The sequence below is a fragment of the Gadus morhua genome, chromosome 23 (genome assembly GCF_902167405.1).
Source record: "Gadus morhua chromosome 23, gadMor3.0, whole genome shotgun sequence".
Classification (NCBI taxonomy): domain Eukaryota; kingdom Metazoa; phylum Chordata; class Actinopteri; order Gadiformes; family Gadidae; genus Gadus; species Gadus morhua.
The window spans coordinates 1,323,552-1,467,730 of record NC_044070.1 but is presented as its reverse complement, the minus strand read 5'-3'; the positions used below and the strand labels follow the sequence as shown (position 1 = coordinate 1,467,730).

Here is a 144,179-nt window from a genome sequence, read left to right as displayed (position 1 = left end):
AACAGAAGCAACAGACTGAGACCGTAGGCTCCTCCATCGTGGCAGGTGAATTCATGGATTTCTTTGAGAATAAGATTCAACCGATTAGAGAGGAAATTGATGCTTGCCGTGCAGCTTGTCCTACACATCCTGCGGGGCAGGATGGGGAACTCTGACGCAACTCTCCTGGAGTTCAAGGCAATTCCTCTGGTGGAACTTGAAAAGGTGATAAAGGCATCGAAACCATAAATTGTGTGTTGGATCCTCTCCCTTCCAAGGTTCTCAAAGAACTTCTTCCCACGGTGGGGCCTGCAATCCCCTCGCTTATGAATCTCTCGCTTTCAACAGGAATTGTTCCCTCCATTTCAAAGCTACGGTGATAAAACTGCCACTCAAAAAGCCTGGCCCAGTTCCTGAATTAGTAAGGAACTATCGGCCTATATCGAACCTTACTTCCTGTCCAAGGCACAGGAAAGGATTGTAGCAAAGCAAATCGTCGATTATCTGACGATGAACAATCTCTTCAGACCTTTCCAGTCGGGGTTCAGGAATTTCCACTCAACTGAAACTGCTGTTACAAGAGTTGTAAATGACATCCTTCTTGCTTTGGATAAAAATACAAGCTCAATGCTTGTGCGGCTGGACCTGAGTGCTGCGTTCGACACGATCGACCACAGCACTTTTCTTCAACGTCTTGAGCACTATGTTGGTTTTGGGGGTAAGGCTCTTGGTTGGCTTAAATCGTACATCACAGATAGAACCCAATTTGTGCTCCATGAGGGTTCAGAATCAAAGCACTGCAAACTACGCTTTGGCGTACCACAAGGGTCGGTCCTTGGTCCGTTACTTTTTGCAAACTACATGCTTCCCTTGGATGACGTTTTCCGCAGCTTCGGAATTAGTTTCCACTGCTACTTCATTCCTGTAGATTCAGGGGACTCGGCCCAGATCCAGAGGGTTGAGTCCTGTCTGGCTGCGGTGAAGGGCTGGATGTCACAACGCTTCCTACAGCTTAACACTGGGAAGACAGAGCTGATAATTATCAGCTCGAGGCTGGACTGGAGAGAGTTTGAGGATGTCTCACTGTGGTTGGATGGCCTCGCCATCCCACAGAGTGCATCCTTCAAAAATCTTGGTGTCCTGTTCGACCATCAACTGTGCTTTGACCTACATGTTAGAAGTATAACTAGAATTGCCTTTTTCCATCTGAGAAACATTACAAGAATTAGACCAATGTTATCTTCAGCGGATGCATAGACACTGATTCATGCATTTGTTTTCTCAAGACTGGATTATTGCAATGCACTGTTCTCGGGACTACCAAACTCCACCACGAAAAGTCTAAAGCTTGTACAGAACGCTGCAGCTAGACTGCTGACCAGAACGAGAAGGTTTGATCATATCACACCTATTCTCGCCTCTCTGCACTGGCTACTAATAACTTTCAGATCGGACTTTAAGGTGCTACTGCTAACCTATAAAGCCTTGCATGGATTATCTCCATCCTACCTGAAGGACCTGATCATTCCTTATAGTCCTTCTCAGTCCCTCCGGTCTTCGGGAGCTGGCTTTCTTTCACTGCCGAAGGTTAAAAAGAAATCGGCTGGACAGAGAGCGTTTGCCTATCGAGCCCCCTTCCTATTGAATAGGCTGCCACCAGTGATCAGGGAAGCTGTTGAGCTATTCAAAGGAAAGCTCAAAACGCACCTCTACAATCTTGCATTTGGATCATAGGAGTGTGAAAACGACAGATGCGAAGTGAAGACCACTCTGTGTTTGTTTGTGCTTTTGTTAAAGGCCCACTATGCAACTTTTTTAGCCAAAATTACATTAATTATGCAGGTTGAGAGTTATTCTGATGGTTCTGCAACCATTTCTGGGTTGTTTGGTGGGTGTGTCATTGCCCCTTGTCGCTTCTCCAAGGAAAAAGCGAACATTCTTCTTTTTGTCGGTGGAACAAAAGAAGAATAAAAATAAGTTGGACCAGAAAAGAGACCAGACATGAGTGAAAGGGGAACTATGCAACTTTTTTGGCTTGATTTACCTTAATATAACAGGCAAGATTCATTGCGATTGTTCTATTATACATTTTTGTTTGATTGTTCGTTGTTTCGACTCCCCCTTGCGCATCTTGGCGGAGAAAGGGAATATGTTTCTGGCGGTGACCCGCCGCCCACTCTCGCGGGAGTCACGGGTCTCGCGAAGTTACAACTTGCTTTACGGCACAGACCCCCAAACACGGAACCGGCTCGATATAAACACAAGTAACTAAGGGATTGTTACATTCATCATAGATCAGCCGACTAAAAAGAGACAGAGAAACCCAATGTCGGAGGAACAGAAGAGAAAAGGGAGACTGACCGACAGAGAGGCAAGACATGAGTAAACGTTGGGCAAGCTTTTCATGAATAGCGTGAACTGAAAGAAAAAGAAGACTGCAAATCAGACGCCGACTTGGCCGTGTTGCTTTTGAAATTGAAAGTACCCTTGGGTGAACTTTATCTTCGTGGTATTCTTGATGTTGATAGTCTCTGTACAAATGTGTTTGCTCAACCATTTTGTTGTGAGCCCTGTAAAAATGTGTTTTCTCGACCGTTTTGTTGTAAGCCCTGTATGTTTCTAGCTTGCTTGGTTGCAACCATGGAAACGCCTTTGTTTCCATTGGTGTTTTGCTGTTCGTCTGTCTCGTCCCCCAGATACAGGCTGAATCCCCGAATCCAGGTTCTTGTTAGTTTAGATTATTATGTTGGCCAACACTCTTACACTGATTGTTCTGTTCAACCTAAGATAAAACATATACATAATATAATATAATATAACATGTTATATTATCTAGGATATAAATTCTCCCCGTCAACTATAAAAAAGGATGGATTTCCTCATCTCATCTAATTTTCGTCCGCTTATCCGGGGTTGGGTCGCGGGGGGAGCAGCTCAAGCAGGGGGCCCCAGACTTCCCTTTCCCGGGCCACATTGACCAGCTCTGACGGGGGGATCCCGAGGCGTTCCCAGGCCAGTGTTGAGATATAATCTCTCCACCTAGTCCTGGGTCTTCCCCGAGGTCTCCTCCCTACTGGACGTGCCTGAAACACCTCCCAAGGAAGGCGCCCAGTGGGCATCCTTACCAGATGCCCGAACCACCTCAGCTGACTCCTTTCTAAGTAAAGGAGCAGCGGCTCTAATCCGAGTTCCTCACGGATGGCTGAGCTTCTCACCCTATCCCTAAGGGAGACGCCAGCCACCCTTCTGAGAAAACTCATCTCGGCCGCTTGTACCCGCGATCTCGTCCTTTCGGTCATCACCCAGCCCTCATGACCATAGGTGAGGATAGGAACGAAGATCGACCGGTAGATCGAGAGCTTTGCCTTGCGGCTCAGCTCTCTTTTCGTTACAACGGTGCGGTAAAGCGAACGCAATACCGCCCCCGCTGCTCCGATTTTCCGGCCAATCTCACGCTCCATAGTACCCTCACTCGCGAACAAGACCCCGAGGTACTTGAACTCCTTCACTTGGGCTAAGGACTCATTTCCTACCCGGAGTAAGCAATCCACCGGGTTCCTGCTAAGAGTCATGGCCTCAGATTTAGCGGTGCTGATCCTCATCCTAGCCGCTTCACACTCGGCCGCCAGCCGATCCAGTGAGTGCTGAAGGTCACAGGCCGATCCAATGAGGACCACATCATCTGCAAAAAGCAGTGATGAGATCCTCAGACCACCGAACTGCAACCCCTCCCCACCACGACTACGCCTCGATATCCTGTCCATGTATATCACAAACAGGATTGGTGACAAGGCGCAGCCCTGGCGGAGACCAGCACCCACTGAGAACGAAACTGACTGGCTGCCGAGGACACAAACACAGCTCTCGCTTTGGGAGTACAGAGATTGGATGGCCCTGAGGATAGACCCCCTTACCCCATACTCCCGCAGCACCTCCCACAGTTTCTCCCGGGGGACCCGGTCATACGCCTTCTCCAGATCCACAAAACACATGTAGACCGGATGGGCATACTCCCAGGCCCCCTCCAGGATCCTTGCGAGAGTGAAGAGCTGGTCTGTAGTTCCACGTCCAGGGAGGCTGAGAAGTGTGATACCCCGGTTATTGGCACACACTCTCTGGTCCCCCTTTTTGAAAAGGGGAACCACCACCCCGGTTTGCCACTCCTTTGGCACTGTACCCGACTCCCACGCGATGTTGAATAGGCGTGTCAACCATGACAGCCCCTCAACACCCAGAGCCTTTAGCATTTCTGGCTGGATCTCATCAATCCCTGGGGCTTTGCCACTGCGGAGATGTTTGACTACCTCAGTGACCTCCAACAGGGAAATTGACGACGAAACACCATCAACCTCGAGCTCTGCCTCCAACATAGAGGGCGTGTTATTCAGATTCAGATGTTCCTCAAAGTGTTCCTTCCAACGTCCGACGACCTCCTCAGTTGAGGTCAACAGAGTCCCATCCTTACTGTACACAGCTTGGATGGTTCCCCGTTTCCCCCTCCTGAGGTGCCGGATAGTCTTCCAGAAACACTTTGGTGCCAACCGAAAGTCCTTCTCCATGGCCTCTCCGAACTTCTCCCACACCCGCTGCTTAGCCTCCGACACGGCAGCAGCCCTTCGAGCCTGTCGGTACCCTGCAACCGAGTCAGGAGTACTCCAGGATATCATATCCCGGAAGGCCTCCATGTTTATTGCAATACAAATACACCATTTAAAAAATGTATAACCTTGTCTACACTTTATGAACATCTACTTCGGACATGGGTCCACGCATTCTCCGGCTTCTTTGAAAACAAATGCACATGGCTCGCGTAGAAGTGCATGGGGAAGGGTCGTCAACGAGTTGTTACGACAGTGTTGTAAAATATCTACTACGAATCTGTAGGGGGCGCTGTGTAGAGAAAAGTGCGTGCCAAACCAAGAAAAAACAGCGAAGAAATGCCCGATCGTGCATAGTGGGCCTTTAATACAGTATACATTCCCACTACGTATTCTTCCGTCCTAATTCACTATTCTGTCTGTTCTAGCGTGTTGCGGCGACTGGACTGGATGCCTGGACTCTCCTCATGGTTAACCGGCCAGCACCACATCACCATTTTAATATGATGTGCATGTATTTACCTGTGTGTCAATTATAGCACCCACTGCACTCCTGACCATCCCTGGAAGAAAGGATCCCCTACTATTCGTTTCTTCTCAAGATTTCTTCCTTGCTAATTTCAAAGGAGTTTTTTCTTGCCCTTGTGGGGGCTTGGGTAAAGGGGGGTGTCATACATATTTGGCCTGTTAAGCCCTTTGAGACTGTAATGGTGATTATGGGCTATACAAATAAAATTGAATTGAAGTATTCAAAAGGATTAAAAAACACAATAAAGCCCGAAGGCTTGTTTCCATTGTGGTCCTTTAGATGGGAAGGGAGAAATAACAAATGGACTAAAACATGGAGAAAAAACCCACAGCACATGGACTACAACGTTGAGGAAAAAAGGGAAAGTAAATAAATAAACCAAGGGATAAGTTCCCAGACAGACAAGCAGACACAAAGACAGTACAATATTCCTAGTACTTTAGGGATCTTTTGATTTTGTTTGTAAATAACCTTTTTTTTATTCAATATTTAATGAATGTAGGAGGAGCTCAACAATTTAAGGTTTAAAGGTAGGCCATTCCCCAAGACAGCTGTCGAGTATAGGAAAGAGACCTTTCCCATACAGCTCTTAAAACGGCAGAGCCTGAAATCAGTGGCACACCCCCTGGTGGAGTAATTGTGTGTGTCACTTTAGAAAAGTAATGTCGTAGGTACTTGGGTGCCAGGTTATTTCTTATCTTGTAGACTAAACACAGTTTGAGTTGGGAAACTCTCCTCCACTCTGCGCCACCTAAGACTGGAGAGGTGGTTAGGAAGATGTGTTCTGGGATGGAGTTTGAAGACCACTCTGATCAGTTTATTTTGACAGATCTGTAGCTTATCTTTGAGGCCTTTAGTAGTGCCAGTCTACCAATATGTACAGGCATAGTAAAAATGGCATTGAACAAGGGCATTGGCTAGGGTTTTCAAGATTCAAGATTCAAGATGCTTTATTTATCCCGAGGAAAATTACTGTGCAACAGTTACAATGCAAAGGTGGGAAAGTAATACAGGGTTGGAGTCAAAATAGATAAAATAGATGGAAATAAAATAAGTCGAAACTAAATAAGTGAAAAGGAGCGATTGGATAAAGTGGTATTAGTGGTAAAAGTGGTAAAGTGATAAAGTGATAAATATTATAGCAGCAATTGTTGGCAGCATAAATTAACTAAAGTGATGAAGTATATATATATTCGTATGTCACAAAGTACATCTCAATACTGTTAAATGACTAAGCTTGTGTCCTCTAGCCATGCCAGTGCTTCACTGTTCAGGGTAGACAGTGCCTGGAGACCAGGGCACTGGTACTTGGTGCAGTCGTTTATGATGTGATCAGCCGTTTGCTCTGGGGCTCCACAGGGGCAGTCAGGGGCAACACAAAGGTTCATCCTGTGCATGTTGGCTCTGAAGCGTCCATGTCCTGTCCGGCATCTGTTAAAGGGACTCTCACCTTTGTTGCATTTGAGAATTACAGCACATTCAAATCATCCCGCCTTCCTCCAATGCCCCACCCCCTAAGCGTTATTTTTTAGAGTACTGTAACGACCTCGCCGGTGACATAATGATGTCGAGTCATTAGTAGTTGAAGGTAGTTTTAATGAACCAAAACCAGGTCACTGAAACCCGTAACATTGTAACCAACGGCAGAAAACCGACACAAAACAAACCCCGGTTACCCCGGCAACCCCCAACACGGTCTCACTCGCGTGCAGGCCCCCACCCTCCTGTTCTTCCAAGGCCCTCCCCCAGCTGACCTAATGATTCGCCCCCACGCTGATTGACAAGAAGAACATTACAATACATGCACATAGAACAACTGGCATAGCGGACAACGAAATATAATGTAACACATAACACACAAACTATTTAACTGTCCCAGGGTCGCTACAGTACAAAAGTTCTAGACTCCCATGGGTTATGTTTAGAATCCCATGGGTTATGTTTAGACTCCCAGGGGTCATAATATCTACCAGGGGTCTAGTAAACAAGAAATTTAGCAGGTGGCTCACTGTAATTTTATGGGCTTCGTGTGATACCGTTTTGAGGCCCCATGTTGAAGGACAGTGGTCCCACTGAGTATAAGAAAGGTGTATGAGCATTACAAACAGAGTAGCGGGACAACGTAGCGTCTGAGGCCGAAATGGGTCCCCTAATCGGACTGAATGGTGCGGTTGGGTGCCAACGGTCTGGAGGTCTTCCTGTAGCTCCAGAGTATCGGGACAACATCGCGTCTGAGTCCGAAATGGGTCCCGTAATCGGACTGAGTGGTGCGGTTGGGTGCCAACGGTCTGGAGGTCTTCCTGTAGCTCCAGAGTAGCGGGACAACGTCGCGTCTGACTCCGAAATGGGTCCCGTAATCGGACTGAGTGGTGCGGTTGGGTGCCAACGGTCTGGAGGTCTTCCTGTAGCTCCAGAGTAGCGGGACAACGTCGCGTCTGAGTCCGAAATGGGTCCCGTAATCGGACTGAGTGGTGCGGTTGGGTGCCAACGGTCTGGAGGTCTTCCCGGAGCTCCAGAGTAGCGGGACAACTTCGCGTCTGAGTCCGAAACGGGTCCCCTAATCGGACTAAGTGGTGCGGTTGGTTGCCAACGGTCTGGAGGTCCTGAGAATCATCCAGGGGAGCGGGACCACTTGGCTTCTGAGGCCGAATCGGGTCCCCTTGTCGGACTGAATGGTGCAGTTGGTGGCCAACAGTCTGGAGGTCTTCCTGAGGCTCCAGAGGAGGGTAACTCTGTGAGTCTGAGTCCGAGATGAGTCCCCTAATCGGACTGAATGGTGCAGTTTCAGTACGCCGTGGACCACTTTGGTCTGCCATCGTCAGTCGCTACGGTCGCTACTCGCTACTGTCTGCCGTGGAATCAAAACAAACCCTCTAGTTGAGGACGCGCCTTGATGACGCGAGCCTGAATGCGCCACAAGAAGCAGACGGAAAACCTTATATATCCATGCAGCAAACAGACAGGTCTGTCGGCCAATAAGGTCATTCGGTCCGAAGAATTTTATTGGTTGAAGTTTTCACTAAATATTATGAGAGTAAAATAATTGTTTGTTTTTACTCCTGGTGGGTCTGTCTTGCATATTAGAGTGTTATTACCTTATTAATACCAATTTAACCTTATCCAAAAAAAGTGTAAAAATGCAACAAAGGTAAGAGTCCCTTTAAGTCGTACCCAGGATTTTCGGTTGAGGTTGTGTCCTGCAGGCCTTGTGGACGGTGTTTTGATGTAGCCATGTAGCTTGGTGTTAGCTTGGCCCCACTGTTTGGTCCATTGTGTGATGGTCCAGGACCGAGGTGGCTGGCCATTTGCCTCATGCAGAAGGCCCCGGAGTCTTGCAGAGATTGGTTCCCTCGACGGTAGGCGTGGTGGTGGGTCGTTTGAGTTGATGTCGTGGTGGAGTAGGTGGCTAGCTCTGCGTTGAGCTCTCTGTGCAAGGTTAAGGCAGGCTGCTTCACGACGGATTGCTGGTGGTGGGATTCCGCTGAGGATTGGTAAGTATGAGGTTGGTGTAGATTTTATGCATCCTGAAACTATCCGCATGCTGTGGTTGAGGGCTGTGTCAAGCTTGGAGGTGTGAGTGGATTTGCACCAAATAGGTGCACAGTATTCTGCTGTTGAGTAGGCCAGTGCTAGAGTAGCAGTCCGGAGTACAGGGAAACTTGCTCCCCACGAGGTTCCGCAGAGACGGTGAATGAGGCAGTTTCTTGCTTCCACCTTGGCTCTGACTTGCTGGAGGTGTTGTTTATAGGTTAGGGTTCTATCCAGAGTAACACCCAAGTATTTTGGTGACTTTTCAAATGGGATGATGTTTCCGGCACATTTGACTTCTAGTTGGATGTTGGCTAGTCGGTTGGCAAGATCGAAGGTGCTGCTGACAGTTTTGGTTTCATTCATTTTCAGTCGCCAGTTGATAAAGTATTTATTCAGATTAGTAAGATCATCAGTTAAGGTGTCATTTAGTGAGCTAAAGGAAGTTCCGGTAGTTAGGAGTGCGATGTCGTCTGCATAGGTGTATTTTTTGCTGCTTGTTTTTGGTAAATCCGAGGTATAGATGTTGAAGCAGATTGGAGCTAGAACAGATCCCTGGGGCACGCCATTCTTTAGCATTTTCTTTTTGGTTTTTTGATGGTTGATGTGCAGTGTGAAGCTTCTGTTTGTCGTCATCTGCATGATAAGTTTTACCATGTGTTTGCTTGGTATTGTTTGTAGCAGCTTCAAGGCAAGGCCACAATGCCATATGGTGTCATATGCAGCACTCAGGTCTACAAATACTGCACCAGCCTTTTCTTTGCATTGAAATGCAGTTGTGATATCCTCAGTAAGTCGGGCAACTTGGTCAGTGGTAGAGTAGCCTTTTTTGAAACCGGCTTGTTCCTTAGGGAGGTTCTCATCAACGGTGTCATAGATGCGGTTGAGGATCAGTCTTTCAAGGAGTTTGAAGCTGATGCAGAGTAGGCTTATTGGTCGGTAGCTTTTTGGATCTTCATCTGGTTTGTTCTGGATCACTGTCCTGAGACACGTGTTGAAAAAATTCTTCAGCCATAGTAGGGTCAATTCTTGGAGGTGTTGGAAGAATTCTGGGTGTAGGGAGTCTGGTCCTGGAGCTTTGTTTTGTTTGAGTGTGGCAATGGCTGCTTTGACCTCAGCCATGGAGAAGTCAGAGCACAGATCTTGGTCAGCTGATGGTGCGTTCCATGCTTCTTTCAAGTGTCTATTGATCTTGAAGGTAAAGTCTTTGCTTGGTGTATTGAACTTCCCATTATTTATCAGGTTGTTAGCTATGTCATTGGCCTTAACTGGAGTTTGTGAGGTGAAAGGTTTGACATTTCTAATTAGCCTGTTCAGTTTGCTCCATGCTTGTCTGCTGGAGTGTGTGAAGGTAATATCTTCAGTTTCTTCTATCCACGTCTCTCTGCGTCGGTTGTCAAGATGGTTGAGGAGAGCGGTGGCAGCTTCTTGGGATTCCTCATAGGAGGTTGCATTGTCATGGCGAAGAGCATATGTTTCACATTCTTCATCCCAGCCAGGAACATATACTCTGCGGTGGCCACGAGGTATGCTTGCTTTTGCTGCGTTTATGATGGAGTTGCTAAAGTGCTTGTAGGTAGTATCTTGGTCTTGTTCTGCTAGGTCTAGTGGGGGGTGTTTGTTAAGTTCTTCTCTGAAAATGTCCCAGTTTGCTTTGTTAAAATTCCATCTAGACTGTGGCATTGATGTAGTTGGAGTTAAAAGAGCTGGGTGAGTGATGAGAGAAGGTCTATGCTGTGAGCGTGGGAACTTACTGATAACAGTACGCTGTGCTGTAGAGCGATCTTGGGAGCTGCAGAAGGCCAGGTCAGGGTTGGTGCCGGTTTGCCATCGGCCAGAGGTAAAGGAGCATGGTTGTTTGCTGTCGTAGAGGAGTGTTAAGTTGTTGGTGGATGCCCAGTTTGCAAGTGCTTCTCCGTCTGGTGTTGTGTATTTGTAACCCCATTGTTTGTTTTGGCAGTTAAAGTCGCCAGAGTAGATAACAGGATGGTCGTAGGCCGGCAGGTTGGAGAAACTTGTTTTTGGTGGTTTGTATACATTTACCGCTGTGGTATCTCCGATTGATACAGCAATCCATTGTTGATCGCTGCTATGCGAGGAATCCAGTATGGAGTAGGTGTGTAAATTTTTCACTAGCGTGGCTATTCCATGATGTTGAGAGTGAATTGAAGCTGCAAGGTGGTAGCCGTAGATCTTAATCTCCTTGTCCTCCTTAGTGTGGGTTTCTTGTAGAAGGTGGACTTGGGCTGAGTGCTTTGTAGCAAGGCGTTCAATCACTTCACATTTGGAACGTGTAAGTCCTTCAACGTTGAGCTGTAGGATACAGGGGCCCGTAGTCTCTTGAAAGATTCTATGGCTGGGTTGCTTAGTCATTGCAGGTACGAGATGTCGGGACTGGTTTATGAGCAGTTAGCCGTCAGAGACGTTGTCCAGGGAACACCACGTGGGGGTAGCTCATATCGTTCCCCAAGTGATGAAGTGAAAATTGGGTAAAAATAAATAATTAAATTGGGTAAAAATAAATAAATAAATAAATAGATAAAGTGACATTGGTCTCAGGGCATAGTGTCTCCACGGTCCCTTCTGCAGCCGGAGGTAAATGCATTGAGCAGTCTGATGGCCGCAGGAAGAAAAGACTTCCCCTGGCGTTCTGTGTTACACCGGGGGAAGATTAGTCTGTTGCTGAAGGTGCTTCTGCTCGAGGTCAGCACCTGGTGGAGAGGGTGAGCATTGTTGACCAGGATATTGTGCAGTATACACAGCATCCTCCTCTCAGACACCACCACCAAAGAGTCCAGCTGGACCCCCAGGATGGAGCCAGCCTTCCTGATGATCCTACTGATCTTCCTGGTATCTGCTGCCCTCAGCCTGCTGCCCCAGCACACAACTGCAAAAAAGATGGCACTGGTTATCATCGACTGGTAGAACATCCTCAGCATGATGTTACATACTTTGAATGACCGGAGCTTCCTCAAGAAATAGAGTCGACTCTGGCCCTTCTTGTAAACAGCCTCGGTCTTCTTGGCCCAGTCCAGTTTGTTATCCAGGTATACTCCAAGGTATTTGTAATCCTGGACAACATCCACAATCACACCGTTGATGGAGATGGGTGTAGGGGCAGATTTCCTCCTGCGGAAATCCACCACCAGCGCCTTAGTCTTGGTGGGGTTGATAAGCAGATGGTTAGTTGCACACCACTCGATAAAGAAGTCCACAACGCTCCTGTACTCCTCCTCCTTCCCCTCACTAACACAGCCAACAATTGCAGTCGTCCGCAAACTTCTGCAGGTGGCAGGACTCAGAGAGGAACTCCAATGTGTTACTATCCAAGAGGCTGGATATTCTTGACAGGAACTATGTCCTTTGGCTCACCTTTGAGACAACTTATTGGGCTGTAAACACCCCTGATAATTTGTTATCTTATATAAGCCTAAGTAAGTTACCACTTCCTTGGCCGTAATTTCCACATCTCTGGACCCAAAAAGAATGGCTCTGTTTTGCCAAGTCGGAGAGTCAACTTGTTATCTGTCAACCAAGCACTGAGGTTAAGGAGTTCTACGCTAAGCAGCCTTTTCACCTCTGATTTCTCTTTATGAGAGACTAGAATAGCAGAGTCATCTGCAAATAAAAACAGATTGCAATCTATGGCTGACGGCATATCATTCACATATAACAAATAGAAAAGAGGACCTAAATTACTCCCCTGGGACTCCACATGTTAATTTAAGTGGTGAGGACAAAGTCCCTTCCACATCCAACACCTGTTCGCTGCCAACCAGGTATGACCTCAACCACTGGAGAGATGTATCAGAAAATCCAAGGGCTTTGACTTTGTTCATGAGGATATCATACTGGACTGTGTCAAACGCCTTTTGAAGGTCTATTAACACCACCCCACAAAAAATCCTTTCCGTTCCTGATGAAGTCTGTAAGATGGAGCAGACAGATATCAGTGGAATGGGCTTTTCTAAAGCCTGATTCGAAGTCAAATAAGAGGTTCTGCTCTGCTAAATACCCGTATATAAGGATTCAGGACTTTGAGGTTTTTTTTTGTACCAACTCCTCTGTTACTTGTTTGAAATAAAAGGTGGTTGGCTGGACTCCCTTCTCTTCATAAAACGTGTGCACCTTCTGTGGATAAAATAAATGCCAGAAGTAGAGGAAAGCTTCTGCACCAGGTTACTTGCAATTGTTGCGAAGAACCTTTTAAAGGTATTTGCCACAATTTTTTTTATCATATGATATGGAACCATTTATAGCTAGGCCTATGTTTTTTCTAAGGGTATTCTTTCGTCTCAAAAGGCCTAAGACATGCCCACAATTTCTTGGGATCCTTTTTATGCTCCTCAATTTTAGACCTAAAAAAATATAATTTTTCGCCTCATCCACCATTAGCTGTACCTTATTTCTAAGTGTTTTATACTCTTTAAAAAGGCATTTTGGTTATTTTAAATTCACTTAAGATTTCATCTCTCAAGTGAATGGTGTCCAAGATATCATTATTTATCCAAGGCTGATATCTCTGTTAATCCCATGCTATATCAACATCACATTCGTTGGTAATTTCAATCCAGTCAATATTATTAAGTATGTCCTGAAATTGTGAAGATCATACAGTTTTAAACTTCTGCTCTTCAGAGATTTGTGACATTTTATCCGAGCCCTCTTAATTCCATACACAATGAAACCAGTTTGTAGGATTTTACATGTGTCAGATACCATAATATGATCAATAACAGTTTGGCTATGTTCAGTTATTCTGGTTCGAACATTAATTAATTGGGTTGGACCATGCGTTTTGAAGAAGTCACAAGAGCCATTGTACAGTGGACCTTCAGTTTATACAGTGGACCTTCAGTATAAGGCCACGTTCACATCTAGCGTTTTACATGCAGATACCATAATATGATCAATAACAGTTTGGCTATGTTCAGTTATTCTGGTTCGAACATTAATTAATTGGGTTGGACCATGCGTTTTAAGGCCACGTTCACATCTAGCGTTTTTTGTAATGGGGATAAGTTGAGCTGACCGTTATAAAAAAAAAAGCTGGCAGCGTTTTTTGTCCTAAAAGCGCCGAGAGCGTTTCTTCTATCGCCTAGCAACGAACCCAGGCTACCCACTGTTCTGCTACAAAATGGCAAGAAACAGGCTATTGGCACTTGCATTGGCCCTAGCTGACGACGAGGAGAAGCATGTACCTACACGTTTGTGGTTGCACGATATCACTCCGGGAAGGCAGCAGCAAGGTGCCTACCATAATTTAGTCCAGGAGCTTCGTTTCAATGATGCGCGATTTGCGGCGTACTTTAGACTGAACAAATGTCAGTTTGAACAGCTGTTGCGGACCGTTGCGCCATCCATCGCGAAGCTGGACACCAAGTTCAGACAGGCCATTAGCCCAGAAGAACAGCTCTGCATTTGTCTACGGTGAGTTGTACTTGCTAACTTCCCTCTTTGATCTAGCCTACCATGTCATGATTATAGTGAAGTCAGTATCATTTTACAAGATGCCCAAAACTGTACAGTAGCCTATAGGCCTAAAGTCAAATCTGAAATGCACAGCCTAGATTTACAAGGGCGTTTAAAATGTACGTGTATTTAGTCTTTAAAATGTAAGAGAAATCATTACGTGAATACATGGTCAAGTACATATATAACAGAATTGCTTTTACTGTACAGGTACTTGGCAACATGAGATTCATTCAGGTCTGTTGACTTTTGCTTCAGGGTGGGTGCCAGCACTGCGGCTGAAATAGTGAACGAGGTGTGTGCGGCGATTTGGAACTCTCTCCTGGCTGATTACATGCCCAGGCCAGATGCAGCAGAGTGGAGGAAGATAGCTGCTGAGTTCAGCCACTTTGCTTTTCCCAATTGCCTTGGTGCAATGGATGGGAAACACGTCGTCATCGAAGCTCCTCCATCCAGTGGTTCTTACAACTACAAAGGAACATTTTCCATCGTGCTCCTTGCAGCAGTAGATGCAAAGTACCGATTCAGGGTGGTGGATATCGGTGCCTATGGGAGGAACAGCGATGGGGGCACACTGTCGGCCTCAACCCTTTGGTACTGCCCTGGGTCAGAACACCATGGGGATTCCTGCAGACTCCCCTCTCCCAGGCGCAGAACATCTTGGGCCAATGCCATATGTGTTCCTGGCAGATGAGGCATTTCCATTGCGCCAAAACATCATGCGCCCTTACCCAGGCCAGGGCCCCGTTTCCCGATAACGATGGATCTTCGCTCGTACGATCATTCTCCCGATGGATCTTGCGATCCATCGTCAATTTCTTTGGAGCGTTTCCCGAAACTCCTCTTAACGTGAACGCGCATCCGCTGCACTCACGACGTCGTAGGATTGTAACTGTCTACTGACACGGTGCTGAAATGGGCTCCGTAGGAGGGGGAGACGCAGGAATGTCGCAGGAAAATTGTGTTAAAAAGGGTTAAAATATATCCCCATCAAGGACAACAGCAGAGTAGCCTACAAAAAAAATAGACTGCAATTATATGAATGCTAAAGACATAAAAACACAATTGATTAGGCTTAAACCGACATATATCAGTCCTAATCCTGAATGCACTGTGCGTTTCACGGCATTTTCCCCCCTGAAATAATTCCTCTTCACACCTGTGAATAACCCGGGAGACGTCCATGAGGAATACAACGAAGCCCACCGTCTGGCCCGGTGCATCGTTGAGCGCACGATCGGGAGGTGGAAGTTGCGCTTTAGATGCCTTCACAAGTCAGTTTTCGCCGGCCAAGTCATGCGCCGTGATATGTGTGACGGCTATGTTGCACAACATTGCAGCTAAGGCTGGGGTGGCATTGCTTGAACCGGAGGACGTTGAGGACGATGACGATGAGGAAGATCGGTGTGAGGACGGCCTCCCTCATAACTACGCGGCTGGTTTTCATGCGCGTCGAATAGTGATTGAGACTTTTTTTTAACCCCCTCCACCCTCCCTCATGTCACTAAACATTCCCGTCAACTTGACCAATCCCCACAATATCCCAGCCTTTTGCCTGCTTCTTTGCTTGTTTTTTATAATTTTTTTTATTTCTTTATTTTTTTTAATTTCTTTAATTTCGTTATTTTTTTTAATTTGTTTAATTTAATTTTTTTTTTAAATTATTTTATGCTACGTTTTATGAGTAGCCTATGTCAGTCTGCACAAATCCCCCCACTTTCTCTCACACATTTTGAGTGCCCTGCCTGCGCAAACATTTTCTGGACTGTCCCGTTTTATTTTGGCCATTTTAACATCTTTATTAATAAATTAATTAATAATCTTTATTAATTACCAAACTAAGAACATAAAGGCGCAATGCGTTTTAATAAAACGCATCCAATATACGGAATGTCCGATGGTGACGCCACTGAGGCTATAGCTGACGATGCTCTTAGCGTCCTACGAGTACCTACGAGCACCCCTGGAGTACTCGTTAGCTACGAGCGTTTTCAAGACGTTCGTGACCAACGATGCTTTCGGGAAACGCGGTGAAAACTCTACGATGCCCTTTCGACGCACTTCACGATCCACTTAGGCTGACGACGCTTTCGGGAAACGGGGCCCAGGCCACAACACTGGGGAGAAGAACGTTTTTAATTCACGTCTTTCCCACGTGCGGAGGATGGTCCTTTGCAGCCTGTCAGGGACCAGAAAACACAATTAAATAAATTAACCTTCACGGCTCATACTATTACCATACCAGGTGAGACTTGTTAACAGATATAACCCTTCAGTGTCATAGCATCACAGCAGGCTACTGTCTTAAAATCACCTACTGCAATATCCTACAGCTTCAGCTACATTTGACATCATGACTCTTGATTTAACCTACTTTACCTCACTCCTGCTGTTCCTTCTCCTCCACTCTCGTATATGGAATTAAATAAACTCTCTGCTGTCTCTGTAATTTCTTCCTGAGGTTTAGAGTAGTTAGAAGTTGTTTCTCTGTCCTGGACGTGGGGTTCCAAGAAAGACAGGATCCCCATATACTTCCACGGACGTTTGGTGCCTCCCTCTGATCCACTTTTTCTTTCTTTTTGCTCTTTTCTCTGCCTCCGGTACATGTCCCTCAAATACTTCCATTAAGCCTGACAGGCCTCCCCTATGTAGATAGGTAAACAACAGTTAGCTACGTCTGGGTCTAGGTCTGCTTGTTGTGCACTGTAATCAGATAAACTTTATTTCTTTAAACAATCTCCCAGAACACATTTATCAACCGTCTCCAACAACATAACCTACCACTCTAAACGGCTGTGTAAGCTACCTACCGGAATAGTTTAAAATACTTTTTATACTTTCATGGACATTCATGGATCAACCCGATCTGCTTCCATATCGACTTTTTGTGGTGGGTGTTGTGGTAGAGCCCATTAGACATGTCGTATATCTCGATATGTTATTACAACTATTAACCGCTCCACCGGCACTTTCCCGACTGATATTTCCGCCATTGTTTCTTGTTTTGACAGTTGAGAGTTTCCTTCGTGACAAAGTATCAATGTTCCGCTTGTGATTGGTCAGTTGCCCAAAAGACGCCTGACGTCAGCCGCTTTCTTCCTGAAAGTTGAACTTTTTTCAACGCTCCGTATGGCTTCGTACGCTGGGAGAGGGGTTTGATAAAACGGCTGGGACTTTTTCCAGAGGAATATAATGTCAAACAAGCGCTGGCAGATTTTAAAAAACGCTAGATGTGAACGCGGCCTAACACATTAACACATTTTCAAATCAATACATCTGGCTGTCGGGCTAATATAATATAACGTAACAACACAATGTCTTTACAATTACCGGTTCATACCCTCTAAATATCTATATGACCGTATCTAGGTTACTCTATGTGTTACCGTATAACAACTCATCACAACCACCATCCAAAGTGACTCTGAAGGTCACTTTGTAAAGTCAACGTGGTACGACCCGCTCACAGCAGGGCTAACAGCCAACCAGTTTGAATCCTTGTTTTGTGCGTGTGCTCGGTCGTAGGAATGTGCAGTAGAACAGTGAACTCGCAACCTTCAACAACAGCAAAACATGTTTTCTCGCATCAACAGGCAGTCTAAGGGAGCTGTGAAGGCAAGCTTTATAATAGCGGAGGAAATAGCAGGAGCATGCAAGCCATTCACAGAGGGAGAGTTTATTAAAAATTGCTGTAAAATCTCTAAAGCGTAAAGTTTAGGACTATCAGTTGGTTAAACGGGTCTGTGAGCAAGTGAAACCCCTTCTCACTGTCTCAATAACCAGCAAACTGATGGCTGGATTTTACCTCTGCCGCAGTAGGGGGCAGTAGGTCATTTCATCTAGCCTTGGCCAGCAAATGTTCCCCCATTGTAATGGTATGTCCAAACTGGCCTTCATTGGTCCAATTTTCTGGCCTTATTTAAGGGGTGTCTCATTTTGTGTTGAGTTAAGTGATGATAGGTGCTGGCTTGTTCTGAGGCCAGTATTAGTAAAGCTATTTTATGCTATGGTATGCTAAAGTATGCTATGCAAATGTATGCTTTGCTAAATTACTAACAGCTATCTTTTTGGAAACATTAATTTATGTTTTGAACCCTGGACTTTTTTTGCCTTTGTTGAAGGAAACCAAACATCACTCTTTTTTCCAAATGAGCTTGCCACCCCTCGTTTTTGTCCAAACTCTCCAGTCTAGTGATCCCAAATAATCGGGGGGACCACATCGGTCCCTCACATTTGGTGCTAGGGATGGGATCGTGACGCCATCTGAGAAACTGGAGAGACGAGGGGGAAGAAGAGGTGGACAGCGAGGTAGAGGCTGAATCTGGAGCAGAATGGAACAAAGGCAGTCCAGAGGCGTTCAAGCAGGAGCAGCGAGGAGTGTCAAGATGCAGCTGAACCAGCTCCTGATCCGGCTCCAGCACCTGAATCGACACCTGCAACAGCTCCGGCACCTCCACATGCACCTTCACCGGCCCCATTAGCTGCAACAGTAGCGCCCGTGACCTGGCCATGGGCAGCCATCCCCAAGCTAGGAGAGGATCACGAACAGTCGGAGTCCGTCCAACCAGCACGAACAGTCGGAGTCTGTCCAACCATCACAAACTGTCGGAGTCTGTTCAACCATCACAAACTGTCAGAGTCCGTCCACCAAGAAGGAACTGTCGGGAGTCCGTCCACTAAGAAGGAAAGGTCGGAGTCTGTCCACCAAAGGTCGGAGTCTGTCCACCACGAAGGAACCGTCGGAGTCTGTCCACCCTTATCGAAGTGTCGGAGTCTGTCCACCCATAACGAAGCGTCGGAGTCTGTCCACCCTTAACTAAGCATAGGAGTCTGTCCACCCATAACGAAGCGTCAGAGTCTGTCCAGCCTTAAAGGGAAACTTCACCCATTTCCATTAAGCTTTCTATTGTTAGAAACCCACTCACAACCATTTTGGAATGGTCGTGCATCATTCCCTTATTTTCTGGAGAGACTGGAGAGATCCGTATCGATCTCCAACACTTCCTGTTTAAGATGACGCACTATGACGATTTTTGCGTAGAAGTAAATAGGAAGTGTAAGAGGGGAGGATTCTCGTAAGACTACAAGCACTAGTCCCACCCCTCTATAGGGGTAGGGACCCACTGATGCTACAGACCTATTAGAGCTGTGCCAGTGGGTGGGACTTCACCAGCAGAAACTAACATCCACAGCATCTGAAGCTAAGCTAACAGAGGCAGTGCAAGTACAATGGCGGAAGGTACTGGATCTGACATAGAAGATGGCACCATGCAAAAAGAGTTCACCAGAGTCGGCTCCGGAGCAGATCTACCGGTCGGGGCACTGCCGTTTGTGAAATATTTTAACGCAAAAAAAGGGGGAGGGCTGTCGTGGATGCTAAACGCAAATAAATGCAGTTTAACCACCTCTGCTATGTCATAGTTTATTCACATCAACAGTTTATGAACCTCCAAAAAAACATTAAGTAGGCCTGGCAGTGTTTATAAACCTAGAGAACAGCCTCCACAATAATCAAAAACACCCCTGACAACATATAAAGCCCAGTTCAGACCAAAGATTCACCTTGCAACGGCTTGCAACTCGCAACTCCTTGCGACTCCATCGACGATACGGGCTGCAACGTTCTAAAACTGGGCCGTTCACACTGGCTGCAACGCGATGCTAGGTGGTTTCCCTAGCAACTGTGAACGCTCTGGCACAGCTGAGAGCCGCAACAGCATTATTTGCGTAGGTTAGGTTCGATTAGTTAGGTTTGCGATTAGTTAGGTTTGCAATTAGTTTTATTTTTATTTTGCTTGAGAGTAGTCTAGGAGTTACTGTGTTTTGTCATTCTCCGGATATCGGATATTTCAATCAGATATTCTTATGCTGGAGTGGACAGTACAGTACCGGGAGAGTAAGACCGTGACGTACAAGTTGTTCTGACCTGTGATTGGCTGAAGAGAAATAGTTAAATTGCCGCGTTCTAAAACTGGACCTTGCGATTTGACATGTTCAATCTCTGCCGATTCCTTGCAACTCCTTGCGACTCCTTGCAACGACCCGTTCACACCGCCCCTGCGACGTTCTAAAACCGTCTCGTTGCAAGCCGTTGCAAGGTGAATCTTTGGTCTGAACTGTAACAGAACAGGACCGCTGACAGAAGGCACGCATTGTGGCAGAAAGTAGCCTATTGAACAAGCCACGCACCAGGCAGAAATGACACAATGCCATACGTATACAAGCCTATTAAACACCAATAGATAGACAAAGCAAACATTAATCAACAATTTACCTGCTTAGTAGGCCTTATAATGAAAGCCAGGGCTGGCTTCAAGAAGTGAATAAATTAACAACCGGAAAACATCTCCCCTTACCATTGTAAAGAGTTACAGGATACTGTTTTAACACAGTTTTGACAGGCCTGTCAGTCCCGAGATCATCGACCGCTGTCCGCTAACTTGGGGGGCTTGTAGATCGTCGTTGCTCTATGGCTGCGCGGGCTAAATCCGTTGGCGGTTGCCCGGAGCTTGCGTTAGCAGAAGGGCCAGCTCGGCTTTCAGAGACCGTGGCTGTACTAGTGGTCGTGGCCGGAGTGTCACAGTCTGCTACTGGCTGAGGAGGAGCAGGAGGTCTAAGCCATTTTCGTAAATCCATGTTTGGTGATAATTAGCTAGTTAGGCTAACTTTCGTCTATGATAGGAGGACCAACTGTAATTTTCGATTAATACCAGGATTCTGCGGCTGCGCACTGCAGCTCAACAACTTTATTTTGAAATCAAATGTAACAAGTTTACTCAGCAACCAATGAGCATTAACCAAGCCTAACCTGCTATGCATGCACAACCAAATTGATGTGATTTCCCCGTTCATTTATTTTATTTCATTTAAGTTACAGTTTGCACATGTAAGGGCAGAGAAATAGTCCGCCAAAGACGTTGCTAAGCAACCGAAGACTCTGGGGTTGACAAGTTACGGAATACTTGCGGAGTGATACCAAAGACGTCATGAGAGACAAAAAATCCTTTGTTTACCTTGACAGCGGTCATACTTGGCCTGAAGGACCCATGCAAGTGAACGGAGCGTTCCACAGCATTAAGAAGACCCGTGTAATATAAGGGATAATGTATAGAACGCCGGTCATTATTGGGAAAATAAATAAAATAATGACCTGTGGTAGGAGGGGCATTAATGACCGCTAGGGGGGGCACGGCCCCCAAATGCCCCCCCTTAGCGCAGACACTGGAGTTCACCAACTAATACTCCTCACTAGAAATGGTGTGTGAAATGATTTTCAAGCAGTCTTGCGGTATCAGCTTGGTAGATGGAACAGCGAGGTGTCCGCTGGCGGAGATCTAGATCAGCGGGAGTGGCCAGCGAAGCTGTGCATCGTGGTGCATGGTGGGAGTTGTAGTCTCCATTCCACAAGTGCCAAAAAGTCACTTTCTGCCTTTTCTCGGTCAAGACGGCACCAAATTAGAATTTTATTTTATTATTCGGCTACATATAGGACCCAATGTCAATACATATTCATGCCTCCACCGGTGAAATGCTCCTTTAAAGAAGCGTCAGAGTCTGTCCAACCTTAACGAAGCATCGGAGTCTGTCCACCAGTAACTATGTGTTAGAGGCTCTATAAACCAGAGTTGGAGCCTCTTTTTGTCCCACCAACCTGTTGGCGAAACTCCAGAGGAGGAGGGAAATGTGAGAAAAGTGAAACCCCTTCTCACTAACCAGCGAACTGATGGTTGTATTTTACTTCTGCCGCAGTATGGGGGCAATAGGTCATTCCAGAGTGATAGATATCACAGAGTGGGGACACTTCCATTGTACTCCTTTGTAGCTTTTTTTGCCGCCTACTTCCGGAGTATGGAGCCTCGCATAGTTCAAAAACATCCATTTACGGCATAGGAGATCATTCATTTCCATTGCTAGCCGTCGAGTAACTTCTGAGGTAGGTGCAATAAATAGCTACCTCTGTTGAATTTTCAACTGTCTATATTGTATCAGAGGCCCTTTATGATGCATATAATGATATTTATTTGTATATGCACAGCGTAATTATGTATATTTTTATCTTTCCAGATGACCGATTGCCTGCTAGTTTGTGAGTTTGACTTCGCCATCTGTGAAGGTATCTCCGGGGGTAAATTCATTAAATTGCTACCTCTTTTGAATAGTAAACTCTCTATATTATATCAGGGGGCCTTTATGATGCATATACTGATCTTTATTTGTATGTGCACAGCGTAATTATATATATTTTTATCTTGGTAGACAACCGATTTTCAGTCATTGCCTGCTAGTTAGTCAGCTCGATTTCGCCAGCTGTGAAGGTAAAACTGCACCAGAAGTTAAGTAGTGAATCTCTGACAACTTTTATTTAGTTAGTTATTGATATAGGATTACTAGGATCAATAAGGTTGATTAACGATGGGTTTAATCTGCTGAACCTGACGGTGTTAGCTACGGTGTTTGAATACTGTGTGTCTGATGCTATAGCTAGACAGTGGTGTGGCGTGGGGATTTTTTTTGAGGAAGCCAAGTGAGGCCAAGCCTTTTGAGAAAATAGTATGTTTCAGCTTGGAGTCTCTCTCTCTCTCTCTCTCTCTCTCTCTCTCTCTCTCTCTCTCTCTCTCTCTCTCTCTCTCTCTCTCTCTCTCTCTCTCTCTCTCTCTCTCTCTCTCTCTCTCTCTCTCTCTCTCTCTCTCTCTCTCTCTCTCTCTCTCTCTCTCTCTCTCTCTCTCTCTCTCTCTCTCTCTCTCTCTCTCCCCTCCAGGATGTTAGCTTGCTACGTCTAGGGGGGAAGTAGGGGAACCATAACACATGTTACTGTTAGGCTGACTGGGAGAACAACAAAACAGGGCACAAAAGCAAACTGGGTACATAAGTGTGTTTATTTGGCGAGCGATCCGCCAAGGGGAATAGGGAACTATAAGCGGAGCCAAATCAAAGAAAACAAGATAAAGTGACAACTAACTAGTGCACACATACAACCTAGCTAATACATACAGAGGGTGGCCCCGCTCCTAACCTGATGTGATAACAGAGTAAAACTACGTGATGGCAGTGTAAACCCAAGGGTGTCTTACCTATTCACCTAAACCCCTATGGCATCTCACAAACAAAAGGCAACCGCACGACACAGGCCATGGTGTGAGACCTACAGAGAATGAGAGGGGAGACACAGGAAAACAACCACACACGTAACACCCCCACCCATAAGAGCAAACATCACACACGAGAAAGGGCATCCGCACACACACTCTCGGAGCCCCTCTTGCGACGAATCACCAGGCCGCACCCCCGCACAATCAGCGCCCACCGCATGAGGCGCCGGCTCCGACCACACACTCGGCGGAGAAACACCAGCGGACCGCGATCCGTGCAGACCACAACTGGCCCAGAACTCGATCCCAAACAAACTTCAAAAAACTGGAGCGCAAACAGCAAAGCCAGAGCCTCCTGCTCGACAGCAGAGCACCGTTTCCTGCACCCACACCACATGCGTCCACCTCCATCTTGAATGGCCTCCCAAAGTCAGGAGCCACCAGAACAGGGGCACTACACAGCAGAGCCTCAACAGAAACAAAAGCGTGTTGGCAATCCGGAGACCACGCAAACGGGACCAAGGGGCCCAACAGACCAGCCTTGTCACACACCGGGCAGACCCAACGGTGTCCACACAATCACCAACACGCGGCAACGGGCACGAGTCAGGAACCGCGACTGCGTTCACCCTCCCACAATCCGCACAGAAACGGAACGCGCCAGCAGGCCTGGGCACCAAGAGGCATGGTGAACTCCAAGGGCCAGAGCTCGAAGACGCCAGACCACTCTCCACCAAACAAGACACCTCCTGCGACATGACGAACCCCCTCGCAGCGCCAACGCGGCATGGACGCTGCCCGATAGGTGCTGCACCTCCCACATCCACACCATGCCTCAAAACGTTGGCCAGGGAAGGAACACCACCGAACAGACAAGGAACCCACGCACTAGGGCCACCATGTCAGCCCCACGCTCCTCATCCAGATAGGCCAGATGCGAGTCAAGAGACGACAGCATCCGAGAGCCCAACAACCGAGGGGTCTGCCGAGGAGCACTCCGCAACTCCAATCCATCCTCGCCACCCCCAGCAACCCGGCAGGAGCCCGGAACCAACACAGCTGGAACGGCAGACCCGACCGTGGGACCCGCAGACCCTTCCACGGAGTCCCCATGAGGAGCAACCCCTGCATGATACAACCCAAGCATGTTAACATGGCAAACTCCTGCGCTGCGCCTCCGATCCGGGGTCCGCACAACACAATCTGTGTCACTCAACTTCCGTCCCACACAACAAGGACCGGAGAAACGGGCAGAGGGAGAGGACCCGGGAATGGGAAGCAGAACCAGAACCCGGTCACCCGTCCGCAGCGAACGTGGGACAGCCTTCTCATCATACTGCTCCAGTGTAGAATCTACCTTTTGCATAGCAACCAGCTTATCACGAGTTATCGGTAGAGGGAATGGGTCGAGACTAAGGCCAGCACAGGGGTAGAACCAGTAACCTCATTTACGTCCCCTACTGGGACAAGAAAGGAGTCAGACAGGTCAACCACATTACTCAATGGTCGGGACTGCGCCCGTGTAACAGCACCCACTGGAAAAATCCCAGGCAATCTCTCGGCTAACTCATCCTCAGCGTTAGCTTCGGGACAGTCCAATACCTCCAACATAGGCAGCACTCTGCCTCCAGCAATAGCATTGCCCATGATAAACTGAACGCCTTTTACCGGCAGGTTATGACGTACCCCGACTTTGAAAATTCCACTGACTAAATCACATTTTAAATGTATCAGGTGCAAGGGGACTGGCACAAACCCCATCTCTATGCCCTGAACCAAAACACTGGAACCACAGAATGAATCACCTGACAACGGCACTGCATCAGAGAGGATAAACGACTGGGCCGCCCCAGTGTCACGGAGAATCTGAACCTTTCGCTGTTCCTTTGGATCACCGGTCAGTGACACGAGACCACTCAAAATGAATGGTTTGTAGCTGGGGTCAGGAAGGTCAGAAATGCACACATTCGGCATAACTTCCACAGAGCGAGAAACTGTACTTATCAATCCAAACCCCTTTGGTTGTTGAACGGGCGGTGGATGATTTCTCATACGAAGCTGACAGTCAGCAATTAAATGGCCAAGTTCATGACAATAAAAACACTCCCGTTCCTCCCTAGAACGTAAAGGTAGCGAAACTGACTTGCGAAACTGAGTGGTTGGAGAGGTAGAGAACAAATGAGCGGGCTTGTCGGTGAGTACAAACACGTCCGCTAATACAGCTGCCTGGGACAGTGGCATCACTTTTTGCTCATTCAAGTATGTTACTATTTGTTCTGATACACTATTCTTGAATTCCTCCAGCAGGACTAATTCTCGAAGAGAGGAAAAATCTGTAGTTTTAGTGGCGGTGCACCACGGATCAAACAAGGTGGACTTCTCTCGAGCAAACTCCATGAAATTACGATCAGGAGACTTTTTGCAACTCCTAAATTTTTGTCTATATGCCTCAGGCACTAACTCATACGCACGAAGAACAGTGGTTTTAACAATTTCGTAATCTAGACTGTCCGCCAACGAAATGGACGCCAACACCTCTTGAGCTTTACCAGTTAGTTTACACTGAAGCAAGAGGGGCCACACCTCTTTAGGCCACTGCATAGAAACTGCGATGCGTTCAAACACAGCAAAATAAGAATCGAGTTCCGATTCCCGGAACTGCGGAACCAAGGCCATTTGTTTAGTCACATCCAATGTGCAAAATGAGCTAGCTAGTGGAGAAGAGAGGGCGGTTTGGGGTGAACGTGCTGCACTTGCAGCCTCCAATTCCAACCTCCGTAGTTTCACCTCCTTCTCTGCGTCAATCCGACGGATCTCCAGATGGTGCTCACGCTCAGCTTGCCTCTCTTCACGCTCAGCCTCCATTTGCAAGCGGGCCAACCTTACTTTCAGACGGGCGTCCTGAGACGACATTGATAAAGTAGGTGACAACGGATTAAAGCGTGGTAAGGTAGCGGGTGGCTTAGCCTCTGCCCCAGCCTGCATGTCCGCCCTGGCATCCCTACAAGGAGAAGCCACAGTCACACCAAGCACCTCCTTGCCCACCAGCATATCCACGACACACTCCTTAAGCCTCGCTTTGAGCAGGGTCCCCTGAACTGGAAACTCAAAATGAGCCGCTATGGCATATAAATCAGCCTTCCGGCATCTGTCAATTCGATCCATAGACGGATCAGCCAAAAAGACACCCAAATCAAAAGCCTCCATAACGAGCCCTACAAAAACAACTACTGCCTATCCTATACACACAAACCAGCTACACTATGTGCACACCTGCATCGAACACCTCACAGCCAGCCCGACGTGGAGTCCTACAATGAGGATCCCGGACGAGCCCCCAAATATGTTACGGCTCCAGGATGTTAGCTTGCTACGTCTAGGGGGGAAGTAGGGGAACCATAACACATGTTACTGTTAGGCTGACTGGGAGAACAACAAAACAGGGCACAACAGCAAACTGGGTACATAAGTGTGTTTATTTGGCGAGCGATCCGCCAAGGGGAATAGGGAACTATAAGCGGAGCCAAATCAAAGAAAACAAGATAAAGTGACAACTGACTAGTGCACACATACAACCTAGCTAATACATACAGAGGGTGGCCCCGCTCCTAACCTGATGTGATAACAGAGTAAAACTACGTGATGGCAGTGTAAACCCAAGGGTGTCTTACCTAAACCCCTATGGCATCTCACAAACAAAAGGCAACCCCACGACACAGACCACACACAGGCAGACAATGGCCTTTTTCAATGGAGACAAACAGGTGCAAGTTATCAAGGCCTGATGACACTGATTGGCCAACAGACAGCTCCCAGATTGGACAGGGGGTTGGACGATGGTGGAGGAACAGCCAATGGTGTAAGAGACCTACAGAGAATGAGAGGGGAGACACAGGAAAACAACCACACACACACACACACACACACACACACACACACACACACACACACACACACACACACACACACACACACACACACACACACACACACACACACACACACACACAGTCCTCCTAAACGTCTCACTAAATTATACATTTTATTATCAATACAACCCAGGCCCGGTTCTACGGGGGTGCATAAGCATGCATTGCACCCCCAAAAAAAATGTTTGCACCCTCAATTGAAAAATAAAAAAAAGATTTTTTTTTTTATAAATATGATAAAAAATATTAAAATACTTGCTCACAAAACAAATTGTAATGAAACCTGTGACAATTTCCATTAAATACCGTTGAGATATCAGCATCCAACATCACTCTGACTGTTCACCAAACTGACAAAATCACTCTGCATTTATGTATGATTAAATAAACAAACAAATCAAAATCTATTGTCAATTATTATTATTAACAGTACATTTTACTAGTATAACTGTTGTATAAAGCAATATCACACTCGAGGTCGCAATGTTGTCGCTCTATATCAGCGCTGCTGTGATTGGCCGCCGGCCGGCATCGTGTGCAAAATGCACGCACCCATATAGTATATCTATGGTGCGCACGGTAGTGACGTTGAACTTCTTCGGCAGCAACAGTTATATATCCGTTGGATATCCAATACATGTATTAAATGTATAATGTTCATAAGAACCCATATTTCTTTTTATTGCATTTATTTACAATCGTGTTAACTTTAAGAGTATGATTACTTTTTGTTCAAAGTTCAAAGTCTGAAAGTGTTCTTTCCTTGTTCAGCTAAAATCTGTTTTATTTATAAGTGGCAATGTACAATTGCCACTTAATAATCGTTATTTTTGAATTGCAGTCACATGTTTTTTTTTTGTGCAGAATTCTGTTCTTTTTTATCCTGCCACAATTTATAAAAAAAATAATCGTTACTTTTGAATTGCAGTCACATGTTTTTTTTTTTGTGTAGAATTCTGTTCTTTTTTACACCTCAAAAACCTATCTCATATTCAAAGCTATCTAAGATATCAATAAGCTAATGTTTCGGCTGAAATGTTCTCCACATCACAAGACATGATATGATACCATCTTTTAAGCACAGTAATTGTTTGTTGTCCCAACATGTCAGTAGAACTACGCAGAAGTGCTTGTCTATGGTAGGAAAAGCCTGTGTGTAAAAAAGCGAAGTCTGAACTGAAGCTGGGTAGCTTGTTTTAGTATAGTACTGGTGCACCCCCTGTAATCTCAGATGCACCCCAAGGCATTCTGTTCTGGAACCGGGCCTGATACAACCCCTCCCCGACCGAAATGCACAAGCCGCTAAATGGTCAAAGAATCGACAGCGCGGCTGTCGGCTATTTCAAGTTTCATGTTCACCTGTAACACGACTCACACAATCACAGTATTTGATATACATCCTTTTCGTAAAACTAGGCCAAAATAAATGTTAACTAACTATTCAACACTACTTAAAAGACAACACCAAGACAACCCAGAACAAGCACATTTTCTGCAACATGCACGAGTTTGAAGCTAGACTCGGAATGGGTACACTCGTTTTGTGACACCGGGCAATACTTTCTTTCTTGAAAGCGTCTTACTGACTGTAGCGTCTTATGGGGAAAGAAGCAACGGTGATTGACCGTACTAAACACCTTATCCATACTATGGGTCTGTGAAATGCTGATGAAATCAAATGTATTTTTATTAAGCACATTTAATACGGTGTGCAATTATTTATTTATGTTTTTGTTATAATGCCCACCGTTTTTATTTGTATGCCCACCATTATTATTATTTTTTACTGCCGTTTATGAAATAAATATGAACTAATGCCACAATTATTCATGTCTGCGATCATCAGAGTCCACAAGCAACGCAGGTCGCAATCAACGATGCAACAATCAATCTAGCGCACCGTCGAATTCTGCGCCCACACTGTAAATGCAGGGAAAATGAGGCAAACCCAAACCAAATGTTTTCAGGTCATTTGTCGTCCTCATATCTGTATTTGCACACAATTATTCATGTCTGCAATCATCACAGAGTCCACAAGCAGCAGGTCGCAATCCCCGATGGGTCACAATTCATGACAGCAGACCGTCGAAATCTGCGACCACACTGTAAATGCGGGGAAAATGAGTCAAACGACCCCAACCAAATGTTTTCAGGTCATTTGTCGTCCTCATATCTGTATTTGCACACAATTATTCATGTCTGCGACAGTGGTTAAATGGGGCCGGGGAACGGCCCCATTTAAGTTTTAGATTAATTAATTTGCCTTGTGGAATTCAGCAAGATTAAAAGTGCAAATACATCAACAAAATTCATATAAATGGGCAACCTTGTGTGGTTGTTCAAGACACACTGAAGGCATGATGCCACCATAGGTTTGCAGAGAACTATATACAATATGCACACTGAAGGTATGATGCCACCATAGGTTTGCAGAGAACTATATACAATATGCACACTGAAGGCATGATGCCACCATAGGTTTGCAGAGAACTATATACAATATGCACACTGAAGGCATGATGCCACCATAGGTTTGCAGATAACTATATACAATACAACTATATACAATATGCACACTTGAAAGGGGTGGGGTGGTGGTGGGGGTTGTGAGGGCCGCTGAAACCCCAGTGTCCATACTCACGGGAAGGGGGGGGGGGGGGGGGTTGGTGATGAGGGTTGTGAGGGTCGCTGAAACCCCAGTGTCCATCCTCACGGGAAGGGGGGGGGGGGGGTGGTGATGAGGGTTGTGATGGTCGCTGAAACCCCAGTGTCCATCCTCACGGGAAGGGGGGGTGGTGGGGGTTGTGAGGGCCACTGAAACCCCAGTGTCCATCCTCAAAAAAAAATAAAAATAACGGTGGGCATACAAATAAAAACGGTGGGCATTATAACAAAAACATAAATAAAAAATTGCACACAGTATTAAATGTGCTTAATAAATACATTTGATTTCATTAGCATTTCACAGACCCATAGTATGGATAAGGTGTTTAGTAAGGTCAATCACCGTTGCTTCTTTCCCCATAAGTTCAGGAAACATTAGAGCCGCAACGGGAGAAGGTGTGTATTTTACTCACCCTATTTGTAGAGGAAGGCCATTCTCCGGTCTTTCATGGTGGCGAAGTGGTCCATAACTTTGTCATAGAAATTCCCTTTGACCTTCAGGTCCTCCACAACTACTGAGTCAATGGAAATTTTCGCTAGGTTCACAAGTCTGTCCTGTCCACATGTGTTCCTCAGGTATGTTTTGATCCTTTTCAGACAGGAAAACGAGCGCTCTGCTGATGTGCTGGTGGCTGGTATTGTGAGCATGAGCTGCAGCAGTTTGTAGATCTCGGAGAGTGTGCCCTGTAGGTCATCCTCAATAAGGAGCTGTAGGAAGTCTCCAGGTGGCTTGTAAAACAACGTGTTGTTGTACAGGGTGTGCAGCTCATTCCTCAACCTCTGCTCGTCAAAGAAGGGATACGTCTTCAGCAACTGAGCAAGTTCACTGGTGGGAAATGAATTAGGCTTGCTGAAAGACGCAAAGGATGTGTGCTCCAGTACACGGAAAAAGCTCAGGTGCTCCATATCGGCAAACCTCTGGGTCATGTGCAATACTATGCCATCCACAATCTGGAAGTACAGACGTCTGTAAGATGCCACAGCGTCCTCCTCTCCTTCTCGGCGCTGCTCGTTGAACCCCTGCTCTAGGTCATCCCAGCCGCGACGACGACGAAAACGTTGGGACACTGGTTCTCCGACTGCCTGGACTGCTTCATCATAAATGCCAGTGAACGTCTCATCTGTTCGTGTTGCATTGAGAGCACTGATCGTGCTCTTGATGCGATCCTGGCATTTTTTGATGTCCACCGTCTTGCTCTGCAGTACTTGGAAGAGTGGTTCTGTGAGGCCGAAAATTGACTGAAAGACCCCGAGCAGTAAGGTGAAGTCAAAATCCTCCAGTATTTTCTTCAAGGCCGAGCTCTGTGCAACAGTCTCCTTGTCCCATCCGGGCTCTGTCGTCATCTTGTCAAAGGCCACACATAACGATGTGTGGCCTTCATGAATGGCATGTACCGCGCGGCTTTTAAAGTTCCACCTCACAGCGGAGCCCCCTGGTACACGCACAGCCTGATCCACTTCACACAGTAATGCTGATCGCTTACATGAACGTGAGAAAAAATTGTGAAAGGCATCCAGATCGGCAAAGAACAGTTTGGCTGCTTGAACGTTATTTGTGCCTTGTGCTAAAACCAAATATAGCTTGTGTGCATAACAATGGATGAATAGCGCATTGGGGCAGTGTTGTTTGACCAAAGCCTGCACGCCACCGTGTTGTCCACTCATGCAGCTCGCTCCATCGTACGTCTGACAAATTCGTTTTTCAGTTGGACCGTAGTTATCGATGGCTCTCATCACAACTGATGTTATGGCTTTTGCATCTCTTTCTTTGCTGACATCGAAAAAGCCCAAAAAACGCTCACACACACTGCCTTTCTCATTAACATATCTGATGATGACAGTGAGTTGGCACTTGTTTGATATGTCGGACGTGTCATCCACTTGTACAGCAATGAAAGGGGACATGTTTATTTCTGTATCAGTCTCATCCTGGATGACTCGAGCTATGCTTTCGATTATCTCATTCTGTATGATGTTAGACATACCGCTGAAGACTGTTGACGATCCCAAGTGCTCTGCAACTGTAGTGTCAAACTTGTTCTTGGCGAGCAAGGTACAAGGCTGTTACAATAAGTCTCCTCAAAATATCACGATTCTTTGTAACCTGTTCATTGTGCTTCTTTACGCTGATGCTTCTTGCCAAATCCAGAGCCTCATCAATCCTGACACGTCCAAACAGTGACAGTTTCACAGCGCAGTCGATGTGGCTTTTGGATTTACCGTGCCTCTCGATTGCCCGGGACAAGTTGGCAAGGTCAACGAATCCTGTAGTGACCCAGGGATTGTTGAGGGAGCACAAATCCTTATCAAAAAGAATACACGGCCAGCAAAATAGTCGCTGGAGTTTGTTGCTGCCAGCTAGCCACTCCGTTCGAGTATAGTTCGCTTCATTGAACGTCCGAAAGCCTTGCTTTCTCTCCAAGCGCAGTTTCAGCTTCGGTGTTGGCCTACCATCTGATTTTATTTGGAGTTGCTGCTGTTGTGGTAGATTAGCAAAATAATTTTTAAGCAAATAATCTACTAAATCTAAATCCCCACCCTCCATAACTGCATTTTGCTAACTAGGCTACTCAAAAATGAGAACAATTCAAACATGCAAATTTGTTTTTTCGGTGACGTTGATAATGATGCTTTGATTTGATTGGTGTGAAGCCAAGGGCCGATTGGCTTCCCTTGGGACCCTCCTGACACCCTCCCGACCAATCAGAGGAGGGCACTGTCATTACGGTAGCCTCACCTGATTGGTCAATTCTTTCTTTTTCTTTCTACAAGGGATGCCAGCTCGGGCTGGCTTCCTCGCAGCGTGCAGTGTTGTGTTTCGCCGCGTCTTCAGTATATAACAGGGGCGCCGTATCGCGCATTGTGAAATGGTCAATGAGAGGAGAAAATGGGGAAGAAATGACAGCAACACAGCACAAAATAATTGACGAAACTGTTAATATAAATGTGTTTATTGGATGACAACTACAGCCTAAAAAAACAGGGAAGCCTGGCTTCCCTTGGCCTCCGGGAGAAAACGCCACTGTAGCTAGTAGGAATATATAAGCCATAATGACGAGCTTTCAAATGTTTTTACACAGACAGTATTGTCATTCTTTTTTTTCATAGTGTAAGCTTCTGTCTACCCCTTCCCCAACTTGGCAGCCATTTGGCCATGTGTGGGGAAACTCATTGACCTACAGGCTATTCAAGGCCTTGTCTGATTATTTTCACTCTCCTGCAGGTGGTGGCTGCTGGTGCTGGTGGTGGCGGCGGCTGCTGCAGCTGATGGTGGATGCGGCTGACGGTGGATGCGGCTGATGGTGGATGCTGCTGACGGTGGATGCTGATGGCGGTTGCTGCTGCTGGTGGATGCTGATGGCGGTTGCTGCTGCTGGTGGCTTGAGCTGGCTGGTGCAGGCAAACACTGCTGCTGCAGGTCACTGCTGCTTGAGGCGATGGCTGCTTGAGCTGGCTGGTGGTGGCAACTTCTGCAGCTAGTGGTGGCGGCTTGTGCTGGCGACGGCTGTTTGTGGTGGCGACTGCTGGTGGCTGGTGGCGGTGCTGGTGGTGGTGGCGACGGCTGGGAATGTTGTCCTTCCTTTCAACCAGATGCACTTTGCTATCCTTAACATCAGCCTGATGTATGTGGAGTATTTTCTTTGTTTATTAATAACTTATTAACCTGTTCCTTCACTTTGTTCTTGTTTTACAAGTTAGAAATGCACGCACACCTGTTTACACATTTGTTGTTCTTGTTCCACACTTTGTTTTATTTATTGATACCCCCTGGCTCTACTTTGCTGTTCTTGTTCACACTTACTGGCCCAAACCCAAAGTGAGCCCTGAGGACTAACGCCGGGATTCCACCGGACGCGTTACGGCTGCGGCGCGGAACGGCTGCGACTTCAGCCCTGCGTACATTTCCACCGGGCGCGTTACGGCAGCAGAGCACTGCCTTACGAGCCAGCCGTATTCACGCGAGATCACGAGATCACGCGATAATCCTAAACCTAATGTACTCACCTTCCACTCCCAAAACTACTGCAATTGAATGCCACGTTTGTCCTTCCGGCCATTGTCCTTATAAAACGGATTATTTGGTACATAAATGACTTCACGTTGCTGAACTTCGATAATGAGTCTCTCGTCGTCCATGTTGCCGACCCTCTGAGACCCTTTGATTGATTGACTGCTGACCTGGTGCCACCGGTCATGACGTAATAATAAGTATTGTGTTTTATTTTGGAAATTTACCGGATGCTCTATGGCTTTTACTTTTTCACTTCCTGCCCGGCTCAATCTGCTCTGTTGAAATTGACGCGGTTCAACAACGGCTCGCGTCAAAAATAGAAATGCTACGAAATGATAGCGCTGCGGCGATCCACTCCTGGGATCACTCGCTGCTGAGACGTTCCGCAGCCGCGCCCGGTGGAAATGGTCTCATTGATTAGAGTGGAAGCTATCCGCTGCGGTGACCGCGGCCAAGACGTGCCGCAGCCGTAACGTGGCCGTAACGCGTCCGGTGGAATCGGGCCGTAAGGACTCACAGACTTAATTGATCTCAGGTGCTAGGTGAGCGAGTGCGTGTAACCACATGGCCTCAGATAAGTATATATGGGATTGGGACAGCACTTCACGAGAGCACATGTTACCTTGGCAACGTTTAATGACAAAGATGTTGCTGACACTTGCCGGTTTGGGAATTCTAATATATATATATTTTTTTATATCTTTTGCAAATGCAATGAAAACCATCGGCTACAGCAATTTATTGATGTTAGAAAATATAATTTTTACTTTTGAATACTTCAGTATAAAGGATGCATTGAATAATTTAGGTGATTATTGGCCTACACATACTAAACATGAATCAGAACAGCTGAATTATAATAGGTATTGTAGTGATATATGAACGTATGGGCCACCGTAGTGCCATACCTGTGACGTCATATCCATGTGTCCGGAAATAAACGAGTTGTTCTATTAATGAAACCTACACGGTAGTCACGGTTAATGCCTCCGCACATGAAATGGTGTCAGAAGTGGCCGATTTACGATTTTTTAAGTTACAATGGCGAAGTTGGGACCTCCAGAAAAGTTTGATTCCACTCGTCCGGCTGAGTTGCCGATGTGGCGCCGACGTTTTGATCGCTATCGAGTGGCAACGAAACTAGACCGGGACAGTGGTGTAGTGCAGGTAAACACGCTTCTCTATTCTATGGGAAGTGAGGCAGAGGCTATATACGATTCGTTTGTGTTTGACCGGAGCGTAGCCCTTGAAGACGATGCTGACGAAGTATGCCCTGAGAATGATTACGACATTGTGATAAAGAAGTTTCACGAGCATTTTGTGCCGAAGAGAAACGTAATGCACGAACGGGCATGCTTTCATAAGCAGGTTTCAGAAAAGTTACAGTTGGAGCCAGAACTGTCGCTTGAGAAAGCAATTCAAATAACTCATCAGAGTGAGCAAATAAAACAGCAAAACGTGAGTTTGCGTGCTGACAGTGACTGTGCAATGGATGCTATGAGACAGGGAAGATGGCAATCCAATGGAAGAAATGGCGCGAAGGATAGACCGCAGTGGCAGAGAAGGGACGACAGGGGTGAGTCAAGGCAGTTTGCCTGTTCACGTTGCAATGGTCAGCATGGGAACGCACGCCCCTGCCCAGCTAAAGATAAGAGATGCAGGAAATGCAACAAATTAGGGCACTTCGAGGCTGTCTGTCAAAGTAAATCACTAAAAGAAGTCAATGTCACGTCTGACTGTAACGAGGAGTACAGTGAAGATGCATTTTTCGTTGGTGCTGTAATGGAGGCGACAACAGACGTGATTGAGCAGCCTGGCTCCGAAAATGAGTGGCTGGTGGAATTGCATGTAAATGGCAGTCCTGTTGAATTTAAAATAGACACTGGTGCAGACATTACAGTAATGTCACAGACTGCTTTCAATAGGCTAGCGCGGCGCCCACGATTGGTCATGACTGGGCCAAAACCACTCGTTACCAGCCCAGGAGGTGAAATGCAATGTGTGGTGATGAGAGTCAATGCTGTTGCATCAGATCTGCTAGAGGGTGTGTTTGGGGACATCGGCCTGTTCAAGTGTGACCCTGTGAAGATTGAATTGAAGCCGGATGCAGAGCCCTACACCCTGACAACGCTGCGCCGTATCCCGTTTCCTCTCCTGCCAAAAGTTGAAGCCGAATTGTGACGCATGCTGTCCCTTGGCATAATCGAGGCGGTCACGGACCCCACGATGGTCCCTGTCGAAAAGAAGAACAAAGAAGTAGTGTGCGTAGACCTAAAACGCCTGAACAAGGCAGTAAAGCGTGAGAGGTACATTTTGCCAACGCTTGAAGACATCGCTCCAAAGCTGGCTGGAGCAAAGATATTCTCCACTCTCGACACTTCATTCGGATTTTGGCAAATCCCGTTGGAGGAGAATAGCCGCAAGCTGACAATGTTCATTACTCCCATTGGCAGGTTCTGTTTCCTTAGACTCCCATTCGGGATAACGTCCGCCCCAGAAATTTTTCAAAGACAGATGTCCACTTTGCTTAAGGACCACGAGGGGGTTGTCGTAGTGATGGACGACATTCTGGTGCATGGAGCCACGACCGAGGAGCATGACCGTAGTCTGAATGCAGTTTTAAGGACTGTCAAAGACAGTGGACTGAAATTGAACAGGGCCAAATGCCACTTTGGCAAGTCAGAAATTCAGTACTTTGGGCACCTCATCAGTGCGGATGGCCTGAGGCCGGACCCCAGCAAGGTGAAGGCAGTCACCCAAATGGCCAGTCCTACAAGTGTCGAGGAACTGCGTCAGGTCCTGGGCCTCATCAACTATGTTGGGAGATTTCTGCCTGATACCTCCACCAAACTGCATCCGATCACTGATCTGCTGAAGAGGGAAAACGACTGGGTCTGGAGTGAGGCACAGGAAAGAGCGTTTGAGACTGTCAAAGCCATGCTTGTGTCAGCCCCTGCTCTGGCATACTACGAAGCTAACAGGAAGACTGTCCTCAGTGCAGACGCGAGCAGAATGTCGTCCATCACTACGACAACCCCCTTAGGGGCTGCGTTAATTCAGGAACATGGCGGCGAGTGGAAGCCAGTGCCATTCTGTTCTCGTACACTGTCAGAGGCCGAGAAAAGGTACTCACAAATTGAAAAGGAGTGCCTGGCGTGTGTGTGGGCCTGCGAGAGGTTTGCACGCTACGTACAAGGTATGGACAGTTTTCACGTGCACACAGACCACAAACCTCTTGTGCCGCTTATCAATACCTACGACTTGGACAAAGCTCCTCCTAGGTGTCAGAGGCTTCTCATGCACCTTCTTCGTTTTAATGTGGTGGCCGAGCACATTCCAGGGAAACAGTTAGTCATCGCGACACACTCTCCAGACAGCCCTTGTCCGAGGTGAGTGATGGGGAGCTGGAGCACGAGGTACAGGCCTACGTGGAATCAGTCGTTGCCAATGCTCCAGTCTCATCACAAAGACTCAGCGAGATCCGCACAACTACTCAACAGGACGGTGAGCTGCTGCAGATCATAGCCTTTATCAGAAATGGGTGGCCGCCCAAGTCACGGATGCTACCATCTCTACAGCCTTATTTTTCTGCTGGGGCTCATCTCTCCGAAACAGATGGGCTGGTGCTATATCAGGATAGGATTGTTATCCCTTTTGCGCTGAGATCTGCCATACAGGAGCAGATTCATGGAGGCCATTAGGGCCTGACAAGGTGCCTTGCGCGAGACAGGATGTCAGTGTGGTGGCCACGCATCAGTGGTGAGATAACACAGAAAGTCTCAGCATGCCGATTCTGCGTCGAAAACAGACCCACTCAGCGGCGTGAGCCACTACTCACCACAGCCCTACCAGAGGGCCCATGGCAGCGCATTGCAGCAGACCTCTGCGAACTGGAAAAGAAGAGTTACCTCGTGGTGATGGACTATTACTCAAGGGACCTTGAAATAGCCCACCTCTCTTCAACGTCCACCGTACAAGTCATCAACAGGCTCAAAGCCATGTTCGTGAGATGGGGGATACCACTTGAACTGGTGAGTGACAACGGCCCACAGTTCACATCTGGGGAGTTCAAAGACTTCAGTGAGAAGTATGGTTTTGCCCATACTACAACTAGCCCTCACTACCCCCAGGCGAACGGTGCAGCAGAACGGGCTGTTCAGACGGCCAAGCACATCCTGAAGCAGCCCGATCCACATCTCGCTCTGTTGTGTTACAGAGCTACTCCTAGTGCAGCAACCGGTGTGAGCCCAGGTCAGCTCATTACTGGGAGACGCATCAGAACTACACTTCCTATGTTGGAAGAGAAGCTACAGCCTGCACCTGTTGACAGGCAACAGGTTCAGGAAAAAGACACACGGACAAAGTCGTCCTACCGGTTCTACTACGACCGCCGCCACTCTGCATGTCCACTTCCACCACTTCATCAGGGCCAGGACGTCAGAGTCAAGATTGATGGAGATAAGGGGTGGAAAACTCCTGCTACAGTCGTTGGCCAGTGCAAAGAGCCCCGGTCGTACCTGGTGAAGATGGACAGCGGCGCAGTGCTGCGTCGCAACCGGAGACACCTGCAGGCCTTGCCGGGGTCTGCAGATTCGTCAGAAGAACAGCAGCTGCGGGCGAGACCTACACCACTGCCAAGCGGGTCTTCTTCTGCAGCCAGTCCTGCCCTCAGCGACAAGCCACCCGACCAGATGTCACCAGACCGAGCCGTGGGGCATGCATACCCGCATACACCGCCGGGGGGGGGGTACAGGTGACTTCCAGAGGTCGTGAGGTCAGACTTCCTTACAGGTATAGGGACACTTAACTCTTAGGCCTGCTTTAATACACTTATGATACACTTCAAATTAAAGCAGGGATTGGTTATGTTATTTAGTTGAAACGTTATTGTTGAGATTCTGACTGTTTTCATAGGGTTACCCTTTCATACGGTTGTTATAAGAAATGCACTTTTGAGTTATGAAATGGAATTGGACTGTATGGCTGTTGCCGAAGTTGGAAACCCATGGACTTTTTGGACTGTTTCAGAGCAATAGGGACAGCAACTATTGAGGGCAGAATAATCCCTACGTTGCTGTGGATGGCAGGCAGTCTACCCCAAAATCCTAGTTCTATGTGACCCTGTTATGGAAATTATGCCTGTCCTGTTTTGTGTAATGCATGGGATATCTCAATGACTTAAAAGGGGGAAATGTAGTGATATATGAATGTATGGGCCACCGTAGTGCCATACCTGCGACGTCATATCCATGTGTCCGGAAATAAACGAGTTGTTCTATTAATGAAACCTACACGTTATCCACGGTTAATGCCTCCGCACATGACAGGTATTAGTAGTAGAGCTGTCAGTTAAACGCGTTATTAACGGCGTTAACGCAAACCAAATTTAACGGCGTTAAATTTTTTATCGCGCGATTAACGCAATTATTTTATATAAAAAAATAAATAAATTCTTTTTTTGGCTCAAAACAAAGAAGCAGTAGCCTGACTGCTATGTTCAAATGACATTTGTTCAAAGCAGTCTTTTAATTGCACTATAGGCTCTTTTTTTGTATCGTCCTGTTTTGATCAGTGTATATGCCAATGTTGTTATCAATAAAAAATCATTTGCACAAGGCAAGCCGATGCACTTCACCATGTTGATAAGAGAATTAAAATGAGAAGAATTATGGGACAAAAAAATCAAGGGATATTTAGCATAGAAAAATAATTTGCGATTAATCGCGATTAATTAGAGTTAACTATGACATTAATGCGATTAATCACGATTAAATATTTTAATCGCTTGACAGCTCTAATTAGTAGTAATATGAATAGCCGTTTGGGAGCGAAAAAGCCGGCTCTTGTTGGTGAGCTGATCCAAATGATCGGCTCATTCAAATTAGGCCGAAATTTCCTTCTGATCACGCATTGACAGTAGCATCGTCTTGTTTACCTTCCTAATGTCCAGATTTCCCTATGGTCCTCGCGGTAAACGTTGAAACGCTTTCAACTCTGGGTAATTCCCTTAGGCGGAGTCTGCACTGATGCAGACTCACGGAAAGGGCTCGATAAGTGTGGACTCAAACCCTCACGCCCTTTGGAATTCGACATTGGTACAGCCCTAAAGCCTTAATAATTTCGCGAGAATGGGCAATAAAGTCTGTGAGTCCTTCATTCCGGACATTGGGATTGGGCCACTGTATGTTTGCTTCGTGGTTCTTAGTCCTTGATCCCACTTATTTTTGGTTCCACAAACCTCAGCCTGATATATGTGGAGAGGATTTTTTTCTAAACACGCAGCATCTCAAACGCTGGGTCCAGCTTTACATGTGCCGCTTTTCCACCGCACATGTAGCTCGACTCGACTCGACTCGACACGACTCGACACGACTCGACACGGCAGCAGCACGGGTCGTTTTCCACCGCAAATAGTACCTCCTGGAAGTGGGCGGGGTCGGCTGTGCGAAAGGGCCGTGATGTATTTTTGTATGCGACGCAAACAACACCTACGCAACCTACACCTACGCAACCTACAAATGGAGAGAACCCACATAACAACAATGGAGGACATCGATAACATTACTATTATTAGCAGGCATGTTGAAGAAGTGGAATATGTTGGCTGCGGCGCTGCTATGGCTGTTACCAGCATGGTTGCCATGTCGCTCTCGTTACTTCGTCACACTCTCTGGCCAATCAGTGGCCGGCCGTCTGCCGACGTCACCTTTTAGCATCGGCTCAGCCGCTTGGAACCTAGAGCGAGGCGGTACTAGAAAAAGCAGCCACTTCAGGTACCAGATACCATGTTTTTGCGGTGGAAACGCAAAAAATGCGAGCTGAGTCGAGTCGAGTCGTGTCGAGCTGGCAGTGGAAAAGCGGCAATGGTGCATCCTCCTCTGCAGCGTGCAGATGTTAGGCATTGGCTGGAGGGTTTTATAACAAGTGGTCCATTTTAATTGTATTGCTTTTTTAATTGTCTCCTTTCCTCACCGTATTCCTCTCTTGTTAACACTTGTATATACAATATTTATCCCCGTTCCTTCACTTTCTTCTTGTTTTTCAAGTTGGATACACACACACACACATTCTTGTTGTCTTACCCATTGTTTAATAAAAAAATACTATTTCATTCATCCAAGCGTAATGATTTGTTATTCTTTAATATATGTGATACTTTGTGTAAGGCTTAGTCTTAAAAGTATCATGGTTTTGTGGTCAGCTCCTGGCTCATCAGAAGAAGTTGACTGGAAACTAAATTCTAAATGGACCGTTGCTACTCTGCTTTCTCAATCACTCTCTGACCACGTGTAAGTGAATAGGAATTACAAGCAAAATCAAGGAAATCCAATAGTCCAGTTGCGCAAAGATGAACGTCTTGAATCGTCTTTGATTTCAGAACAGATGTAAGGTAAAAGTTATGGTTAAGCCACTAAAGTCATTAGCCTAGTGCTACCCATGCAAACACAAACGTGAAGCTTTTTCCCTCACACTTAAAAACGTATCTAAGTAGCTTGCAGTTGTCACCCTACCACTCCAAATGTAAAACTGACATTTACAAATATGCAACAATAGTCAGAAAAGTACTTGGGTATGTGTTTTTTAATTTATATTTACCATTCAATATTGCAATCGCTGCTGTCAGTCCCATAGAAGAACATGGCAGCGCGGCGTGTTTTGGAACTATACAGGCTATATATACATGAACAACGTGACCACCCTGCCGGCGAGACCAGAGTGATGCAACTCTTCTCTCTCTATGGCTCTGGGTCAGTCCATCTAGCCTTGGCCAAGAAATTTCCCCCAATGGTAGTGGTATGGCCCAACTGGCCTTGATGGATCCAATTTCCTGTCCTTATTTAAGGGGTGTCTCATTTTATTGTTGCTCTCCTAAAGTATGTTATGCTAATTTATGCTGTGATTATGCCAAGCTTTTGAACCGTGGATTTATTTTAGGTTTTGTTTGAAGGAAATTAAACTTCACTCTTTCCAAACGGAATTGCCAACCCTCGCTTTTCTATCCCAGATACTCGGGGTGAACACGTCGGTCCCTCACAGGGTCGTTGAAACTATGCTTTCAATGTAGATACTATTTATTTACTCATGACAAATCCTTTGCAAATTAGATGATGCATTCTGAATGCATTCCTTAAATATGAATTCAACATAATGTTAACTAAACCAATTAAAAATAGGTGATATAAGATAGATGCAACCCAGCCCATGGCAGTTTTAATTACATTCTTTGAAGAAATATTTGATCAAATCAATGGCAGATAAAGTGATAAAGTGGTTAAAGCCCTCTGAAGAAGCACCCTAAAGAACAGAGGAAACCAGTTTCCTCTGTTCATCCCCATCTCCTTATCTTCTTCCATCAATTCCTCTGACCACATCTTGTCTGTTTACAGCAATGTGTCAACAACACAGATGATTCATTACAGTCAATGATCTTTCAGGTCCACTGAAGTCTCAGAAGTGGAAGCTGTGCCAACACAAAGAGCAACACAAGGACCCCAGAGAGGAGCCTGCAGCAGGTGCACCCCTCTCCTCTAGCAGCCCCTCCTCTTACAAGGCCATCCTATAGCGAGCGTTCAACATAGTTTTCTGGGATTGGTTCTTGTTAAGATCGTGACGTGGAGAGACGCACGTTCTCTCAGGCTCTTTAGTGCTTTTGTTTCTCCCAGGACATTTCACGCCAGGGGGCCAGTGGCCGACTTTGATTGGGGACTAAAATAAGAACCGTCCTTCCTGGACCTGAAGGAGAGGAAACTCAGGGAAGTGGTCAATAAATTGACGTGAGATAATCAGGGGGACAGACTGTTTAACAGACCCTAAGAGTCAATTCATGATTTAATGGAATCATCAAGAAAAATCAAAATGGTGTACAATATGGTTTACACTGAATACTGGTGAAGGGAAACCCCCACTGGTTCCCTCACCAAAGCTTGGGTAACTCTCAAGTATTATGAATGGCAGGGAAGATAAGCCAATCAGCTTGTTCTAGGAGTAGTATCTGAGGGGATCTGGTCCATAGAGGACACACCAGGTGTCAGGAGAGTAGGGGCAAAGCGATGGGACATCATGGATCAGCTGAACTCATGGAGCGATGGCCAAGGCCATGCTTCTGTTGAGTCCCTTTATACAGTTACCCTGTACAATTGAATACAATATTATACAGTTACCTTGCATAATATATGAACAGAAGCTGCTTTAATTCAAATAATTCCATTTTTCTGTCCGCCGGTATTGTTGAAGAAGACATGGATAGCCGTTAATTATGTATTTCATACATAATGATGATATATATATATAATGATGTGGCCCAGGCCTCCCTTCCCTCCTGATGAAGACCTCATTATTTTGGTGTGGTGCTGTGTTATATACACTGCAGAAATATTCACCGCAAAATTGCAGTAAAGTACTGGCACCAGTTTCGCCAGTATGTTACCGTTTATCTACAGTAGCACTACTGTATCATATAAATATAGCTAGATTGCTGCAATCTAAATAAATAGCATGCCTCTGTAGTATTACAATAATTACAGCGGTCTCCTTGGACTTTTTGCGCCCTCCATGGTCCTTTAGTCTAAAGGACCAAGGGGGGTGCTTAAAGACCAAGTAGGCCGCTAAAGGACCCAGGAGAACGCTAAAGGTTTCAGGAAGGCATTAAAGGACCCAGGAGGACCCCAAATTACCCAGGACCCAGGAGGGCGCTAAAGGATCCGGAACCCAGGAGGGCGCTAAAGGACACAGGAGGGCGCTAAAAGACCAAGGAGGGCGCTAAAGGACCCAGGAGGACGCTAAAAGACCAATGACCCAGGAAGGCGCTAAAGGTCCAAGGAGAAAGCTGAAGGACCCAGGACCCAGGAGGTCTGACTAATAATAGTCCGAACCCTCCCAGGATCCTTTGTGGCACTCAGAACCCGCATCCACTCCCATGGTGGCCACAATTTTAAAAGTAAATATGAAAAGTTTGCAGTTTCTCTCAATCGTTTAAACACGTTTTCTGAAAATATAGCTCAATATCTCAAAACTCTAAACACAAACCTGAGAAGGGTTAATCTTTTTGTCAAAAAAGAACAAATTCTTCTCAAAACCGATTTTTTCCACCAAACAGTAAACACAGCTATCCAATGAATATCTCTTAGAGAGCATCAATTAAAGACTGGTGTGATCATTTCAAAACATTTCCATCTAAATGCTATTTAAATATGTTTGCCAGTTGAGTTTGAACATGTGAGAAGTGAGTTAGACTTATTGGTAATTAGTTGTTGCGTTTTGAAGGTCATTGTTTCAAGGTGAACCAAGTGTGCCAAATGATGAGAATTATACTTAGAGTTTAGCAAAAATGTGATTTGATATCTTGTAGTTGATAGAGGAGCTTCAAGTTTTCAGATTTGTGCGCATAGTTCCATTTTTTGTGTTTACAATCGAGAAAATGTTTAATGTGGAATGGAGTCTCTAGTGGAAATAGTAGTTAGCTATCAAAATGTGTAGGGTATAATGAAGCAAGAAAGAAAGAGAACAAAGCCTAAGAATAACAATAGTTGAGCACTGCCTGCAGCACTCACCTAATTATATATGAAATATTAGCTAACCCTTATCGCCAAATGAGTTTAATCAAAGGTGCGACATTTGAGGCAAACGTTATTTTCCCAAGACTCTTTGCTCTTGGCAGTATATTGCTGTTAAAGTAAACATTGACCGATGAATCGCTTGAACGATCATTGAGACTCCCACAATGCACAGTGTTTCACAGCATTGTACTTTAAAACCTAAATACAGTAGATGAAAGTAGATGACAGTGTTACAGTGTAGGATCATACATACAACCCAGAATATACCTTTGTATCATAGAATGGATACAGTGTGATACCACAGAGTTCCCTCTCCTTCCTGTTTGAGTCCCCAGCACACAGCCGTCCTATCAGACGTCTCAGTTGAGACCACTGGGCTGTCGCTGTGCTTACTAAATCATCGAGACCCTCACTGGTACATTAGGATGAAAGGCAGCCTGGGCACTGGGCACTGTGCCCTGGCACGCTTGTCTTTTCAATTAATCCATCATACATGTTTAATTTTTCAATCAGCCTCACTTGTAAATGTGTTTCTTTTCCGTTAATGGCATATTGCTTTGCTTTCGATCACAAAGTGAAAAAAATATTTCAGTTTCAATGAGGCTTATAAAGTATTTGAAAGGATTTATCTGAGAATTCTATAACTTTGACCTCTAGCATTGTCTCCCCACAAGTTTTCAGAGTTAACCATGACACCAACTGCAGGTCAGGCTGATGAGTCATCTGCTCCTCAGATCACATTATTCACATCACCTGACCATCTCTTATTTGTATTTACAGAAATCTTTACATATTTTATGCTCTGAATTTTTCAGCTGTTTAAACTCTTTGTGAGCTGAACAATTGTAAGGGCAAAAATGTTGCCCTTTAAAACTATTCAGTGTTCAGTGGATGGCAGCTAAATAAGTTAGCATAATGGGACATACTGGTTTAAAAAGTAATGCTCAATTGCATAAAGAGGCAGCAGCGAGCAGAGAAGTGCATTTCGTTAGCAAGAGCAGAGATAAACTTGATGTGCAAATACATTATTCACCCCCTCTTGCCACCTATCTCGCCCTCTCTTTCCACTTAAACTTGTTAAGTTTAGCCAGGCGTGGAGCTTTTCCTTTGGACTCCACTTTGGTCGGAGGTAAATAAACGTAACAACTGGGAACTAACACTGCTTTAGATAACGGCCTGCCCCGTACCTACCTTGTACCTTGGATTGGATTTACTTTATTGTCATTGTGCGTACAAGAAAATTAGGTTTTGTGACCAACCAGAAGTGCAAAAGAGCAGTGAGGTGCAGTTTGTACATGAATTATATAGTATCAGAGCAGCATAGAGGTACAGTAAGTGCAGTATATATAAATATAATATAATAAAATAAATAGAGTACTATGGGTGTTGATACAGGGGGAGTGGGGGGGGGGGGTAGAGTTTAGAAGGGTGACAGCCACAGGGAAAAAGCTTCCCCATAACCTGCTAGTCCGGGTTCGGAGAGACCAGTCTGTGGTTTGGGTGAGAACAGTCCTTGCAGATGCCGCGCGCCTTTCGCAGGCATCGCTTGCTCTGGACAGTCTTGATGGAGGGGAGTGAGGAACCGATGATGCGTTGGGCAGTTTTCACCACCCTCTGCAGTGCTTTCCGTTCAGATACAGAGCAGTTGCCATACCATACTGTGACACACTTGGTAAGGATGCTCTCGATGATGCATCGGTAGAAGTTCACCAGGACCTTGTACTACCCTTTACCACCTTGTACCCAGTACTACCCTGTACCTTGTACTACCCTGTACCCTGTACTACCCTGTACCACCCTGTATTACCAAGTAATAACCTGTACCCTTTACTACCCTTGGGTTTCCTGAAAGGCAGACAGCCCAAAATGACCCGGCTATTAAGCCACCCTTTCCCTCGTCACAGATTCATAACCGAACATGAAACCTGTTCAATCAACAATAAGAGTCCCAGTTGTGGCATGTGTAGGAATCCCTTCCACCTATGTAATCTCCATGTGCCCAGGACCTCCACCTCCACACTGCAGCCACACTGCCCTGCACCTAAGAAGTTCTCCAGCTACACAATGCACACTTCTTCTTCCTCTTCTTCCTCTTGGATTCTTCTCTTTTTCTGTGGGCTGAATCTTGGTTTTCTGAACACCTTTCTTTGTGGTTTTCTTTTGTCAGATTCTTTTTTTTGCCTTCTGCAGCAGAGTTATCTCAAGTGCCTCCTTCTCAGGAGTGTCTGTAAGGATGACAGTGGAGGATAGATTTGTGGCCCTGTAGGAGGAGGTGGAGCAGGAGGTGGAAGAGGACAGTGCAAAGTCACATTCCTGGAATATCTGCCTATTAAATGGCCATATCCCTGTGCTTCTAAATCCTGCCTGTCCATGTTGCTGCCTGGGGCGTAAACACACTGACAATGCCGGCGATGTCATGAATAAAAATCGTCGACCCATGATCGGTTCACAATTTCATCAATCCCGGATGCAATGTGATTTTGTGAAGTCGTTCTGACGAGGAATTAGACAAGCTAACTGAACCTTCAGCTATGGTTACACCGCAAGCTAGCTTAGATAGCATTGGCAAGCAAATCCAAGCCATGCAAAAAGAGCTGAAAATTTACCTGAAAACCGTCAAAGACGACATCACTACTCAAGTGAAAAACGAACTGGCTGAGTTTAAGGAGGACAATAACCAGAAACTTGTCAAAATAAACGCAGATGTAAAAGAGCAAAATGATAAGAGTAGTGGAGTACTGAAGCAAAACGTGCACTGAAGGACATACTAAAGGAACAGAAAATAATGATGGATAAGCTAGATGACTTAGAATCGAGATCCAGGGGGAACAACCTGCGAATATACGGCATTCTAGAAGATGCAGAGCTGAGAAGTGATTCAGTCGTGGTATTTATTGAAAAATGGTTAAAAGACAAGCTTTCAATTGAAACAGACCTCCAGATTCAACGAGCCCCCCGAGCCCTGGCTCCGAAGCCGAAGAAAGGACAACCACCAAGGTCGATTGTCCTCAACTTTCAACAGTTTAATGTGAAGGAGATGGTTTTGAAAGAGGCGTGGGGAAAGAAAACGGTCAAGCTCGGAGAAAGTAGGATTTATTTTGATCATGACTACTCTGTGAGGATGCTGCAACAACGCAAAGCGTACGCGAACGTGAAGAAGATTCTAAAGGGGGAAGGCATCCGCTTTCAGACACTGCTCAACAAGATGCTTATCTACTGGGCTAGTGGAATGAAGGCGAGGAAGCAGTTGGTGACATGAGAAAAAGATATGAAGTGGATGACATCAGCCATACCAGAGGCACTACAGCCCGTGATAGGCTCCAGCCAAGTGGGCTGGTGACTTGGGCACTCGTCGGGAGGGAACGAGACCGAACCTCGCAGGCAGGCATACGAGCGAAAGGACGACTGCAAGAATTCCAACGCGAGGACAACAACGCGAGATGAATACCTGACTCTAAGTATAAATGTGAATAACATATCCTTAAAGTGGTCAAAAAAAGAAAAAGGTTGGTGTTTAATTCGACCTTAAAGGAGCATTTCACCGGTGGAGGCATGAATATGTATTGAAATTGGGTCCTATATGTAGATGAATAATAAAATAAAATTCTAATTTGGTGCAGTCTTGACCGAGAAAAGGCAGAAAGTGACTTTTTGGCGCTTGTGGATTGAAGACAACAACTCCCACCATACACAGCTTCGCTGGCGGCCACTCCCACTGATCATCTCCGCCTATCGGACACCTCCTTGTTCCATCTACTAATGGAACAAATCAGCGTGGAGCTTGAACCGACGTCACTAGAGTAGTGACGCTTGCACAGAAGCATACGGCCGACATCTTTCTTTATTCTGGGTGGAAATAGTAACATAGTTACGCAATTAAATGCGTTTATGTAAACATTTTTAGCGAGAAATGTGCATTTTAATTTCATAATGTTCGCTCGTTGAATGTGAAGGATGTTTGGTTTGATAGTTATGACGAAGAGGGAACGCTCCATTCACTTGCATCGACAGCGTCTCTGGTTGCTAAGCAACCTCAACGTCTTGGCGGACTATCTGCTGATCAACACTACGAATGCTGGAAACACACCAGACACACCATGTAAAGTTATTTAACCCGATTATTGTTATTTATATCCGAGATTATTTAATCTAACCCGATCTAAACTCTATCATGCAACCAAACACGGCGGCGTTTGGGTTTCCTACCTCGGACTCCTAAATCCAGCGCAGCCACAGGCGCGTTGGCGCGTTGAACCATTTTTGTGACACACAATGATCAAGCTTCAAGTTAGGCACGTTACACGCGTTTGGTGTGGCCGTAGCCCGTGTCCACCAAAAGCGTTTTTTTATGCGGTTTCACCCAAAAAATCGGCTTCGTGTGGACGAGGCCAAGAAGGCGAACACACGTCACCAAGACGGGGAGACAGCGCCAGGCGACTTACGCCACTATCTGCCAATGGATCGTGGATGCCTGGCTGATATAACAGTCTCAACTGTGGTCTAAGCTTTCACGAAGGCAGGAATAATCACTGAACTGCCAGGCAACAGCAGCGACACTGACTCGGATAATGACGAGAGGGATCCGGGCATGTTGGATGCCGTACTCGCCCAACTGTTCAATTCGGACACACAAGAATTCGAGGGATTCGTAGACGGGGAATGAACTGAAAAAGTGAGCTTATTGTTAAGAGATATTGATATTGATCAGATATTGATGAGATATTGTTAATATGCACATTAACGTTTGAACATCGTTACCATGGGAGTGACTGGAGTTGTCAGAACGCTTAATAAAGTTTGACTTTATCTGACTGTTTTGTGGACATTCCCTTTAGCACAGCTCGGTCTAGTCGATGCATAACGCAACCCCAGTCAAACGTTTGACTGCAGTATCTTCTATTCTATGCGCCTTTATAATCCGGTGCGCCCTATATATGAAAACAGTTCTAAAATAGGCCATTCATTAAAGGTGCCTCTTATAATCCGGTGTGCCTTATAGTGCGGAAAATACGGTAGTCCTCGTTTGTATTTCTTTCGAAATGGTGAACTTTTGCATGGAGCCATCTTCTATGTCAGATCCAGTACCCTCCGCCAATGTACTTCAGTTTTATCAACAGCCTCTGTTATCTTAGCTTCAGATGCTGTGGTTGTTAGTTTCTGCTGGTGAAGTCCCACCCACTGGCACTGCTCTAATAGGTCTGTAGCGTCAGTGGGTCCCACCCCCTAGAGGGGGGTGGGACTAGTGGTTGTAGTCTTACGAGAATCATCCCCTCTTACACTTCCTGTTTTCTTGTACGCAAAAATCGTCATATTGCGTCATTAAAAACAGGAAGTGTTGGAGATCGATACGGATCTCTCCAGTCTCTCCAGAAAATAAGGGAATGATGCTAGACCATTCAAAAATATGCGGGGGGTTCTAAAAATACAAACCTTATGTGAAATGGGTGAAGTTGCCCTTTAAGGGATTTAATAACAGATTTGTTGGCTCAAAGGGACTGAAGCACAGCTGCCTACAACATAGTCTAGTATGGGCAGATCTACCCCTTATGGGTTACATCTTACTACTCGCTGGGGGCCTGTCACAACTTCAGCAAGGCTGTAGTTTTTCATTTGTCTGTTCCCTGTTTTGCCACACTAACACATGTCATTTCAGACTCTGCCACTCCCCCCTGCTCTGCATTACCTGCTGTTCCCATTCACCTGTCTGCCACCCTGATCTCTCCTAATTAACCAACCACCGTCACCTGTGCTCCCCCTATATCAGTCCTCTCCTCCCAAACATTCCCTGCCAGATTGTCTAGTGTGTAAACCTAGCTCTCCTGCGTCTTATGATCCTGATCCTGAACCTGCCTGTGTATCGACCTGCCCTTTTGGACTTTGGACCTTCCTTTTGCCTGCTCCTACCGGATTGACCTGCCTGCTTGGACTTTGGACCTTCCCTGTTGTCTGCCCCTAGGAATAAACACAATTTCTTCACCTGAACTGTTTCCCGTGTCGTGCTATTGGATTCTCGTCTGCCATTGGGTGAAACCTGACAGTACAATCTAGCCAAAAATGAACCCAGCCGACATGGAGAAGGTGAATCAGGAAATAGCAGCTCAAGCTGCTGCTCTACACCAGCATGAGAAGCAATTCACCGCTATGGAGGTGGCTTTCCGGGAGGCTTCTGCACTCCACAACCAACATTTGGAGACTCTGAGCGGTCAGCTCCAGCAGCTCATGCAGGCCAGTCGACCGCCAGCGGTTTCGCCTCCCACTGCCCCGGGTCCGGAACCCCGCCACACGCTTCCTCTCTGACTGACTCTCTTCCTCTCTGCTTTTTACAACAGCCTTTCTGATGATATCAAGGATGAACCGGCGGCTCGGGACCCTCCGACAGATTTAGATGCGCTCGTTGCCACGGCCATCCAAATCGATGGACGTCTCCAGGAAAGGGGACGAGAGAGAGCGCTGACCAGTACTCCCGGAACTTTCCACGTCCTCCAGTGTCACCTCCCGTCGGTGCCCCTAGAGACCCGGTTGAGCCCATGCAACTTGGCCGGACCAGGCTGTCAGCTGCTGAACGACAGCGGCGCCAAAGGGAGAACTGCTGCATGTACTGCGGGCAGGGAGGTCATTACGTGTCTTCCTGTCCAGTAAAAGACAGGGCTCACCAGGAATCCAGAGGGCGCTGGTGAGCCGTATTCTGAACTCTGAAACGCTCTCTCGTGCACTACTTCATGCCCAGCTCAACTGTAATGGACAATCACACACCGTCTCTGTCCTCATTGACTCCGGGGCCGACACCAACCTTTTGGATCGTGGTCTTTCCATGCAGCTGGGTGTTAACCAGGAACCCTTGGTCAAGCCTATCGAAGCTACTGCTCTGGATGGGCGCCTCCTCTGCACAGTTACCCACCGCACTGTTCCTCTTCGTCTGGGCATTTCAGGTAACCACACCGAGTCAATTACCTTTCACCTGATAGATGCTCCTCAGCAGCCAGTCATCCTGGGGTTTCCCTGGTTAGTAAAACATAACCCACATATTGACTGGAGGACTGGTTCCATTCTACAATGGAGTGAACATTGCCATGCGGTCTGTCTGAAATCTGCTTTGTTACCTGCCTTCAACACCTCTTCCTCTAATGAGCTCTCAGATCTCTCAGGCGTACCATCCGAGTACTTGGACTTAAAGGAGGTATTTAACAAGGTACGGGCCACCTCGCTTCCCCCACACCGCCCATATGATTGTGCCATTGACCTCCTCCCTGGCTCATCACCACCAAGGGGGAGACTCTTCTCTCTTTCAGCCCCTGAAACCAAGGTCATGGACGAATACATTAACAACTGACTGGCAGCAGGCATCATCCGTCCCTCTTCATCTCCTGCTGGAGCTGGATTTTTCTTTGTGGAAGAAGGACAAATCCCTCCGACCCTGCATCGATTACGGCGGTCTGAATGATGTCACCATTAAGAACAGGTACCCCCTCCCACTCACCTCTTCTGCATTTGAACTGCTGCAAGGGTCTTCTGTGTTTACCAAGCTTGTTCTCAGGAATGCCTATCACCTTGTTCGCATTCGGGAGGATGCGAACAAGGATGAGTGGACAACGGCGTTCAACACCCCTAGAGGCCACTATGAGTACCTGGTTATGCCTTTCGGACTTACTAATGCTCCAACAATATTCCAAGCCTTAGTGAATGGTGTGCTCCGGGATTTTCTCAATGTGTTTGTGTTCGTATATATTGATGATATCTTAATTTTCTCAAAGTCTGAACAGGAACATGTGCAGCATGTCCGTAGTCCAGAGACTCCTTGAGAACCAACTGTTTGTGAAGGTGGAGAAGTCTGAGTTCCATGCCACTGAGGTGTCGTTCCTGGGATACATCATTTCAGTCTGACGTATTCACATGGATCCCGCCAAGGTTAAAGCAGTGGCGGATTGGCCGGTTCCCACCTCTCGGAAGAAGCTTCAACAGTTCCTGGGGTTTGACAATTTCTACCGTAGGTTTATCTGCAACTATAGTTCTGTGGCAGCTCCCCTGACAGCCCTCACCTCCCAGAAGGTAGCCTTCCAATGGTCCCCTGCTGCAGAAGAAAGGTTCAGTGAGTTAAAGTCACGGTTCTCTTCTGCTCCCATTCTCATCCTTCCGGATCTAGACTGCCAGTTTGTTGTGGAAGTGGATGCGTCAGACTCCGGGGTGGGGGCAGTCCTGTCACAGCGGTCAGCAGAGGACCAAAAGTTACATCCGTGTGCCTTTTTCTCCCGCAAATTGTCCCCAGCAGAAAGAAATTACGACGTCAGAAACCGGGAGTTATTGGCTGTCAAGCTGGCTCTCGAGGAGTGGAGGCACTGGTTGGAGGGGGCAAAACATCCGTTTGTTGTATGGACAGACCACAAGAACCTCGAGTACATCCGGTCGGCCAAACGGTTGAACTCCCGTCAGGCCAGATGGGCATTGTTCTTTAATCGCTTTGACTTCACCCAGGTACAAGGAATGTCAAACCAGACTCCCGTCAGTTCCAGTCCGACAACAGTCCCACACAACATGAGAGGATCCTCCCCACTAAGGTGGTCATCGGCGCAGTTACCTGGGATATTGTGGACAAGGTAAAACGGTCTAAGGCCGACCAACCGATCCCCAGTGCTTGCCCTGATAATCGCCTGTATGTGCCTGTGAGTCTCCGCTCTCAGGTCCACCAGTGGGGACACTCTTCTCGCCTTGCCTGTCACCCGGGTGTTAGGCGCACCCTAGCTCTGCTGAAGCAACGTTTCTGGTGGACTTCCATCGAAGAGGACACCAAGGAGTTTATCGCTGCTTGCCAGATTTGCTCTCAGCACAAGACTGCTCGCCATGCCCCTTCTGGTTTTCTTCAGCCACTGCCTATTCCTCATCGTCCATGGTCCCACATTTCACTCGACTTCGTCACCGGACTGCCTCCCTCAGAGGGTAATACCACCATTCCGACGATTGTGGACAGATTTTCTAAATCTGCTCAGTTTGTTCCATTGCCCAAATTACCATCTGCCAAAGAAACTGCTGAACTCATGTTTTCCGTCTGCACGGCCTCCCCTGTGACATTGTCTCAGATCGGGGGCCACAGTTCACTTCTCGTTTTTGGACAGACTTTTGCCAACTGTTGGGGGGCCACGGTCAGCCTTTCCTCTGGTTTCCATCCTCAATCCAACGGACAGACTGAACGGATGAACCAGGAGATGGAGACTGCCTTGCGTTGCATTGCGTCCCAGACACCATCCTCCTGGTCCAAACAGCTTGTGTGGGTGGAATATGCTCACAATACACTTCCAAGCTCTGCAACAGGGCTTTCTCCTTTCCAGTGCTCTCGGGGATATCAACCTCCACTGTTCCCTGAGCAGGAGCGAGAGGCCAGTGTCCCGTCTGTCCAGGCGTTCATCCAGCGCTGTCGGCGCGCCTGGTTGCGAGCCCGTTCTGCTCTCCTGCGTTCATCCAACCGGTACCAGAGAGATGCCAACCGCCGTCGGATCCCTGCACCATGCTACACTCCTGGTCAGAAGGTTTTGCTGTCCACACGTGACCTCCTACTCCGGGTGGAGTCTAGGAAGTTGGCCCCAAGGTTTGTGGGCCCGTTCTCCATCACTAAGGTCATCAACCCTGCTGCAGTCCGTCTCCGCCTTCCTCGCTCTATGAAGATTCATCCCACCTTCCACGTCTCCAAGGTCAAACCCGTTAAGGAAAGCCGGCTCCAGCCCTCCTCCAGACCCCCACCACCCCCCCGGCTCATTGATGGGGGCCCTGCTTACTCTGTCCATCGCCTCATCAAGTCGCGACAGCGGGGGAGGGGTTTCCAATACCTCGTCGATTGGGAGGGTTATGGCCCTGAGGAGCGCTCATGGGTCCCGGCTCGTAACATCTTGGACCCTGACCTCATCTCAGCTTTCCATAGGGACCATCCTGACCAGCCCGGTGGGACGTCAGGAGCCGTCCCTAGAGGGGAGGGTTCTGTCACAACTTCAGCAAGGCTGTAGTTTTCATTTGTCTGTTCCCTGTTTTGCCACACTAACACATTGCCACTCCCCCCTGCTCTGCATTACCTGCTGTTCCCATTCACCTGTCTGCCACCCTGATCTCTCCTAATTAACCAACCACCGTCACCTGTGCTCCCTCTATATCAGTCCTCTCCTCCCAAACATTCCCTGCCAGATTGTCTAGTGTGTAAACCTAGCTCTCCCGCGTCTTCTGATCCTGATCCTGAACCTGCCTGCCTGTGTATGGACCTGCCCTTTTGGACTTTGGACCTTCCTTTTGCCTGCTCCTACCGGATTGACCTGCCTGCTTGGAGTTTGGACCTTCCCTGTTGCCTGCCCCTAGGAATAAACACTATTTCTTCACCTGAACTGTTTCCCGTGTCGTGCTATTGGGTTCTCGTCTGCCATTGGGTGAAACCTGACAGGGCCCTTCTCTTGTGGAAGACATTTTCCCTCAAAACTAAATGAGGGTCAACATACGAGGGTTGTTGACATCTCTTTTTGGAGGTTGCTTTTTCTGTTTATAGTTATGTTACGTTATTTTTTTCATATGTTTGTTTCATATGATGTTAAGTGCCTATGGTTATTGCACTGTTAGCCGGAGCGGGAGACACCACAATGTGAACAGACCAAAAACAGCCTATGAATACCAAACAAGAATGTATTAAACGTATGTCTCTGAATGATAAAGGCTTAGGAAACACCCAAAAAATGATAGTTTAAATTAAAAAGGAGAGGACGCAGATTAACTTTCTGCAAGAAACCCACCTTTCACAAACGGTACATGAAAAGTTGAAAAGATTTGGATTTAAAAACACTTTCTATAGCTCCCATTCTTACAACCGCAAAAGAGGTGTTGCAATACTAATTCCTAATTCCAGCAAATTTGAATGTCAAAAAGAATTAAAAGATAAAGAGGGACATTATAATATTGTAAAAGGAACAATTTACCAAGCTATGGTTACAATGGTGAACATATAAGCAGCAGGCAGGAATTACAGTCAATAAACTATGTGATCCTAATACCAACCAAATTAAATATGAACCAAAAGAAACTAAAAATATGTTCAGGGATTATTACAAAGATCTTTACGCCCAAACATCGACAACAAATCAAGGATACCAAAAAATGTCTATACTCCTTCGATCTGCCCTCTATAGGTAAAGTGCAAAATGGCCGCATAACAGCAAAGATATCTACAGATGAAATCCAAAAGGCAATAATAAAATTTAAAACAAACAAGACTCCCGGTAGTGTGGTACAAAAAACTTGAAAAATAACTTGCCAGTATTACTTAGAGCCTTTAATTGGACCATTACCAAAGATAACCAGTGGCGTTTCTACATGTAAAAAACAGGTGGGGCGAGGCTAATATTTTTTATTCTTTTCAATGACGAACCAGTGTTCGTGACGTCACCCGTTTACTTTCACAGTCATGGCGATCACACACACAAACACATATTTACAACAAGAACCACACAATCCCACTCGATAGGCTGTACCATCTTCATCATTTGTTTCCTCATTCCCTTCAGTCTCATCTTCTTGGTATTTTTGGGTATGTACATGTATTGTGAATGGGTTGCAGCAGCAGACCTCACCCCCTTCACACTTGCAGTAGTCAGTGCAACTGATACTTGCAGCATGGCAGCTGCAGTTTCCTTTGCTGCAGGCCTTCAATGTGCTGCAGCTACAGCTGGTGACATCAAGCAGATTTATTGGAGCCACTGCCTGGATGGCAAGAGCGGGCATGATAGCCCCTTTTTTAGCAACCTCCAACCAAAACTTACTGATGTCTCTGGCCCCTGCAGGAGGCTCTCTCTGACCTGCAGCCTTCCACAACATGACCTGAAGATGAGCACGCAGTATGTGCAGCATCAGGTTGGCATCAGTTGGAGGAAGCTTCTTAAGTTTGGGAGGCTTTTTGCTGCGACTGTAGATCTGGTAGTGAGTGTTATTCATCGACTTGGCCTGCTTCTGCCCATACAGTGCGATAAAGAACTCGGTCCCAGTATCTTTTAGGTCACAATGAGTGGCATCAGGTTCCCCAAGCGATGTATTGAGACCAGGAATGTTTTTTCCTAGGAGTACTTTCAGCACAGATGTCTTGCCCTTCCCAGGTGAAAAAATATTATACTTCAACTACACTTTTGAAAGGATGTACTAAGTCCACTTTTAGTATGTAACTGTATTCTGTACTAATTTCGTCGCATTCAAGTATACAAAAGTGTACTAAGGTATACCTTAAGTACTACTATAGATATACTCCAGTATACTCCAAGTGTAAATAGTATGCTAAAATGGCACAACTTTTGACAACCTTTAAGTGTACTGAAGTACACTAGTGAAAAGTATGATTTCTAGCATTTGAAACACTCTTGGAGTACAATAGCATTATATTACCAGTGTGTTTGAAATATACTTAAAAAGGCATTATGGTTCAATTGATAGTAGTATATAAGTATATTTTGAACACACTATTATCATACCTCTGTCATATTTCAAATTAAATTCAAATACACTTTCTGACTATATTTAGTACTTTTTAAGTCTGCCATTATGTTAATAAAAATGCATTTATCATGTATTTATAGTCAATTTGTGTCACAATTTAAGCATCAAAGGCATGTACTTTAAGTATAATGTTATAATACTATAATGTAGAGTGGAAGTGTATTTTATCACTACTTATACTACAGAATAAGTGTATTTTGAACAAACTATTATCATACCTCTATAATATTTCAAATACAATTCAAATACACTTTCTGACTATATTTAGTACTTTTTAAGTGTGCCATTATGTTAATACAAGTGTTTAAGTATTTAATATTGATTTATAGTACATTTTTATCACAATTTAAGCATCAAAGGCATGTACTTAAAGTCTAGTTATTATACTATAATGTAAAGTGGAAGCGTATATTAAGGGTATTTTAAGTACAATACTGTTATACTACTAAGTACTTTATAAATACTACAGAAATATACTTACAATACATCACTATTATACTTCACATGCACTTCTTTCTGGTACAATTTTAGTACACTCCATGGGTGCTATTTTGTTCCATGACAAAAAACACTTAAATTGTACAAACCAAAACTTTAATTTAAATATTAATACAAACATACATTCAACAACACCTAACTTTAAAACATCTGACATATATAACATATATAATAAAGCTACTGAGGAGCAACCTTGGTGTAGCCCTCATTATTGCATTTCCTCCGCAGCAGGGCCCGGATCTCACTAACCATGGTGTTGGGGAATTTCTCCCTCACCGTGTCTCTGAAAACAGGAAGGACGCATGTGATTTAAGACTTAAGATAAACAATATATTACATTGACACAGACTAGTGCTTGTGCCCATTCGGAGCGTGCCAAACGTAAAAAAAACGCAGCCCCCGGTACGCCACGTGCCCCCGCTACGCAACGTGGTCCAGCTACGCCACAGGCCCCCGCTATAAAACAACTTTCTATTAGGCTATCATCATTACCGTAACATTCCTACATTTTACAATACAAATACGACGTAAAGACGCTCTCAGGAGCAAACGTAGCCCCCGCTACGCCACAGGCCCCCACTACGCCAGTTGATCCAGTAACTTTACTTCGATTACTAAATTCAAGCATTATACTTCGATAAAAGCAACTTTCTATTAGGCTATCATCATTACCGTAACATTCCAACAGACTATAGCCAAAGTTAGCTGACGTTACAGAGTATTTCGGAATCATTTCACTACCGTTTTGGAACTGACTTACCTCCAACGAAAAGCAATGTGGCTGCAATAGGCTTCGCCTCTTGTTGTCGCCGTTGTGTAGGCCAAATTACCTCTATCCAGCCCTGCTCCGACTCGAGGTCTTCCCTGCAGTTAACCGTTATTTTTTTATTTCTGTATGCATCACGTATGACGGATGTATTATCTGCTCTAACGGAGCCGTCTTGGAAATAAAACAAACCAAACATTGTCATTGTTTGACCCGGAGATATTAGGTGCTCACTGCTCAATTTCAAATAGAACACTGACTAACCGTCTGCGCCAAGTGTATTTGAGTAAAATCACGACCAAGAGTCGAGCAAAGAGGGCCTCCATGTATGTAATGTAGGTCTGCTCACCAAACTGGTCAGCAGGTACAGCAGTTCCACCATCAGAATGGCGACAGACGTGAGCCCCTGCTAAGAGGTTATCCTTGGCATCATGTGGAAGGTTCTGCGCCATCCTTAGGTACCAAGTGATATACCACCCATAATTATGGTGCCCAGCAGCAAAGAAGTATGGGATCATCTGCCCGAGACAGTGCTGCTGTAGGAAGAAGTCTCCCTGTCTCTCTGCACGAAGGAAATTAAGTGCGATGGAGGTGGGACGAATCAGGCAGTCCACCCAAAGCCTGCCTTTGGGGTGATCACGTGCCTTGTCCAGAATTCTGTGATAGCAGCATCAGTCTCTGGTCCATCTTGCAGGAGTACAGCCATAAGCATCCGATATGCACGCTAGGGGTGGGAATCTCTTGGCACATTACGATTCGATTCCGATTATGAGGTCAACGATTCGATTCTGATGCGATTATCGATGCATCTCGATGAAACAATTTTTTTTATGTACATTTCCATGTGTGATTTTCAAAAATATATATATACATCTGGGTTTGCTACTCAGAGTTTCCTAATCACTTCCTTCTTTTGTGATGATCATTAAAGACATCAACAGATGAATTAACTTATCTAATATTTCATAAGAGAGAAAGCTTTTGTCGTAAATATGACTTTCTATGAACAATGCAATAATCAATGCAGCTTGCATTATAACACAATATGGAAGCATGCAAAAAATAGGGTTCCGTTTTATTTTATTTCTAATCTTTCTTTTCTATGTCATTAAAGGAAAAGCTGCTCTTGAATTAGAAGGAGTTTTTGTTTCTGGCTGTGAGTTTGCGCGCATGCTATGCGTAGGCTGAATCGCAATCGTGTCAAGACAAATCAGATTGGCCAATACAGACTGAAGATAAATTCAATAATTTAAAAATTACAAAAATTACCCCTCTCTGGTGCAGCAGGCAAAAAAAAAAAAAAAAATCTGATCATTAATTTATCTGCATCGAAGAATCAATTATTTTCCCCACCCCTAATGCACGCAGTGCATTTGTCCAGGATTTTCCATTGAGAATGATAGCGATGCCACCAAATGCCACGGCAAGCAGTTGTTCCATGCCAGAACCCTTCATCAAGAATCCAATGCAGCCAAGGAATCACATCAGAGTGTGCATCATTCCAGGATGGATGGTGACAGACTTCCATCGCATTGGATCACTCCATTGGATTAGACACGCCACAATGTAGAGCTGCAGGTCCACTCTGATGTGTGCATACTTCGGGCCCTATTTTAACGGTCTGAAACGCAAGTGGGAAGCGCAAAGCGCAAGTAGCTTTGTGGGCGGTTCTACGGCGCTATCGCTATTTTACAGGCGGATAAATGACACTTGCGTCGCGGCGCAAGTGTCAAAAGGGTTGGTCTGAAGCAGCCTAGTTACCCGTAGGTGTGGTTTGGGCGTAACGTCCAACAAACCAATGAGAGTGCCAGCTCCCATCCCCTTTAAGAGCCATGAGCGCATTTGAATCGCACGAGTTGATATTTTGACAGCGCGTCTGCAGTCTCCGATGAGACTGCAGACTTGAATGAATTTCAAACTGCAAATGGCTCAGTTTATTGCCAAATAATATGGCCTAATTCACACATGGAATAAGGGGTTTTCTTCCACAACTTCAGAAATACTGAGTCCTCAAATAAATTTCGGCAAAGAAAACGTATATGATATAACATATGATATGCGGCAACTGTGGTTCTATTTAATGATATACGCAATACATTATAAACATTGTTTCTTATCAGCATTGTATGCTATCCTAATATGCATGTGTCCCCGCGGTAATAGACATTGCCATTGATTGTATTATGCGTTACGTGTTTAGTTTGCGTGTGTTTAAACAGAGCACACACGCGCGCCCGCATTCATTCATTCTTTTTAACACTCACTCGCGGTAAAACAATGTTTTTCACGATCAAATACTCATCAATCCTAAAAGTTATGGGCATGTAGGCCTACACGATGTCTCTGTCAAGAAAAGATGTGTTTGCTGTATGTTTGCAGATGCATTGATTTAAAAGTACAACTTATTACCGCTGCATCAGCTGTTCTTTATCAAATAATTTACCAAGAATGTGCGGCTAGGTAGATGGGAGAAGCAAAGTGTATGCGCGAGGTGCAAAAGCAATCCGTATGCATGCGCCCTTAAAATAGCATCTGAACATCGCGCCACTGACTTTAAACCAGGTATTTCCTGGTCAGTAGCGCAATGGTATTCAGAAACGGCAAAATACCGTTTGCGCCAGAACACGCCTCCTCCTTCCGCCGAACCGCCCCTTGGGGCGCATGATCAATCCCTAATTTACCGGCGAGTGGCGGTGGTGGGAAAAGAACGCTCTGCGCCAGTTGTAAACTAGCAACGACACATGCGCCAGTGACTAAGTCACTTGCGCCGGATGCAAGATAGGGCCCTTCATGCCAAAGCTCTTCAGTGATCTCTCAAGGTAGACTAGGGTTGTGAGCACGGTATCCGGGTGTGAACGTGGAGAATCGATAAGGGGCCCAAACACTACAATAGTTTCAGGCTTGTTGGTAGTTTGTGATTTTCTGTCTTCGTATGCGTTATAGCCAGCCCAGTCCACTGGATTTGAGTAGAAGAGCTGTGATAGAAGCTTGACACAAGCTGTGCTTGTGTCAAGCTGGCGGCAACCTGGTGTGCTTCTCCTGGAGAAAGAATCTTCACGGGAAGTGCTGGTGGTTTCAAATTAGGGGGACCAGTGTAGTGCTACAGTTGTAGAGACTGGTGAGTGAGTCGTAAAGACCTATCCTCAGACCACTTTAGCCTTGGGATCTTCAGCTGCATCACTCCAATGTTTCCGGACATGATGGTGCTGGGTGCTGGATGTTGTGTAAACTCAGAAACCATGGCATGTGTGCTCTTGGTTCCATTCGGACTTGCGATGTAGAGGGTCATAGTTGTCTGCCCAGCTGAATATGGGGCCCAACTCAGTAGTCGGAACAAGATTTTTGCGATAATCAGCAGGGTTCTTTGAAACAAACAGCTGCAGATTTGTGGAAGCGTAGAACTTCATCATATTTGGTTACAAGGCCATGATCATTGAGGGTCTCGATGATGTACGGCTACCGTACTTATGGTGGAGCTTCACGGCGAGTCCTACTGTTGTCTGATTGTGTGTGCCACTGATGTGCTGCTGGATGGATTGTGTCAGGGTGAGTGGTTTTCAAAGGTTTTCACCAACTCAGTCCCCCATGGAAAAATTATTTTGAGCCTGGCTTTATCACACGATCGGATTTTGTGTGTATGCAAATTAGAGCATATTTAACGAGATAGGGCCTCATTGGCATATGTAAACATTAAATACAAAAAACATGCAATACATTTCTTTCTCATCTTAATATAGGTAATCAACTCAGAAAGTTTCATGGTGATATCTATTTTTTTTTTTTTTACCCTATTCACTTGCAGTGTCTCGCCTTAATTGCCTATTTATGCTAATTCCCCAAAGTGCAACTTTTAGCAACCAAGTTGAATTCCATCCACTAGGTCTATAGATGACATTTCTGCAATAAAACTTTAGGGTACTCAACATTTCTGGGTTTACTATTAGGCCTATGGGGATTACGACTAGACTATATAAGAAGGTATATAATGTGTTACCACATTTAGCTGTATGTGTGTATGTGAATTGCAGTGTATGTGTTTGGATACACACACCGGCACAAACACTGACATGAGAGCGGAAAAACGCTGGCACACCGGCTACTGAGTGACGCGCATGCGCATTTAATGACATCGTTTACAGGAAGTGCGTCATTATTGCACATGTAGGACCCCCGAGCCGATCGCGAGTTTATTTTTTGCAGGGTGGTAGCGGGAAGCTCGTGAATATTCATGAGGGAACTCATCCCTCATTGGCTGGAAGTTGGCTCATGAATATTCATGAGGGAACTCATCCCTCATTGGCTGGGACTTGGCTCGCTGGGACTTTGTCAGAGGGCTTGTGAAAACAGAGGGCTTGTGAAAATCACGAACACAAATAAATGAGACGTTTTTATAAATCAACACAAATTATTGCAACAATAGTGTGACACATGTAACACAGTAGTTGTTTTTAGACAAGTTAGCATTACGAGCTGACGTTTGTTTTGGCACTTACAGAAAGGTAGCTATAGAGTTGCCGTGTAGTAGGTGGATTGATAGGTGAAAATTAGTGCTGTCAGGCGATTAAAATATTTAATCGCGATTAATCACATTAATGCTATAGTTAACTCCCGATTAATCGCGATTAATCACAATTCTTTATTCTACGCTAAATAACCCTTGATTTCTTTGTTCCATACATTTTTCAACAAAATTCTTTTAACAAAATGGAGAAGTGCAACGGCTTGCCTTGGGCAAATGTTTTTTTATTGATAACAACATTGGCATATACTGATCAAAACAGGACGATACAAAAAAAAAGCCTCTAGTGCAATTAAACGATGAACATACAAAGATACTGCCTTGACCATAGCAGTCAGGCTACTGCTACTTTGTTTTGAGCCAAAGAGTTAAGAGTGTTAACGCCAATAAAATTGGTTTGCGTTAACGCCGTTAATAACGCGTTTAACTGACAGCGCTCGTGAAAATCAATATTAAAATTCATGTAGCCCTATGCGAAAATATTCTATGGATAGGCCTACAGATTTTATGGCCCTTCTTTCTATAATGTAATTGGTTGTGGGGTGTGGCAGAACCACTATGAACAAATATCAGAAATCATACAGTTTCACTAGTAAATCTATTGCTATGTGGAAAAAATGTCATTACGGCGGATCAAATGGGAGACAACAAACATTGAACAAAAGTAACAAAATGTATTCAAATGTATAAGGCTGCATTCAATGCAATTATAAGGACACGTTTGTAAACGAATGACAGCTATACATTTAAACAAGAACAATAATAAAAATAAAAATATTTGTATAAGGCTGCATTCAATGCAATTTGAAGGACATGTTTGTAAACGAATGACAGCTAAACATTTAAACAAGAACAATAATAATAAAAAAACAAATGTGTAAGGCTGGATTCAATGCAATTAGAAGGACACGTTTGTAAACGAAAAAACTCTTGTCTATATTTTACTGTGATTTTTGCCAAGTGCAACACAATCAGTGACACACTGATTTGGGCAGTGAATTGCCCTTTTCCCTTCCATAGTTGTGCTCTCTTAGGCCCCGTTTACACAAAGGGAAAACGCAGATATTTCCACGCGGTTTGGCCTCTCATTTACACGAAAACGCTGTCATTTATCACAGAAAACGATAATTTCTAAAAACTCCGGCCGAAGTGGAGATTTCTGAAAACGCCGGTTACGTGTTGTCGTGTCAACGGAGAGAAACAGGGTTTTAGGTTCTGAAGTGTCACATTATGCGCCAGGAAATGCTTAACGTCATATGAGCGCTGTTACGTATTTTAAGAATCTAAGCTACCCACACATAGACCCAATGAAGCACGACCAAACATATAAGCCGTAAATACTATACATAGCCACTAGGGGAGCAAGACCTTATTGAAAGCGGCTCCACCACAGAAGGCATCACCTGAAGAAGTCGAAGCCACCACGCCCACTAGGCCACGCCCACTTGACGGTCCCTTACCTGTGCACACTACCAGAAGGGGCCAGAGATTTTCAGCGACACCCGCGAGGGGACATGGGCCTTTGCCCATGTCCCGTAGTAGCCAGAGTTATTATCTCTCACTCGTGTTAGATACAATTCCCTCCGTATAGCTTCAGTTATCATACCGAAACATGCCGACGACTTTATAATAAATGAAGTGAGTTAAAGCAACCCGGGATTGGACAACTTTCTTCGAGAATATGCAATAGATGGTGACCACCGACGTTTGGAAGAAAGTCCCTAGAATCCCGGCAAGCGCGACGCTAAAACAACTTCAACAGGCCACACACGTCTGAGGTAAGTATAAATCATTGTTTTAAAGATTAAATCTGAAATAGGATTGGTTATAAGAACACTTAGGTGTAAGTTTGTTTTAGCCACCAAAGATGCTGCTGCAGAGGCCTAGCATAACAGCACGTGTAGATCAACGGTTGCAGGGAACTCTGAAAACCCAACCTCCCCCCTTCATAACACTTGAGTTGTTTTGAGTACTCGTCGTTAACGATCATTCTTGGTAGGCTACTGGTTGAGAGGTGAAGCCCTCCACTATCGATCTCTGTATAGATCGGGCCAAAATAGTATATTAACAAGAGTTATCTTTAACTTCTCCGCTGAGGCCGGCACGGTCTGCGTCCACCATAGCGGACGTTCGGAGTGTATACTATCTTATCTGCCGATCCGCTAAATGCCACCCAAGACTGCATGCTTCATTTTACATTCAAGTCTATTGGTATTTGGTTATTAAAGACGATGAATTATTAAGGTAAAATACCCCCTGACCCCCTAGACACGTGAAGTCTACCCCCCCCCCCCCCCCCTCCCCATCCCTTTGTTTACCTGGGCGCTCCTGGCTGTTTGATAAGGCAATGGTAGCCTGCACAAAGGGACCCCCGGTGTGTTATGTCTGTCTGTCTCTGTCTCTGTCTGTCTCTGTCTCTGTGTCTGTCTGTACCTCAGGTAATACGTGGGAGAAGTAGTACCTGTGTTTTTTGTTTTATATGATGAATGTCTCGAAGTTAAGCCGAGACCATCATAAGGTAATTGGTGAATGTCTCGAAGTTAATCCGAGACCATCATAAGGTAAATAGTGAAAGCGCCGAAGTTAAGCCGGGCCACTATAAGGTTTATTTATTACCGGCCACAAACTTCCAAACTCTTTACGGTGGGGGGAGGAAAGGTCAGGTTTTTAACGTTAATCTAGCTTAGTTGCATATTAAAACGGAGGCTTGGCCAAGGAGTTCAAATTGGATTGATTCCTCCCGGTTCATTTCAAATCTAATGTGCAATTTTGATTAGTATACAACGCAGCCGTAGAGTGTAACCACGTGGTGTTAAAGAGACGGCGCGTCTTCGTGACGTGGGTTTCCTTTGTCCAGACGTCCGCCATCTTGGGTCTTGCAGAGACCAAGAGCAGCGGGGAGCCTAACTACAGTGTTACATTCTCTCCCACCCTCCCTCTCTCTCCTCCCCCCCCCTCTCTCTCCCTCCTCCCCCCCCCCCCTCTCTCTCCCCCCCTCTCCACCCCCCCCCCTCTCCCTAGAAGATCCTATCGTGAAACCCCCCCACTCCCTTTGTCCCAGTCTTCACAGGTCCAGTAGTCAGACCCCCCCCATCCCCCTGTCCACAGGTCCAGTCGTCGGATCCTCCCCTCCCCACCCTTTGTCCCTGCAAACATTCTCTTCGCTTCCCCTTCCTTATTCATATTGCTTAAAGAACATCGGGAACGGTGGGACGGGGGCTTCGATTTAACTAACAATAGAGAGGCAAGTGGCCTCGCTGTTGTTGGTTGGGTTGAGGTTCTTGGTTGGGTTGAGGGGGCAGGGGGAAGTTCTTTCTTCCCCTTGCCCCCTCCCACCCTCACACCTAGCCATGTGTTGGAGGCAGGATGTAAATTTAGTGTTTGTATATTTGAGGGTCTGTGTGTCTAGGTGCTGAAATACAGAGAGCCACTCCCTAGTTGATATCGGCAAAACACGCAAATGTTTGTGTGGGTTGTGATCAATGTTTTTTGATTCACCAACATTAATAGTTTAAACGATCTGTAAATGTTCACATTTGTACTAAATTTGTTCTTCCTCTTCAGGCCTTTGCAACCCAAGCAGTGATGGATGCCCGGCATTCATGGTTTTAACCGGTGCCCAAGGCGGGAGTTAGCTCAACTGCTGTAGTTCAATTACAATAACATTTGTTTCATCCGATAACTTCTGAATTTTTCTTTTAGGTTCAGTTTTTGTTTTGTTTATAGAATATCACCATATATTTGATACCCAGATGTGCATAATTGTTGTAGGTTTGGATGACTCTTTGTTCTGCCTAGTTTAGACGGTTTTGATTGACCTAGCTCAAGATTCACCGGGTGTCAGACGTAGGATTGTGGCACTTCCTGGGAGCCTCCTCCAAGCCACACGTTAATCGACTAATCGTTCCTGCAGTGTTCTGAGGTGGTAACGATGGGGCTCATGGGGAGGCCCCGGGAGAGTTGTCATTCGCGGGCTCACACAAGGAGAAATCGGGTAGGTCGGTAAGTCAGAAGGTTGAATTAATGTATCGATTTGATGTTGACCAACAAAAAACTAGATAATTATAATAATAAATACTGTTCATGTAATGGTATAGTTAGGTCTGGGACCTGCGTAGCTAAAAAAACTGTTTTGGAAATAGTAATGAACGTGTCCGGGACATGTGTAGCTATAAAATAAGTAAAGATAAAACTGAGTTTTACTTTACTTCACTTTGCTAAGACATATTCACGTTTGATGTGGTATGCAGAAAGTGGCGCAATAGGATATTGTGCAGAGAATAAAGCGTATTCACGTTTGATGTGGTATGCGATGTACATAGGAGTGAATCAAAGTGTGGACAGCATCAAATGCGAGCAATAGGTAGAATAAATGAAGATTAGGTCATCCAATATACATAGTTAGTGTAGGACAATCGGGTAGTATGATGAAGGTAACTGTTATTATGAGATACGGTTAACACAGAAGTGATATTGAACATGCAAATTTTAACATTGTTAATTCCCTTTTACATCTTTTTGGTTATAGCAACTTGGTTGAACTACGGTGTTGTTAACTTTGGTTGTCATTTAATGCGCATGGCTGAAGCAATGCGCAAGGAGGGATGTAGTGTGAAATTAAATCAAAGTAGATACTGTAAAACAATTAAAATTAGAATTCATGCAAATATGTTTTTGAACAACTAACTGCTGTACATGAGTTTGTATTTCTGCAATAGAAACAAAAGTTCCAGAACCAGATGCAGACACACCCGGACCCTACAAACTACCACCGCCGAGCAAGGACTAACAGTCACATGAGGAGATCAAATAACAGCAGGATTTGAATCGGTTCCGTTTTGGTTGTCCACCATTAGAAACAAATTTTAAAACAACCATATCAGACTATGTTTGTTCTGAATCGCTGCATACAGTTGATCTTTGAGACGGTTGTTTTACAGGCCACCTGTTACTGACACGACGACGACGGAGAACCTGTTTGGAGGCTCCCATGATGTAGGAGTAACCTCTCTGAGTTGAGCCCTTGACAAGGAGGGACGAGTCTTGGGTTCATGAATTACAGGCCCGACGGCGACAGAAGAAACAATGGCTACGATAATAACAACGCCCAAAACCACCCACATGCAACAGCGAACCAATGCACGAAGATCACCTGAACCACCCGAATCCATGCTAGGCTATCAATAATCTTGTCTTGAATTTTTAAAAAATTGTATTATGACTACCAATTTTTACTTTACTTTTGCACATGATGAAAATTGTATGACCTTGTAGCACATGACCAAGAGTATTAGCTCAGGATTTCTATTGATAGTTTTGTTTGTGTGCTGTTTGGCCATGTGATTGTATGATAACAAGATTCATGTTCATTGTTGTATTGTTAAATAATGACCTGTATTTCCAATGAGACCCACAAGGTGAATGCCGTCTCAGTATTATGCGGACGCGTAGTGGTTTTTCTCTATTCGATAGAGTTGTTTCCACTCCGGTTGATGGTGTTGATGATTGATCCTAATTTGACTATGTTTTCGGTGTGGTAAATGGTGTTTTTGATTTAAAATATTATTGTATGGTCATCTAAGATGACCAAGGAGGGATTGTTACGTATCTTAAGAATCTAAGCTACCCACACATAGACCCAATGAAGCACGACCAAACATATAAGCCGTAAATACTATACATAGCCACTAGGGGAGCAAGACCTTATTGAAAGCGGCTCCACCACAGAAGGCATCACCTGAAGAAGTCGAAGCCACCACGCCCACTAGGCCACGCCCACTTGACGGTCCCTTACCTGTGCACACTACCAGAAGGGGCCAGAGATTTTCAGCGACACCCGCGAGGGGACATGGGCCTTTGCCCATGTCCCGTAGTAGCCAGAGTTATTATCTCTCACTCGTGTTAGATACAATTCCCTCCGTATAGCTTCAGTTACCATACCGAAACATGCCGACGACTTTATAATAAATGAAGTGAGTTAAAGCAACCCGGGATTGGACAACTTTCTTCGAGAATATGCAATAGCGCCCTATGTTTACAGTTTGTTTGTTACAGGAAGACCCTCGTGTTATTCGTTGTTGTTGATTCTGAGGATTCTGATTGGCTTTCATGGCTTTATCCTTCTCCCTACACTGCCGCCCATAGGTTTGGCATAGTTATAATGGCGCTCGACGGCGTATTTATGCGTTTTGCTGTAAACGACAACTTTTTTGAAAACTATGTTGTGTGCACAATGTTATTTTGGAAAACGGAGGGGGGGAAATATTCGTTTCCATAAATACCCTGCTACGTATAAACGTGGCCTTATTGAGCTTTTTGTTGGCCGCCCAGTAATGAGGGCGCGCCTGCCTTTAAGTGGCGTCTTCCGACGAGCCACAGCTGTCGGCTGCACTCCAATCTTCATGCTTGTTTGCATGCCCCTTCTCGCCATCCTCCATGCCCCTGATCCGGCAGGGGCACTTTGCGGCCAAATGTGGCCAGTGCAGAGATTAGCTGGCTGTCTGTTGTCATTCTGTCATAGGAGGCCAGCATCTTCTCCATGGGAGCCTTGTACAAGTCAAACCCAGACTGTAAATTTTCAATGATGCCCTCCATCATCCCCCTGACCCGAATTTCCAGCCTGCTGGTGTAACCTGGCAATGGGAACGGGAACAACAAGATACAAGTACATCAACAAGTATTGGTCAATGGTTACTACTAGTAACAAGTTCATTTTTTGTGATTGTGCGTGTGTGTAAATGGTAGTAACTTCTCCCTCCCCTTCCCTCGTTGCAGCACAGTATGCCGTGAGTGATGTGATGCGCCTGTTGGCTGTGTCCGCCTCCCGGTATCTGAGTTGTGAGACCTCCCCTTCCCAACTCCCTTCCCCCCTCCCATATGTGTTTGTGATGTTTTTGATGTGATGCTTATGTGTTGAGGTGGTTTTTTTTGCTAATCCCCACACTGTGCCCCCCTTAAAGGAGCATAGTTTGGGGTATTGACAAATTATTTTTTTCCCCTCGTCACCCTCTTGTTTAGCTTTTTAAACTTTCTTATCTAACGCGGGCCGCATGGTTCTTGTTGAACAAGCGCCTGACAGTCTCTCCGTCCTGTCTCCCCACACTGTCCTTTATGTTTCTTGGACGGAATGTAACAGGTTCATTTCACTGCAATGTATTGTGTATGTGACAAATAAAATCTGAATCTGAACTTCTGGTGTGTGTGTGTGTAAATGGTAGTAACTTCTGGTGTGTGTTTGTGTGTGTGTGTGTGTGTGTGTGTGTGTGTGTGTGTGTGTGTGTGTGTGTGTGTGTGTGTGTGTCACCAGCCCCCCTCAAACACACATAATTTCTGATGAGTTACAGCACACCCAACAATACAGATGACCTGAAGGTCACTATCAGAGCAAGCCTATCCCATCCAACTCTCTCCCACTGATTTTTTTAATTATTTCTCTGCTGTCCTGTTTCGGTGTAAGACCACATAACATTAAAACACTTTAAATTTGAATTCTGCCCACCTCTGCCTGGTTTGTTCCGATGATTCCTCACCAGCTGAGCAGCCATCACTAATGCTAGCCTCGTCCACTCCACGGGCTGGGCTTTCTAGGCTCTCCGCTGCAGCTGCACAAAGGGAATCTAAATAAAGAAAAATGTAAAGGAATTATATATATTTTTAATGAAACTATGGCTGATTGTCGAATGAACAGTGTATTCATTCAAAGTTATGTAGCTGTGACAGACTGGTCTGCATTCTGATCTTCAGTCATTCCCCTGTACCAGTTGTCTGGTATGTTGTTCTTTCCTTTGTAGGGCAGAGGAAGATGTTATTTCTTGCTATACTGTATCAAAATACATAAAGCATTCGATGAAGGGCAAATGTGGTGTAAATGGACCCATAGCCCTGTCTTAGAGATCCCCATGTGCTGTCCATATAGAAAAAGGGACAACAACATTTGCCACAACACAAACAAAGTTATGGACCAAGATACTATACCTGTGGCAATTTTATAAAATCCCTTCCTGGCAGCTGGTGTGAGTTTCTGTTCTTTGTGGGTGTCAACCATGAAGTTCACCTTATCCTCCTACAGTGTCACATCAAAGGAGACATCCGAGGCCTCACGTCTGCTGAAAATACCTGTTAGATATTTGCAGTATCGTGGGTGAAGCTTTGCCGTGGAGTCCTCTAGAGCCCCATGATATGAGGCCGTTCTCCCGGATTTTTTGCGTACACCATAGCCTTGAAGAGCTGTAGCAGGTGTTGACGGTCAGACTTTGGTACCACATTGTGTGCATCCCACAGCCACCTCCACATCGCCTGCAAAATGTGGAAAACACAGAGGATGGGCGTAGTCTGTGTATAACACTCGCTGAGGGCCTGCCGTAATGCCTGGCAGTCATCAGTCATCACCACTTGTGGACCGAGCTCTCGTCTGCGAAAAAATGCGTCCTCTGGAAGAATGCTCTTGAGGAGCTGCAGTCCTGCAGCGATGACAATTTGAGACTCGGATTATGTCATCATCACACCCAAGGGCAGTCCTCCAATGGCTGAGTGGGTCAAGATCAGGAACACTCTGCTATTAGTTCTGTCACAATTCCCAGAAGAGTCCACAAAGACAATCTCTGCACTCTCAGGGACCATTGAATGGACTCGCCTCATGAGGGGACTGCATGAAACAATGATGGCGTTCTTAGAATCTGCAATCTTCCCGCACTCTGCCCCTTCCTTTTTGTTGTACGCATCAAGTGAAGGCTGGAGAGCATGGCGTCCCCGGATAACTCCCCATACGACCGCTTGAAAATGTTGTAATAAAGCCTGAAATTACAATTATACACAGGATTTAGTACATTATATCACGTACATTACCAACATTATCACAGAATCTTTCACTTGATAATAGTTGTCACATTCTTAAAATGTTCCAATTTTATGTTTTACTATTACTTACCTAAAACAGAAACTTAGATCTGGGCCAAATGGAGCGATCAGCAGCTGCAAAGACGTATGAGTCACCCATCTCTTCCTGAAGGTCGTATTTTAGTGTGGTAAGAGCAGAAGAGGGAGAGTGGCCACTTTCAAAAAGAGTCTGCAGTTTATTGGGGGTCATCCCTATATGCCATTATGCTCACCACTTCTAGAAACAGAACGTAATGGAATCTTAATGGAAATATCAAGACATGGACAAGCAATTAGAATTTTTTTTTTTTTAAAACAATCACCAGCTGCCGAAAGCACTGCGATGCGCTTTACATAACGTTATAAAATATAATAAATACAAAAAGGATTTACTACAGTAGCCCCTGTGACACATAACAGTTTGACAGGGGCTTTTAGAAGACGAGTGAGCTAATGTTTGTACTGACACAAAGGTAGCTATAGAGTTGCCGTGTAGTAGGTGGGTATCATGCGTCACATTATTGCTAAAATGATTCGTGTTGATTTATAACAACGTTTAATTCATTTGCGTTCGTGATTTTCACACAAGCCCTCTGACAAAGTCCCAGCGAGCCAAGTCCCAGCCAACAAGTCAGGCTCCAAACAATAGTATCAGATTTAATAGATGAGGACCATACTGGCTTTGTCTTGTGTCGACAAACTCAGGAGAATATTTCACATTATACATAAAATACAAAAAAAAGAAATACCAGCAGCATTGAACAGCCTCCGAAAAGGCATTTGATAGGGTCAAATGGGATTTTCTATAATTAACCTTAGAAAAATTTGGATTTAATGAGAAAATAATTCTATGCATCAAATCACTCTATAGCAGGGGTCTCAACTCAAATTACCTGGGGGCCGCTGGAGGTAGAGTCTGGGGTCAGGCTGCGCCACATCAAGTATTCCACAAAAAAAAGTAGCACAACTCACCCAATCTAAGTTAATGATCGGGCTATAATTAAATCACGTTGGCTATGTAATCGCTGACAACAGGGGACATTTCATAGTGATCGGTGGAAACCGGGACATTTTTAGCGTTCTTTGGCGTTTGACGGGACTCAAGACACGCAACTCAGAATTGGGACTGTCCCATCTGGTCACCCTATCACAAGTGATAGAAAAGCGTGGCAAGCGACTCAGCAACAAATGTGCTTTTGACAACAATGCGCGGGCTGCACCAACACTAAACTTTGATGTCAAGTAGGGGGCCACAAAATATCATCCCGCGGGTCTCAATTGGCCCCCGGGCCGCGAGTTTGAGACCCCTGCTCTATAGCAAACCGACAGCTAGAATTAAAGTAAATGGCTCACTATCGGACAGATTTACTTTGGAAAGAGGAACCAGTCAGGGCTGCTGTCTCAGCCCTACCTTGTTTGCTCTCTATATATAACCATTAGCCCAAATGATTAGACAAGAGGATGTAATAACAGGAATAGATATCAATGACCAAAACCATACTATAAGTGTTTTCGCGGACGACGTTTTGTTCATATTAAAAGATCCAGTAAACTCCTTTATGAAACTTATTCAAATTTTAGAACATTCTGGTGTACTCGGGTTACAAAATAAACATATCTAAAACTCAAATTTTATGTTTTACTGCTCTCCAAATGAAGAACTTGAAGAATTAAAATTAAATTGGAAAGCTAAATCAATTCAATATTTATGCATTCGCATAACCAAAAAAGATATTGAAAAGTGGTCAACTTATCCACTGAGCCTTACCGACAGGATGAATGCAGTGAAAATGACAACCCCCCCTTGCAAAAAAAGACAAGGGGGGGGGGGGGTTGGCACTTCCTAACTTCAGGGAGGACTTTAATGCAGCACAATCTCGGCCGCTTATTTACTGACGTAATGTTGATTAAGTAGCTCGTTGCAAAGATATTGAAATGCCTACATCTGGGCCCCTGGTTCAGCCACACATAGGTCAAAGAGAAATTCCCGCCCATACTAAAGAAGAGGAAGAATTAGACCCAATAACAACTTTTACCTTAAATACATGGGTTATCTAACCACTTTTATCAAACTACTTAAAGTGGGAAGGGAACTTGGTCCATTAAAATGGGTAGCTTTTGATAAAGAATTCACACCGGGAACTTCTGATACAAGATTCAAACAGTGGACTGAGATGGGTATAACTGTGATGTGCAAGGTTATCCAAAAGGGTGAAATGAGAAACTTTCAAGATTTAAAAGAGACTTATGGCCTAAAAAATCAGGACTTATTCAGATTCTTACAAATGAGGGATTACTATATAAAAATAATTAAGAAACACGCTGATGAGATACATCCTATGGTAAAAGTGGTTGTTCAATCCTACAATGGTGTCACTCCCAGAGCTGTGTCAACTCTGTATTCTTGTTTGATGGAAGCTAAGAAAGATTCAACATTATATGTCAAAGCTAAATGGGGAAAAGAACTGAGTGAAGAGATCCCGGACACCATGTGGAATGATATGTGGAAAATACACCAGACAACTACACAGTCACATGGATGGAGAGAATTCACTCGGAAAAAACAAATGTGTTTCTTTATTACGCCCAAGATTACTACCAAACAAATGAATTCACAACAACCGTGCTGGAGACTGTGCAACTATATGGATCCTAACCATACACATGTGTTTTGTAGCTGCAGTAAAATTCAACCATTCTGGGAACATATCCATGTCGTGCTGTGCGAGGTTCTAGGATACAAAATCCCCCAAACTTGTCTTGTCCTAAACCTGGGACATATGGAAGGAACTGTGCACAAAGGTGACCAATATTTGATTAAGATTATTCTTGCTGCAGAAAAAAAAGGTCATCACTAAGAACTGGCTCCAGTCGGTTGCACCTGACTGCAGACAATGGCTCAACATTATCGGTGACATTCAAACAAGAGACTCACATATAGACTAAAAACTAAGGAAGACTCATTTTCTAAAGGCTGGGATAAATGGTTAATGTACATTTAAAAAAATAAAGACATGTAAAATATTGTTTGTATGTACTGTGGATTGTCCCCATACAGGCACTGTTCCCCTTTAATTTCCCCACTTTTTATCTTTCTCTCTAACTTTCTTTCTCTTTGACTATACTCTTCAAAAATAAAATAAAAAAAGGGTTATGATACACCCAATGATTCAAACTATTTCAGTTTTTTTCTTAATCTTACAATAGGTCAGGACAGTATGACTGTTACGTCCCCCTGGTAACTCATACCATGGCGGCGCTGTTTTCCCACTTGGGCCATTTGGCTCTTCCCTTTTATGCAGCAGGTGCACCTGATTTGCCTGATTGGCCTATAAAGGAGGAAGACATCCAGCCTTTCGGTTTCTCGCTGCCTTGGTGAGAGCAGCTGCTGTTGCCAAACCCTCTTCTTTATTTTGGTTTTGTTGCACATTCTCACTACACCAGTCTATAACACACTACATATAGTTAAGCTGCCATCTACACTGATACTTAATTTCCTTGTTAGGGCTTGACGTGTGTCCCGATAGGACTCACTATATTGATGCACCTAGCCGTTCCAGAATCACTCCAGAATCATGCTGACACCATGCTTTCAACAAGGTCACCATATATATTGTGTATCTCATATCTTATGATAAAGAAAATTGGTTTCTTTATAACTTCTTGTGTACCTCTTATGATAAGGTAAATTGATTACCTTATAACTTCTTTAATGCTTACGTATATTTTATGATAAGGTAAATTGATTACCTTATAACTTCTTTAATGCTTACGTATATTTTATAAGGTAAATTGATTACCTTATAACTTCTTTAAATGCTTACATATATTTTATGATAAGGTAAATTGATTACCTTATAACTTCTTTAATGCTTACATATATTTTAGGATAAAGAAAATTGGTTTCTTTATAACTGCTTGTGTGAAAGTGAATTGCTTACTTTAGATTTTCTTATGTGTTAAAATTATGTGCCTTAAAATGTCTTACCATAGAGCTAACTGGTTACATTATATACCCTTTTATGTAGTAAATTGAATGCTTAAACATGTCTCCTTGTGGAGAAACATTGGAGGAATACAAAGAACATGTGTCCCTTTAAACCCATGATGTATGAACACAACTTCAAGCTTCTTGTGTTGCCCCTCGGGCAAAATAAGGGAAACTCTGGAACATTTATCAAAAGATCTTTTGTTATCAGGAGAGTAAAACAGGGAAATCTGCAGAGAAAGCTCACTCGTTCTTTTTGGTTCTTCTGCTGCTGGTGGTGTCGTGTACTCTGCTCTGCCCTGCTCTTCTGCTTCCAAAAAACAGCGGCCTTCATAGTAATAGATTTTCATCTTAGGGACTCTGACACCGTAGCGCTCGGTTCAGACTATTTTCTTTTTAGTTTTAGAAGTTTTAGATTTAGAAATCCAACCTCGGACTTCACCTGAGAGTACGTTGGTAACTCAGGTTTAGAAATCCAACCTTGGGCTCCACCCAAGAGGACGTTGGTACTTAGAAATCCAACCTCAAGGGCCTCTTGAGAGAAAGTTGGTACTTTTGATAGGAATCTTCTTTAGCACTAGCTTAGTCTCAAGCGTGATTAGACAAAGGCAACTCTCGGGGTCGTGCGGTGTATTGGGGCACGAGAGTTGCGTCAACGTTAAAACCTGGGCTCCACTTGGGAAACGTTGTTAAACTTAGTTTTAGAAAACCCAATCTCTGGCTCCACCCGAGAGAACATTGGTATCTAGACTTAGAAACCCAATCTCTGGCTCCACCCGAGAGAACATTGGTACCTAGACTTAGAAACCCAACCTTGGAATCCACCCGAGAGGACGTTGGTACTTTTAATAGGCCATTCTTCATCTATTTTCTTCTTCTTTTTATTGTCTTTTCTTTTCAAATCTATACTCAGTTGTAAAAGTTATTGTGTTTATTGGACCTAAAAATAAATCTACCTGACTACATTTGTAGTAGGTTAACTCAATCGTTCGAGTCCTTTTCCCTGTCGACTCCTCGACACAGGCAAAGCAGAACGACGCTCTCCCAGCTGATCCCCTCACGGTAAGTGGCGCATAGTGCAAGCAATGGTTGATTGTGACTGACGTTTATAGGGGTTTTCAAGGCAAAAAGATACATCATCATTTCGTATTAACTATTATTATTTCGAGAGACTTTGGTCCCGCAAAACGGACGGGTCTGAATTCGTATTAGAGTAACTGTTGTGAAGGGACTTAACAGAGTGACCTGGGTCGGACCGGATTAAGACTGAGCCGAGCCGGACCGAGCGCCTCCGTGAAACCGACGATTCACGGAAACAAGCGGGCTCGACCTAGGTTGGTCCCGGGGAGCGTACGTGCGACACCCAGACTCACAAAACACACCCCTGCGGAGCGGTGTGTGTGTGTGTCGTACGCGATCGTTCCCATAAATCACCGCGCGTGCGGTGTCCAACACTCGACATGGCGCCCAACGTGGGGCCATGGCTAGTCAAAGAGACTAGGCAGTCCAGTGCACGAATCGCACACCTAAAATAAAAAAGACCGTAACTAATCTACGGACTAGGCAATCTTGGTCTTAATTTTCGATCATTGATATTAATAACTATTGTTGCATTGTGATTGGTTGTGGTTATTGATTATTGCTTATGGGTGATCGATGATTGCAATCCTGTTGCGATGGTAAATTGATAGTTGTTTTTTCCCCATATTTGCGTCTTGTGAGGCTGTGACTAGACAACGGACTAGGCAGTCTTGGTTTTGAATTGTGAGAAAATTGATTGATGTTCATTGGCATTGATAGCTATGATTGTTGTATTTGGTTGAAATTATTGATTATTGGTTGGCAATGGTCGATGGTTTTTGATTATATTACAATTATCAAGTTTTGGTTATTTCTGCTTGTTAGCGCGCCTAATACATTATTGGGGTTAAAGGTACCATCTCACCTAAAAATAAAGTAGTGTAATGAGATCGGTATTTGTGCTAAAAGTAACGTTACACCTTACTTTTATTTCTATTCGATTTAATTTTCAAGTTAAACGGGTCCGAGTGGTCTAAAAAACCAGGCCGTTTTGACTTCAAAATTAAACAGAGGCCCGACTGGTCAGGAGAACCAGGCAGCCCTATCTAAATAGACTTAAAGGATAAATTAAGTTAGCCCCATAAAATAAAATAAAAAATAAAATAAAAATAAATAAAATAATTTTATTAAAGGTAACATCTCACCTAAAAATAAAATAGTCTAATAGGATAGGTAATTGTGCTAAGAGTAACGTTACACCTTAATTTTATTTCTAGTCAGTTTGAATTTCGAGTTAAACAGGTCCGACTGGTCTAAAAAGCCGGGCCTTTTTGACTTCAAAATTTAACGAGTTCCGACTGGTCCTGATCGGTTAGAAATACCGGCGACCTTATCTAAGTAACAGTTAAGGATAATTATTGGACGAGGCCAGATTGGTTAGAAAAAACCGGCGACCTTATCTAAATAATCATCGAGGATAAAATAGGCTAGCCACCTAAAAGATATTAAAGCAGGTTAGTAAAGGAGTTATTTCTTTCTAAGGTAATATTCCACCGTAACGTGTAGGTATCTAATGGAGTTACATTTCATAGAATTAATATTCTATGAAGATAATAAATAAATAGTAGAGTAGGCGGCTAAAAGGAGTAGTATTTGTTAAGAGTGATAATCCACCTAGTTGTATAGGTTAGTAAAGGAGTCATTTCTTGATAGAGCTCGTTTTCCACCTGTTAAAAAGGGTTTTTTCCTTGTTCCCCCCCCCCCCCTTTTGTAGATTAAGGCAGGTTGGCAAAATAAGTTATATTTGTTGAAGGTGACGTTCCACCTTGTCGTATGGGTTGGTAACGAGGTTATTCTTGATAGAGCTAATTTTCCACCTGGTAGAGAGGGTTTCCCCCCCCCCTTATAGTAAATAGTGCAGGTCGCTAAAGGAGTTATATCTGATGAGGGTGACATCCTACCTAGTTGTATAGGTCGCTAAAGGAGGCATTCTTGTGAAGAGCTAATTTCCACCTGGTTAAAATAGGGTTGGCCCCCTAAAGTATTGAAGCAGGTGGCTAAAGGAGTTATATCTGATGAGGGTGACATCCTACCTAGTTGTATAGGTCGCTAAAGGAGGCATTCTTGCGTAGAGCTAATTTCCACCTGGTTAAAAAAGGGTTGCCCCTTCCCTAGTTAGATAAAGCAGGTAGGCAACGGAGTTATTTCTTGTCATGAAGTAATTTGGTTTGTGATAAGAAATAATATTCCACCTGGTGAAACGGGTTAACCCCCGGAAAGTAAGTAAGATTAAGTATAGTTAGTTTGATAAGAGAGTAGTTCTAGTCAAAGATAAAATTCCATTAATAAAGAGGCAACCTGAGTTAAATAAATAAAAGTCCACTTAGAAGTTTCAATAAGAGAAAGTAAAATAAGTTATCTTATCTGAAAACAAAATCCCACCTAAATATAGATTAGGTTAAAAAAAGGAGGTAACCTGTGTTAAAAGTAAAAATTCCCCCTAAAAGTTGCGATATAAAAAATAAAATAAATAAAAATAAGGCATGAGCAGAACGGCTGCCTCTGAGATAGGGGAGCGAGATGTCGAGATAGATACCCTGGAGGACGGGGAGATCTCGGAAAGATATGATGAGCCTCAGGGAGGACCTGGACATGGAGGACCATGGAGAGCACTAACGCCACATGCCCTTTCCCCGGTCCCTCCTCGAAGAAACTCCCAGGTGATAGAGATACCTGGGTCCGTGGTACAAGGGCCATGGGCGCCCTCAGATTTCATAGGAGGACCATGGCAGGAAGGACAGGTGACCATATAACAGGGCGACCTGTGGAGCTGTCCTCTGCCCCGAGGACCAGAAGAAAAGGTTTACGTGTTGAATCCCACCAATCCAAATCTAGCTCATGATTCAGGTGCCGCTCGAGCACTAAGGGATAGATTCCCCACGCTAACGGATAGATTTACTCAGGATCAAAGGCTAAATAACCGGCTACCATTCCACACCCCATCAGCCCACCTACAAACAAACAAGGAGCATGGACTGGTGGGAATAGTGCATTGCTGCTACCTCCCCAGGCAGGGGCACCAGACGGTCAAAGACCAACAGGTGGTGCTAGAGGAAGTGATGAACCTAGGAATACAGACGGTACTCGATATGGGAGAACCCCCCCCAATCAGGATTGTCCTGCCAGTGTTTGGAGGTGGTGGTTTCCAATATGAAACACATGCGTTTACCTTGGCCTTCCATAGACTGATATGGGCAAACCCCACCATTCGCTTCACTTTGGTGACCCACTCGGTAGAAGAGTAAGAAGAATTGACGGAACAGTTGACAGATCGAGTAACTCTCGACCAACCCCGGAATAAAGGGACCCCCCAAGCCAAATTAATCTACGGACCACAAAGAAGAGAGCCAACACGACCGGGGGCTCCACCGGCCCAGGGGACCCAGGTTTTTGACCAATACAGGCCCCCCGCATATAACTATGGGGGTTCGGAACTGGTGGGGCCACACCATCCGGCCTTCTGGGTTAACCCGGAACAGGACCATGCTCCAGTACAATATCCCACGCCAATGGACATGGCCACCCCAGATCTAAATCCGGCTCCAATATTGGTAAGGCCAATCCCAGTTAGGGGACTGACCGACCCTAACCGTGGAAGAGACCCCATGCATAGTCAGGTGCAGAAGGCTCACGACCTATACCCGGTACCAGACTATCGGTATCTCGAACCCCGCCGGCAACAAAGAGAAGAGTCACACACTCCCATCTCATAAACACCCAGAAGGGTCCCACAGATCCCTGAAGGCACAAAAGGAGGAACCCCCTACCCGGAATCAAAAAACCACCAAGGAACAATCAAAATCAACGAGCAAACAAAGACCACAACCACCCTTCTTAGAAGAAGGACAGCGGAAATTAACAATACCATATATACTAATACTAATAAAACTAATAATAAATTAATGAGAATTTAATTGTTTTTGTTCATAAATTATTATTTTGTGACTGAAGATTAAATATAATCATGGTATATAAAATTTGGGTTTTTTTTGCGGTGATAATACGGAGGGAATATTTGGACGTCGGAGGTATAAATTAGCAATTGTAGAAATGACTTGCGGTCATAAAAATCATTTATCTGGAAAAAGTTGTTATATGCGAACATGATGTATCTGCCTTGCCCCCCCTTCTCTCACGATCAGCCTCACCATGTTGTATGTTGCTCTGCTGTAAACCCGGGGGGACTGGGAGGAGCCTATCAATTTCGCTCCCGCTTTAATGGGAGGAGGATGGGAACTAGTTCCACATTTTTTAGTTAAAAGCGGATCGCGAAACAATAACTCTTGGACACACCTAAAACCTGTTTTTCAGATGGCAGGGGCGAGCGGATCACACGGCACCACCACCAAGTGGTCAGAGAACCCCCTTTATGAGGGCCAAGGGCCCGAAGGGCCACATTCAGAGTTTAGAGAACTAAACTACACATGTGACACCAGGAACATGTGTGAAGTGCAACACCAAATGTTTTCTCCCTGTATGGACAGGGTTGAAGAAAGATAAAAAATACAGCAAGGATGTAGCCAACCTGCAAGACCCAGAGGTTGTTAACGGCTATGTACACGGAGCAAAAGGTTCCCCAAGAGGAACCACATGAACCTGCTGGGGGTCACTGCAGCTCCACATTGGTGGAGCTGCCCTGACAACAGCAGGTGACGTCACACAAAGCATAATATACACCATAGGAGGATGGATTTGGCCCTTAATAAAGACTCTATTGATATGGTGGGGTTATGGCTTGCTGGGCCTTTTATGCTTAGGGGTCATATTCTATATGATCAAAATAGGCCTTGGGCAACTTGTAAGAAATTTTTGCAGCAAACAATCGTCCCATGTAAAAAAGCAGGAGGGGAGTAATGCGTGAAGTAGGCCGGCCTATACCACATGATTTTTTCTCAACAAACAGACCAACACATATAGACTCACAAGAGACAAGAATCAAGCTGCAGCCAAGTCCTACAGATTCTACTTTCACTCCACACCGAGCCCAGACAGAAGCAACACTTGAGCAGCCCGGAAATCCTGATAGAATATGGCAAGCAATATGACTTCGGTACCAATGGAGGGAGCAAACAATTGCACCCCGGGAGAGTCCGAGATCACTGGCTTAACCCAGGTAATATTTCGAACCATATTCTATAGAGACATGTTTGCTATAGTTATGTACTCTATCATGGCCTGCTTCCACCTCTTAAAAGAAGGAAGGTTAATGGGAGGAGCATTAGCATTTCTATACCTACTTAAGGCCTATGCAGCTTTTTATTATACTGGAGCAATCATTCCATCCTACAATATTATATTCCTATATCAGATGTACCTACCAGTCAAGCTAAGGGGATGGACTTGTGTGAATTTTCTCATGTATGTTGTCTCCGTACTAGGACATGCTATAGAATATTTAGGAGGGGAGAACAAGACACTCATTAATCTAGGAGTGGCTGTAAGCCTGGTTATTATCTACCTCACGTACTTAGAACAGCTCAATAGAAACTCCCAAGGCAGCCTACGGAAACAATGTGAGAAAATAGCTAGTCAGGTAGCAATAGTAACCACAGCCTGTGTACTAAGTACGGTTGTTGAAATAGATCCGGCATGGGCTGTAATCTGTTATACTAATTATGTAGCGGGACGGGTGAAGAGTAACTAACATCTAGGGTCAGTGTCAAGAAGACTCTGACCAAAAACTCCTTTCCCCTTTTCCTATACTAATAAAAACTGTTAACTAATCACTGGCTTAACCCAGCCCATACAGCCAGATGGATCTCCGGGAACCCCCAGACGAGAGGCAGGAGGGATGACTGAAAACAATAGTGGACCAGCTAGAGCTACGGCAGAAGCGGAGGTGGCCGGTATAGTAGAGGGCATGTCCAACGTTGAAATCACTTATCCTTTCGAAGAATGGGCCACATTAGGTGGACCAAGCTATCCAACCCAAAAAAGGAAATCTAAAACACCTTTAAAAATCTCGGATGACACCCCACGTGACGTGGGATATATAGGAAGCACGTTAGCGGTAGAAATGCAAGAAGTAATCGACCAGGTGATGGAAGATCACCATAACAGCCCAATTCAAATTAACCTTGACGCGGACACCTCAGACCCCTTTTTCCTAGAATCGTTTATTCAAGGAATAGGCGACCTCACTGGGGACAATGGAGAATTGCCTCAGGGGGATCAGGAACGTTTAACTTAGAGACTGAAAGCTCCTCGCCTAGTGTCATTTTCCTAACCCTAACCCATATACTAGATATCGATGCGACCCAGGAGACAGAATAGTAGTAGACAGTAAAACTAAGAGGGCCAGGGTGTTGTCTTCACTTAGTTCTCCCGTTTATGGCCAAAGGAATCCCCCAGCTAACCAAGGGCTAGCACCCAGAGAAGTAATGATCTATCAATGTCCGGCGAATACCCCCAGGGGCCACAGACTGGATGGGTGGATCTTAAACCGGGTGTCCCAAGCTCCCCGCTCAAGAAGGGAGCCTTATGACCTAACAAGGGGACGCGGCGACAACCAGACGAGACTCAGACAGCTTAGAGAGATGAGCAGCCATAGAATTCCCTCTCCCGCATCTAACCCTTGTGCCCACGGAAGACCAAACTTCAGGACTCGTGCGGTACCAAGAGACACAACTCCAATGCCGTCTCCACCCCTGATGGGCGTTGGGGCCCATGTACGGGGCCACACTGGGTCCCGCTCTGCTCAGCGACCAGAATACTCCCAACATACTCGGAGGGAAGGCTCCCACCTCCCCTCTGAGATGGTTTTCCGGGATCCAGGAGCAGGCAGGAACCAGCTGTTCCAGTTCAAGGAGGGAAAGTGGTCTAGAACGAACAACAACAAGCTGAAGGATCCAGAGTGGGCCTTCGACCACATTCGCGGTCTCCGGTTAGGACCCCGAGGGTGGACCCAGCTAGAAGAGGATTACCAATACATATGGCCTCTTAACTCCATCAGAGAAGCGGACCACCTGATGCCGTATTCCACTCTTGTCGCATCCTCCCCAGAGGAAACCAGGAGATATTCTAACCCGAGTATCATACGCCTGTCCCAGAAGCTGTTTTATCATCTCCCCACAAAGAAGAGTTTCTGTATCCTGGAAAGCAGCAATGGACGACACATCATCTACTTTGAACAACCCAAAACCCCTCGCCTCTGGGATTGGGCTCCTACTTCGGATGAAGTGGGACCCCCCAGGCCTTGGCGCACATAAACAGAGAGCTGGGGCCCCCACAATGACATAGTACACATACACTCGCGCATACACAAGTACACATATGCACATATACTGATACGGCATAGGTGCATGGGAGGATGACGTGTGTCCCGTTAGGACTCACTATATTGATGCACCTAGCCGTTCCAGAATCACTCCAGAATCATGCTGTGACACCATGCTTTCAACAAGGTCACCATATATATTGTGTATCTCATATCTTATGATAAAGAAAATTGGTTTCTTTATAACTTCTTGTGTACCTCTTATAAGGTAAATTGATTACCTTATAACTTCTTTAATGCTTACGTATATTTTATGATAAGGTAAATTGATTACCTTATAACTTCATTAATGCTTACATATATTCTATGATAAGGTAAATTGATTACCTTATAACTTCTTTAAATGCTTACATATATTTTATGATAAGGTAAATTGATTACCTTATAACTTCTTTAATGCTTACATATATTTTAGGATAAAGAAATTGGTTTCTTTATAACTGCTTGTGTCAAAGTGAATTGCTTACTTTAGATTTTCTTATGTGTTAAAATTATGTGCCCTAAAATGTCTTACCATAGAGCCAACTGGTTACATTATATACCCTTTTATGTAGTAAATTGAATGCTTAAACATGTCTCCTTGTGGAGAAACATTGGAGGAATACAAAGAACATGTGTCCCTTTAGACCCCATGATGTATGAACACAACTTCAAGCTTCTTGTGTTGCCCCTCGGGCAAAATAAGGGAAACTCGAACATTTATCAAAAGATCTTTTGTTATCAGGAGAGTAAAACAGGGAAATCTGCAGAGAAAGCTCACTCGTTCTTTTTGGTTCTTCTGCTGCTGGTGGTGTCGTGTACTCTGCTCTGCCCTGCTCTTCTGCTTCCAAAAAACAGCGGCCTTCATAGTAATAGATTTTCATCTTAGGGACTCTGACACCGTAGCGCTCGGTTCAGACTCTATTTTCTTTTTAGTTTAGATTTAGAAATCCAACCTCGGACTTCACCTGAGAGTACGTTGGTAACTCAGTTTTAGAAATCCAACCTTGGGCTCCACCCAAGAGGACGTTGGTACTTAGAAATCCAACCTCTAGGGCCTCTTGAGAGAAAGTTGGTACTTTTGATAGGAATCTTCTTTAGCACTAGCTTAGTCTCAAGCGTGATTAAACAAAGGCAACTCTCGGGGTCGTGCGGTGTATTGGGGCACGAGAGTTCCGTCAACGTTAAAACCTGGGCTCCACTTGGGAAACGTTGTTAAACTTAGTTTTAGAAAACCCAATCTCTGGCTCCACCCGAGAGAACATTGGTATCTAGACTTAGAAACCCAATCTCTGGCTCCACCCGAGAGAACATTGGTACCTAGACTTAGAAACCCAACCTTGGAATCCACCCGAGAGGACGTTGGTACTTTTAATAGGCCATTCTTCATCTATTTTCTTCTTCTTTTTATTGTCTTTTCTTTTCAAATCTATTCTCAGTTGTAAAAGTTATTGTGTTTATTGGACCTAAAAATAAATCTACCTGACTACATTTGTAGTAGGTTAACTCAATCGTTCGAGTCCTTTTCCCTGTCGACTCCTCGACACAGGCAAAGCAGAACGACACACGCTCTCCCAGCTGATCCCCTCACGGTAAGTGGCGCATAATACAAGCAATGGTTGATTGTGACTGACGTGTATAGGGGTTGACAGGCAAAAAGATACATCATCATTTCGTATTAACTATTATTATTTCGAGAGACTTTGGTCCCGCCAAACGGACGGGTCTGAATTCGTATTAGAGTAACTGTTGTGAAGGGACTTAACAGAGTGACCTGGGTCGGACCGGATTAAGACTGAGCCGAGCCGGACCGAGCGCCTCCGTGAAACCGACGATTCACGGAAACAAGCGGGCTCGACCTAGGTTGGTCCCGGGGAGCGTACGTGCGACACCCAGACTCACAAAACACACCCCTGAGGAGCGGTGTGTGTGTGTGTCGTACGCGATTGTTCCCATAAATCACCGCGCGTGCGGTGTCCAACACTCGACAGGCTTATATTCTGAATAAATGTACAGAAACTTGTTCACTGCGTGTCTCCCTATTTGTTATGTCATGCTTGAGCCATGCGGTCATAACAAATTGGGGGCTGGTCTGGGATAGGACTTGGTAAGGTTTTTTTCATATTACACCAAAGCCCGTATAGTTAGTTTGAGAGTGATATTGTTGGGAGACTCGCAGTGTTTGAGTAGTTGGTTAGTTGTTTTGCTTGGTTGCATATTTGGTTAATTGGTAGTTTTGATCTTTTGTTTGTTTGAATATGGGTTATTGAGTTGGCCTGTTTGTTTGCATTACTACTGATTTAACTAATTGATTTGTTTGGCTTGCGGATTGCAGAAAGGGAGAGCTTGTGGGAAGGATTGGTGGGAGTTTTCCTTCCTTTCTGGTGACCTGGTTACTGGTTATGATCCTCGGCTGGTCGGTGAGTGGCATGGGATTGTTTTGTTAAACGTCACTGAAGCGAGTTGGTTAGATACGAGCTAAGTGAACCCCCGTGTAGGAGTAGAGCGCTTAACGCTGTTTTTGTTTTGTTTGTTATTAGGTGTGTCGAACGCGCTGGGGTTGCTAGTAGGGGTGTAACGGTACACAAAAATCTCGGTTCGGTACGTACCTCTGTTTTGAGGTCACGGTTCGGTTCATTTTCGGTACAGTAAGAAATCAAAATGCTAAATAATAGAAATGTGCTTCATAACATGTGCTTCAAGTTGTTCATAACACACTTGTGCTTTTTACAATAGGAACATTAGGCAATAAAAAAATATAATTCTGCTCAAAAATATAAAGATTCTGAAATGTAGACATAAAAATAAATAACATTGGCTCAGACTTTTTTTAAAAATATATTATCTAATGTGCAACAATGAACAATTGCTACACTAAACAGTTTCAATTTGTTGCTCAGATTAAATAACATGAATAAGGCTCAGACTGTTTCTTTAAAAACAAATCTTTTCTCAATCCAATGTACAACAATGAACAATTGCAACACTAAAGTTTCCAGTTTCCACCCCCATCTTTAGCCCTGATGACTTTCACCCAGTTTTTGCCAGAAAAATCTCCTTATCCACATTATCTGCAGGATAATAATACCCAAAATTTGAGTGTACATACGATGTACCCTACATGTTACTCCCGTATACCACAATGCAATGCGGTCGTGTTTTTCCGGAGGAGAAGAAGCTGAATAACCGCGAAAACGAATATATTTAATGATGGAGTCTCCGGCTTTCGTTTACAAATGTCAACATTTTATTTGGGATTTAACATGGAATATTTAACATTCAAAATGAATTAAAAAAAAACTTGAACAAGGAAATGTAACATTCAACATCAATACAACCTCCAGCTTTCCTCGTGAGTGCCCGGTTTGTTTACATGACGTGGGCGCATCTGTCTGCGTCACACAAATACCCGGCGCATTTACTGACGCAAATTACGTTTAGAAATGTTCAGCGTAGTATCCGAATTCTCGTTTGTTCGTTCCCTAAATAGTGCACTATATCATGAACACTATATAGGGAATAGTGAGTGAGTGAATAGGGAACGATTTCGAACACAGCTACGGTGTGCGCAACTGTGCATGTGCGGCCGCAGCATGTTCCACACATGCGGTCCTCTACTTAATATGTCCGTATTGAAACTCTTTCGGTACACCTCCGTACCAAACCGAGCACCCCGTACCGAAACGGTTCAATACAAATACATGTACCGTTACACCCCTAGTTGCTAGTGTAACCCATGCTATTTCACTCTCTGCTAATATATGTCATTTTATATGAATGTATATATTATAATAATATATATAATGTAGTGTGTATGGTGTATATCTATAGTATATATATATTCCCAGTATATTGTAGCGACCAGTGTTCACGTGCTACAATGTATTCCTGACGGCTAACTGAAACGGTTGCCTGGAGACCGTGTTTTGTTGACGCTGGTTCTCTGCTTGACGCGTAAGAAGAGCGAACATAGACTTGAAGAGCGAACATAGACTTGAAGAGCGAACATAGACTTGAAGAGCGAACATAGACTTGAAGAGCGAACATAGACTTGAAGAGTGAACATATAGACTAGAAGAGAAACGAAGAAAAGGTTATATTCCTGACGGCCGCTAACTGAAACGGTTGCCTGGAGACCGTGTTTTTGTTGACGCTCCCTAATAGAGCGAACATAGACTTGAAGAGCAAACATAGACTTGAAGAGCGAACATAGACTTGAAGAGTGAACATATAGACGAAGAGAAACGAAGCAAAGGTTATTACGGAAGAAATAGAAGATATGGAGGAAGATTTGACGTTACTTTGAACAAGAGAACAGCCTGTCATCGACTGGCCCCTGCTCAAGAGCGTTCGGCCGTAGCGGTAGTGGTAGGAACAGAACGCCCCCTTTCATTGAATCGAGTGCACTCAAAGACTTGCTGGGTACCCATTTTATTTAGTTTGTTATTTTTCTTGGGGACCTCTTTTGGGTTCAGTGTATTGAGTTCAGTGTTTTAGGTTCAGTGTTGTTATTATTATTATTAGATATGGATATGGTTAGATCGTTAGATAAAAGGTCAAACGTGCCTCACTGTGTCTGTGTGTTATTCCTTTTATCAGAGTTCTATTAAGAATACAAGCCAGTCTCCTCATAACCTGGGATTGATGCACCACTGCATTGTTATATTACCTTTAAAAATACAGTTGGTTACACTAGCAATCAAATTGCATGAGGGCACACCGAAGACTAGTTGGTAGCTAGATAGGGACTTCTACATCCAGTTAGATACGGTACAGCTCTGATAGTTATCCCTCCTGTGCTATACTCACCGTTCTGAGTCGAGGCATTATAGCTGATAATAGGTTATTGGTTACTGTTATTGGATGTTATTGTCAGTATAGGCCTCTAAATGATTATTTTGATTGCTTTGAAGTTTGTGGCCTGTCAAGTGGTGGTTATTGGTACTATTGATCAAGCATTTGTGGACCGTTGATGTGTTTGGCTTACAGTAGAGAATGGTATGGAAAAGAGTTGGTTGGTTGGTATGGAAAAGAGTTGGTTGGTTGGTAGGGAAAAGAGTTGGTTGGTTGGTTGTAGGGAAAAGAGTTGGTTGGTTGGTATGGAAAAGTGATGGTTGGTTGGTATGGAAAGGAGATGGTTGGTTGGTATGGAAAAGAGATGGTTGGTTGGTATGGAAAAGAGATGGTTGGTTGGTATGGAAAAGAGATGGTTGGTTGGTATGAAAAAGAGATGGTTGGTTGGTATGGAAAAGAGATGGTTGGTTGGTATGGAAAAGAGATGGTTGGTTGGTATGGAAAAGAGATGGTTGGTTGGTATGGAAAAGAGATGGTTGGTTGGTAGGGAAAAGAGATGGTTGGTTGGTATGTATGGGAAAGAGTTGGTATAAATGGGAAAGAGTTGGTATGCATGGGAAAGAGTTGGTATGCATGGGAAAGAGTTGGTATGCATGGGAAAGAGTTGGTATGCATGGGAAAGAGTTGGTATGTATGGGAAAGAGTTGGTATGTATGGTGATGAGTTGGTATGTATGGTGATGAGTTTTAACTAGGTATTTTGATTTAAAATATTTATATTTTGAAATCTACAAGCACATTGGTAGCCACAAGCTACTATTGCTTGCTAAGAGACTTGGATGATGTAGGTGTTGTTCTTGCAGCCATTTAGTCTGGATATTCGCCATATAAAAGGCTCTGAGGATATAATGGCTGACGCTTCGTCTTGCGCGTCTTACTTCAGTTTTACTGTACATGCTTATATGTTTCCTGTCTGTCTTAGTTGTTTGTCCTGATCTCTCTTAAATGCTTCTAGGTACCAAGTAGCTGAGGGGTTGAGATGAGGAACATGAGGGATTGGTATAGGGCTTGTACACAACAGATGCCACATATATTGGGCCTCTGTTTTAAGGGGGAGGGTGTTACGTCCCCCTGGTACCTCATACCATGGCGGTCCCCCACCACACCCTGTGGGGTGGGGGATGCAGCAGGTGCACCTGATTGGCCTATAAGAGGAAGACATCCAGCCTTTCGGTCTCTCGCTGCCTGGGTGACAGCAGCTGCTGTTGCCAAACCCTCTTCTTCTTTATTTTAGTTTTGTTGCACACTCACTACACCAGTCCATAACACGCTACTATTTGTTATGTCATGCTTGAGCAATGCGGTCATAACAATGACAAAAATACAACTCATACAAAAATGTACCTTCATTCCTTGATAACAAATGTTTCTCAATAAATGTAGCAGCACTTGTTCTGGACTTGAATCTGATTTTATTTATAAGAAGGGGTAAACATTGCCACCTAGAGGCAAACTGCTAAATACTTAACAAAATAACTAAACATAACCTGTGTGCGTGTCCTGGACCACACGGCCACCCCGGGCTCTAGACCTGTACCCGTGAGAAGAAGAGGAGGGCAGGCTCGTCTCCCGAGTTCTCAAGGCTGTAGGCTTGTCCTGTACACAACAAAACAACACGTCAACACAAGACAGCAGAGAAACATCATCACAACACAACTGAACAACATCAACACATCAAGACCAGTGTTTCCGCTAGGATGGAGTTGCAGCAGCAGAGGTGAAATGTTTTTTTTCCCGCTCGCAAATTCTTTGGTGCGCTCACAAAGCGCACCCTGCCGGGAGGTGTCTATGCATCTGCCGGCACCAGAAGGGCTCTTGAGGCCAAGTACTTACAAGACATTTACGCACACTAATGAGCAGGGGAAATATGCAGAGATTGAACAAGTATAATCTAACCCTAAAACAATTTACATTTATTTAACAAATATATTATATCAACAACCACCCTATACAGTAAAATTACATAACAAATACCCCAACAATCAAACGTCTGTGCCACAAACCCATGCATCTTCCCACTCTCTCCACTCTCCCCATCACAAAGGTTGTATAGTAGGACCGTAAAGAGGCCATGCCCATATCGAACAAGTTTTGGGTCTCGAGTCAATGGCGACACTTTTGAAATTGTTGCTAAAGAAAAATGTTTATTGACATTTCTTTAAAAATAAATTCCTTAAAAATAAGTTGAGATATATTTTTCAAAACTAAAGGTTGCAGTAAGACCACAAAGAGCCCATGCCTACATGGAAAACGTTTTTGGGCTCTAGAGTCAATAATGGCAACGCTATTGAAATTGTTCCTAAATAAAAAAATCCTCAAGAAAATATATATTTTATAAAACTAAAGGTTGTAGGAACATAAAGAGGCCATCCCTCTATGGAACGAGTTCGGGGCTCTAGAGTCAATAATGGCGACGCTATTGAATATTCAGTTTTGCACTTTGCAGACGGTCCCTAAGCTCTTGTCTGAAAGCCGACAGCTCATAGAGCCAATGCAATTCACTGATCGCTAAAGACGCCTCGTTTGGATAAAAACAAGATTGTAACTGGTTCTCTAGGTTACTACATTTAGCTAGAGGTGTCAATTGTTTCGCAACGATGTTTCACTGATCTATTGAACCGCAAACTCAGAATCTGCCAATTTATTTCCAACCTTACAGATGTTCCTCTCCGTAAAAAAAAAGTCAATTAAAAAGTCAATTGTTTAATTTCTTCTTTATATCAGAGAAATTGCCTAATTTCTCTGATATAAAGAAAGTTACAAAACACCGCTCAAGTAAGCTGGACAGTTAGCCTGACACCGACCAGGTTCATTTAAGGCAGTGGTTCTCAACCTTTTTTGAGCAAACGCCCCCCTGACCTTACCCTGTTCCTCTGGCGCCCCCCCCCCTCCAATAAAAAAATACAAATAAACTAACAACCCCACTCACACTCGTGTTATATTGCTTAAAGTTGTCAGTGCATCGTTTTTCATTGATCACTAATAGCAGTGAATGCCCTCCGAGTCGGTTTTGGTGCAAAAAATATTAATGAATGTTCATGACATGGGGAGAGAGAGAGAGAGAGAGAGAGAGAGAGAGAGAGAGAGAGAGAGAGAGAGAGAGAGAGAGAGAGAGAGAGAGAGAGAGAGAGAGAGAGAGAATGAATGAATGAATGAATGAATGAATGAATGAATGAATGAATGAATTCATTCACCGTGACCGCAGTGGGGGCACTCCCGCGACTCCCGGCTGCCACTTCTCCCGTCGTGCCGCGGCACCCTGCGGCCCGGGCACCATGACCTTGGGCACTGCGACCAATCCCACGTCTCCCGCGACTCCCGCAATGCCACTCCACGAAAACAGATCGCACGCAGAGGCCTAATAAGGCCTATTTATTTTGTATTTGAAATGCAACAGCCTTTTCGTGGAGACTACGCTACAAAATTTGATTTTTTTTTCTTGCTATCGGCCATGTTTGATTGTGTTGTGTTGGTTATTGACCTGTTAACCCGCGAACTTGGGTTATGTTTATCAGCGTTACTATAGAGATCATGACGATACCTCGCTGTATTATCAATGTTCCACTGCGCATAGACAGTAAAAAGTAGCTGAGACGGTAGCGGGGTTAGAAACCAATAAATGAAAATAGGCTATTTATTTCAGGTAGCCTATTTCACCAAAAAAAAAAAAAAAAAAAAAAAAAGTTTAAAACCCCCCCCCGAAAATTGGAATCATGTTCCCAGCAGCCTCCTAGGTGGTGCGAACACACAGGAACAAAAAAAATCCTTTGAGGATTTTTTTATTTAGGAACAATTTCAATAGCGTTGCCATTATTGACTCTAGAGCCCAAAAACATTTTCCATGTAGGCATGGGCTCTTTGTGGTCTTACTGCAACCTTTAGTTTTGGAAAATATATCTCAACTTATTTTTAAGGAATTTATTTTTAAAGAAATGTCAATAAACATTTTTCTTTAGCAACAATTTCGGTACCGCCCCCGTTGAGAAACCATGATTTAAGGCAAGCCCACACCGGACCGAAAATCAGAGTCGGTGAGAAAATCGGCGTTGGTGACATGAGTCTATTTGGTGTGGTCGCTCAAATCGGCCACGTCGGCTTTCATTTCAGCCGATTCAACATGTGTAATCGGCCATTCTAGTCGGTCATTCTTTTACCATTCTGATTGGTGGAGGGCTAGCAGCTTGACTAGCAAATCAGTGAAGCCCGGAAGTGAGGATGGTAAACTCCTCCCCTCATCTCATTTTCGTCCGCTTATCCGGGGTCGGGTCGCGGGGGGAGCAGCTCAAGCAGGGGGCCCCAGGCTTCCCTTTCCCGGGCCACATTAACCAACTCTGACGGGGGGATCCCGAGGCGTTCCCAGGCCAGTGTTGAGATATAATCTCTCCACCTAGTCCTGGGTCTTCCCCGAGGCCTCCTCCCCACTGGACGTGCCTGAAACACCTCCCAAGGAAGGCGCCCAGTGGGCATCCTTACCAGATGCCCGAACCACCTCAGCTGACTCCTTTCTAAGTAAAGGAGCAGCGGCTCTAATCCGAGTTCCTCACGGATGGCTGAGGTTCTCACCCTATCCCTAAGGGAGACGCCAGCCACCCTTCTGAGAAAACTCATCTCGGCCGCTTGTACCCGCGATCTCGTCCTTTCGGTCATCACCCAGCCCTCATGACCATAGGTGAGGATAGGAACGAAGATCGACCGGTAGATCGAGAGCTTTGCCTTGCGGCTCAGCTCTCTTTTCGTTACAACGGTGCGGTAAAGCGAACGCAATACCGCCCCCGCTGCTCCGATTCTCCGGCCAATCTCACGCTCCATAGTACCCTCACTCGCGAACAAGACCCCGAGGTACTTGAACTCCTTCACTTGGGCTAAGGACTCATTTCCTACCCGGAGTAAGCAATCCATCGGTTTCCTGCTAAGAGTCATGGCCTCAAATTTAGCGGTGCTGATCCTCATCCCAGCCGCTTCACACTCGGCCGCCAGCCGATCCAGTGAGTGCTGAAGGTCACAGGCCGATGATCCCATGAGGACCACATCATCTGCAAAAAGCAGTGACGAGATCCTCAGACCACCGAACTGCAACCCCTCCCCACCATGACTACGCCTCGATATCCTGTCCATGTATATCACAAACAGGATTGGTGACAAGGCGCAGCCCTGGCGGAGACCAGCACCCACTGAGAACGAAACTGACTGGCTGCCGAGGACACGAACACAGCTCTCGCTTTGGAAGTACAGGGATTGGATGGCCCTGAGGATAGACCCCCTTACCCCATACTCCCGCAGCACCTCCCACAGTTTCTCCCGGGGGATCCGGTCATATGCCTTCTCCAGATCCACAAAACACATGTAGACCGGATGGGCATACTCCCAGGCCCCCTCCAGGATCCTTGCGAGAGTGAAGAGCTGGTCCGTAGTTCCACGTCCGGGGCGAAAACCGCATTGTTCCTCTTCAATCTGAGGTTCGACGATCAGCCGAACCCTCCTTTCCAGCACCTTGGAGTAGACTTTACCAGGGAGGCTGAGAAGTGTGATACCCCGGTAATTGGCACACACTCTCTGGTCCCCCTTTTTGAACAGGGGAACCACCACCCCGGTTTGCCACTCCTTTGGCACTGTACCCGACTCCCACGCGATGTTGAATAGGCGTGTCAACCATGACAGCCCCTCAACACCCAGAGCCTTTAGCATTTCTGGCTGGATCTCATCAATCCCTGGGGCTTTGCCACTGCGGAGATGTTTAGCTACCTCAGTGACCTCCACCAGGGAAATTGACGACGAAACACCATCAACCTCGAGCTCTGCCTCCAACATAGAGGGCGTGTTATTCAGATTCAGGAGTTCCTCAAAGTGTTCCTTCCAACGTCCGACGACCTCCTCAGTTGAGGTCAACAGAGTCCCATCCTTACTGTACACAGCTTGGATGGTTCGCCGTTTCCCCCTCCTGAGGTGCCGGATAGTCTTCCAGAAACACTTTGGTGCCGACCGAAAGTCCTTCTCCGTGGCCTCTCCGAACTTCTCCCACACCCGCTGCTTAGCCTCCGACACGGCAGCAGCTGCAGCCCTTCGGGCCTGTCGGTACCCTGCAACCGAGTCAGGAGTCCTCCAGGATATCATATCCCGGAAGGCCTCCTTCTTCAATCGGACGGCTTCACTGACCACCGGTGTCCACCACGGTGTCCGAGGGTTACCGCCCCTTGAGGAGCCTAAGACCCTGAGGCCACAGCTAGCCGCCGCAGCTTCAGCAATGGAGGCTTTGAACACCGCCCACTCCGGCACAATGCCCCCAACCTCCACAGGAATGCCAGAAAAACTCCGCCGGAGGTGTGAGTTGAAGATACCTAGGACGGGGGCCTCCTCCAGACGTTCCCAGTTCACCCGCACTACTCGTTTGGGCTTACCAGGTCTATCCGGAAATTTCCCCCATTCCCTGATCCAACTCACAACCAGATGGTGGTCGGTTGACAGTTCCGCCCCTCTCTTTACCCGAGTGTCCAAAACATGCGGCCTCAGATCAGATGACACGATCACAAAATCGATCATTGATCTTCGGCCTAGGGTACTCTGGTACCAGGTACACTTATGAGCACCCTTATGTTCGAACATGGTGTTTGGATGGTAAACATACCAGATAAAAAGTGTAATCGAAGAAGATGTCGACACACGCTCTCAACGCATTGTTTGGCATCGTTTTATTGTTGACCTTGGATTGAATAATGTGGATCGAAGAGCTCGAGAAACAATTCATCGCCATGGTGGAGGATAGTCCGTAGCTGTGCTCTGTGTTTTGGTCTAGAGAGGACCTGCTATTTCCGGTTTTCGTGTTTTTCGGCCCACAATACAGATTATCGCCGCTTGTTGTTTTGGAGATATTACATCTTGCGCAACCGCGGAACGTACGGTTTCGCCTGTAATCCCGCAGGTGTGTACCGCCCATGTCGGTGTTCGAGTCGGCGAGATTAAATAGCCCGACTTCATTTACCGACGCGATTTGGGCAGTTGGTCCGGTGTGTGGTTGCCTTTAGTCCGTCAAATTGTCATTGTTACTTAGCGGAGATTCCCTTAAGTCACGTTGATGGATAAGGTCAGCCTGAGCCTCTCCGAACCTCTGCTAGACCATTCTATATTGCAAACAAAAATTTATAATGCAATATATTGCAATTTCATATTGCAAAATATTGCAATCTATTTTATAATTTTGTTTTGCTTGCACAAGTACAGGGAGAACACTGGATGGAATACGGCCTCACTGGAAAGCGGTGATAGGAAAAACTTCTGTGTGGTGGGCTGCCAAAGTCCAGTTTATCCACACTGATGGCTGGAGCTGCAACCAGGAGGTGATCATGCAGGAGACAATACACTTACCACATGGGACCACGAAGGATTGGCCGCCCTTGTAGCGGAAGTCCACCGCGTTCAGGGTCAGAAGCACGTGGCTGGTCGACACGTAGAAGACCTGGAAAACACACAACAGAAATGTTGACAAGGGGCCAGAATTCAGATCAACAACCGAAATGCAAACAAAGAGTTATAATTTGAACGGTAATTAATGTTCTCCACTGAGGCCATTTTAAAACTTCTGCTACGGACCGTAATGTTATGCTGATTCTGCCACTGAGGAATTTCAACAGCAGCTGCAATCCAAGCATAAAAACCAGGGGGTTCCTGACCAAAGAATCCTGAAAACAACTATAAAGAGATGTCAGCGGACCAAACCAACTACAAAGAGAGGTCTGTAGACCAAACCAACTTTAAAGAGGTCTGCACACCATCATCAGCTACAAAGAGAGGTATGCAGACCAAACCAACTACAGAGAGGTCTGTAGACCAAACCAACTACAGAGAGGTCTGTAGACCAAACCAACTACAGAGAGGTCTGCAAGCCACACCAACTACAAAGAGGTCTGCTGACGAAACCAAGTACAGAGAGGTCTGTAGACCAAACCAACCAGAGAGAGGTCTGCAGACCACACCAACTACAGAGCGGTTTGCAGACCAAACCAACTACAAAGAGAGGTCTGCAGACCAAACCAACTTCGAAGAGGTCTGCACGCCATCATCAACTACAAAGAGAAGTCTGCAGACCAAACCAACTACAAAGAGGTCTGCAGACCAAACCAACTACAGAGGTCTGTAGACCAAACCAACTACAGAGAGGTCTGCAAACTAAACCAACTACAGAGAGGTCTGCAGACCAAACCAACTTCGAAGAGGTCTGCACGCCATCATCAACTACAAAGAGTGGTCTGTAGACCAAACCAACTACAAAGAGGTCTGCACGCCATCATCAACTACAAAGAGAAGTCTGCAGACCAAACCAACTACTGAGAGGTCTGTAGACCAAACCAACTACAGAGAGCTCTTCAAACCAAACCAACTACAAAGAGGTCTGCAGACCAAACCAACTACACAGAGGTCTGCAGACCAAACCAACTACAGAGGTCTGTAGACCAAACCAACTACAGAGAGGTCTGCAAACCAAACCAACTACAGAGAAGTCTGCAAACCAAACCAACTACAAAGAGGTCTGAAAACCAAACCAACTACAAAGAGGTCTGCAAACCAAACCAACTACAAAGAGGTCTGCAAACCAACTACAAAGCGGTTTGCAGACCAAACCAACTGCTAAGAGAGGTCTGCAGACCAAACCAACTACAAAGAGGTCTGCAGACGAAACCAACTACTAAGAGAGGTCTGCAGACCAAAACCAACTACAGAGAGGTCTTCAGACCAAACCAACTACAGAGAGGTATGCAGACCAAAATAACTAGAGAGGTCTGTAGACGAACCATCTCCAAAGAGGTTTGTAGACCAAACCAACTCTAAAGAGGTCTGCAGACCAAACCAAAAGCAAAGTGGTCTGTAGACCAAACAACTACAAAGAGGTCTGCATGCGTGTACCACCTAGAGATCTTGGCCCCCATGGCATTTCATCCAGAGACTTAAACAGCCTGGCTACCCAGCTGGCTCCTGAGACATTTTTATTACATCACTGACCCAGATGACTGGACCTCCTGCAATGATCCCTCTGAATTTGCCTTAAAGGCGGGAGGTGTCATGGTGTATGGTAAACTACCTATCCCTGAACGTCAGCACGTCAAAAGAGATGATGGGTTATATCAATAAAGGAACAAGGAGTCACTCCCTGATCTCAATTCATGGTAGAGGACCTCAGCTGCTTCAGTTTCCTATTGATGCAGCTCTCAGGCGACCTACCCTGGACCCACAATACAGAGGCCTCCTGAAGAAAAGAACGCCACTGCTCTCTAAGGGCTTAGGAAGATGGGGCTTGAGCACACTAACACTTAGGAACTCATACCGCAGCATCATTGAATGCGTACTGACCGGAGTCATCCAAGTCTGGGGCGGCAACAGAACAGCCCAGGACAGGGAGGCTATCCAGAGTCATTGCCAGTGAAAAGCAAACAAACCACCCCAGCGGCATCTCGCCTTCCCAGTTTCTAGGACAGCTTCTTCCCCAGGTGCAGCAGTCTTCTGCAGAAGCTCACCTGCCCCATTGTTAGACTAGTTTCCCCATACCCTTGCATATCCACTCCACCCCTTCAACAACTTTACTCTGCCATGCCCACTTACTAAGTCTGTCAATAGGACAGTAGCACAGACAATGACTATTCTCTGCAACGCCCACTTACTAAGGCCCAATCCCAATTCACCCCTTGGCCCCTACCCCACACTTTTGAGTGAGCCCTCGCTTTGAATGGGAATTCTTCCCCTACAAGACCCAGTTACGTCAGTAGTCGTCTATGAAGTTAACGTAAATACACGCAAAAACAGGTGGTCCTACTGGAGTTGACAGTTCCCTGGGAGGATCGCATGGAAGAAGCCAATGAGTAAGCATGCCAGGCATGCCAACTTAGTGGAGGTGTGCCGCCACTGGGGGTGGCGTGCCCGGTGTGTGCCATTAGAGGTGGGCTGTAGAGGAATCGCAGCGCGATCTCGCTGCAAAGCAAACAGCCTGCTTGGAAATCACAGGTGCACGCAAGAGAAAGGCCTCGAAGAACACCACAGAGACAGCGGAGAAGGCCTTTAGATTGCTGTGGATCAAGAGGGGCGATCTGTGGGTACAAGCTACTGAGACACAAGTAGAGACTTTATCAATCTCGGCTGGGTCGCCTGGGTGAGGGTTCATGATGTTGAAAGACCCGAAACACTCAATGACCCCAGGTTCCATCACTGATGATGTGTCTAAGTGAATCAATAGATGTATATTAAACCAGATACAAATATTATTTATGCTCAAATCTTTATTTTGCATCATACATTGTACCAAAAGATATTATATAAAACCAGAAATAAACATAACTTGAGGTAGTGTGCGATCAATGTGAAAAATAAATATCATCCAAACAAAAAAACAGTGATTTAATGGAACTAATATTGCATGTTACAAAAAGGCATTAACAATCACATTTTAATGATACAGTAACTTTTTCAGGGGGGGCCAAAAAACGGTCGGTTTTAGACCATCAGCGGCTGCTTCATCTTTCTTTCTTCCGGCGCGAAGCCACATAAGGGCCAACGTGGGCCAGTGCCACTATGATTGACAGCTGGCCCACCCTATTGGAAGTGCCGGGAATTAACTTGGATTCAAGGAACGAAGAAAAATAGCCCATATTATCATGTCATACAAAGTTGCGTGAGAACTATTTTGTTTCAATAAAGTATCATATGTTACACATATTTACAGTAAAGCTTACTTTGTTCATTTAATATTCTGCGCTTAATTTTGATTGGGTAAAGCTATGTAGGCATGTGTGTGTGCGTCCGTATACTGTGTCCACATCGCTGGAACTTCCAGCTATTCTGTATTAAAAAAAAACTGTTTGTGTCATTATTTAAGAAACCAAGATTTGAATTTACCCCTACAGAAAGGAACAATGCCGACAACGATGACTCAGTCTCGTTGTCTTAAACCTTGCCCACAACCAACTCCAGTCCTTGTTGTTCAGCTCTCCTAATGCCTCAGAGTGCGAGTAGTACTCCACTTCTGCCTAGCAGACCCTTCTGCTAGTCAGCCCAGGGGTCCGCCTGCCGACCTGTCTACCCAGTCCAGTCCTTGCCCCAGCCCTCTCTGAGTCAGACCTATCCACATCCAGCACACATGCATGGAATTGTAAATCCCTGAAATGTTTTTTGAACTCAACAGCCTGGTCAGAAGTTCTTCTGTTATGTTTGGTTATTTTGAGTAGTACCTTCTTAAGAATCAATGTTTTGGGTTCAGGCAGTACAAACCGTGTTGTTTTTGTAAGATGTTTACAAAGCGCTCGCAACCTTTTGTTAATATTTAGCACAGGCTACTTTCTGTGGTTCTCTTCTCCATGGCGTTGAGTAGCTACTTCACAAGTCTATGTTCGATATTAAAAATCACATGCATGTATGTTGCGCCTTAAATCCCCCCTGGGGATGAATTAATTAATCGCCTAATCAGGGATGAAATCATGTGTTTAATTTTGGGACAATTGCTTTACTGCCTATATTTGAATCAAAAAAATTGAATGTCCAAAATAGGGGCACACCCTACTTCACCAAAGTCCACCCTATTGAACAATCCACGCTACGCTACTTCCCTAGGGGTTGTTGGGCTAAGGGCTACCATTGCAAAAGAGGTGTCTGAGGTGGAGGGGTGGGCTCTGTGGTGGCAGCGGCCTCAACGATGTCCTGAAATAAAACATTACATATGATAAGGAATTATATGGCAGAACTGGCTGATATGGCCATATGTTTAACTAAGTTTAAGCGTCTTAGAGTACCATATTAAGCGCTATATAAATTGTATTTATTATTATTATTATGTTATGGACAATATATTATAACTGATAGATGGATGGATAGATAGATAGATCTATCTATGATAATAAATGAAATAAGACTCATTCTCCAGGCTACATTGCATTTTAACTATTGTAACAACAATAACTATTGCATTACTTGGCAAGTGATCATAGCTAATCTTCAAACCTGGAGTCCCTAGAACATGGAACATGTTCAAGTTTCTTGAACATGTGTAAGTTTCACAGCATCAATCGACATGCCATCAAAAGGGGGAAATGGGACATGGTAATATGACCAGTACTGTCACGAACTGTCATCAATGTTTACATATGTCCAGTACTGTCAATGTTTTAAAGTTCGCTAGCTAGCAAGTTCCCTAGAGCCATGCATACTAGCGATTTTGTGGTTATGCTTGTTAAAAAGAAAAAGTCTATAATACATTGAAACATAATAATGATAATGCGATGGTCATCATTATTTTTTATATGTTTATAACGAAGAAACACTTGTGGTTTTCGATCCTGTCGCATCTCTCGCTGCCTGATTTCTTGATTTTCTGTTTTCTTGCAAGGTATTGTAGACATTTCTCACAACCCTCGCTTTTGAGTGTGCCTCTCGAAATTCGTACATTCAAGGGCTAGTTAGCCCTTACTTTAGCCCTACCCCTCAATGAAATTACTATTGGAACAGCCCTACCCTACTCCTAGCCCTTAATCCAACCCCGAGCAAAAGTGCGGGTTTGGACCGAGGGCTACGGCCAAGGGCTGAATTGGGATTGGGCCTAAGACTCTCAAAAGGACTGTAGCAAGGACAATGGCTGCGTTTCAGAATGCCTGCATTTGAACGCATGCATGCACAAGACTTGATAAGTTCCGCCGGAACTATTCGGAAACACGTCAAGTTCCCACCACGTCAAGTCGGACACAGGTGCACTTCTAGTAGTTTGAACAAAGAAGATGGCCCACCCAGTAGCGCTTGCTTTCTGCGCCAGCACTGTTCTCTTCTAGCGGGGCTTCATCGCACTACACTAACGCCAACCGTATTCTAGGAAGGTGTTTAGGTAAATAAGTAATCACAATGGAGGTCAACTTTTTTGCAGCCAAGGGATTTTGTCGTATCATTGAAAACAGTCTGAAACCCCTTTCCGTCATTAAAAATTAATTTAAGTGACGAAGTGAATGTTCACCAAGTCGTCTAATTTAATAAGCATAGTTTGGGAGAGGGCACACCTCTTTGAAAAGAGTTCCACGTGGTTATTCCAACCAACCAGGGCAGGAGTCGGCAACTAAGTTTGGCCATAGTTAATCGTGTTTGTAGCCTACACTCAAACTCAAACTCATTCTTGCATGCGGTTTTCCTCATTCATAAAAAAATTAAAACATTCGGGAATATACAAATTATTCTAAAGAGGTCTAGACTCCGTCAAAGCCCCGCCTTCCCCAGTGAACCAAGAAAGCCCGCAACGTGACGAACGGGGGATTTTACCCCCTCGGTTTTACACAGGAAACTTGAGATAAGACGGTGAAATCGCCAGGCGTGCCAAGCCTCGACCGATCCGGCTTGGCAGTGTAGAAAGGCCTTATGCTGGAGAGCGGGCAGTAGTGCGTACCTAAAAACTCTTACACCACACACACACACACACACGGCGGGTGCTGATTGACTACACACACGCACACATACACAAACCATGTCGGGTGCTGAGTGACTGCGCACACACACACAAACCTCCGTTCCTAGCCTACTCACCGTTAGAAGAGCTGTAGGCGAAGTAGCCTCATCAGAGACTCTACTTGCATTAAACAGCAAAGTCTCAGAGCTCGGCGTCTTCAATCTTTTGTGGACTTTTGTCAACAGCTCCTGCCTTTCTCTACGTGCAGTATCACACTGACCCTATCAAAATACGTAAAGTCGGGTCGCCATGGTTGTTGTATAAAGGCCTATAAAGGGGGGTTCTGTTTAATTTAAAGGGGGCCTATCATGCTTTTCCGTTTTTTCCTTCACCTATTGCGCTTTACATATGTTTTGGGGTATATAAATGGTTGGCAAAGTTACAATACTATAACATTCCCACAAGGGGGAGTAAATTAGTACCGCAAATCACTTTTACCGAGCTGCATAGAAAACGGCTCGTTGGATTCTCTCCGCGGCTTTCTTTTACTTCCGGTGCATGGTGACGTAAGCATATACTTTTGCTGGGAGTCAATGTTGCTGCGTTCCTGGACACGCTGGGGTTGGGGGGAATGGATCAGAATGGAGACACACACACAGAGACAGAGACAGAGACAGAGACAGAGACAGAGACAGAAAGAAAGAAAGAAAGAAAGAAAGAAAGAAAGAAAGAAAGAAAGAAAGAAAGAAAGAAAGAAAGAAAGAAAGAAAGAAAGAAAGAAAGAAAGAAAGAAAGAAATCTTTGTTTGGACACCACCAATTGATCTTCAAGGCATTTCTGCAGTGGAATGTATGTAAAAATCGAGTTCAACATCTGACCTATGGAGGGCAGTACTACGCTGATCAGCGTCTAAACTGCCGGAATCAGTCAGAAGAATAGTTAGATTTCGCTGCTCCCAGCAAGCTTTTGTTAACAATGGTTAGAAAGTGTTTTCTTGGTTGTGAAGGGACCTCTCCCTTGTATGATTTGCCAAAGGCAGAGCCTTCACGTGGCCGTTGGCTAGATTTTCTGTGTCGCCTCCACTTCACGGATGATTGCTCAACAACCTGCGTTTGTTCAGCACTGGATTTGCGAAACTGCTAGCACTTAGGGAAGATGCTGTTCCAACACTGTGTGGCCCAATGGGTGAAGATCTCTCTGAACATGTAAGTAAACCGATAGTGATAATAACAAAAGTGGCTGTGTTGTGTGTGTAAGCTTAATGTTAGTTGGGGTATTTACTCGACCATTTCCTACTATAAAATAATCCATTCTGTCGCTAGCTGCTAGTCTTGTCGCGAGGCTGGTTAATCTTCCACATTTTTCACGGGATGTCAAACTACCATTCTAAACTGTCTGTAAATTGAGAGCTAGCATTAGCTATGTGAGGTGTTACTATTAGGTGGGTTAAATGGTCACAGTTCCTGTTTCAGATGTTGTTAGTTTGTACTGTTTAAATTCATTTTCGTCGTGATTTATGTGTGATAATTTTAGCAGGACTGCAGTGCCCATTATCGCCCCTTCCAAACCGTCGGATGCCAGACTGACACGCCTCAGAGGGGAGCGTGTCTATGTTCCCCGGGTCCTATGTTCCCTGGGTCCCTTTTTTTAAAAAAGGGTCCTATGTTCCCCGCTTTTCCCAAAAAGGGTCCCATGTTCCCATAGGCGTCGATTACACCGGGGACACGTCCCCACCAGATTTCGTCAAGAATCATTTTGTACCCACCACTTTAGAAAAAATAAATAAATAATAAATTGAGTTTAATTATTATGGATTATTACACGGGTCTTCTCAATGCTGTGGAATGCTCCGTTCACTTGCATGGGCTCTTCACAACTTTGCGGGGAATGCTAGATATAAATTGACCGCTGTCAAGGAAAACAAAGGACCTTTTGCCTATAATGACGTCTTTGGTATCACTCCTCAAGTAGTCCGGCTTTTCAACCCCAGCGTCTTCGGTTGCTAAGCGACGTCAACCTCTTTGGCAGACTATTTCTCTGCTGATCAACACTACGAATGCTGGTAACAAATAAATTGTAAGAATGACTTCAACCGCACCATGTGAAGTCATATTTTCGTTTTGGCACGTAGCCGTGTAATAAACGGGATAATGTATAGAACGTCGCCGGTCGAATTTAAGCCCCTTCAGTGGGAAGCAATTATCCTCGCTGCGCATCGGTGTCCTGTTCGCCCTGTCGGGGCTTATTTTCCCGATAATGACCGGCATTCTATACATTATCCCTTCCTTGTTACACGGCTCTTCTCAATGCTGTAGACTTCATTCGTATTCGGTTGCTAAGCCACGTCAACGACTTTGGCGAATTATTTCTCTGCTGATCAACGCTACGAATTATAACAAATACATTGGAAAAAGACACACTGTGTGAAGATATCTTTCGATTTGGCAAGTAGCCATTACTAATAATACCAATACTCTTTGGCTGGGATGATGAGGCATCAGACAATGAAGTCATTTTAGCCTGAAAACATAGGTAAGAAGCACCAGAGCAGGTTGCTAGTACCATGGAGAGTATCAGAACGATAACCTGTTTAACTAAATGGATGTGGTAGGCTACACCACGGGATGCATCTGCAGACCACTTGCCACATAAATAAAGGTAAGAACGCGATATTTATTGCTTAAGATTTGCTGGTGCTGTGGCGAGGTCTTTTGTGTTTTTACACTCAAGTGGTCGGCTGTTTTAACTTGCAATTGATAGTCGGTGAGTCAGTCTCTTGTTGACACAAAGTGACATTTGGTCATGCTTTGCTTTGCTTGAATTTTGGAATAATTGTGGGGGGGGGTGTTCATGGTCAGTTTTGGTCAGAATGCCTGATGTAAGGCTAGTTTTGATGGAATGCGTGTTGTGAATTGAGAACAGCCAGCACCTGATGTGATACAGCGTTCAGCTGTGCAACAAATATTTTTTTCTTTTTCAATCGTGACGACTTTTGTAGTGCTGTGTGTAGCCATGAATGCCCTTCTGAACTTAAACACGCAGTTAAATTCCGTTCCTAGCTCCTCCTGTTTATGTTTTTAGCTTAGCCATATCATGTCACGTTGTCAACATTGGATACATGGAGCAGAACATAGTGGGTCATATGTCCGATGCTTTTTGAAAACGTTTGCTCCATAAAACGTGCCAGACAGATTTTGTATACATTATATTCCTTAGTAATTAGCTACATGGTTATGCCGTCTGTCAGAACCTTTCATTACCGGCACTAAAGAGAGAAGAAAAATAGTGCATCCTCATTGTACCCAGCACTTCTAAAAATGCACTTCCGAATGCGTCTCTGTCCCCAGCACATTTCCAACCAAACTGACGCCCATGTATGTTCCCCGATATGTATGTGACCGGGGAACATAGTACCCTTTTTCAAAAAGGGTTATATTTTCCCCGGTCTGTTACTTTTTCCCACCATTACTGCCAAATATTCCGGCCGAGATAACTACCATTGCATGTGTTTACCTTTTGAGGAAGAGGGAGAGACGTCGGAGAACCTGACACAGTCTATTCATACGCCGGTAAACAAACCCCCGAGAAGCCCAATCCCTACGAGAGCTCCCCGCGCTACGGCCATCCGGAGGCGCACCGAGCCTTTTGGCCGTGATATTATACAATTATATTATACACCATTATATAAAGACCTCCGGGAGTCGCAAACGCAACTATCACTTTCTCCTCCATGCTGCAGTTCACCCCGGACTGCACTGCAGCCGAATTATTCGAATATTCGAGTACTCGTTTGGAAAATTTGTATTCGAAGCTTAAATCAGTATTCGGAGCTTCGTTTTTTTTTTTCCACGTAGGCCTACGTGACGTTACCAGAGCGAGGGAGGCAAACTATGCGTCAGCGACACCAAGCAGAGAAGCGAGAGAGGGGGAGGAAGAATAGATATCTTGTTTCCCTTTACTTTATAACACAACATTAGCGGGATCTCTGGAGGAAAAGTAATACTTAAAACCTTAGCTTAGTTGTTTGTTTACTTTCGCTTGTACAGCCCCGCGCCAATCAACTGTGACTGGCTTGCTGCAGAGGCGTGAGCGTCTTGGGAATACCCGGTCAATATAATGGATATATATGGACACATAAGACAATCAATATTCGGTATTTGTTATGGATTTATTGTACAAATTCCCTGAAAAGATGCATGTTCCAGGATGAATTTAAAAGCTCCCATAAGGGCTGAGATGGCAGAGAACAGCTGATTTGGAACGGAGCAACAGCTGTTCGCTTTCACGGGGAAAAACTAAGGAACTTCAACCAACTTAGGCCTACTAATTAACGTTCAAAAGCTATTAAATCTTCAACGAAATATGCAGAGCATTCGAATATTCGCTCGGAAAAACCAGCGAGTATTCGAAGCCTGAAAAATGGCATTCGGGCCAGCCCTAATGGCTACAGGGGAACATAGGACCCTTTTGGGAAAAACGGGGGAACATAGGACCCGGGGAACATAGGGATGACCCCCCTCAGAGTATATCGACGGGAACCCAAACAAACTCGCCGTGGAATGCATTCTGTGGGAATACAAAGTGCACGGTTGAAGTCGACATCAGTCCGGCACACCACAGTTGTCCATGGATCGCTTAAGGCACACGTAAGAAGCAAGGTATGTAGCCACTGAGTTTTAGTGTCTTAGTATGCAATCCATAGGCCTGTCACGATAACAAATTTTTCTGGGGCGATTAACTGCCCCCCAGAAATTATTGCGATAAGCGATAATATTGCCGTTTTTCAACTAATATAATGATTAAAGTACACCCTTCCGAAGATCAATAAACTTTATTTTTAAAGAACACTGGGACTGGACGTCTGGAAGACATTTAAAATATCCAGAATAAATTAACAAAAACAACCAAAAACATCTATTATTAACAAAAAATGCTCTTGAATAAAAACGAAAACACCACCAAAAACAAAACACTAAAATAAAATTGAAACACTAAATAAAAAGGATGTAAACGCGATTGCGCTTCAAAAAATAATAAACACGCGCCAGGGCTCCGCCTCCCACACAGACCATGCAACAAGTGACTGACACTTGACGAGGGGGTTTACTCGTTGTGCCCTGTAATTATGAGCCGGAGCCCGATTTCAACTATGGAGCGTGAGATTGGCCGGAGAATCGGAGCAGCGGGGGCGGTATTGCGTTCGCTTTACCGCACCGTTTTTACGAAAAGAGAGCTGAGCCGCAAGGCAAAGCTCTCGATCTACCGGTCGATCTTCGTTCCTATCCTCACCTATGGTCATGAGGGTTGGGTGATGATCGAAAGGATGAGATCGCGGGTACAAGCGGCCGAGATGAGTTTTCTCAGAAGGGTGGCTGGCGTCTGCCTTACTGTACGTCCACACCAGAAGCGAATTGAGCGACCAAATCGCCGGAAGTCATTCACTTTCTATGGGCAAGAGCGACCAAAGCGACCAACGCTACCAGCGGCCAAAGTTGAGCGACCAGGTGCCCAGTGAGCATCTGGCAAGGATGCCCACTTTTTCCCGTTGGCCGAGACGGAGTCATGGGACGGAGTCAAATAACTTCACATGGTGTGTCTTTTTACAATTTATTCGTTAGCAGCATTCGTAGTGTTGATCAGCAGAGAAATAGTCCGCCAAAGACGTTGACGTTGCTTAGCAACCGAAGACACTGGGTTGACAAGTTACCGGACTACTGCTCTATACATTTCCCAGTCAAAGAAACCATACAATCGAAATGAGTTTGACTCCAACTGGAGCAGATATATTTTGAGAACAACATATAATAAAACCAAACTGTAAAAACACAGCTAAAAACTACAATCACTAGGGATAAAGATATATGATTGAAATTTGCGTGGTCTCCCCTTCTATGTGGCGTACCTAGAGCCAGTACGTTACAATATACATATATATACATACATATATATACATACATACATACATACATACATACATACATACATACATACATACATACATACATACATACATAAATACATACATACATACATACATACATACATACATACATACATACATACATACATACATACATAATATATATATATATATATATATATAATATATGTAATATATATATATTAAACAGAGGTGGGGGGGCTGACGCTGGAGCCAGGAGCAGTCGATGAAGGTGGCTCATAATCAGCATCATCATCACTGTGGAACCCAAGAAGAAGAAAAGACTGTAACTTCAAACAGACAAGTAACAATATGTTGGGGTAAACAAGACCTGTACTGTGGAAGTCAACTAACAATCCAGTTTGCACCAGTTTGAGTGTGTGCATTTACTAAATTCATTGCAGGATAATAAATCAAATCCAAGTTTATTTATCACTTGCACAGCAATGCTTTGCTAAGTCCTGTTTGCCAAGTCCTCTCAACAATGCAAAAGGGAATAAAGAGAAGAAAGGATAGAGATAGTATCAAATAAACTATGTACAAAGTATTGATAATGATAATTGATGCAAATAATATCATAAATATAAATATAAGAGTACCGGTATTGAGTGTGTGGAATGAGTAGAGTGAGAAGGGTGATCGATAGATAGATAATATCTAATAAGGTAAATAGATCGTCAATTTGATACCAAATCAATAAGTAATCAATAACAGAGATTACATACCTTTCAGGTGATGGAATTCGAACTTCTGAATCACTGTTGTCCGTGTCCAGTTCAGGCAACAGCAAGTCAGTCGTCAGACGACGACGACTCGAGAGGGACTACAGTAGCCCCACTGTCGCTAGTAATGATAGCGAATGGCTCCGCAAAAGTATAGGTCTTTCTCCTGCCTTCCATTATTTATTTTAAAATAATAACAAATAGAAGAAAAACGCAAGAAAATACAAAATAACTAGCTAACTAGAAATGCAAACGTTGAAATAAGCGTGTAGTAGGAGCGTATATCTCTATCTAGCCGGAGTGTCTGAAGAGTGTTCAGAATGTTCTCGGCGCTTCTTGCGCGAATTATGCTGTCCTTCCAGTCAAACCCGGGAAGATATCTTGGGTATCCATTGGTCAATTTGGATGATTGACCCCTCTAACGAACCGTCAGAGCCAATAGAGTCGAGGGACAGTCAAATCAATGGACCCAAATCCATGTAAAAAAACACATTTCGCCAATCAAAAGTATCACATTGTATAACGTTTTGTATTTGTTTATTTATTTTGCTCTTCTTTGGCTGCTAGTTCAGTGAGTTGTCGTCGTAGAGTGATGACCGTTATATCATTGGAATCTGTGAAGCCACAGCTTTCATAGGACATATAGTTTGTGTGGCTGGCATGACGGAGCGAAATCGGCGGCGGCCAGTATGAGCTCATGCACGTTTTGCGTGTTTTGCTATGGGCTCATTTAGTTGCTTGGCGTTAGAATTGTGTTTTGTTTAGGTAAAAATGGTTATCATGGGCTTTTAGCCGAGCTTCTTCCCGTTACGTGGGTATGCACCATGGACATGTTGGAGCATGGTGGTGATGTTTACAGCTGTTTACAGCACACGTTGGCGCAGCTGCCCCCGCCCCCGCGGGCGCTCGGGTTTAAGAGGTTAAAAGAGAAAATTGTCACTTTACTGTTGTTAAATTTGTTCACAGTGATACTTTTGTATATACGTCCTATTCTGTTCAGATAGTATTTTTATTTTTTTGACTGTAGTATACGTGCTATCAAAATTATTTTTGTGCTACTGAATTTTTTCGCTTGCTAGCACCAGTGCTACCATTTTAAAAAGTAAGCGTACAGCCCTGCATACGTTCATTTATCAAATAATTACTTTCTACTAACAATTCGATAAAAACATCTGCTAAATAACTTCATAACCAAATAGGATATGATTTATATTTGCAAATGGCTTCTTGTATGTGTGATGGGTAACAAAGGTTTACTCTGCAGTGTTACTCCAATACCAAGGAAAAAACAACAGCTAAATTATTATTTCCAGTTTCTAATACGATTTGTTTCTGTTATTTGTAGCCATGCAGACACAGGTGTCTCCGGTCAGTGCAGACTTCGGAAAAAACGCTAATTTGCCAGACTCACTGCTGACTTCAACACCAATAAAGGGCCCAGGCTGGCGACCTAGCAAGAGACCACGGCTTGAGTTGGAAGGAGGGGAGGAGTGACTCCTCAAATGAATCACATAAAGAACCGTTGGACTCGGCATACAACCCTGGAGACTCTGTTCTTACAGAGGAAACTGACGTCTCGTACGTTTTTAGTATTGGCTGCATCGTACTAAAAGCAGCATTGAATAGGGATTGGTAGTATGGCTTCCAGTTTTACAGTATTTCTAATATTATTCTGCCTTATGTTTTCTGCCTTATGTTAGGTATGAGACACAGCCCACACCGAATGAGGCTAAGTATATTGTCTTTGAAAGTTGCCTCAAACAGCTGTTAGAAAACTGTCCCGTGTGTAAGGGAGGCTGTGATCTTCAACAGCGAAGGATCGGTACCCAAGTTGCTTTCACTCAGCAATGTCTACACTGCAGTTACTTCAGACATTGGGAGAGTCAGCCCATGGTTGGAAATACCCCCATCGGCAACCTGCAACTTTCGGCGGCTACCTACTTCACAGGGTCCTCCTTCATCCAACTGCAAAAGGTAAACATTTTACAATTATACAAATATGTGAAACTCACTACTGGACTTTTCTTAAACACCGCTTATGTGCCTTTCATGTAAAGGTGTGTGAGGCCAGGCAACTCCAGATATTTCAGTATGACACCTTCAGGAGGCATGCAAGGAATTACATGGAACCGGCTATTGTTCACAAGTGTAAGATGGATCAGCAGCATCATTTCCAGCAACAGTTGCGCCTTGGTGGGTCAGTTGCAGTGGGAGGAGATATGAGGGCGGTTCTCCAGGTTTGTAGAAATGGGAAAGTCTGACAATTGAATTAGTAGTTTACATTCTGAAACATATGTTGTCCCTTGAACGTGTGCTGTAAAGCATTCTGTAATGCATTTTTTTTTTTAGGGCACTCAGCTAAGTTTGGCAGCTACTCATTAATGAATCTGGAGAGCAACACCATCATGAACATTCAGTTTGTTCAGGTCTTTCTCTGACATAAATATATTTGTATTATTTGAATATTACACGTGTGTGTGATTTGTCTCTTATTTTTTTTGTTTGTGATGCCCACTCACTACCAGTGCAATGAAGTAGGCGGCAGTGACCACATGGAGAAGGAGTGACTCAAAAGATGCCTAGATCATCTGAAGGCAAACGGATTTAAGGCAGATTACATTGTTACGGACCGCCATCCACAGATCCAGAAATATCAGAGGGAACGGAACATCACGCAGTTCTATGACGTCTGGCACTTTGAGAAAGCTAAAGTGTTTCACTAATTCATAGCCTACACTTTTAGTTAGTTACTTACAAATCTTCTAGGAACATGTTTGTGTTGTGTGTTGTAAAAAGGTTTGTCTAAGAAACTGGAGAAAGCATCGCACAAAGAAGACATTCTTAAGAAATGGCTGCAGAGAATCAAGAACTAGGGCCCGACCGATTCATCGGCCTGCTGATTTAATCGGCCGATTATAGCCTTTTTGAAAATAATCGGCATCGGCCAAAAAGACGCAGATTACAACCGATTATTATTTTTTTTTTTAAATGTTATTGCGCTTAGTATCCTGCAGATTGCGCTCCTACTCGCCTTGCTAACTAACAACTTTAGCTGGAGTAAAAAAGAGGAGATAGAATTTTACTGTACAGCATGAAAGCACGCTCGCTCAGGCAGCTGCGCGCTCACCTCACCAATGTACACAAGACGCGTTGTTTGAGCATGTTGTGCCTGTTTTTCTTTAGGTCCCAGGCCATGTTAATTTGTTATACTGTAGACTCTAACGGTGAGACCATACTGCTCAGCACGCACGTGTTAGTCACTGCTCACGAGTGCAGCACATTGGGAGTTAGTTATTTATTTTACATTTTACATTACACTCATTTTTGACTGTAAATGTATTCTAAAACACTCAAAGGTTCTGCATTCAATTCACATATTCGTCAAAAGTGTTTAAAGTATATTTAAGGTATCAACATTTTTTTTATTTTTTTTTTTATACTGCCGATTAAATCGTAATCGTAAATTTTCTCTGAAAATAATCGGCATCGGCACTCAAAAATCAATATCGGTCGGGACCTATCATGAACCATGTGTACTGGTGCGCTACGTCATAAACCACTGGACCGGAAAAAGTGACGAAGTGGCCATCGCTGCTAAATCACTTGCAAAATGTTCATGATCATGAAGACCCCCTTTTCCCCAAATGTCTGCATCCAGAACGAGCCTCGAGGGACCCCAACAAATGGCTACAACCTGGTATGTGCCAAATTAACATTACTCAGAAAATCCACAGTGCTAAAATTATGCCACTGATATTTCACCATGTGTTATTTTTTCACTCAAGGGTCAGTTGCACTTCACAACGCTGAGAAACTACTGCTTAACAAACAAGTCCTGAAGGATGCAGCAAAACTCAGCCATCATCACCAGACGTCATCGCTGGAGTCATTCCACAGTCTGATACTGCGTTTTGCTCCAAAGAATGTGGTTTTTCCCTTCATTGGAATGTAGTGCAGGTAATAATTTAAATTAAATAATTTAAAATGACTTAACTAGGGATGTGAATAACTAATATTTCATGGTTGAATAATCGGTGGGTGGTATGAACGAATAATCGATTATTCGATGTGTGCTGACACATGGAATAATTACCATCCGCCGCTAATTACCACCGCAACTGCAAATTTACCACACGGAGATAACCATGGCAACTGGTCAAACAAATTCTCTTTTTGCGGTCATTCTGCGCGCGCATCCGCCGTGTTGATAAACAAATAATCCCCTATAAATGAATGGTCTTCATTTATTTGGAAAAAATGTTAACGGTCCAAATGTTAAAAATCGACTTTGACCCTCGGGAACGAATAATCAAATATTCTGACCCATCCCTATTAACAACTGACCAGAGAACATGGTGGCTCCTTACGGGGGTAATAGTGCACTAGAACCTGGCACCAAGCAGAGAGAACATGGTGGCTCCTTATGGTGGTGCTAGTGCACTAGAACCTGGCACCAACCACAGAACATGGTGGCTCCTTACGGTGATACTAGTGCACGAGAACCTGCCACCAACCAGCAGAGAGAACATGGTGGCTCCTTACAGTGGTGCTAGTGCACCAGAACCTGGAACCAGCAGAGGACTCCTTACGGTAGTGGCGCAGTGGTCCACCCAGAGGGGCTTCTTCATGGAGGAGGACAGGATGATCTCTCCGTTGCACATGGACTCTGACCACATGTCCATCCGGAGGCCAATGACCCGGCCTTGATGGCAGAACCACTCAAAGGCCTCCGAGCCCGCCTGGCTCGACAGCTCTGAAAGCAGAGAAGAAGAAAGCAGATTTAGTCCTCAGCAGACGCTTTAAAAAGAAAGATGGTATTTAAGGCCTCACCATGATTCTGTTTGTGTGTATATGCCCATAGCAACAGAGGTCACACCTGGTAATCAACAAATGTTTTTTAAATTGTAAAGCACTTGGTGGCAGTAGGTTGTTATGCTAGTGAGTCAGTAGATAGGCGGGTCCCTCACCCTGGGCGGGGGCGGGCCACAGCATGGCCAGCCACTCCTCCAGGTTGGCCGCATCTTGGTCCTGCAGGACCATGGGAACCAAAGGGGCCGCGTAGAGCCCCAAGGACAGCCAGTAGGAGGACTGGGTTCTGGTCCACTGGGGAGCTGCAATACAACAGCACCCTTGGTGTCAAGCTGACCTTGAAGAACAGCACTAGGAAACTTCAACAAGGGTTCAGGTCAATGGATGGTGTACCATGTGGTTTTGCAAGAGACAAGTTGCTAATGGTTATTGATCAGTTACTGAGTATTATCTCAATACAAGTAAGGGATAATGCCCGACGAGGTGTCCATTATCAGGAATTAATGGACTTCGGAGGACACCGTCCTCCGCTGCGCGTCGGATGGTTCACGCCTCCGCGAAGACCATTAATTCCTGATAATGGACACCTCGAAGGGCATTATCCCGCTTATACCATGGCCACTAGCCAAAGAAAATAAAATTAAGACCATTCATTTATTTATTTTCATGCTGTTACGGCCACTGTTCGTTTGTTGCTTCCTTCTTGTTTCCCCCCTCTGTTATGTGCAGGTGCGAGTCATTAACAACTCATCATCATCCCGCCTCTACCAACCAGCTTCCGCCAATCACCTCATCAGTTTCCAGCCAGGGGAGGCCTGCCACACACATAAAAGCCGGTTTAACTTGTCCCTTATCCTCTCTCCTTTTTGTCTCGTTCTTGGTTCGTGGACTGGTTTTGCTGTGGCATGGTTAGAACATTTACATATCTAAGAGATATACATATATTGTCCCCTAGTTTTCCTTTCTCCCCCTGCTTGCACCAATTGTGAGCCCCTTTGTTAGTTTCCCCATGTTTTTTTGTCTTTGTGGTTACCTTGCGGCCTTGGGACAGGTAAGACAGAGGCCTCTATACATTTACACGTAGTGCTCTTCTTTGTTAGTAACACTAGGCTAGGAGTGTTGCTACCCACTGTACTTTTGGCTTAGTTTAGTTAGGTTAGCGGACGTGTGGTCCGCTGTATTAGCACAGCTGTTAGCATAGCTTGTTTTGTTGGGTTCTTTTCTTTGGCAACACTCAAGTCCCAAGGTCCGCTGCTTTTGTCGTATGTTACTGTTGTGTTCTTGCAATCAGCCCCATTAAACCTATGTTCAACCTTATCCGTTGCTGTTGTCATTCCTTTATTGTTTCACTCGCCAATTGTTTCTTCATCTACACCCATAATTAATTAACCCATTAATTTTAACATCCGTTACCTCCCCCGCTACCCCTAGACAGAGGGAGTTGTAACACATGCGTTTTACAATAAAAATATAACGTTTTTCACAAGCCATAACTTTGTTTCCCTGGTAATGCCTGTGGGTTTGACTAATTCCTGGAACAACCATTATCCCGTAAGGCTCTTATGCTACGGATCTTTGTTCACTACTCCAGTAATTAGGACGAACCCTAGCTACGACCTGGCAACGGGAGGTATTGTAGTCCGTCGGCTTTGACTGCGTTCCCGTTGCAATGGTTACTAATTTTTGAGACAGGCTGATACGATACGCCAGCTAGCGCATTAATTAAGAACGGTGAACAGACCATTTGACTGGAACTACTTAGTAGGTGTCCGTATATCTGGAGTTAATTCACAGTGCACACCATGCAGCCAATCAGAATCTAGCATTCTCCCAGGGCGTGGTATAAAGTTCATTAAGGTGCAGGTAGGGTGAGGGCATCTTTCTACAGGAAGCTGGACTTTGTGGAAGAAATACATTTTCAACTACTAAAGGACAAAATACATAGAAAAAGGGATTGTATATCATATGTATAAATATCCTGAATAAAACCTACATGCGAGTTCATCCTCTTCATGCTGTTCCAGGTCTACGAAGGAGGACGGGCCGCTCTGGAAACCCTTCAACCTGCCCAAAAAACACACAAATCAGACCCATCAGCGCCAGTTAAAGGAGCATTTCACCGTAGGAAACGTGAATCTTTATTGAAAGTCAGTCATTTATGCAGTCGAATAGTGACTACTAGTTTCTACTTCTTCTCGACCGAGAAAGGCTGAGTGACATTTTTGGCGCTTGTGGATTCAAGACAACAACTCCCACAATGCACCACAATGGGGCTGCTCCGCCGGAGCGCCGCAGCCAGGGCTCTGCTCCAGGAGAATTTTGGTCCATATCGCCCAGCCCTAAGATCGAGTACCTTCCCCTATTGTCGATACATGTTAGGTTCAGCAGGTTTCTGCAAGTGAAGTCCCACCCACTGGCACTATAGATCTGTAGCGTCAGTGGGTCCCATCCCATATAGCCGGGTTTGAAAATGAGGAACTATGTGTTTGTAGTCTTACTAGAATCCCCACCTCTTACACAAGTGTTAGAGGTAGATACGGATCTCTCCCGGCTCAGGGGAAAATTAGGGAATAATTCATTACCATTCAAAATTATATAAAAGTTTCTTACAATACACAGCATAATGCAAATGGATGAAGTGCTCCTTTAAAGGGTACATGGGGAAGAAGCAGGAATTCATCTCAATATTGGCCCCTCTGGCCGCTAAGATAACAGCAGCCTGCTAGAGCTTGTGCTTCAGAGCACTGGAGCGAGGTACCAACCCCTACCCCCCCTGTGTCTGAACCCGGCTGGCTGAGGGTCCACCCCTACCCCCCTGTGTCTGAACCCGGCTGGCTGAGGGTCCACCCCTACCCCCCCTGTGCCTGAACCCAGCTGGCTGAGGGTCCACCCCTACCCCCCCTGTGTCTGGACCCGGCTGGCTGAGGGTCCACCCCTACCCCCCCCTGCGTTTGAACCCCTGCTTACATGCTGGATGAGGGCCTCTTGGTGGGCTGGGGGGGTGCGATATTGGGGGGCCAACTAAGCCTGGTGCTGCAGCTGGGGCCTGCAGGGGCCTCTATGATCAGCGGTGGCCCGCTGCTGTTGAGGGCATCCAAGGGCCCGATGTTGGAGTCCCCAATGGACCTCTTCCTCCGGCTCCTCTTGCCGCCCTCAGCCTCTTCCCGGGTGTTGTCCGGAGGAGACACCACCGCTGACTGGCTAAAGATGTCGTGGAACGTGGCCAGAGAGCGCCGGATGGTCTTTGGAGCCGAAAACATTTTGCCCTGTTTGAAGGGCTTGGACTCAGCCGTGGTGGTGGATTCTGGGGCCGTGGGCGGGTTGAGGGATTTCCTCTGCTTGGACTGCGGTCTGCCTCGCTGCTTGGACTGAGGTCTGCCGGGTGGTGGTGGTAGTGGTACTGGTGGCAGGATATCCCCGTCTGGGAGAGCGTCTGAGACCTTCCACAATTCCCCAGGACAGTTTCTGATCCTGGGGTACCTCCCAGTCCCGCAGTCTGGAGCCGGTTCAGGGGAGCCTTCAAAAGACCACATGAAGAATGATTCAGTGGCTCAGCTGAAAGGCACTCTTTTATATACAGTTCAATATACATGTTGCATGTCAACATGTGTAGACCTTATGCACCATGCTGCCCACCATACATTTATGACATCCGCTAAATCAAATGTATCTCCCTGTCATCAAGCCACTTTAGAAAGAAACTAGGCAGGTTGAAGTACAGCAAATAAATAATAAGTAGGGTTAGTTTAATATGAATGAATAATGATGAATAATGATTTATTCTGGTCATCTGAGGGGTGGAGGTCCACATACACTTGTTCTTCTCCTCGGGGCGCAATCTTTGGGGATTTTACCTAGGAGGGGTTTGGGTCTCCTGGGGTTCTGCTTGTGGGCCTGCTTTTTTAGAGCGGGCAGTCCCCCTGGCTCCTCTGGGCTGGAGGGGAGGCTAAGGCCCCGCTCCCAAGGCCTCTTCCTAGGGGGATGGCTGGAGACTTCAGAGGTCAGCAGGGGTCCAACCTTAGGGATTGCCAGACCTTATGAGGGTAAAATAAGTTAGAGTACCGCCATCACTAAGACCAACCAAAGGTCGAACAACAAAGTCACAACTCCCCTCTAATTTGGCACCGCAATGGTGGAACGAGCGCCCTGCCGATGTCAGGACCACAGAGTGGCTCACCAGCACCTGCAAGAGCCTCAAGACTCACTCGTTCAGAGTTCACCTGGATTCGGCCCCCCACCGCCCCTCCTCCTCCCTTACTCCTTAAAACACCCCTCTTACGCACTTATTGTATGTTGCATGTTCTGAGGGGTTGATAATAAATGGTCCCCAATCTTATTTTTTTTTATATTTATGACAATAATTATAACATCATCATGATAGTATTATCATCATCGAGAATAAATTTAAATCAGGAAAGTTAAAGATTTAGGGATGAAAACCCTTAAGAAACTGAATGGATGAAATAATGATAGATAATACCGAAGTCTATAACTTGTCTGTAACATCACCTGACACAACACGCGTCACAGCAACAGCTGACGCTTCTGAAGAAGACTGCAGGAAGTAGTCGAAACATATCGGGTACAAACAAATGAATACTAGTCTTTTTACATCAACATACAAGTTAATACCGAAGTGTCTTACCAATACTGACATGTTCTGCCTCATTGTTCATGCCCTCCTGCTGGATCTGCTCCTCCTGAGTGCTTCTGGCAGGAGACTCGGACAACAGCATCTCTTCCCTCTTCCTCATCTTGACAGCCTTCCCTGCCTTTGTCTTCTTTTTTCTCTCCTCCATTTCTTGTTGGGGGCCCTTGGTAGATTTGGACTTCTTCAGGACAGAAGAAGAACTTTGCTCCTCGTTTTCCCAGGTTGGAGCCGTTTTTAATTTGACTGCTTGGCTGGGGCTGCTTTGATTTTGGGGTTGAACCTTTGGCCTGTTGTGAGATGGCATGCTCTCCTTGGTCACCTTCTTCCTACCCGGCTTCTTTTTATCACAGTCCTCTACGTTGTTCGGCGCATCCCTCAAGGGCGAGGGCTCCTGCTCTACCATCTCCGTTGGGCTGTCTGTCCCCTTTGACTTAGCCCTCTCCCAAGCGCTCTTCTTAGGTGAAGGGTGTGATGGAGCAGCAGCTTTCTCCTTCTTCTCCTTCTTGTTCCGAGCCCTGCCCTCCTCCAACCGAGCGTCTGGACATTTCTGTTTGTAGCTGCTTGGATTCTTCTTCCTGAGGAGGGTGATCCAGGCAGGGGGGTCCTCTTCACGGATCAGGAACTCCTCCTCTGGCTCCTCCTCTGGCTCCCAGGGAGGTTCTGAGGGGTTGATAATAAATGGTCCCCAATCTTATTTATTTTTTTATATTCAAGACAATAATTATAACATCATCATGATAGTATTATCATCGAGAATAAATTAAAATCAGGAAAGTTAAAGATTTAGGGATGAAAACCCTTAAACTGAATGGATGAAATAATGATAGATAATACCGAAGTCTATAACTTGGCTGTAACATCACCTGACGCAACACGCGTCACAGCAACAGCTGACGCTTCTGAAGAAGACTGAGGGAAGTAGTCGAAACATATCGGGTACAAACAAATGAATACTAGTCTTTTTACATCAACATACAAGTTAATACCGAAGTGTCTTACCAATACTGACATGTTCTGCCTCATTGTTCATGCTCTCCTGCTGGATCTGCTCCTCCTGAGTGCTTCTGGCAGGAGACTCAGACAACAGCATCTCTTCCCTCTTCCTCATCTTGACAGCCTTCCCTGCCTTTGTCTTCTTTTTTCTCTCCATTTCTTGTTGGGGGCCCTTGGTAGATTTGGACTTCTTCAGGACAGAAGAAGAACTTTGCTCCTTGTTTTCCCAGGTCGGAGCCGTTTTTAATTTGACCGCTTGGCTGGGGCTGCTTTGATTTTGGGGTTGAACCTTTGGCCTGTTGTGAGCTGGCACCCTCTCCTTGGTCACCTTCTTCCTACCCGGCTTCTTTTTATCACAGTCCTCTACGTTGTTCACCACATCCATCAAGGGCGAGGGCTCCTGCTCTACCATCTCCGTTGGGCTGTCTGTCCCCTTTGACTTAGCCCTCTTCCAAGCGCTCTTCTTAGGTGAAGGCTGTGATGGAGCGGCAGCTTTCTCCTTCTTCTCCTTCTTCTTGTTCCAAGCCCTGTCCTCCTCCAACCCGGCGGGTTCCCCTCCGCGCCCGGGGGCCCGTGTCTCGTCCTTCTGCCCTGTCTCGCTCTCCAGTGCCCAGTTCGGAGAGGACGGCTGGCCAACGCCGTAGTCGTTCCTACCCGGTAGAGCATCTGGACATTTCTGTTTGTAGCTGCTTGGATTCTTCTTCCTGAGGAGGGTGATCCAGGCAGGGGGGTCATCTTCACTGATCAGGAACTCCTCCTCTGGCTCCTCCTCTGGCTCCCAGGAAGGTTCTGGCTCCTTGACCGGAGACTCCCTGAGAAGTGAGAAGTGGCATAATAATGATGATAAATAAGTGGTCTTCCTGATAATAATCATCATTAGAAGGACTTTATTACCACGATTAATTATCTGATTTCTTGATAAAAGGATCTGCAGTAAAGTAAAAAGAGATCAAATACAACTGCAGGGAAACTAAATACAAAGATTAAGGGATGAAATGGTTAACGGTTCCACGATCAACCATGGTAAAACTCACAACGGTTATTATTACCGTGTAAAATCAAATTATCATTAAATCCATGGTAATAATCTGACTGCGGTTTACCGTTGAAACTGTACTGTAACCTTTTCATCCCTCATCCCCTTCAACCAAAGTTAGCCAGTGTCCCGGAAACTGGCACAGCACGGAACGCCAGGCTATTTGCATTCAATGAAAAACATGGCTGAAGGTGGTGACAGCACTACAGGGATTTATCAGCCTTCCAGAAGGCCCTCTTATCTGTAATGTGCACCAAGTGTAGCTACCTTAAGGACACATGTGGCACATTGTGCCAGATCTCATGTTTAATTCATCCCAAAGTGTCCGGGTAGAGCGCAAAGACGATTTAAGGTACATGAGAAGGTTGTGTGAGACACCCCTAGAAAGCTTAGATTATCAACTTTACGTCTATCAAAGCCAGTGTAAGCTACACGAAAAGACAATTCCAACCCGAAACAAAAACTAATTGTGTAACAAAAATGTCATAACTTCATGCAGAGAGCAATATTCTTCATGTGATTTGAGCTACACCAATCATGTGAAATATCATATCTACTATATATACAGTGTTTCCCCTACCATTGTTCAGTCCTGGCGGGCCGCCAGGCCAACGAGCGCCCCCGCCAGGCCAACAACCGGCCAAAAAAATAATAATAATAAAAGAAAAAAAAAAAAAAAAGAAAAAAATGCGGCGGCATTAAGTTATATCATCATTAGCATGGCACCACCAAAAAAACTTAAAAGGGATGAAGGACAAAAGGTATTTCAAGGTTCTTCCTAAACACGGTGCCAAACGAGAGTACATTTATTCTCCGGCAGAAGAACTATACCACGAACCGATCGCGTAAATGCGACGTCTGATTGGTTCAGCCCGCCGTTACCATGGACATTTTTACCGCCCCCGCAAAAACACTAGCCTCATTCTTTATATGTCCTTAACTAACTTGTGATGGCTAAGCAAGTGTTTTATATGGAAATAACCAACAAATACTCTGGCATCCCGTGAAAAATGTATAACAAATCACACTATCAGCTCTTACCACCGGGCCTAAAAAAAATTCTAGTGGAAACGCTGTGTGTGTGTGTGTGTGTGTGTGTGTGTGTGTGTGTGTGTGTGTGTGTGTGTGTGTGTGTTGTGTGTGTGTGTGTGTGTGTGTGTGTGTGTGTGTGTGTGTGTGTGTGTGGTGTGTGTGTGTATATATATATATGATAAAAGCTGAGACGCCGAACTAGAAGCAAAAAACAATGAAGAACAATTGTGTCTTTTTCTTTACACAAACAAAGCTATGTCCTGCATTTGTTATTTTTGTCCTCAAAATGTGTCTGCTCACATAAAGCCACCATAAACAATTTTACAACTGAACATGGTGATTACAATCAATGTTCAGTAGCTAACAGAGGGTTTCAAGGGAAATAGGTACATTTACTTAAAAAAATAACACATACATTGGGTTCTGAAGACATCTACAAGTCTACCTTTTGTCAAAATCTATTTTTTTGATTGTCTGTACTGACTATGTATTCCTTTCTTATTTGTGAAGCGTCTTTGAGTACTTAGAAAAGCGCTATAAAAAACTGATCAATTATTATTATTATTAAATGATAGGGGTGTGAATCTTTGGCTTCAGACGATTCGATTCGATTAACGATTCAGTAGTTGGCGATTCGATTGAAGGACAATTTTTTTTTTTTGGAACGATTCGATTATGTAAACCACGATTCGATTCAGTAACTCAGTGATGTTGCTAGGTACGCGTCCTGCGTCCCTGACGCATTAAAATCTGAAAGGACGCACTAAACTCACTATCCATGCGTCCCGGGGACGCATCTCATTTTCCCCATGAAAAACGATACATTGTGAACATTAAACAACTCGTGTTTAATCACAGTAACTGGCCAAAGAAACCTTCTTGTGAGCAGATCGGACAAGCGCTGTTTCAACCCTCTGCGCATCTACTTGGCGCAGACGTGATCCCCTGTACAAAGTATCGCGACATGCTAATTTAGCCGCTACCAAAACAACTAGCTCGTCACCGCTGATTTCATTTCAACAATTAAAAATACGAACTTCATAGTAAATAAACCCACGTTTCCACTGCTCGATGCTGTGCTCATTCGTGTCGAATGAGCAAATCAAACAGGATTTTTTTGCAATCCTTCTGATTGAATATATGTACATTTATGACAAAATCGTGAGGACTAGGCTTGTGACACACGCACACACACAAATGTGGCGCTCGCGCGGTAATAGCTCATTGACGCCACCTAGTGATCATTATGTGCAAATGCACAGCCTCTCATTAAAATGACTTAGGGGTCATTTGACCCCTCTTGCTGCGCTAGGAGTAAGTAAAAATGGCCCGGCGTTTCTAGTGTTAAACATGAACGGTTGAGTACTCCAGCTCTAACCATATCATACCACCATCAAGGAGTTTAACACTATTAATTTAATTTAAGAAATAGAATAATAATAAAAAAAGAAACACATTTTTTAAACTGGGGAGTCGACTCGGGACCCATTGAATTTCTCAGGGACCCACCCAACTCGCCACCTGTGGGTCCCGGGGACTCACTACATTGAATACCTATCAACATCACTGGTAACTTTAAACCAAAATTCTATATCCGTGAAATAAACATGCAATAATGTGACACCCCTTGTCAATTTTACCATTATTCTTTGCGAAGCCAAATTGCTTCCACACTTTGTATTTCAAGTTTGCTGGTGCATTAACAATCTCGCTGCCGCTCTCTGCCATGTTTGAAATGCACCAGTAGAGGGTGAGGGAGAAAAAAAACTCTTGTGGGACTTCCTTGCAAGCTGACTAGCTGATGACAGAGTTACAGATTACCGAGCTGCACTTCACAAAATAAATTAAGCTAAATTGAATGATGTGTACATATACAAGCCGCACTGGAATATAAGCCGCAGGTGTTTTAATGTTTAATTACCATTAGGGCTGGCCCGAATGCCATTTTTCTGGCTTTGAATACTCGTTGGTTTTTCCAAGCGAATATTCGAATACTCGTTCCAGAAAAAACACCATCAAAAACAACATTAATAATCCCTATATACTCCCTGGAACCGATTTTGACAGTATCTGCATATTTTGTCGAATATTTATTAGCTTTTGAACGTTAATTAGTAGGCCTAAGTAGGTTGAAGTTCCTTAGTTTTTCCCCGTGAAAGCGAACAGCTGTTGTTCCGTTCAAAATCAGCTGTCCTCTGCCATCTCAGCCCTTACGGGAGCTTTTCAATTCATCCTGGAACGTGCATCTTTTCAGGGAATTTGTACAATAAATCCATAACAAATACCGAATATTGATTGGCTTATGTGTCCATATTATATCCATTATATTGTCTGGATATTCCCAAGGCGCTCACGCTCTGCAGCAAGCCAGTCACAGTTGATTGGCGCGGCGCTGTACAGCGAATGTAAACAAACAACTAAGCTAAGGTTAGCATTTCGTGGGAGCGTGTCTATGTTCCCCGGGTCCTAGGTTCCCGGGTCCTATGTTCCCCTCTTCGTACGAGACTGGGGAACATAGGACCCTTTTTTAAAAAAAGGGTCCTATGTTCCCCGCTTTTCCCAAAAAGGGTCCTATGTTCCCCGATATGTATGTGACCAGGGAACATAGGACCCTTATTCAAAAAAAGGGTTCTATGTTCCCCGGTCTGTTACTTTTTCCACCATTACTGCCAAATTCCGGCCGAGATAACTACCATTGCATGTCTTTACCTTTTGTGGAAGAGGGAGAGACGTCGGAGAACCTGACGGAGTCTATTCATACGCCGGTAAACAAACCCGAGAAGCCCAATCCCTACTAGAGCTCCCCGCGCTACGGCCATCCGGAGGCGCACAGAGCTTTTGGCCGTGATATTATTATACAATTATATTATATTATATAGGCCTACTATTATATAAAGAGCTCCGGGAGTTGCAAACGGCAACAATCAGTTACTCCTCCATGCTGCAGTTCACCCCGGACTGCACTGCACTGGGTTGGCCGGTTGAACGCTGAATGGCTGTTACGTTACACACATGTCACTCAGTGGCCACGCTGTTGAACGCCGATTGGCTGTCATCAAGCGAATGTCGCGTCAAAGTTTAAATATTTTTAAGGATCGAAAAATGGGGAAAAAGGCGCGGCTTATAGTCCGAAAATTACGGTAATCATAATCGATTCATACGATTTAAAGCATTTATATCGATTATTGGTGAAGCCAAAGCGATTCATTCTATTTATTTATTTTAGCAGATCGATTTAGTTGAATCGGTAGGACTGACAATCGATTCATCGATGCATCGCATGAATCGTTACACCCCTATTAAATGTGCATGGGTTTGCATTGGATTTATTTTGATATATCACCTAAACCTACTAAAACCTCTATCTTTACTCTACTTCACTTTATTGGCATCAAATAAGTAGATATACTGTATTCAGTATTCACTTTGGGTGTGTTAATCCGTTTTTTTTTTAGAAATGTCAAAACATTTGAACAATACCGGAATAATACTGATAACAACGATAATACTGATATCGTGACCATTTTGGTCCCGTTAATCGTGATATGAAATTGTCATACTGTTACAACGCTATCCCTCATTATGCAAGTCTCCCATTAGCAGCCTCTGGTGGCTGGCATTTGAGCTGCAGTTACAGCCATATCAATTTCAGGTGACAGGCGCTGCTTCCCCGCGCTGGGAGTATACTCCTAAAGATATGGAGAGCAATACCATGGATGGATTGTTTCGTGGACAGGCGGAAAAACTGAAAGGAGTCTGAATCAAAGAGCTGATCAGTGAGCTCACCGCGGTGCTCTAGAGAGGCCGGTGGCTCTGAGCTTCTGGATGAAGGAGGCCCTGGACCCCGAGGAGGAGGACGGGAGATTAGTCCCCGGTCTCCACACTGGCGGCTCTGAACTGGCTGCACTAGATGTGGTTTGAGATGGAGGAAGGAGAGCGGTAAGAGCATCGAGGCCACACACTCGAACACAGTTGTAATTAAAAGTGGACCTTGTTTATAGTGTTGACCATACACAAACAGACAAAGTACGTTCACAGAAAAACAGTGCTAAGTAGACAATATAATGCGTTTTTTTTATAAGAAAACAAACATAAAAAAGAAATGTTAACTAGTAGCCAAGCTAAATCTACTGTTGAATCTTATGAATGATGAATTATTTTTTTATTCATTATACTACCGGTACTTAATTATATTCATTATATAATCTCCTTAGGTTAGGTGCACCCTCATTTATCAACACACTGAAAACACAAATGTTTAAAACCTTCTTATGAAACAATCATACACGTTCCAAATAGACATTTTATAATTTACTCGGTTTCTCTGGAAAAATGCATCTGTTCAATTAATTAATATTTATTATTACTAAAAAATCATTTTTTTTAAAAACAATGGTTTTGCTAAAAAAATTAAACTGATTTTGTTTAATACCTCCAGTGCCCAATCCAACACAGTGAAAACCCCAATGCCGAACCCAACATGCTGCTTACGGTTGCTGGAAAGGCTCAGAGGAGTGGTCCCTTGCCATGGAGGGCCTGCTGGTCTTTGGCTGGTCTTCAGGGTCTCCCTCATGGTCCCAGAGGAAGCGATCGGGGGAAGCCTCCATGACCCTTTGGTGCTTCGCCTCTAAGGGACTGGAGGTGTTGATCGGGTAGTGCTCTACCAACAGACTGCTGGCCTCTAGACCAACTAGGGGAAGAGCAATTCAATACAACACTGAAGACAGCTTCCATCCACAAACTAGACAATAATCAGTAGAAGACACATGCTCTGTTTTGCCATGTGCAATTGCTTCATAAGAAAAAGTAAAACATTACAAACAGTGCTGGTAATGTAACTTCCTACCCAAGTTATGTTCTTTGTTCTTCACCGGTCTCGCTGGTGGTTGAGGTTCTCCTTTGGGACCCTATAAAGACCACAACAACAGGTCACAGAAATGAAATCAGACAGCGCAGCACATGAAGGCTAGTATAGGGCTGTAGTCAACCAAAGAAGATCTTGGTTAACTCACATTCTACCAACATATTCATCCAACCCATTGGTCGATGGGGGTGAGTCCAGCTGGGTTCAGACCCACTCTGGGTCTTAGTCCAGCTGGGTTCAGACTCACTCTGGCTCTGATTCCAGCTGAGTTCAGATCACCTCTGGCTCCAGCTGGATTAGGGCAGAGCTTCAGTGTGAAGCAGCTCCCAGAACCAGAGGAAGAGCGCTGAGCTGGACAGTGTGGTGGACGGACATGTGAGACTCTGGTTTTGTGCTTAATGGCTAACTATGGACGAGGCTGCGGGACAAAGGGCCCATTATAATGTTCCCATTCAAGTCTATTGAGCGGTAAACGCGATATTTTACACGAAATATTACAAAAAATATTAACTCATGCCATATGTTTCTGAATTCATAAATAAAGGGTATTACTGACACAATATAGCCCATCACTCAAAAATAAAATATATATGTCTGCATATTTCCCTCCAATTGTCCAAACAATGTGATTTGGTCGAACAAGTGCATAACGGTCAACAACTTGACTGCCCTAAACGGGTGAGGTATATTATTCACACGTTTCAAGAGCTCTCAGATAGGAACATAAAATACGCTTTTTTCTCCAGACTGCTGTGTATACAGTGTCCTACCACGGAGAAAGGTTGGATATTTCCTGAAGAAGGGGCCTCCTCTTTCTCTTCCGCTCCAGAAGTGGTGATGGGCATCGGAATTATGATATTGAAGCCATCCAAGGAGGAATCTGAAGAATGGCAGAAAGTCAGGCAGGGCCGCAGGGGTGAGTAAAACTGTTCATGCAGTGACTCCCCATGGCCCAACAATCAAATAGGTTGTGCAGTAAAATAAGTCCTTACTACCACTTGGTCATCGGGCCATTTTTTTGCCATTTTTTTGTTTTTGCACTGCGCCTACTCTAGAGAGCACTGCTCCTAAATAGTATGACCACTAATCACATGCTTCGTCTCTTTGGAAAGCTGAGAACCTGTAGAATTTTATGACATTATCAGAATAACTGTATCATGCACTCTCACAGTGCTGGGAAGACCACAATATTGTTTTTCCTCCCGGCCGCATACACACAACTCCAAAACCAAGCTGATTGTAGTACCCTGGGTAACTCCATATCCCTTGGAAACACTACTGAGCCCTAGCCCTAGGTCTTGTGATGCTGTGTGTAAAAGCAGATCAACAAAGCATAAAAGATTAAGTCTCCAGCTCCTTTTATGTAATGATATGTCCATTCGTTCTGTTCAGGGTCCTTTTGGAGACTCCAAAAAAGGGCTTTGGCTACCCAAAATGCATACTGTAAACAAAAGTGAACTCAAACATGTAGAAGCATAATCTTGGTCTAAAATGAAAGGTTACCCTGTGGGCTTTCTTGTGAACCATTTAAATATCATACCAAATGTTCTGATATGTAATGAGACAGGTATAATCAGACACAAAAATAAAAATGTTAGCCTATTCCGCCTATGCAAATTTGACCAAAAAAAGCTCAGACAAAGTGTTTTGGCTATTATCTTTCCTTCAAAAGTGAAGACTATATGAACACCAAAACTGAAATATTAAAAATACTATAAATAACTATGTACAAATAAACAAAAATAAGTAAAATTACAATAACAATGTGAAAATAAACAAAAATAACTATTTACATGATTTCCTCCCTCCCTCCCCCTCCTTTATTCTCCGGGCGTTTAGGCATCTTTCAAAATATTCATAAAACCAAACTCACAAAAGTAAATAAAAATAAAACCACACACGAGCGCGCAAATCAACCACTTGCTTCACACTCGCACTCTGGGGAAGAGCCTGCTAGTTTACGCACACCCCTTGCGCATTTGTTTTCACAACCACACGTGAGACGCGGTTTGACATGCTGGATATCGTCAGAAAGGTCTTTTCATTGGCTATTATGATATCTAAGGCCCGTCCCCGACCCTTGCTGTCTGCTGGTGTAGCTGTCAATCAAAGTATACATGCCCCGTGTTGATAGTGATCGCTTCATTGGCTTGTAAACAAGGAAGTCTTACAGACATGTGGGAGGGCTCTATGTCACCGTGAGACCCTGCTGAACACAGTGGATTCAATGAATCACACGACAATAGCTGAATGAATTCAAACCCTGAATCGCAGTTTTCTACAAAAAAACATTGCAGCGTTTCGGTTTTCTATTTTTCGGCTGCTTTGTATAAGATGGCTTGTGCATATACATAATGTAATTCGACTAAAATAATATTGATATTCGATTTCTGCGGACTCTTATGAACATTCCAAGACCCAACATGAAGTATCAACTCATTGCTAAGGATATCCACAACGACGATAAAGTTAGAATGCACCAAGGGAGGAGGAGGGTGAGGGGGGCTATTTTGACCTAAGACACTAGGATATGTTTGATCTATATTCGCTAAACATATTTATTCCACCACATGGTTGACATTGGATGACATTCCTGAGATTCTAAGCTTTCAAACGGTGTATGAAATGACTATAACACTCAACTGTATGATGCCGAAAATTGACCCAGCATGTTGGGGGGGGGAAGGGCTGGTGTAACGAAAACTTGCCCGCCGGCGGGATTTGACGATTAAGTGGTTAAAACGGTACGGTCGTCAGTTTGAAAACCACTGCAATTTTAAAGAACCGCTGGTCTGGTGTAAGTGCACACACACACCACACTTACCCAGATTGTCAAGCAGCCCATCTAACGCGTCCAGAGGGACCCCCCTCCCCCGTTGCTTGGGTGATCTGAAAGCCAGGTGGCGAATTAGGAAAGCCCAATTACTAGGACGGCCTGAAATTACATTTGACCAGAACACAAGGAAGCAAATCAAAGCATACATTTCCTTGTTGGGCAGGAAGTTGAGTTTCCTAGATGCTCCGCTCTGTGAACACACATGTGTAGAGAGATGAGACACAGGGTATGATAGTGAACTGAGTTGACCCTTCATTGCGGTCGTGATGCTGGACCGTCAGCACGTTTAAAATGTTCGACTGAAGACCCTCCCATTCACTGTTGTGGTGAAGTTCACAGAATAGTCCTGCAAAGACCCTTTCGTCTCGTTTAGTTGTCATATAGTCCCAATTTAAGTCAGTTTTGCCAAATTAGGGCAAGGCTGATAACAATCCAATTTAAAACAGTAAGTAGAAAGGCATGTTGAGGTTTCCATAGCTGTTGTGGTTAAAGTTTGTTAGTTCGAGCGGTACCGTAATGACGGTAATCACAACAGAGGACATGCTTTTGGTGTTCAACCAGTACCGTTACGACGTTAAACACAACAGAGGACATGCTTTTAGTGTGGATGAGCCACCTCACATAGTCCTTCTTTCCTACACGTACAAAAAGGTGACGCACACATTGCACATTTACTTACCGATTTGAGGTGCTTCGAATCCATGAGTTTAACGGCTTAAAGTGAGCCGCCGCACCAGCACACTGCTGAAAGGCTGTGGATCCATCCGTTTACCCTCATACACGTTACACTGAAACAAAGCTACTCATCGACGTTCACGTTGTAAACGGATCCACTTGTTGTTAACTTATGCGATGAATGTTTACGAAACACAAAAAACCCGCCCATTCGACACCAGTGTCTCTATGGTGGTCGAGTAAATTTAGAACAGTGCGGTTGGTTCTCTGCCCCCTAGTGGTCAGGAGTTTGGAGCCTCCTAATGGTTCTCTGCTCCCTAGCGGTCAGGAGTTTAGAGCCTCCTGATGATTCTGTGCCCCCTAGCGGTCAGGTGTTTAGAGCCTCCTGTTGGATCGCCTGCCCCCACATGCGTCCATCGACGGATCTCATTAGGCGTATTTCAGATCGTCTGCATTGGAGCGCATGCATGCATGAGACTTCAGAACATCTGCCGGAACTGGTCAGAAACACATCAAGTTGTAATTCCAACCGGGCAATGTTTTGATATGTTGTGGGGAGTGTCTTATGTCCGCTTTTATTTGAGACCGACAGACCCCTTTACGGAGTCTCACTATAGAGTAGGCTACTAAAGTGTAAAATCACGTTCCATGGCAACCGATTTTCGGTTCTACACAAACCTAATTATCAAGGGGAAATCCTATGCCACACGAACATTTTAGAAAAGGGACGATATTTTTGCAAATTGATTTGCGAGTTTGCTTTACCAATGATGTAAAGTAAAATTGAGAATAGATTGTCTTCATACATGTAACGGGTACAAATAGACTGCGCCTTTTAGGCGCATGACGGACACGGAAAAGGAAAGAGGTGGGAGAGACAACGAGCAGAAAGGGGTGAGCAGAAGATATATGGGAAGGATCATAGACATCTTATAGCATAAACTATGATGTAGCATAAGATGTCTATGGGAAGGATCCCGGCGGTATGCAAGGTGAAGGAATATGGAAGTAAATCTGTGCCATCGGATTTTGAAAATAAAAAGCCATTGAATTCTAAGCACTGAATATTTATGCATTGAAATAACGTATCTGGATGTTTTGCCTCTGAATTTAACTCCTAACATTTTTTAATAAAGAGATTCAAGAGAGAGATTCATACTTTATTGTCATTGTGCAAACTAGTACAATGAAATTGGGGTGGTGCTCACTACCCATAGTGCAAAAATAAAACAGTGCAAAAATACAAACACAAACAACAGCAATAGGCACAATAAATATAAATATGCAGACATAACATATAAGTGTAATAAATCATATTCTGCTTTATTTTTCAATGTTAAAAATTCATAATCAAATATTCAACTCAACCGAGTGATCGATGAGTGACATGCAAACGTTAAGTTTTAAGCTTGGGCATGTTTCCAGGCATGAACAACTTCATGCCTGTCTACGCTTCAAACTCGTGCATGTTGCAGAAAATGTGCAACAGCGCCCCCTAGGGTGACACTTTTTGGTGTCTTATCTCCCCATAAAAAGCTACAGTCAGTGTTTAATGACGTTGATTTACCTTTGAGCATTTCCTATTATGGGCTTCTGGGTAAAATGCTGTTTAGAATTAACGTTTAATATCAAGATAGAAGAATCGAGTGACGCTCTTATTCCCGCTCGCCTTGCATGACACAATCTAGCATCTAGGAACGATTGCTCTTCCTTGGGTCCCAGGATGTTAACGCTGAATTTTCCGACATTGAATTTTGCAGCTGAATTTTGCATTGTTGAATTTGGGGATGTTGAAAATATGAATATTTGATTTTGAATTGATTTATTGAGTTAAATTCAGAGGCAAAAATCTGGATATGTCATTTCCATGCATAAGTATTCAGTGCTTAGAATTCAATGACTTTTTATTTTCAAAATCCGATTTACTTCCATAAAGGAAGGCGGTTGCATCCCTCCCACCGACCTGCCTCCCTGTTATTTCTTTTCCGTTTTTTTTTTCATTTCTATTTTTAATAATCTTTCTCATTTTGAGAAAGAATCTATGTTAATTGCATTCCAATAATGAATTTACTTTAGAATATCTTTAATAATAGTAATAATGGATTTAACAGGGAAGGGGGAACCTCACTAACCACCACCAGTGTGTAACACCCACTTGGGTGATGCACGGCAGCCCATCTGCGCCAGAACACTCACCACACACCAGCTTGAGGTGGAGAGTGAGGGAATTAATGAGTCAACCAATTATACAGGAGGGTGATTAGGGTGCCAGATTGAATGAGCCCGGATCGGGCTTGCCAGTAACCCGAGGGATCCTGGCGAGCTGCTCCTGTAACCCCTCGGTGTCCCTTCCCCTCCTGGAAGCCGTTCTCCTGTGGCAGGATCAGACACTTCCGCTCTCTATCCTCCTGGACTCCGGAGCGGACGAGAGTTTTATTGATTGGGAGCTGGTTCTTCGTTTTGGGATCGACACTGTTCCTCTGGATCCTCCTATCGAGACCCAGGCCCTGGACGGGAGGACCCTCACGCGGGTGGAGCGCCGCACCGTTCCGGTCAACCTGCTCGTTCTGGGGAATCATCATGAGTCCATCTCGCTTCTAGTGATTACCAGTCCCTTCTCTCCGGTGGTTCTGGGTTACCCCTGGCTCAAGACACACAACCCCCAGATGGATTGGGGAACCGGTCGAGTGGTGTCCTAGAGCACACACTGTCTTTTGCGGTCCGCCCAGTCACCACGGGCGCCGGAGCTCGAGTCTGCCGCCGTTCCTCCTCACCTGTCCTCCGTTCCGGAATGAGTACCACGACCTTGGGGAGGTGTTCAGTAAATCCCACGCCTTGTCCCTGCCCCCCCACCGTCCTTATGACTGCGCCATCGACCTCCTTTCCGGAGCTCCTCTTCCGGGGAGTCGTCTATTCAATCTCTCCCGGCCCGAGTGTGAGTCTATGGAGGAGTACATCGGGGAGTCCCTCTCCGCTGGGATCATCCGCCCTTCCTCTTCACCGGTTGGAGCGGGGTTCTTCTTTGTGGGGAAGAAGGAAGGTTCACTTCGTCCCTGCATTGACTGCCGGGGGCTGAACCCTATCACCGTGAAGAACAGGTATCCTTTGCCTCTGATTAGTTCTGCCTTCGTTCCCCTCCACGGAGCCGTGGTTTTCACCAAGCTCGATCAGCGCAACGCATACCACTTGGTCCGCATCCGGGAGGGGGATGAGTGGAAGACCGTGTTCAACACGCCTTTGGGTCATTTTGAATGCTTAGTCATGCCTTTCGGACTCACCAACGCCCCCGCTGTCTTCCAGTCTCTGGTTAATGATGTCCTCCAGGACATGTTGAACCGCTCCGTATTCGTATATATTGACGACATCCTGATCTTCTCGAGATCCGTGGAGGAGCACAGGATTCACGTCCGGCAGATGCTTCAGCGGTTGCTGGAGAATCGACTTTATGTCAAGGCGGAGAAGTGCGACTTCCACGTCTCATCCGTCTCCTTCCTGGGCTACATAATCGGTCAAGGCCAGATAAGGATGGATCCTTCCAAGGTCTCAACGGTGGCCGAGTGGGCCTCCCCTCCAACCCGCAAGAGGCTGCAGCAGTTCTTGGGATTCGCAAATTTTATCGACGGTTCATTCGGGGCTACAGTCAGGTCGCGGCACCTCTCACAGCGCTGACCTCTACCAAGAGCCCATTCTCGTGGACGCCAGAGGCGGAGACCGCATTCCGGGGCCTCAAGAGACGCTTTGTTTTCGCTCTCATCCTCGTCCAGCCCGATCCCGCCCTTCAGTTCGTGGTGGAGGCCGACTCTTCGGACACTGGAGTGGGCGCGTCCTCTCCCAGTGCTCTCCCTCCGACCACAAGCTCCACCCCTGTGCCTTTTTCTCCCGCCGGTTGTCCCCGCCGGAGAGGAATTATGATGTCGGCAACCTCGAGCTCTTGGCCGTCAAGCTCGCATTGGAGGAGTGCCGGCATTGGCTGGAGGGCCCCCAGTTCACCTCTCAGGTGTGGCGTGCGTTCTGTGCGGCTCTAGGGGCCACGCCCAGCCTGTCCTCCAGGTTCCACCCCCAGTCCAATGGACAATCGGAGAAATGGAGGCCGCGCTCCGTTGTGTCTCCCACGCCAATCCCTCCTCCTGGAACTCTCAGCTTCCCGGGGTTGAGTATACCCACAACACGCTGGTCAACGCATCCACCGGCTTGTCCCCGTTTATGGCCTCGCTGGGCTACCAACCGCCCTTGTTCCCCGAATTGGAGGAGGAGATCTCTGTCCCGTCGGTCCAGGCTCATATGCGCAGGTGCCGGCGCACTTGGAAGCGCACACGCACTGCACTGCTCCGCGCATCCTCCCGCTCCCAAATGCAGGCCAATAGGCGCCGTCTGCCTGCCCCCCATTACGCTCCCGGACAGTCGGTGTGGCTTCGGGCGAAGGATCTTCCCTTGAAGGGGATCTCCCCTAAGATCTCTCCCCGGTTCATCAGGCCTTTCGAAGTGGAGTCTGTCATCAACCCCTGTGCCGTTCGTCTCCGACTCCCTCCATCTCTCCATGTCCATCCAACCTTCCATGTCTCCCAGGTCAAGCCTGTCTCCACCAGCCCGTTGTCTCCCCCCGCTCCGCCTCCACCTCCGCCCAGGGTCATCGACAACCATCCGGCGTGGACAGTCCGTCGCCTCCTGGAGGTACGTCGCCGCGGCCGGGGTCACCAGTATCTTGTCGACTGGGAGGGGTACGGGCCCGAGGAGCGCTCCTGGGTTCCCCGGAGGAGTATCCTGGATGCCTCGCTGGTTCGGCATTTCCATTGGGACCATCCGTCGGCTGTTGGTCGTCCGCCGAGAGACGTCCCTAGAGGGGGGGGTACTGTCACTTCGCGTCCTGCTACGCGGTCCAATACCGCCATCTAGTGGCTATGGGATGCTGGTTGGCCTCCTTAGTATAGTAGATTTTATTTGGACATGGACATCACAATGTCATTGGACGAACCAGATGCATTGTTTACAGTGTATTAGCATAAATGCTAGTTTACAACACCTGTCCACAGGAGGCTTTTTGAAAACAACAAAAGAAACTAAACAAGACAGAAACAAGATCAAATACTGATAAAAAACTGATAGTGATAATTAAAAAGAGTAAAAATGCAGTAGAGTACAGAGCAGCAATATAATGAGTCGAATATATATATATAGGCTACGTAGAGAAAAACAAAGGCAGCGTGATCAAACAATAAACCAGTTGTAAATTATTTGTGTGAGCACTGTTTATTTGATTTGAGCCGTTGTTTAAGTTCTCTGTTAAAAGTGTTGCTGTTAGTCTCTAGTTTTAGACTAGTGGGCAAGAGGTTCCATAGTTTTGCCCCCTTTGCAGAGAAGACAGACTGACCGAAAGATGTCCTGTACATGGGAACAAGACAATCACCATGGATGGAGGCTCGTGTATTTGCCCGACGAGAGCTCTGACGTCTGATGGCCAATTCAGACAACAGTGGTGACACATGGTTATTTACACACTTGAAAAACAATTGAAGATTACTAAAATTAATAAAGTTATCAAAGGTGAAAAGGTTGTGTTTTTTTAGAATGCCGCAGTGATGCCATCTCATGGGTTTCCGGTCCATGACTTATATTGTCTGTTTGTATATTGAAAAGATAGGTTTTAATGCAGTAGAAGAAGCTTGTGACCATGATGTGATACAGTATGCCAAATGAGAAAATATAGCGTGCATAAATAATTTGGCCGTTTGACATGACAAGTCCCTTCTTATTAAACGGAAACAGTTTAGTTTTACCTTTATTGCAACATACTTAATTTGCGTAACAAATTTTAAATTCTGATCCAGGATGATGCCCAGATATTTTACTTCATTTACTGATTCAATTAATTCATTTTTGATCCGTACCTCGAAAACATCGGTGATAGGCCTATTACGGATGGAGAAGCACATAGAGACGGTTTTCTTCACATTAATGGTCAACTGAGACAGCTCAAGCCATTTTGAAATGCTGAGTAATGCTCGTGTCAGGTGCTCACCTGCTAAGCTGGGTGTTTTACTGGACACATGGATAACAGTGTCATCAGCATACATTTGACAGTTGGACCCCGGACAGCAGTTTGGTAGGTCATTGATATACATAGAAAACAGTGGAGCAAGTACAGACCCTTGCGGTACACCCATGCTGTTGGCACGCAGATGGGACCTGACCCCATTGACCCTGACACATTGCTCTCTCCCCTCCAGGTAAGGTGCAAACCACTGCAGAGCTTCTGATGACATTTTGAACGATTTTAACTTGTTCATTAGAGTACTGTGGTTTACCGTGTCAAAGGCCTTTTTTAGGTCTAGGAACACTCCCCTAACAACATTTCCTTTATCCATTGAAGCTTTTATGTTTTCAAGCAAATAACAATTAGCTGTTTCAGTTGAGTATTTCTGTCTAAACCCAAACTGCTGTGGATGAAGCAGCTGGTTAGACTCTAGATGTTCCATTAGTTGCTCAGCTATAATTTTCTCCAGAACCTTTGAGACAACAGGGAGGATAGCAATAGGCCTATAATTACTCGCTATGTCCTTGTCTCCTGATTTATAAACAGGGGTAATTATTGCAGTTTTCCAGCTTTCTGGGAATATTTTGGTTTGTATAGACAGGTTAACTAAGTAAGTGATGGCTCTAACAGGTAGCTCTGATGTTTCTTGATTAATGCAGCATGAAGATTATGAAGTTACTCATGTTTGTGATCACCTTTTTAACTTTATCATGAGATACCAATTTAATATAATAGGACCTCCCGCACCTGGACGTAATTATCCGTAATGATCGTCCCTACTTCAGCCGGGGATTTCCTATCAGCCGGCGCCAGTTCGTTGTTACGTCTACCTAGGTAGTATCGGTCCAACCAGCATTCTCGAGCATTAGCAGTAGCCTGTCCTTGTAGTAACCCTCTCCTTCCCTCTCTAGTATTCTCCGGTCGCCGAAACCCTGCCTGCCTGACTACCCGTCCCTCGTCGAGCCCCGCCTGTCTGACTCTCCTGCCGGTTCCTGATCCCCGCCTGTTTGACTCTCCTGCTGGTTCCTGATCCCCGCCGTTCTGACTACCCCGCTGGTTCCTGATCCCCGCCTGTCTGACTATTCCGCCGGTTCCTGATCCCTGCTTGTCTGACTACCTGCTTGTTACCGAACCCTTGCCTGCCCGACTACTCGCCTGTCTACGGAATAAAACCCCTTTCCTTTATTCCGTCTCCGTCTCCCTGTGTCCAGCATTTGGGTCCCCACGTCTGTTCCTTAACACGTGCGCTGAAGGCTCCGTCAAAAAGTGGAAAAATGTTCAACTTTTTCGGCAGCGACGGATCCGTCATCCAATCAGATCACTTATGCAAATTTAAGCACTGTGACACTACTCGGGTTCTGACGACCCTGGAAACCTCCCCCATCCGTCAGCCACTCCTTCCCAGTCCTTTGACTGAGGGTGCAGTGGGCATGAGGCGTTACAGGTGCACAAATCCTTTTGCTACAATTATTGCAGCGCAGTTGGGGCAAAATACATTCGCACACCCGTGTTTTATAATCTGAGAACATGCCCAAAATGTGCATTCGTAAACCCAAATTTGAACTAATGCATCAGAAGTTGCACATCTGTGAAAAATGTCCTCACAAATAAAATGATAAAGAACGCTATGTTGATTCAGCATTTTAATGAGTGAGCACAAGTCCATCGTTACAACTGCTCGAATCTGCTCCTGCAAGTCTCAGCTGGGATTTTTGCAGGTAGTTTTGCAACACGTCTAGGTGGTAAACGTGTAGCAAAAGTATTCGTATCCGTAGATGCCAGAGCGTCCGAGGGCGGAACAAAATAGTTCCGCCCATAATTTCCTAATCCAATGAAAATCGCCTGGCAGGGATGCATTTCTCAAATTACACTGGGACCCACCGCGTGCCAGCCATGGACCTATAAAGATCGCAGCATACTCTGCGCGGTATACGTTCCTTTCTGGAGAAGTTAAGAGGGCGTCCTACTGAACGGAGGTGGGTATCCTACATTATGGTAAATTAAATGACTTAGTTCAAATGAATTCCCCCCAAAGTATTGCATTAGCATGCTGCAAATGTCCTTCAATGTATTTTAATTGTCGCCATAACATAAGTTCAGAAATGTCTTGGATGCTGCGCCTTCTGTCTGAAGTTGTCAAAAAGAATATTAGAAAAGGAAAAAAAAAAATGCGAATTTGTGAGTTTGCTTTACCAATGATGTAAGTAATATTGAGAATAGATTGTCTTCATATAAAAAAAAAACTAAACTAAACTAACGTTTACAAACTTTTCCTTTAATACCCCAGGGGAATACATGAACGACATGTTTCGATTGGTAGTGATTTTCACCTCTTGAAATCGATTTATTTTAATTTTGAAAGAAACAATGGAGAACGCCATCTCTCGATCGGTTGTTTAGAACTGAAAATCCGGGTGCAGGACAACGTGACGTTTTCACTTTAGTACTCTATTTGAGTAGAAAAACTTAGCAGGTGTCCATATATAGGTGGTTAGCCTAATTGAACTAGTTTAAAAAGAGAAAACATTCTGACTAAAAATAATGACTAAAAGTTGACTAAAATGTTAGGACTTTTCGTCTAAAAAAAAACTAGAAAACTAGACTAAAACTACAGAGGAAAACAATGACTAAAATGTGATTAATAGACAGGTTAACTAAGTAAGTGAGTTAACCTCTCTGCTCTCTCAGAGCAGAGAGAGCAGAGAGAGAGGTCATGTTTCCCGAAGCTCCGCTAGGCATTGGAAAAAACTACTTAATTCATCGTTCAGATCTACTTTATCTTATTTTATTTACCTAACAGTATATAGTTTGTTTCCGTCGTCCTCAATCGCTCGATTCAACAATACATTTTGGCACTTTTTACTCCCGGATCAGACCGCAGAAAAAGCCTTGGACTTTCCTATCGCCAACATACCTCCGTATTCGGATATCTCAGGCACGGAGACTGGGAAATGCACAGACTGCGCCAAACTGCAACAGACATTGGCTTTAATTGAAACGAGACTAGCAGCAGTAGAAAAATCCAAAGGACTCCTACAGGATACAGTGCCGATGGGTGAGTTTGCTGAGCTCACTCAGATACAGCAAGATGATCAAAGCTACACTGTATCCTTCCCGAAGCTGGACAAGAGAGAGACGGTTCCAGCTGCGTCTCACTGGCACAGAGTCGGCGCTAAGCCAAAGCAACATACCAAAGTGAATCAACAAGTTCACTCAACACCAAATGCTAAGCTACCCAAAGCTAAAGTTACATGTATCAGCCGGATTAGCCCATCACTCAAATCAACCCTGCCACTGAAGAACCGGTTCTTGCCACTTCAAGAGTCCACGAACGCGCCTGCCACCGATGCACCCCTGAACCCCGAGATGCATCCGGACGGACAGTGCGGACAGAGACGGAACAACCAGTCGCCACGGAGGCGGGCTGCGCATGTGTCTGCCACCGTCCAACAAGGGCCCATCTCAGAGAAAGCAGATGAACCAGACACTCTGATTATAGGAGACTCAACTATCAAGGATATAACCGGTAAGAAGATCAAAACATGCATCTTCCCATATGGAATGGTTAGTGATATCAACCATAAACTAGCCAAAATCATATTGGAAGACCCCAAAATCTCACAGATTATTGTGCATGCAGTATTTAATGATATTCAAAGAGAACAGTCAGAACTTCTGAAGAGGGATTACACTGATCTATTGGATACACTGGACAAAATACACATCAAGTCTTCCATCAGTGGACCCATACCAACAGTTGACAGGGGAATAAACAGATTCAGTCGTCTACTTGCACTGAATACATGGCTTTCCAGAGTCTGCAATGAAAGAGGAAGGGGCTTTATTGACAATTTCAACTTATTCTGGGGGCGCAAATATCTTTTCAGAGCAGATGGCCTACACCCAAACAGGTTAGGCTCAAAACTGTTGAGGGACAATCTTCTCTTCTCGCTTTACGCACAGGCCACAATCTTGCCATGGTCTGACGCACAGGCCACAATCAGAGCACAGGTTGAGAAGAAGCGAGACTACAGCCTCCCCCCCACTCTGCCACTGTCTGACACACAGATAGCAGACAGCCCACAGCCATGGTCTGACGCACAGGCCACAATCAGAGCACAGGTTGAGAAGAAGAAATGTATCAGCCCGTCACTGAAATTAACCCCGCCACTTCAAGAGTCCACGAACGCGCCTGCCACCCATGCACCCCTGAGCCCCGAGATGCGTCCGGACAGACAGTGCGGACAGAGACGGAACAATAACCAGTCGCCATTGAGGCGAGCTGAGAAGAAGCGAGACTACAGCCTCCCCCCCCGCCACAAATGTTCTCTATGTCCACTATCTGACACACAGATAGCAGACAGCCCACAGACCTTGAAGAGAGACAACAGCCCGCCCTACGCCATCAACACTGTGCGGAGGGGGGTGGCCGGCTTGGCCGGCTTGGCGGGGAACGACCACCCCCTTCCTCTTCCTCTGCATTACCTCATCGACGATGACCTCCAGCCTCATCTCTCCCACAGCTATCTCTCCAGCCCCAATGTCTCCTCCCTTTGCGATTTTCCAGCCGAATATAAGAGACTGGAATATGTTGGAATATCTGCGTCATTGATAGCATCGCCATGTCCTGGCGACAGGCTGATAACTCCCAAGAGGATGGCGCCCCACCCCCCCCCCCCTATACTGATAGTAGTCCTGAGTATTACTCAGACAAAAAAGGGTTCAGCCGTAGACACAGTATAAAGGAAGTTTCACATAATCTGCTGAACCCAAGGTTGCCTACGTCAAAGCAGGGCAACTTTTGCATTCATGCTGTAACCACTAAGAGAGTAAACAAAGGGAAACTTAGACACACTGCTAACCTCACAAATCTCATATCTATTGCCTCCAAACCAAAAACAACCTTAAAGCCTATCAACAACACCATCAGGATGGCTCTACTTAATGTGAGGTCTCTTAATAACAAATCATTTTTAGTTAATGATTTTATTACCACTTCTAAACTGGATTTTATGTTTTTAACTGAAACATGGCTGGAACAAATTAACAGTGCAACCGTTCTGATAGAGACAGCTCCTCCCAACTATAACTTATTTGATGCATGTAGATCTGGAAAAAGAGGTGGAGGGGTTGCTGCTATATTTAAAAATGTATTTCAGGGGAAACAGATGTTATTTGGTGATTTTCCATCGTTCGAATACCTTAGTGCTGTATTGAAATGCTCCCCCAGAGTTCTCCTATTAATTATTTACAGGCCACCCACATATTCTGCAAATTTTTTCGATGACTTCACAGAATTATTGTCTAGCATCTCCACAGAATTTGACTGTCTAGTTATAACTGGTGACTTCAATTTTCATACTGATGATTTGAATGACAAGTGTGCAAAAAAACTTTTTGCCATTTTGGACACATTTGAACTGTCTCAACATGTGAAAGAGGCTACTCATTGTAAGGGGCACACTCTAGACCTGGTTATCACAAAGGGCCTCAATGTTTCTGATCTCTCTGTGACTGATCCTTCCTTGTCTGACCACTTTTGTGTTTTCTTTAACATATCTTTTATTCCCGACATACAGACAAAATCAAACAGTCAAAAAACGGTATATCAATGAAGATTATAATGTACTTTTTAAAAAGGCCATCTCCTTGCTACCACCTCTAAACCCATGTTCTGCTGATGATCTTGTAGAAAACTTTAATTTGAACATTTTGAAAGTCATAGATGTCATTGCACCTTATAAGGTTAAAACGATTTCTGGAAAGCAAAAGGCACCCTGGAGAAAAGCTGCTTCTGTAACAGCACAGAAAAAGGAATGCAGGAAGGTTGAACGCATCTGGCGTAAAACAAAACTTCATATTCACCATGATATCTATAAAGAGAGCCTCCGTGCCTAAAATTTAGACTTAAAAAATGCTAGAGAAACATTTTTCTCCAATATCATTAAAACCAACACTAATAATGCAAAAACCCTATTTGCAACTGTTGACAGACTGACCAACCCCCCAACAGAAATTCCACCTGATCTCCATTCCACGCAGAAATGCAATGAGTTTGCAGCTTTTTATATTGATAAAATTGAAGGTATCAGACGCGCCATCAATATCTCCACGTCAAACAAAAATGTTGGACTACCACCCTGTTCAGGCAAAAATTACGTGGCAAGGATGGCATGCTTTAATGTTATAGACTCTCAAAATCTTGTGGAAACTGTGACACAACTAAAGCCATCCACCTGTTGCCTTGATACTATACCTACCAACCTCTTTAAGAATGTTTTCGACTGCCTAGCAGTAGACATATTGCAGATAGTTAACAACTCTCTCCAGTCAGGCAAGTTCCCAAAAGCTTTGAAAACTGCAGTTATTAAACCCCTTTTAAAAAAGCAGAGCCTAGATGCCTCTATTATTAACAACTACAGACCAATATCAAATCTACCCTTTATAAGTAAAATCATTGAGAAAGTTGTCCTCCAGCAACTAAATCACTTCCTGGCATCAACTGGTTGCTATGACACCTTCCAATCAGGATTTCGACCCCTGCACAGCACTGAGACCGCCCTTATTAAAGTTGTAAACGACATCCGTCTTAACACAGACTCTGGCAAAACCTCAATACTAATGCTACTTGACCTCAGTGCTGCATTCGACACTGTAGACCATACATTACTTCTGGAAAGGTTAGAAAACTGGGTGGGGCTTTCAGGCACTGTCTTAAATTGGTTCAGGTCCTACCTACAAAATAGGAACTACTTTGTTTCCATTGGTGACTTTGTATCAGAATCAACCAACGTGACATGTGGAGTCCCACAAGGTTCGATCTTAGGACCCTCTTTAATCAACATCTACATGCTCCCACTAGGGCAAATCATGCAAAATAACAATATTGACCATCATTGCTATGCTGATGACACGCAAATCTATGTATCGCTATCACCAAATGACTATCGGCCCATAGATCTGCTGTGCCAGTGCATTGAGCAAGTGAAGGAATGGATGTGCCGAAATTTCCTTCAACTAAATGAGGACAAAACAGAGATAATTGTATTTGGTTCTAAAACGGAAAGGCTTAAAGTAACCAAACACCTTCACTCTCTGTCCCTGAAAACCTCAATCAAAGCCAGAAATCTAGGGGTTATCATGGATTCAGATTTACATTTTGACAGTCACATCAAATCAGTTACAAAATCGGCATATTATCACCTTAAAAATGTAGCAAGACTTAGAGGGCTCATGTCCACCGAAGACTTACAAAAACTTGTACATGCCTTTATCACTAGTAAGCTTGATTACTGCAATGGTCTCCTTACAGGTCTCCCAAAACAACACTGAGGAAGCTTCAGCTTGTTCAGAATGCTGCTGCTAGAGTTCTAACAAAGACCAAAAAATTTGATCATATTACACCAATTCTGAAATCGTTACATTGGCTTCCTGTAGGTCAGAGAATTGATTTTAAAATCATGTTGCTAACCTATAAATCCCTACATGGTTTAGGCCCAAAATATTTAACTGATATGCTTCCACTACATCAGCCTTCTAGACCACTAAGATCCTCTGAGACCAATCTGTTAATTATCCCCAGAGTAAACACAAAACATGGGAAAGCAGGATTTAGTTACTATGCAACAAATAGCTGGAATAAACTCCCAGAGGATTTAAGACTTGCCCCAACTCTGAGCACCTTTAAAACAAGACTGAAGACTTTTATGTTTGCTATAGCTTTCTGCTAAAATCTTAAATACATTGCACTTTCTAAAAAGCTTTTTTTTTAACTTTGCCTTTATTTTCTATTTTAATACTAAAATGCCTTTTTCTATTTTACCCATTTCTTTGCATATGTTTTTCTTTTACTTATCTGTTATTTAATTTTATTGTATGACAATGTTTATATGTGAAGCACTTTGAGTCTTCCTTGTGTATGAAAAGTGCTATATAAATAAAGTTGCCTTGCCTTGCCTGGCCTTAAATCTAATAAGCATTTTCGTCAAAAGACTAAGACTAGTTCCTCGGTTGCTAAGCAGAACAGTACATAATTTCACCAATCAACATCGTCGAATTATATGGCTTGTGGGCGCTCAAAATATAGCCCCCAAAACAGTGCACCGTCCACTGCACGTAACCGCGCATTTGCCATTACCTCAGAGATCAGCAACATGGCGACTTTGAGTACTGCAACCACTGTTTCCCTGTGAGTTCAGCTAGCCCCAATTTCAGTTCAGACTTTGCTTTTGAATCCCTTCAAAAGAACACTTGTAGAAAAATTGCAAGTAAAAGAACTCGGACCACAAAAGCCAGAATTGAACGTAACCCAACAAGCAAGAGGAAAGAATAGAGCCTACAAGAGAAGTTTTTCCAGAGTTTGGTTCAGGCTTGGCTAACTGGCTGTGGGAATGCCAATGCAATTTTTTGCTTTCCTTGTATACTTTTTAAAACAAGTGTGTGCGTGTGATAGTTCGTGGACACAGACAGGGTTGACAGACCTGAAACATCTGTCAGAACG

General features: G+C 44.8%; 1 protein-coding gene and 2 long non-coding RNA genes across 9 annotated transcripts; all 3 read right to left on the bottom strand.

The window, feature by feature from the left end:
* Nucleotides 1–57,437: 57,437 nt before the first annotated feature.
* Nucleotides 57,438–58,388, bottom strand: LOC115537033 (uncharacterized). The gene is made up of 2 exons (XR_003974769.1): nucleotides 58,119–58,388; nucleotides 57,438–57,639 (listed from the first exon to the last, which is right to left on the bottom strand). It is a non-coding gene; the product is annotated as an uncharacterized LOC115537033 (long non-coding RNA).
* A 10,485-nt stretch (nucleotides 58,389–68,873) lies between these two features.
* LOC115537032 (uncharacterized) lies at nucleotides 68,874–84,013 on the bottom strand. Its single transcript, XR_003974768.1, has 3 exons — nucleotides 71,570–84,013; nucleotides 70,142–71,436; nucleotides 68,874–69,275 (listed from the first exon to the last, which is right to left on the bottom strand). It is a non-coding gene; the product is annotated as an uncharacterized LOC115537032 (long non-coding RNA).
* Nucleotides 84,014–89,861: 5,848 nt separating this feature from the next.
* On the bottom strand, nucleotides 89,862–129,890 carry si:ch211-161h7.4 (titin). Of its 7 annotated transcripts, XM_030348604.1 has the most exons (16): nucleotides 129,653–129,889; nucleotides 129,120–129,163; nucleotides 128,962–129,026; nucleotides 126,908–127,017; nucleotides 126,120–126,180; nucleotides 125,765–125,963; nucleotides 125,060–125,179; nucleotides 119,212–120,017; nucleotides 118,207–118,872; nucleotides 117,416–117,595; nucleotides 116,529–117,078; nucleotides 115,555–115,625; nucleotides 113,720–113,863; nucleotides 113,342–113,505; nucleotides 96,053–96,143; nucleotides 89,862–90,289 (listed from the first exon to the last, which is right to left on the bottom strand). In XM_030348604.1, the coding sequence occupies exons 1-16, from the start codon at nucleotides 129,674–129,676 to the stop codon at nucleotides 90,219–90,221; spliced, it is 3,366 nt and encodes a 1,121-aa protein (XP_030204464.1). In that variant the 5' UTR covers nucleotides 129,677–129,889; the 3' UTR covers nucleotides 89,862–90,218. The 7 variants fall into 7 exon arrangements, with proteins under 7 accessions (XP_030204464.1, XP_030204470.1, XP_030204465.1 ...); XM_030348610.1 differs by lacking the exon at nucleotides 118,207–118,872 and having other exon boundaries at nucleotides 129,653–129,890; XM_030348605.1 differs by lacking the exons at nucleotides 128,962–129,026; nucleotides 129,120–129,163.
* Nucleotides 129,891–144,179: the final 14,289 nt, after the last annotated feature.

Bases quoted from the DNA above. Each gene is read 5' to 3' on its own strand.
- si:ch211-161h7.4 (XM_030348604.1), bottom strand. From the start codon at position 129,676: ATGGATTCGAAGCACCTCAAATCG. The intron at 125,180-125,764 runs GTAAGCAGCATG...AACCACATCTAG, and splicing joins TCTGAGCCTTTCCAGCAACC to TGCAGCCAGTTCAGAGCCGC. The intron at 113,864-115,554 runs GTAGGTTTTATT...GTTGTATTGCAG, and splicing joins TGAAGAGGATGAACTCGCAT to CTCCCCAGTGGACCAGAACC.